This window comes from Cibotium barometz, chromosome 58, assembly GCF_041138505.1.
Source record: "Cibotium barometz isolate CiBa-2024 chromosome 58, ASM4113850v1, whole genome shotgun sequence".
Lineage (NCBI taxonomy): Eukaryota > Viridiplantae > Streptophyta > Polypodiopsida > Cyatheales > Cibotiaceae > Cibotium > Cibotium barometz.
Window position 1 is genome coordinate 15,581,094 of NC_141103.1, and position 144,179 is coordinate 15,725,272.

A 144,179-nucleotide genomic window follows, 5' to 3' on the forward strand; every position below is an offset into this window, starting at 1 on the left:
ATCATTTTTGACTGTTGCCTTTGCCTCTACCCATTTGGTCAAATAGTCGGTTGCGACTATAATATATTCTGCATGCGTGTTACGAGCTGGAGGTTTAATGGGACCGACAAAATCAATACCCCATTTTGCAAAAGCACGTGTGCTTAACATAGGCCGCAACGGCATATTGTCCTTTGTGATGGGAGGTTTGGTCCTTTGATAATCGTCACAACGTTTAACATATTCTTCGGCATCCATTTGTAAGGTTGGCCACCAAAGCCCAGACCACCTAATCAACTTAGCTGTGGTATTGCCAGAAAAATGTCCACCCCCAACACCTGCATGTGCATTAGTTAAGATTTTCAGATAGTCAGCTTCACATACACACATGCGTAAGTTGCCATCCTTGCCCCTCTTGTAGAGTTGGCCCTCTATTAGCATATAGTTTGCCGCTTCAATTTTAATAGCCTGCTTTCGTCGATGTTTAGGAATTGTTTGTTCCAAATGACCATGCTGAAGATAGTCCACAATATACTTACTCCAACTTGGTGTAGTTGAAATTTGGAATAATGTGACATTATGAATTGGCTTCTGAATTTTACATGAAGCACAGTTACGAACAAATGTTTCAGCATCTGCATGCATGGTAGGCCACCATTGCCCATCTTGAGATATACGTCGCACACAAGTGGTAGCTGATGCATGGATTCCATCGATACCCGCATGTGCCCATTCCAAGATCTCCTCATATTGGTCGAGGTTAGGTATAAGCCTCAACACTCCATCATTACCCTGACGATATAATCTCCCTGAGATTAGCTTGAATGGTCGCCATAGGTCCACATTCGGACCCGCTAGTTGTATTTGCCCACTTGTCAAAATTTCTAAAATGGATTCAGACCATCTAGGAGCTGTCTCTACAAGGAAAAGTGTTGAATCTAACATATCATCATCCACACCCACAGGAGCTTCACCAGAGGTGATTCGAGACAAATGATCTGCCCTTAGATGAGTTGTTCCTTTTCGAACTGCAACTTCAAAATCAAACTCAAGAAGGATGATAAACCACCTTACTATCCTTCCAGTTGCACAAGGCTTATTCACCAAATATAGCAATGCTTGATGGTCCACAAAAAATATGAATTTGTTTGCCAAAAGGTAATGGCGAAACTTTTTCACTGCATATATCATGGACAATCCTTCTCTTTCTGTTGTGGTGTAATTCCTCTCAGCATTGTTCAACTGTCGACTAGCATATGAGATTGGGAAATCCTTATTGTGTTCTCCCGATTGAGCCAAAATACATCCAATTGCAAAGTTGGAAGCATCAATGTGGACATGAAAGATTTGGTTCCAATCTGCCCGTAAAATGGGTGCAGTCACTAATGCTTGCTTCAACTTTTCAAAGGATTCCTCACACTCATCAGTCCAATTAAACTTTACAAGAAGAGCATATAACGGTCTGGCTAGGACAGCATACATGTAGATGAATCTACGGTAATAGCCACAATGTCCCATGAATAAACTTGTACCCCTTTAGGGTTGATAGGCAAAGGTAATGAGACAATGACATCAATTTTATCCATATCTGTTGAAATCCCATTGCGAGAAACAATATGGCCCAAAATTTTCCCTTGTCTTACCATGAATTTGCACTTGTCAGGATTCAAGCATATACGATAAAGTTGACACTTTTGAAACACAAGTCTCAGGTGTTCTATATGATCATCACGCTCTTGTGAGTGAACACATAAATCATCCATGAAAATCTCAAGAAATTGCCTAAGGTACTCCTTGAATACATGACTCATTAACCGCCGCTGAAAGGTTGCTGGTGCATTTGTTAGACCAAATGGCATAACACGATAGGCAAAGATGCCATCTTCAGTAGCAAAGGCTGTCTTGTGTTGATCCTTTGGATCAATTGACACTTGGTTGTACCCGGAGAATCCATCCAAGAAACTATATGCCTTTTTCCCTGCAACTCGTTCCAGAACATGATCCGTGATTGGAAGTGGGTAATGATCACGCACAGTAGCTGCATTTACCTTCTTGAGGTTGACACATACTCGAAGTTTTCCATTTTTCTTGGGCACCACTATAATAGGGGAGACCCATTCAGTGTGTTCAATCTCATAGATAAATTCTGCCTCTAAGAGCTTGTCTATTTCTTCCTTTATCTTCCGTGCGAAGTTTTCATTGTAGGTATAAGGACGTTGCTTGGAGGGTTTTGCATCCTCTCGCAATGGAATTGTATGTTGACATATGCTTGGATCAACTCCTTTGAGGTCTTTATAACTCCAAGCAAAAACATCGCGATACTCCTTTATTGTTTGTACTAATAACTTCTCCTCTTCTAAGGACAAGTCTGTGGCAATCCACACATAGCGAGGCTCTTCTCCTGGCTTAGCAATATCAATCTTTTTTTCATCCTCTGGACCATCGTATGAAACCCCTGGCTTGCTTGGTTTTTGACGCATGGGCTGTTGAAGAACAATCTTCCGATCTTGAAGAGTGTACTGTGTGAAATTGGGAGGAACATTTAGACCTTGTTCTTGTCCACTTGAGTCTTCACTCATTGAAGACCATGCGGTTTTGAGCTCTCCTTTGCTATCTTGCATCGGATTTTTTTGTTCAACCGTTGTCTTTGCACTTCCCACACTCTTTTTTGAATCGGTTTTAGACTTGAGTTTTGGTTTTTGTTTCTTCGTCTTTTTACGATTTTTGCTAAAAGTTGTTAGCTTTTCCTCTGCTTGGAATCCATCTGCTGATCGTTTGACTTGGTCTTTGACACTGTCTTGTGCTTGGACATAGTATAGATATCCGTTCTTTCCTGAGAAGTGAGGTGGTGGTCGAGAGTTTTCACTCTTAGACTCCTCCTTTTCTTTTTGGAGTCTCTCACGTTGTTCACGCTCATCTTGTCTACGGGTTCTTTTATGGCTCTTACAGCATTTACGTTTAGGTCGGCTTCTAGGGATCTCTACCTGAACCTCCCTTCCTCTCAAGAGTAGGCATGCCTTTCCTAACTCTTCCTCAGGGATTGTCACATTATTATTAAAATCAGAGTCCCATCCATCTTCCTTATCAGCATCATTAGCAGATTCGAGTGTCAAATCCTCTACTGAGACTTCCTCGACATGCATAGCTGTTGTGGATGTATCTCTATAGTAGAAATCATCTAAAAGGGCACGTGGTTGTACCATTTGTATAGGAATAATATCATATCCATCTGAGTCACAAAATTGAATTGGCTTCGGTAAAGCACATGTCGATAATGTTGCAAGGACATGACTCCATTCTAATGGATCAATTAAATGCTCAGGGAAGGGTTGTGGAATGTATGCCTCGTCTGATACACTTCGATTACCCTTAAGTCTCTCAGAGTTGAAATCCCTACATGAGGCTCCACACATCCATAGATCTTCTCGCCCATCAGACAATGTAACTCTTGAGCCCTCAGATGAAGCAGAATCAAACTCATCTATTGGAGACCTTGTTACATCACGATATGAGTGATTCCTTAGGTTGACCCTTGTGATGACAGAATCATGTCGGAGGTACAAATAATTGTATCCCCAATCTTGAATCATTTGAAATTGTCGCATGAATGGTCTACCCAATATCACTTCGTAGTTTGGATGTTTTCCAAAATCCACTACTGCAAAGGTGTGCTCATATTCAATCCCACATGTGGTGACCAATATGTTCTCAAGCAGCCCAAGGGGATGTTCTAAGCTTCCATCAGCTAGCTGCAACAAGCGCATCCTGGTACTCCTAATAGCTGGTTTGCCCCACTTTTCCCAAATGGACCTTGTCACAATGCCCACTCCTGCGCCACTATCAAGTATTGCAGTTGAAGATACTTTTCGCACTTCTAATGGGAGGGTAGCATTTCCCTGATCGTCCTCACAAAATTTTCCCACTTTGTTGATAGGAACTGGCATTACATGCTTTGTCTCAGGGTGTATAGTACACTCATGGTGACCCTTTTGTAGCAATACCTGCTCTGACAAACATGTGGCAATATCATTCCACAACTCAGGTTGAATTTTTATCAAATCGAGCAAAGGTAAGGTACAAGCCACTGGTGCTCCTGCACCATACTCATATCTTTCTCCTTTGTCAACCTTTTATGCATGGAGGGTATCCTCAAGGTTTGAGAACAGTTCTCATATTCTCCCAGATATGATGGTAAGGTTTTCATTGTATGCTTACTTCTAGGAGAAACAATTGTTTGAACTTCCTTCTGGATGCTTGGGCGTCCAAAGTTGTTTTCCGTGCCTCTGGTAAAATCCACCTCAGAGAATGGAGGCGAACTAATAGAAGACATGTTCTCATGAACTTTCTCATGAACTGCGGCCCACATCTCATTTGCCATGTCCTCATTAGCATCAATAACTTCATCATTGCATGAGAAGACAAGGCTAGGTGGTGGCAGATTACCCCCTTTCAATTGGGTGTCAATTGGTGCAGACCTTTCGCTATGAGCTTGTGAAATGAGCTCACTTTTCATTTCCCGACTTGACGACACTTCTGGTATGGTTTCTAATGTTGGCTTAAGAGAGGTTGGGCCCCGAGGAATAGGTGGTGGTGGTCCCTCAAGTATTGACTGAGCTTCCCTAATGAGTTGCTGATGTACAGCTAGATTGATCTTCTCCTCACGAGGGTTTGGGTATTCTTGAAGCTTCTTGGGTAGCTCAGATAAAGCTGCAATGCGACTTCTATGAGCATCAATGATGGCCTCTAGAGTCTCATTCACTTTATCCACAAAAACAGAACCCCCAGAACTATCCTCAGTCGTACTAGCCTCATCTTGTTTAGCACTAGGCCCAGGTTGAGGTTGATGTTCCTTATGCACTTCTTGGGAAGTAAAAGTTTTATCCCTCATGTTTTGTTTAGAGGCTTCTTGAGAACTAGTGGATGTACTTTTAGTTTGCTTGTTTCGGTTCTTCTTCCTCCTAGTGGTCTTTTTTTCTATTGGACTGTAGGGTCTTGTCCACTAGATTTGTCTTTTCATCCCTAGTTCGAGGTGTCTCATCAGTTTGCATTTCTGCATTCCGTGTCTGTGATCTAGTCATGACTCTAAGTGGCACGACATCCTCATTCTCAGATGAAGGTGGCGATGGCACTGTACCTACAAGGTTGAGTGAGACCTTTGGTTGAGAGGTGCCCTCCTCATGTGGTTTCAGCAGACAGTCTTTTGGGAAGTGTTCTACACAACACCCTAGACAATATCTTTCAATTGGTGGAAACTGTTGTACTGTTGTATTGGATCGAGATGCTTGCCTAGAGCGATGTGGACAATCACGAGCCCAATGGGGTTCTCCGCAGGGGCCCATTGGTTTGGCCTCTACTTTCCTTGGCTGCCATTGACCTGAGGGGCCTGGAGTCCTAGGTTGGTAGCCGCCTAGCAACATTAAAGAGTTTTGTTCCCCTGGTTGAACGTCCAGTGCTGGGCTTGGGTATGCGGGACTTTCAAAGATATTTTCTTTGGATGAATATGATGCGTATTCCTCCTCCACATAGCCCGGGTTTATTAAGTCTCTACACATATTTGAATTGTCGTAGTCGATAACCCTCACAGGAGCAGTCCCTGGAGCAGGAGGTTGAGCACCAAGAACAGGTCGTGCTTGCTCTTGTGCCATTGGTGGCTTACGTTCAAAACTAGTATACTGATGATACATTTGTGGAGCCACTCCACCCCTTGGCTGCTCACGTTCCTGTCTCATTCTCGCAATGCGAGTGCATTCCTGTGTGGTATGAGTAAAGTTCCAAGCACAAGCTTGGCACCACTTCTTTGTGGGTTGGTTTGTGACTAGAGGAGAAAAGGTATTACAATCCTTTGTTTTATGGTCACCGCCACATGCTCCACAAAGATGAGGACCTGTAGGAAGTATACTCCTCATTCTTTGCTGCTGTTGTTGTGGCTGCATGGGTGGACGATAGGTCTGTCCCAATCTCCGTAGTACAAGGTTAGCTATCTGGTCTGGATTTACTAGCGCGCTAGACCCTGATCTTTGGTCATCACCCCACTGATCTCTAGGTTTCACCTCAGGGCCAGAACCATCCAGGAATTTAAAGTTATCGGTGAAATCCATAGCATCATGGCAACACTCATTGAAACTTGTATGCTTCTTCGCATAGAGATGTGTATGCAGTGTCGAATTTTTGAGTCCTTTTAAGAAGAGAGAAATTAATCGACTTTGGGCGGGCTTCTCATCCTCTGGGCAACGATTAATGTATTGCTTCATTCTATTTACACAGTCTCTAACACTTTCGTTCTCGCCTTGCTTGAAAGAGTAGATGTGTGCTACCGTGTCATGTTGAATTCCCATCAAGGAAAAAGTAGCAATGAATCTCTCTTCCAAAACTCGTAAAGAAGATTTGTCTGAAGCCTCTAATGCCTGAAACCAAGCCAGGGCTTTTCCCTCAAGAGTGAGTCCAAATCCTTCAATTTGAGTATGCTTATCAGCCACTTGCTCAGCTCGAAGTGCTTGTCTAAATGCTGCTACATGATCGTATGGATCTCCCGATCCTTCATACTTCTTTACCAGTTTCTGAAGAGTTGATGGCCTTACTTGTCTTGAATACTCATCATAGGGCCTACGGCCTCTCACTCTCAGTGGGAATTGTTCCTCTCTTTGGAAAGATGGTCCACATGTTTCCAAAATTGGTGTGAGTACCCTATTACCAGCCTCACCAAACCCTTCCAAAGATCTTGTCACCCGCATTTCAGGAGGTGCATTAATGGGAGGTCTAGTTGGCTCCCCTACCCTCCGATTGTTATAATGAGAAAGATGTTGGTGTGATGTGACTTGTGGTCGCACATTTGGTGTAGGACAATATCTTGGTGCTAGAGTTGGGCTACTAGCAGCAGTGGTCCACTTAGATGTTGAAGGTCCCTCTCTAGTGAACTCTCGTAGGGGAGGAACAACAGTTTCTCCAAGAAAGGCTGTCTCTCCTGGTTTGGCTGTATTTGTTGAGAACACTTCCATGAATAATGGATGTCCTTTCCACGTGAGTTCCCTAATCTCTTTCCAATCTAAGGTTCGGTATTCATTGGCCCATTTATCAATTATTCTGTTCATGTGTCCTGCAAGCTTCTCAACTACCACCACATGAGCTAGAGGAAGATCCAGCTGCAATCTAGTTGTGGCATAATATCCCTCTAACGAGTCCTTATAGACCTCTTGAAGTGGGTCATCCTGTAAGACCTTTGTCACAGGAATTTGTCGTACAAACTCCCATTGGCATTCAGCCCCCTGATCCATTTTACTCTTGCCTTTCCTATCCCTTTCCAAATTTAGATCTACAAGAAGTAAATCATCTATGGATGGCTTTGAGGACTGGGCATTGGATGGTCCAGGCATGTCCGGCTCGATGAGCCAGTCATCTCTAGACTCCCTTGCTCTGGAAAGTTCTGATAAGTCTAAGAACTCGGTTTTAGAGAGCTCCCCTAATTTGTCTACCTTTTCTGGATGGTAGGTGACTTCGTAGCGAACCCCATCTCCACCCATGTACATGTTACCCTGGTCATTGACTAGAGGTGCTCTATCAAGTTCTGAGAAAATGTCTGCGATCTTAACAAGATACCGTTGTTGTGGGTCCCTAAAGATCTCAGCTCCTTGAGCATTTGTGTAGACATATTGGAGTCTCACATTAAGTGTTAACCCCATGGTGTCAGCTTCAAATGGATTAAAGGATCTTGAGGGTGTCCTATTTGGGGCTACGGGATGACTATTTGTCGGCCCTAGATTGTCCATGGACAATGAACTAGTTGTTCTAGAGGAAAGGGTATCGGATTGGGATTCAGAAAGGGTTTCAGCAATATCTACCAAATTTCCTACCGATTGGGTCCCACTTTCCTGCGTAGGTACTCTAGAAGGTGCCCTAGGCCCTATGGGCAGAATCTACAAGACGTCCCGACCGCAAGTGCATAAGGTCAAATTTTTTTGGTTTCTTATGTGTTTTTGTTTTGTTTTGTTTTGTTTTTGTTTTTGTGTGTGTGTGTGTTTTTTTTTGATAAATATATATATATATATATATTTATTTTTACCCTACCTAACCACTAAAGGCAACTAAAAATGGGTATGTGTGGCGTAACTATCTATCCTATCTTTTTATTTAATTATGATTTTTTTTAAAAATGATTTTATGTTTTTTATGATTTTTACTCTTTTTTTAAATTTACACAAAAATTATGAATCACACTAAAAAAATACTAATTATGCACAAAGTTACAAAAACTAAAAAAATGCAGGTTAAAATAATTATTAAAAAAAATAAAGAATTACAAATTATGTTAAAAAATGGACTCCCAAAGAATACTTAATTTATCAAAAATAAAAGTTTTTTTCTTTTGTTTTTTTTCTCCATTTGTTGGTTTTTTTAACTAATAAATTTTGTGCCAAATATAAAAATATGAATTTACTAATTATGCAATAATTACAAAAATTCTAAATAAAAAATAAAAATAAAAAATGCAAGCTACTTTAATTATGCAAAAATTTAAATAAGGAACAATGGATTCAAAAAATAAAAATTGTTTTTTTTCTTTGAATTTAATTGTTTTTCCTCTTTTTTTTAAATTTTTTTTTAATTATCCCTTTTTTTTTCTTTCTTTCTTTTTAATTTCTTTTTTTCTTTTTTTATCTCTTATTTCTCTTTTTTTTAATTCTTTTTAAAAATATATATATATATATATTTATTGTTTTGTTGTTTTTATTTATTTATTTATATTTAAAAAATACAAAAATCATGAAAATTAAATAAAAAATAAAAAAATAAAAAATCCACTAACCTTATCTCCACCGCTCGCCGCTCCTTCGCGGATTTCCCGCCGGCGCGCACGTGCCGCCTCACAGCTTCACCTTCGCCTCGCCTTCTTCTTCGGCAATGGCTTCTTCTCGATTGTCAGCTTCCACCGCTCTCCCTCAGCGGCGACCTTCTTCCTTCGCTTTCAGCTGTGGCCCGCCACCACCGCCCCCACACCGGCCAGTCAGCGCGACCAGCTTCCTCCCACTGATCTCTCGCTTTTGCTGCTGTCCACGCTCTCGCCTCTCCTCTTCGATGCTCAGCCAGCCTTTGACGGCCTCCTCCTTTTCCACATGGCTGCCCTGCAGCCTTCGTTTTCTTCCGTCGACCTTCGCCTCCTTGCCAGCCACTTCGCACCAAGCTCTCCTTCCCCTTGGCTTCAGCCGACGTCGCCGCCCTTCTATAGGCTGCCACCCTTCTCCGCCTGCATTGGCCACATCAGCAGCCACTACACTGCGCCACCGCCTGCCGGCTGCTCACATCGCCTTCGTCCGCTTCACAGCCTTCTTCCAACTGCCCACCTACCTCCACTACTGCTGTGCAGCCCGCCTACACTGCCTGCAGAGCAGCAGCCGCTTTCAAACCAGTCAGCCAACCGCCGTCAGTCTACTCCGGTTGTGTTTATTTATTTATTTATTTTTTAAACTCCACACCGGCCAGTAGCCTCCACTGCTCTCTGCCGGCTGCTCACTGCGCTTTCTGCCTTCTGCTGCTTCGCCCAATGAGGACACCTCTCCACTGCTTCGCTTCTGCCCGCTGCCTCAACACAACCTGCCTTGCTCTCCTTCGCACCGGCCAGTCAACTCCCTGCCCTCTACCGGCTGCTCCCACGGCCACGTCAACGCATAGAATATATATATATATATATATATATTCTTAAAACCGCCTCAACACAACCTTTCAACCGGCCTTCCAACAGCCGCACACATATATATATATATAAATAAATAGATAGATATATATATATATATATGTCTATTTATTTTTTTTTCTTTGCTACGACGCCTCCCCACAAAACAACAAAACAATAAAGGAAAGAAAGCCGCTTCACTACTTCCTACCTATCTCTCGCCAACTTGCAACAAAAATACAAAAACAGAAAGTACTTAAATTCTGATTAATGGCGGGATTACTCAACCGCCGCAATGGGGTTTAAATTTTTTTCTTGCTTCTCATAAAAAAAAACGAAAACACACAAGGCGCCCTTGAGATCACACACTCAATGCCTTAAACCTCAAAACAAAAAGAAATAGTGGTAGTAATGCAAGCTTCTCAACCGGTTTTGAGTCTTCTCCCCGGCAGCGGCGCCAATGGAGAGACGGAATAACTCTCTCACTTGTAGCAAGAGTAGTATGATCCACACTTAGCTCAATCCAATGGGATTTGCATCCCTTTCGGAGCTAGGGATTCAACCCGTACCGGTGCACAAAAGCTTATCCATTTGATGGAGAGAATGCTAAGAAAACTACTACTAATGACATAGACTCAACACACACTCAAGCTCAATCTTGCTATTGCTCACTCAACTCCACATTCCACTCATCCATACATCCAAACAAGAAGAAAGCTTAGCTATTGCTTACACAAGATCAAAGCATTCTTCATTCTCAATACTCATTTCCCTAGCATGCACACAATCCTTGAAGCTATCAATAAGAAACATGCACACAAGAGAATTGACAAGAGAAGAGAGACAAATATCAACTCATTGCATTGAATTAACAAAAGAATAGAACTTACAACAATGTTGATGGGGAGAGAGAAGAGCTTGCACCTCTATGGAAGAAGAGGGAGAGCTAGTCTCTAGAGAGCTCAAACATGAGTTTGCCCAATGTGTCCATGCTCTCAAATGAGCCACCTTTTATACAAAAATTCTAGAACTCCCAAAAGTTCCCATGTGGGATTATTGTCAAGCCCTCTCCCACATTCATCTACAAAGTGAAACTCTTTACAAGAGCCCTAAGTATCTTTTTTGTTGCATCCTTGTATTAATCTTCATTTGTCATGCAACAACCGCCATTATCTTACATCAAGAAGTCATGATAGATACACGAAAAGGGTCATACATTCAAGATATGAAGCAATAGTGTCCAAGGCTACAACTTGAACGGACGCCCGTAATGGTGTGATAGAGTATTTATGGCAATTCCTGCTTCAAGAGTGTGTGGTAGCAAGTTAGGATGAAGTCCTAAGTGATGTACTTCATGGATATATTATGAGAGTGGTCATTGTAATAGCATTAGGCCTCTTATGAGCCTAAAGTGCCTACTAGTAATATAGCAGCACCACGCACAAGTGTGCATAAATAATATGTACAAACATTTGGTACATGGACAACAAATAACTCATACAAAATAATAATATTTCGAGATGATATTGAGAAGATCCTCCATGTGCGACACGTGCATTTCTCATCACTTATCCTATAAACGTAAACACATTAGTTGTTCTAATTAATTACCGTATCCACAATTAATCCCAATATGAAACATTGATAGGCACAAACACAACATACACTCGATGCTTATTACATGTTATGTGCACATTATATGAGCATATGCTAGGAGGCTAACCCACCCTAGGCATGTGAACATGGGAGCATGGGAACATGCTCTAGTGTTGAAAGGGTTAGATCTAACCTTGGGTTGAGGTTAGGGTCAGGCAACCAAGGGTCACACATGGAAATAATTCGATAATTCCCTTACAAGATAAAAATAGGCTCTCAAAACCTCATTCAGAGGAATGCTCTTCTCTCATGGTGAAGCCAGTATAACATCCACACTTGCACCTTTAAGGGCTTAACTTGAGTTATACAACGGCATAAAGAACTCCATAGAACAGGACTGTGAGGATTCGCAAGTTCCCAAACAGACCTCATTAAGAATTGTGAGAGGGCCAAGTGTGCCAGTGTACACATTGTACACTCTTGAAAAAGCTGAGAGCCAAAATGAGGATGAAAGTGAATGGGAGTATGAAATAGAAACGGGATCTGAAGCCGAAATGAAAACTGAAACATCCATGGTTCCTTAGAAAGATTCTATCATGGTATGGTTGTATTTCCCTACAGCAGGCAATGATGTTAAGCGCAAATGCGCATTGATTAGCCCTCGAGCTAGTCATAACATCATGACAATAGACACTTGGGTGTCATTGGGACAACCTAAAACTCATCCCTACAGACAATAGTCTTACAAGAGGAGCCAATGGACAAAACATTGAAGTTCCAAGTTACTTTAGATACACTACTCAATGGCGATATGGAATTTACATTACATGTTACCCTAGATTCCCTTAAGTATGATGTAGTTCTTGGTGAAACTTGGATAGGTGAATCATTGTATTCAATAGATAAATCCATGCAAACACTCACCTCCTTAAACACTCACCTCCTTAAACACTCCTGCAAAAGTAATGTACAATTGCTAGAGGAAGAGACCTTGCAGGAGCTAGAACTTCCAACATATCTTACTGAAAAGATCCCTAGGATTTTGGTTGGATTGGAAATTTTAAATAAAATCATCACAGATCAAGCACAACTTTATCCAACATGAGAAAACAATCTCATGACCCTCGAGCTATGGGTTTTGTTAGATCAACCAACACTCATGGCACATCCTGAAAGGATATCCTGAAAGGATTACCTTTACACAAGACTTGAACATGCCATGTTTGGGGTACTTTGAACATACAATGTATATTGAAACTAATCCCCTCACTTCCAAGTTTTTTGTGGTTGAGTATGTGTTGGAAGCAGATTTGATCTTCGGGCATAAATGGACTATTGTTGCCCAAGCACCACTGTGCTTTGCTAGCGATAGAGTCATCATGATGGTTCAATGACAAGAAGTTGACAATACCATACTGCAAGGAAGAGGATCCAACTTTAATGGATTTCTATGATGCTGAACCCAAAAGGATACAAGCCTCTTCCACAAAAGCCCCTCTACACAATGACCTACCATCTGCGTCAACAACCAACTCCGTTAGAGCATCTACTCCTTCAACCCCATCCTCACCTACGAAGTTCGATGCCAAAACCTTGCAATCAATGGCTATTCCTCAAGAAGTTCCCATAGCCCAATCATCTATCTCTAACAAGGAACTCAAAGGGGAAGGCCCCGGCGCCTATGCATCTTCATCGACAAACCTCACCAAAGGAGACAACCCACATGCTCAAAGGAGACAACCCACATGCTCAAAGGCCTCATCTCCCGACAGCCACTCCACAAGAAACTCTAGCCTCATCATCATCAACAATGCCCATGAGTCTCAAACCTGCAGCCTCAGTGCGCCAACCAAAGTCAAGGAGGACCCCAAACCTCCCACATCGATCCAAAAGAAAACTCCACCAGACAACCACAATCAAGGTATCTTAATAGTATCAAGATGTGGGTGGAGAAGCAGCTACTTGTAGCTCAAGACTACTATGAAGGTGCCAATCAAATTTGGGTGCCTTGACAGTCAAAGCCTCTTCCTCAGCGCAGCACTCCGAGGCTAAGGAAGAAGAAAAGTACTCCACAATACCGTCCACAAAAGCCTATGCAAGTTCCTCAAAGAACTCCACCAAGTCAACAAGTGTGGATACCAAAAAAACTACTGCAGGCACAAGGGTACTACCAAAGAAATACCAAATCTTGGGTACCCAAGCGCATAACAAAGTCCCCTACGCTTGCACAAAGAAGGAAGCCTTAGCACGAAGCACATCGGCCACCAGTTTATAATGTTCATCAAAGATGGGTTCTTGTGCATGTGCTTCAACAACAAGGATACTATGATGGTAATTCCATCATATGGTTACCAAAATCAAACAATGGTAATTCCATCATATGGTTACCAAAATCAAACAATGTGAAGAAAACCTCACCACCAACTTCAACCCTAGCAGATTCACGTAAAGTTTGACAAGAATGGAGGCCTAACCAACAACAAGAAAATCACTCAACCACTCTCGTGCATTCAGCACACCAACACAAGAGCTTGTGTGTTCAAGCAAACAATTAGCAGTCTTCTCTACTTCCTCGACATTATTTGAGTAACAAATTCAAGAATCAATATCCACGTCTACAATAGAGGCTTATGAGCGCATCAAAAACAAAATAACAATGCTCTTGTCACCCCTCTAGATGTGAGAAATAAGTGCACAAGAACCTATTGCTCGCAAGTCATGACCTAGATGTCCCATAAAATCAATTAAAATAAAAAAAATATCGAGGTCAACACCTGCAACTTCATGGGGTCAAAACCTACAACTTCATGGAATTCCATCTCACGGAATTACCTCTCACGGAATTTCATCTCATGGAATTACCTCTCACACATAATTACCTCTCACACAAAAATATCGAGGTCAACACCTGCAACTTCATGGGGTCAAAACCTACAACTTCATGGAATTCCATCTCACGGAATTACCTCTCACGGAATTTCATCTCATGGAATTACCTCTCACACATAATTCCATTTCATGAAATTCCATTTCACGTCTTACACTTTCACGAAAACATCATTTCACAGGATTAACTTTCACGAGTTTAGGCCATTTTGCCCATTCACGGCCAAAAACCTACAATCTCATAGGATTAGACCATTTCACGGAATATCCTTTCACGGTGGCCGAAAAACCTGCAATCTTACGAGTTCAGGTTTCTCACAAATTACAGTCTCACAGCTTAAGAACTTGCACTTTCACGATTTAAGCCTCATCATCATCACAGATTAAGACATCTCACACATTAACACTTTCTCAATGATCTTCAATAGCCATTATACATTTGTTAAGCTTATTGCTTACTATTCTTTGGGTAAATTAATGTAGCAGCTGCTCCATGAGTACATATCCATACTCATGCACTGGAGAACATTTGCACCAAAGCCTCACCATCGACAACTTCAAGGTATATCTTTGGATGGGGGGGCCATGGTGGGAAAAAGCTTGATCAATGGTACAACCCATCCCCTGGAATTTTACTTCAAATTACAAACCTGTCCAAATGACGCCACCATCTTCACAAATCAATGATCTTCAATCCTTAGTAAAGATATCTATATTAGCCTCTCAAGTCGACGTAATTCTTTCAATCCTCACTAACAAATGGCTAATTCAACACAGAGCAGTTCAATAAGAGTCTATATGACTCAATTCTTGTACTTCATGTACATTTGCTTCATAAGAGCACTTAAATATACATAAAAATATAACAAGCACATAAGAAGAAGAAGACAGGAACAGGTCCTAATCAACAACATTTGACAAGACCCCTACCACATAGAGGGACATCATCAGGGACATCATCAAAGGCCAATTTCCTCAAATGATGAATGTTGCTTCAATGAATCAAATGAGGAACTGAGAATCACCATCTCGTTCTAATGATTAAGTCTACATTCCTCCGGATCATTCCCTCTCTTCTCTCCTATTATTAACATCTCTTAAGCATCCCTACTAATATAAATCACATGTAACATTGCTTATGATTGCCAAAAACAAAGTGAGCTAAAAGCCAAAGGATTTTTTTTAAAAAAAGGCTCACACAAATATGTAATCATTCGCAAAAAACCCCACCCCCCACCTCATTGGGAATTCCCAATAAACCACTAACCTTTTCATTCACTAACTAGTTTTTCTTAATCCTTTTGGAGGGACAAAGACCATTGAGCGTCAATCAACATCAAAGCTATCGATAAAGCTTGTCCATTCTCCCCACACAAAGTTCTTCAATGCGATCATGCAGACGCGATTGCCATCAAGGAGGGAGGGATGTTAATCCAATTCTAGGGTTAACAAGAGCTACTACCACTATCTTACATCAAGTAGTCACGATAGATACACCAAAGGGTCATACATTCAAGATATGAAGCAATAGTGTCCAAAGCTACAACTTGAACGGGCGCCTGTATTGGTGTGACGGAGTATTTATGGCGAATCCCGCTTCAAGAGCGTGTTGTAGCAAGTTAGGAAGAAGTCCTAACTAAGTGATGTACTTCATGGATATATTATGAGTGTAGTCATTGTAATAGCATTAGACCTCTTATGAGCCTAAAGTGCTCGGTCGGCCACAGTTTAAGTGAGTGTGAACACTTATGGCCATGTATATAAGTGAATATCTCTCATAATACAAGATACTCTTTCATTGTGCAATTGAGTCTTGCTCTTACTAATCCTCTCCCTAATGCATGTTAGTGAGTGTGTGTGAGTGAAGTAAGGTGAGAGGAGGGACGAGTACCCATAGTGCAATGCGACGGTGTGACAACGCTCTCAGAGGCACGGTGGAATTACTTCTCAAGGAGTTGTAGAGCTTGGAGACCTCAAGGGTTACAAGCTCGGCCATTGGAAAGATCCTCCACCACAGTTGCGGTGGTTCACTAGGTAATCTCTTTTTGGATGTGTTTCAAGAAGGGTTAGGGTGAGCCTTAACAAAGTGTTGGATGGTTAGGTGAATGCCTAGGTGCATGAGAGTTTGGGAGAATTGAAACTTCTAGCTTATACTAGAACATACCTATCAAGGTCATGGCTGGTGCGCTCATAGTGGGAAGAAAATTACAAGTAAGAAAAATGGTCTCATGTAAAAGATGTAGGGCCGCGATGGAGGATTTTCCAAAAATGCAAGGCCATGATGATGTAGAATTTCTTACATAGTTTCTCGGGTTGTGCCCGGCTATACTGGTTTCATCTCTCCAAATTGGTGTTTGTTGGATAGGTGTCATCTCCAGATGGTGTCACGCTAGTGGCACACTCTTTAGCCTCTAGGCATTTTTGGGATTTATAGCATTCATTTCCATTTTTTTCTATTTACACACATTTTTGGGTGGAGGAACTTTCCTATATATATGAGGCGTTGTAGTTCATTTCTAATCAAGTTGGCATTGATGAGTTCTTGAGTACATTGTCTCTTCTCTCATCTCTTCTTTCTCACATGGTATCAGAGCAAGGTGGTGGTGCACATAGAGCCTCCTTATCCTTCTTCATCTCTACCTCTAGTCCTCTTCAATAGCCCCGCTTTCAATTGTATTTTTTCATTCTTTGATTTTTTGCTAAATGAATGCGTTTTTGAGGATTGTGCCTGCTGGACCTATTGGAATCATCGTGGTCTACAACTTTGCAGAAGAAAGTTTTCGCAAATTCCTCACTGTTTTTGAGTTATTCTTCGCAGATTGCCCGCATGCAGAATTTCTGCTTGCGTTTTTTTGTAGAAGCCCTTACTCATCATCCTTGCACTCATTCAATGATGCAAGAGGCTTCAAACCAGCCCCTTACCGTCCACAAGTGTGTTTTTAAAGTACTTCAATCCGAGTCCTACAACTCTACTTGCGGTGAAAACACTAGTTTTCCCTACATGTGGTAGCGTTTTTTTGGAGGCTTCTTGTGGAGAGATTTCTTGGCTGCATTTTCATCATCAACTTCAGCCCTCTTCATGGTGTTTTGAGGTACATATTCATCCTCTTTTCTACATCTTTCTACCGTGGCTGAAAATTCCACTTTGCTACACACTTTGTGTTTGCGTTTTTGTGGACAATCAACTCCTCCATACTCCTTCTACCTAAGGCTACATTCTCAGCCCTCTTTTGGTGGTTTCTACGGAGTCTATTAGTTCATATATCGGCTGCGTTTTGTGGCTGCGTTTTTGCACTATCTTTGTGCATATTTTGGAGATACTTCCTTGGTGGATAGCCCATCTATTGGCTGTGTTTTTGGAGGTACGACACTTCTTCCCTTGTGTTTTCTCACCCTCCTCTCCCTATGGGATCTCGGAAGTCCTCTACTCCAAAAGACAAAGGCAAACTTGAAGATACTATGGATCCTACATCTCCTACGACGGTTGGACCGGCGACGACCGGCAACTACTACAATGGAAGTTGGTGCAATTCCTTCTTCGGTAGGTGCTTCTACTTTCTCTTTTTTGTCATATCCATTACCTTCTACGGATCCTTTCTCTCTTTCTTATTTGTCCTTTATGCCTTCCTATCCACATACTTCTATGCCCTCTATGAAATATCCCCCTACATCATCTACGCCTTTTATGGCAACTTCATCTACTATGATTCCTCCTTCTACTACTTCCACCACTACTCCTCTCCCCACTCAATCATATCAGTCCTTTAACCCATTCACTCAATCTTTGAGCCTTCCAAGTCTTTTCGATTCACAAAAGCTTACCCCAAACAACTACCACACTTGGTCCTTGTTTATGCAACTTCTTTTGGAAAGCGCCGGGGTGTGGTCTATAATCACTTCTCCTCATATGGTGCCTTCTCAATATCAAACCTATATGGATGCACGGGCCAAAGCTTTACTTGTGCATGGCATGTCTACATCGGTTGTGTCTCAATTTCTCTCTACAAGAAGTACGGCTCAACAATTATGGCATGCTATACAAATGCAATATGGAAGACTTTCACAACGGTTAAGATGGCTAAGTTGGAAGAAGATTTGGATAAGCTTTCTATCTGTGAATCTGACAACATAGTGGAGAAGCTTGGAGAATTCAATCGAATCAAGCGGCAACTTGAAGAGTTTGGTACATTGGTAAGCAATCCGGTCCACAAGCTACTTGGTAAATTGCCTTCTTCTTTTGAATCATTCAAAGATAACATCTTTCTTCGAGTTCCTTTCCCTTCCTTTGAAGAGACTAGGAGTCTTCTTCATGATAAGTGCCTTACTCTTCGCAAGCAAAACAAAAAGGACTCGGCTTTTGTAAGCCAAGGCAAGGGCAAAGGCAAAGGAAAGGGGAATGATCAATGCAAAGGCTCTAATTCCAATGCTAAAGATTCTTCAACCAAAGGCAACAAGGACAAATCAAAGGATTCTTCCAAGGAGTGCACTTTCTGTGGTCGTAGTGGCCATACGGAGGATCGTTGTTTTGCTAAGAAGGCGGCATCCAAGAAGGTAAAAGCTGAACTTGAATCCAAATCTAAGGGTTCTTCTACATCAACATCTTCTCACGACAAAAACAAAAGATGGTAACGCCAAGATTGCATATGTTGCTATGTCTTCTACTTCTTCATGTGACACATCACTTGTGGTAATCAAAGATCTTGATACGCATACTGCGGATGAGTGGATTGCCGACAGTGGTGCTACCTCTCACACGACGAATAGTTCTTCCTTATTGGAAAACTGTAAGTCTATATCTTCATCAGTACACATTGGTGATGCTTTGTCTCTCCCTGATTGGTATTGGTGATTCTTTTGGAGATGCTATCTTACATGATGTTTTGCATGTGCGTAAGATGTCTGCCAACTTATTTTCTATCTCTAAGGCTACTTCTAAAGGTCTTGGGGTTTACTTTGATGATGAAGTGTTGAAATCATTGATAGACAGTCACTTTCTTGTGTGGCACATGGTTATCAAAATGCTGGGCTTTATCATATAAGCTCTTTTACAGCACAGTTGCCACCACATGAGTCTCATCTTCATCAATTATTTGCTTCTCCTAAAGCACTTTTTCTAATGAAGATAGTGATCTATGGCATTTCCGCTTTGGCCATGTTCCTCTTGCTACTTTGCAACATCTTGTCTCACATGACATGGTTACAGGTCTACCAATGCTTTAGAAACCTCGCCATCATATTTGTTCTTCTTGTGCTCAAGGAAAGCAACATCGGGCTTCTTTTCCAAAGGAGGCTACTCATAGGGCCACATGCATACTTGAGCTTATTCATACTGATCTTGCAGGACCTATGGAAGTACAATCGCTTGGTGGATCCAAGTATTATATGCTTCTTGTGGATGACTTCTCTCGCAAATCATGGGTTTATTTCTTACCTAAGAAGTCTGATGCTCTTTCTCATTTTAAGGTTTGGCTTGCCCAAATGGAGAATCAAGCAAGTCAAAAGGTATCTTTTCTTAGGGGACTGACAAATGGAGGTGAGTTTATAGCATTTGAGGATTTTCTAGCTTCAAAAGGCATACAACGACAAACCACCATACCCTACACTCCTCAGCAGAATGGTGTGGTTGAAAGAAAGAATAGAACGGTGAAGGAAATGGCCTGCTCCCTCTTACATCATGCGAAGCTACCTTCCTCCTTTTATGGTGAGGCTATAGCTACTTTATTTTATCTTCTCAATCGCTCTCTTACAAAAGCAGTGGACGGCATGACTCCAGAGGAGGCTTTCACAGGCCACAAGCCTACTGTTTCTCATTTTCATGTCTTTGGTTGTGTTGCTCATGTGCATGTGCCTTCTTCTAAGAGGAGGACTCTTGATGCTAAGTCCAAACCTATGATATTCACAGGATATGCTTCTCGCTCAAAAGGGTTCCGTTTTTGGGATCCTTCTCGTGAGGATATTGTTCTTTCACGTGATGCCATCTTTGATGAGCATGTTTTTGGTCTTGATGAGTTACCACCTTCTACATCTCTCTCAGATCCATTTCCATCTCTTGAGCTTGGGCCTCTCGCATTCCCTACAGTCTCATCCTCATCTATACCATCAGTTCCTACTTCATCCCCTTCATCCATTTCGATTGCGACACCTACTACTTCATTGGATTCTACACGGACTTCTGGTCCTCCAAAATGGGTTCGCTCTCTACTTCAAGATTCAGGTATATCACTTTCAGATGCTCAACAATCTACTACACGTGTCTTACGTACACGCCCTTCAGTAAATATTACCTTGATGTCTCATATTGGTGATGTGTTTGAGCCTGAAACGGTTAAGGAAGTTCTTTCCTTACCACATTGGTGTGAAGCAATGCAAGCAGAGATTTCTTCTATTGAATCTAATAACACATGGCAGTTAGTTCCACGACCTTCACATAAAAAGGTCATTGGTGTTAAGTGGATTTTCAAAGTCAAGTTTCATTATGATGGTACTCTTGATAAGTACAAGGCATGCCTTGTTTCTAAAGGTTATGCTCAAAAAGAAGGTGAAGACTTTGATGAAACTTTTGCTCCTACTGCCAGATATTCTACTATCGTGTTGTTTTTGCTCTTGCTTCTCACTATGCCTGGCCTATATATCAAATGGATGTTAAATCTGCCTTCTTGAATGGAGATTTAGAGGAGGAAGTTTATGTGGAACAACCTGAAGGTTTTATTGCACAAGGTCATGAACATGATGTGTATTTATTACAGAAATCTCTTTATGGTCTTAAGCAAGCTCCTCGAGCTTGGTATCAGAAGATTGACAATTTTCTCCTTTCTCTACATTTTGAGAGGACTCATGCAGATCCTAATCTTTATATGCTTATTTGTGGTGGATGATGATATATGCATTCTTGTGCTTTATGTGGATGATTTTGACACTCACTGGCTCTAATTTGGATCTACTCAAATGGGTTCAAACTCAACTCACAACATCATTTGCCATGACTGATCTTGGACTACTCCACTATTTTCTTGGTTTAGAAGTGTGACAATTTGCTTCTGGCATCTTTCTTTGTCAAAAGAAGTATACTTTAAGGTTGCTTGAGAAATATGGCATGCGTGATTGTGCATCACTCACTTGTCCCATGGATCCTAATTCCAAATTATCCAAAGATGATGATTCTCCTGAGGTTGATTCTACAGAGTATCGCCAACTTATTGGTTCTCTACTTTATTTGGTTAACACTCGGCTAGATCTCTTCTATGCTATGAGTATTCTTAGCCAATTCTCTTCACAGCCTCGTCGATCTCATTGGCAGGCAGCTTTGAGGGTTCTTCGATATCTTCATGGAACTCTTGAGTATGGCATTTCTTATGCAGGTGGAGATACACTTATTGGTTACTCAGATTCTGATTGGGTAGGGTGTATTGATACTAGGCGTTCCATGTCAGGCTATTGTTTTATGCTTGGTAAAGGACTTGTTTCTTGGAAATGTCAAAAGCAGCGAATTACTTCTTCTTCATCGACTGAAGTAGAGTATCATAGTCATATCTTGATGCCACTTCTGAAGCACTTTGGCTTCAGCAAATTCTGAATCACCTTGGATGTTCATCTACTCCGACACTCATCTACTCAGATTCACAGAGTGCTATTGCTTTAGCCAAAAATCCAGTTATTCGAGGACGATCCAAACACATTGATGTTCATTTTCATTTTGTTCGTGATTGGATTTCTGAAGGTCGCATTCAGCTTGAGTATTGTCCTACTAAAGATAATGTTGCTGATTTGTTTACTAAGCCTCTTCCTTGACCTACCTTGGATTATCTTCTTCAGTGTGTTGGCGTTGGTCCTCCCATCTAGACCTGAAGAGGAGGTGTTGGATAGGTGTCATCTCCATATGGTGTCACGCTAGTGGCACACTCTTTAGCCTCTAGGCATTTTTGGGATTTATAGCATTCATTTCCATTTTTTCCTATTTACACACATTTTTGGGTGGAGAAACTTTCCTATATATATGAGGCATTGTAGTTCATTTCTAATCAAGTTGGCTAGTGGTTCATTGATGAGTTCTTGAGTACATTGTCTCTTCTCTCATCTCTTCTTTCTCACAGTGTTCATGTATTTTCGGGCCGCACCTCACCTAGTCCCATGGGACAAATACTATATACCTAGTGGCCTCACTAGTTTTGTGTGGAGAGAGCAACAAGCTCCTCGAATCGGGCACAAAGAGGATTTTTTATAGTACTAAAAACATGGTGCTTTGTGGGAGTTTTTTCTAGTGCTAAAACATGGTGTTTTGTGGGCATCATTAAATTCAAAATTGGTAAGTGCTATCAAAGCCAAAAATTAGCCCTATACGATAAGCTTGAAAAAGAAAATGGTGGTGACCATATTTGGATCCGGCACAACATCGTAATCCTAGATGAACTTAAGCACGGTGTAAAGCATCCAATCTTCAAGGAGGGATGAGGGGTGATTGAGGTGAAGGAATCCATGGGAAGTTAAATTATAGCTCGGGGTTTTTTTCCATATCGTGCTCAAAAAGGTCCCAAGCCCATCTATGTTTTATCACAAAAAATAAAAGGGGTTGCTCCTAAGATACCGTGAGAGCCATAGCAGTAATCCTTCCAACACTTGGCCTTGAGAAGGTACGGACACCACCACACAGGTTGCTCCCCCATGAGATCATGCATGATTGGGGATGCACTGGTCTATGGGTGTTTATACCCCCCCCCCCGGTTCCTCTTGCGAATGAGATCATGACCACTAATGGGACGTTTGCTAGATAAAACTTAATAAGGCTAATGTCAAGGCGATTAGTCATCCTATTAGTGTCGGGGGTAGGGTCCGGGCACTACCGTTCATCCAATATTCTAAGGGTGCTCTGTCAATATCGATTATGTCAAGAGGATCATGCTAGTTGAATGGGAGATCAGAGGGGTGCATTTGTTGCTATTGTTCTTCAACGGTGGGGGTCTTTGAGGATCTCACCTTATTCCAAGACCTGTGTGGCGGGAGAAAGGGGTGGTCAGATTATGAGGTTAAGGCCTTGGTGAGTCCTTTGAGAATGTCCCCCACCAAGAAAGAGGTGGTTGGCTTATGAGGTTGAGGCCTTGGTGAGTCTATTGAGAACGTCACCCAAGAAAGGTTGGTGGTGGGGCTAGCTTGGGAGATGAGGGGGGTGACAACAGAGTTAGGGAGATAGGTGGGGATATCCAAGGGTAGTTGATCTGGAGGTGGTGAAGTGAAGGTGAGGAGAGGGGTAGTTGATGTAGAGGGTTGGTCCTCCAGGGGGAAAGGCATCAAGGCTTGTTCCTTCTCTTTGCCTTTTATAGAAGTGGTGAAGGGTCATGGGAGGGTAAGCTGGGACCACCTACTATTCTTACTGGGGGGCCTCTTTGGATAGGTTTTTGCTACTAGACGCATCATCATCATCTTGGTCCTTGACAATGTCTGTGGTGTCCTTGTCCTCATCCTTGACTTCAAGTTCTAGCTTTATGGAGGATTGATAAAACTCAAGGGCCTCTCAAGATTCTTTGTCAGATATGTCCCAGGGGTAAGCCACATGGGGACCATATCAAAGAGATGGCATTTGGTGGTGCACATGCAACAACATTAGTAGTAGGCTGCTTCCAGATGTGATGGTATACTACTAGGATGCCAATATGCGGTGATGGCCTCTATAGTGAGATGGTGATACACTTCATCTACAACATGGTAGCCATGTGTGTATGCACATCCACTAGATTGCTCAGCTATTTGATGTCAGTGGAGGCACGGTACGGGCATAACTCCGTGGGAACAAAGAGATCAATGAAATCCTTGTCATCCAAATGGTCAAAGACAGTGAAGACTCTACACCAAGACTGGAGGTTAAAGCAGAGGGCATGGTGGGGGAAGTGGAAGATGGTGGTGGAGGGCTCGGTAAGGGAGATGGTATTTTGGAAGAAGAGCATGGCGAGGGTGGTGTGGGAGGCATAAGTGACTTTGGAGAGGATGGTGGAAAATGTGGTGGTGGGGATCTCCTTGTTGAGGAAGATATTATGTTGGAGGAGGGATGGCAATGTTCGGGAAAGATCAGTGTGGTTAAGGAGGGATGGCAATGTTCCGGAAAGATCAGTGTGGTTAAGGAGGGATGGCAAGGTTTGGGAGAGATCGGTGGCCATATCCATCAAACAGTAGTCCACCTTCTTTTCACAGTGGCCCAAGTGACCTAGTCGAGTTAGGTTCTAGCCTTGAGCTCAGATAAATGTTGCTCTAACTGAGTAATGGTTGCATCCTTAGCATTGATTTCCCTCCAGAATTCCTTGCAATGCTTGGACATCTAGTTGTGGACCTTGTTGAGCTGTGGTGGTTTTGTGCCATTCTCTTAGCTCTCTAAAGTGCGACAGTGGCCCGGGTGATCTTCTGCCACATAGCTTGTAATAGCACGTGGGAGCTCAACCGGATGTGGAGTCCATATGCCAAAGTGTGGATGGTGGGTGCATCCAGGGTCTAGGGGTGAGGGCACCCAAGTCAGAGCACTTGGGCGGCCGAGCAGGCTTATGGGTGGGCAGGCCCCTATACATGCCCGAGAGTGTGGTGTTATCCACATTCTCCTTTATGGTTGGGTGGTGACTAGAGCTCTTGGCCCTTTGGTGCTAGGACGGCGGCGATTACGATGATGTAACATTGGTATCAGAGCTAGTGTAGTCCTCTCTCGCTTCTTCGCATGTGACTGGACTTTGAAAAAGATAAGCCTTATCTTGTTTTCCTTAATTTGTTTATTTAAGATCTCTTGTTTTTCTAGTGTTATGCTACTTAATAACCAAAGTATATTATGCTTAGTCTTCAGAAATTTCTTGTAAATACTCTCGATTGAGTATCTAAGGCTATGGAACTTGATATAGTTCTTAAAATTATGGCCATGTTGAACTTTGAAATAGATTGTGCATGGTACGTCTAGTGCAAACACTCATGGGTGCATAGTCATCCATATGCTTGAGATTTTGTTTTGCAAGGAGAGGAAAAGAGTCTGCTTGTGTGTCACGGCGGTGAGCTTAATGCTCATTTGATGGTATGGGACATCAAATGTTCATGAAGGTCATGGTGGTCTTGGTGGTATGGGACACCAAAACTTATACGCATAGGTTGACCCTTTGATTTCTTGTATGCTTGTTCTGTAGTGCTCAAGTGTTTGGACAAGATTGAGTTTGAGACTTACTTATAGCTTTTTGTTGGGATAAAATCCAACGATAGAGTTCGAAGAAGCTATGTGTAGCATAGCAATGATTAAATACTAGTGTTGACAGAGTGCTTTCTATGGTGAGTAGGGAGACTAGTAGAGTTGGATGGTTGTGATATATGGGGGACAGCCTGCAACATTCAGGGAGTGTAATCTCACTTATATCCAACAGTGGTGTTAATTTTTTAGCACATATTTGGCTGCTACCGTACAAATTATGAAAGTATGGAATGACTTTCATAATTTAAAAAAAAAGTAAATTCTTAGTTTGCTTGGGCCATTTAGTGTTGCAAAGTTCATGTCCTTGTAGAACCTCCCAGTTGCAAGGCACTGGAAAATGAGTGGATCATTTACCAGTATGTGATGGGGATACTACCTGGTTAAAGTGAGAAGTACTTCACTCTAGACGAGCAGGGTTATTTATTGTCATTGGATCCAACATAGTTTTATAAACCATGATTATGTTTGTTAGAAAGAATTCTAAGCCGGAGAGCTTAGTAGAGTATTCTAACATGTCTGGCAAGTTTACGACTGAACATGGTGGTTTAGAAGTAAAATCAAGTTTTGAAGCTAATCTGGAGAGCTTAGAGGCAGCCCACACTAAATTTGGTGTTAATCTAGACATAAATCTTGATCTTGATGCTAGTACGGAATGCCTAGCAGTTATCTTTATCGTTTTTAACTTTGGCATGGTAAATTGTTGTATGCACACGCACTTTCCAACAATCATCACCTTCCTCATTAGAAAGGTGTGCTAATTCGGAGTGATTAGTTGAGGTTTCTACAAGAAGAAGAGTGAGTGTGCTGATCGAGGTGGACCCTTCATGCTCACTTGACCTTGTGTCAAATGGGGGTGATAAATTTATCAGAAGAAAGTGTTAGATTCATTTGACCGATATAGGTGTTGACTTCCAACGAGCTCAAATTTTATCAAAAGTCACAAACCATAGGTGCTTGTTGTTCTAGATAAAGCCCTAATGCTGTCAATTTGATGCTAAACCAAATTGGTAAGAGTGTTCAATGTGTAGTTGAGTATGAGTGAAATTATTTTCACGCTATGCTCAGGCATGGTAGATGGCCATGAGGTGGCACCACAAAGTTTGAGCAACTTCTTTAGGTACTTTGCTATTTATATTCACACTGAAAGTTGAATTCTAAGGCTACTATCAAGGCCTAATGGGAATCATAGTTAGATACTGAACCATAGAGTTCAAAGATTGGCATTGTTGTTGATTAGATGTTAGATCAATAATAATTTGGTGCTGGAATGCCCCATACTTTGTGCCATGGTGCTAAAGGTTTTGAGTCAATCTAGATGAGTACTTCACAGTAAGTGCCTTGAGTGTCTTGTTAAAGATGGCTCTATAAATATCCCAACTTGAGAAGGGTATATTCATGGGTACAAAGTTACTGTTAGAGGAGTATGGAGTTACTCAACCAAATTGACAGAAAGATTTGGTGTTTTGATAGACAGGGTAAAGTGGATGTTGTTCCTCTTTACTTCGCTCTAGGAAAAAGAATAATCATACACATTCTTGTTTTGTAATATGTTTATGAAGTGCGTATAGGACCCGTTATTTTTTTTTTGTCATCGGTTACAGTTGGGTAGTATATTGCCACCTATAGGTACAGTTGTGCAAATTTGTTGAATTAAGTCCATGTGGTTTCTAACCATAAGAGGAAAACAACTTTGATGTCATAGAACATGTAAAGGAATTCCTTGAACGTCGGAGCACATTCATCATTAGGTTCTTGAGGATTTGAGAAATTTTGGTGTATACTAAAGGAATGATATTATTTGATGCCTTAGTAGCAATTTGTATTTTATTGACATCTTTGATAGTTGCAAGTGACAACTATGGTTTGGTGTTCCAGATGAAAAACGAGTGTTGCATGTTTCCTTGGTCGTAGTGCTTAAGGAAAATATGTGATGTGTGTCTTGCTTTCCTTGTTGTAGTACTTAGGAAAGTTATAGGTGTAGATGACCATATGGTCTACACACAGACACTTCTTTACAACTTTCTGAGCCGTTTCACGGACGAAAACTCTTCTTGAAGGGGAAAGTAAAATGGTTAACATTTGACCAACTAATAAGATGTGAAAACATCTGATTTTGAAAGGCTCTTTATCAAACATCTCTACAAACTATATGGCGCAGATATAATGTTGGGTAGAGATAGAAAGTTTGAGTCATTTTTGAAGAAAAATCTTCAAAGATAAAATATCACTCTAAGTAGTAGATAGATAGATGGTGGCCAAACTAAAAACCCAATGAGGTTCTAGAGAATATTATTGTGCATAGATGAATAATCTAGTGGAGAGGAGTACCTCTCATCTTTGGAATCTATTTTTTGTTGCTCATGACTAGTTTTTCTCCATTTACTTTGTTTTATGGACTCTAGTCTAGATCTCCTATGGCTGTAGAGCTATGCAAGGAGAAGATTCAACAAGTTAGTAGCATAGCATGGTATAATATTCTACACATATTTAGTAGCGTATTCTACAAATGGTTGGTAGTGTAGTCTACAAACTTGAGTTTCCGAAGAGCTCTTGAGTACACCTAGTTTTTCATGTAAGTGGCATGTGAAAACAATGTATCACCAAGATAACGTAGTTTGTCTTCAAGTTGTAGTTGATTCCTTGGAGTTACCGCACTTCCACATGAACCAAGGATAATTCTTAGGTTCAAAGATCAGAACATGAGGTGTATTGTGTACCGATGAGAAATTGTTAAGTGGAAGGATAGGTTAGAAAAGGTCTCAAGTGAGAACAACTATTTATGCTTACCAACAACTTTCCCCAGTTTATTTTCGTGGGATGAAAACTCTTTAGAAGGGGGGGGTAATGTCACGTAGCTTGTAACAACATGTGGGAGCTCGACTGGATGTGCAGTTCGTATGTCGGAGCATGGACGGCGGGTGCATCCAGGGTCTAGGGGTGAGGGCACCCACAAGTCAGAGCACTTGGGTGGCTGGGCAGGCTTATGGGCGGGCATGCCCCTATAAGTGGGTGTGGTGTTATCCCTCGGGGGGGTCACTCGTATAAATATGTAAGTATCATGTGGGTTCAACAGAAGGACATTTTAAATATTTAAAACTTACAGAAATATATTTACAGAGGGGATTTATTTATTGTATTTTAAAAAAAATTTACAGATTTGAATAGGAAAGGATACATTATATTCACAAATAAATTCACAGGTAAGGGACTTTTTAAATAGGCTTTGAACGCACGTGATATAGAGGATTTACATATAGTGACCCCCCCGAGTGTTATCCACATTCTCCTCTATGGCTAGGTGGTGACTAGAGCTCTTGGTCATGTGGTGCAATGGTGGTGATTACGATGATGTAACATCTTCTTAGGTTTGGGATGTGGCAGTTTAGTCCCCTTTGGCCTCCATGTAAGGACTCCAACTTACACTATAGTAGAAAAGGCGAGTGATCCCAAAGTTAGCCTCTAGGGTTTGGACTTGCAACTTATCATTGTTGAGTGAGATTGGCCACATTCTTCTAGGTCTATAGCTCGCCAAGGCTGGCATTTATGGTGGTAGGAGAGAGCTTGCTACATTGCATCAGTCTACTCCTTTTGTCGAGCCATATAGGCTATCATGTTCCTTGCCAGGTTCTGGAATAGTGAGGAGAAAGGAGCTAGGAAATCTGAAAGGCCGCCCTATGAATGGAAAAGGGCTTATCATCAAAAACTCTAAGGGTAGAAGAGAGCTTTCCTTCCTGGATCCAATGGTGAGCTTCATTGATGTTTTACGCTTCATGAGATGTAAAAAAGGGGCCACTTTTGAAGTGGACTTTGGAAGTGAATTGCCCTCCTAGGTATAGTCTCACTGAGAGGGACCAGGCTATGGGATGGTCCAGTGAACTAGAATAAGTGAACTAGAATAGTTCTACACAGTCGTGACTAGAACTTGGGCCTATGGTAGCCTTGTGGGGGTATCCATGAGGTTGGTTTCCAAAAAACCTACAAATATCTCACTTGTAGTGGCCTCTTGGTCTAGCTTTTGCTTGTTGTGGTTTGGAGAGTCAAGAGAAAAGCAGCAAGGCGGCAGGGACTGAGTGGGGTGGGGTGTAGAGGAGGCTTGCTTGGGGTGGCAGTGCTTTGGTTACTATAATATGGTTTAGGGAGCTCTTCTTAGCCCATAGTATAGTAGAGGAATTTGGTGAGGATCATGGTGGCCACCATGAACTTGCCTATACCGAGTTTGTGTAGATACTGTGGAGCTCATGATGGAAGTGGTTAGCCTAGTTGACTACTTGACCCTACTTGAGGCAGTTGGTGAGAAGGGAAAGGTTGCAACATATGTACATGTCTGTCGAGTGGAGATTGGTTAGCATGGTGAGGACACAAGCAAGGGTGCGTAGGTCTTGGCATGTAATATCCTACCATTTGACCTGTATTTGTTGATCTCCACCTTGATTAATATCTCAAACCATGCCCTATGCATACCACTTAGCTTCTACTATGGTTCTGTAGCTTGAGGCAGGTGCAATGCCTCACCATGGGCCATGTCAATGATGAGGGCCAAGGTCAAAGGCTGGCCCCTAGTTTCTAGGGATGGCGATCTTATCCAAGTGGTGTTTAGGAGAGATACGTATGGTTTTGCAACACAAGTAGTATAAACCATGCATGGAATGTTGACAAAGCCTTTGTGATTGGTCCGCTCAATCCAGCTCTGGGGATTTCGCTAATTACAATAGAGTGTAGATGAGATAATAGAGTTAAACCATACTGGTTTTGTTTTGCAGCCCCACGGGTGTGGTAGGTGCATCACATAACCACACAAGCCATCCTCAACAAGGCCCACTAGTGTTATGCATGCAAGATGTAGGAATGGAAAAGTTGTTTTATCGAGGAGCAAGCTCACAAAAGATTTTTGAGAGAAAATAGAGAAGGGAGGAGATCTTAGGGCTGAGGTGGAAAGTGATTGTTATTTGATAATGCATCACATATTTTTCATGTTAGCATAGAGAAATCTAGAGCAAAGGGCATGACATTTTTTGTTATAATTTCTAAGTTCCTTGGGTGTTTGTGCAAAGACTTCCAGCTCTACGAGAGGTGAAGCACATAACCTATGTCCCTTACAAACATTTGTACATTGTTTTTGTGCAAGTCTTAAACTTGGATGCTGCAATACATGATTTTATTCACTAGCAGGCAACTGATAAAGGTGGAGCTATTTTAATGTTTATCAGGTTGCGGGTTTCATATAAGAGTTTGAACTACAAAGGAGCTAAAATTTTGGCATATGTAAAATAGTAGTCCACAATTATGTACCTTGGTTGTGTGGAAATATTTTGTTTCTTAAAAGGATGGATAATCTAGAAACATTTTAGATAAATCTTGAAAGAGAATTTTTACATGGTTTATTTTTTTAATTTTTGTACCTCTGATAACCAAAATTAAAAATTTTTGCTTTTTTTCTTCCCAGAGTCCTCAATAGTCTATTTTTTGGACATTGTCTTTCTTTTCTACATAATTTTGGGAAGTGATTTGTTGGAGTTTTATGATGAGTTTTGATTTGGCAACGGGGAATGTACTTGTAATTGCATTTTTATAATCTTTGTTTTTTTGCACTTGCTCGGTTTATGGTCTTGCACATTCGTCAACTGCTCGCGTAGAATGGAATTCCTCAACCCAGAGGGATACCCATGGTCCCGTAAGCCCATGTTGTACATATGTAACGTAGCACCTCCGCTCAAGTATACAATTACTACCTATGATTGAAAACACAAAAACATAGCTGGAAATGCCAAAAAACACTAAAAACGTGCACATATAGACACTTTTTCCACATCGTGCACCCATTAATGTACACACATGCACACCCATTTGCACATCGTGCATCCGCATGTGCACACTCACTTGTACATCACGTGCACCCTCGCATGGCTCACGTTAAATTTCAGGGTGCCTGCATATGTGGCACCCCGTGGGCCCCAGCATGAGCGGTCACCTAGCCGGTGACCGCCTCGGTCTAAATAGTGGTGCAAGAGTTATGAACACACGTCTGTATGTCGGTGCATTTGCTGGGATTCGAACCCAGGTCCCTGCTAAGGGAGGTGAAGCTCCTATCCACTACACCGCGCACACACATGTGATATACACACATGTCCATAACACCTTATGGACATATGTCTACAAATGGGCTGGGTGACCGAGCCCACGGGGTGCCACGTATGTAGGCACCTCGATATTTAATGTGAGCCCCCTCGCATGCATGCACATATTTTCACCCATGTATGTATGTATGCACAAAGCCCCTAGCTCCCCTCTCTACCCCCCGCCGGTGTCCACGGGGGTGCCCTCCACCCCATTTCTGAGAACCATAGAATGCCCCTTCGGCCCCTACACCTATGTAGGCGGCCCCTTGGGTCTCTACACATGCCACCCACATTGCCCCTCCTTCAACTTCATTGTAGCTATCCCCTTGTGTGCCCACACCCACCACTACCTTTTCTCCACAACTATGCCCAACCCTGCCATAGTCACCTTTGCTTATGCTGCCTCCTTCTCTACTACCTATGCACAGCCCTCCCCCTGTCTCCCAACAACCCCTTCTCATCATGCAAGGCAACAACCAAAAAAAGCATTCAGCCCATTAGAAAACAAAAGCCACCATCCCCCTCACCATAATAAACCACCACGGGCACCCCAATGACAAACCCACCACCATCCCACAACTTAATTGTTTCATCCCCAAAAAAGGCTTGCAAACCTGCAACCTTGAACTGCACAACATGCCATTGGCTCCAGCACCCAACTACAACATTAACCTCTTGTTGCCACAATCCCCATTCCCCAACCCACTCAAGGAGAAGCTTCTCTTGGCTTGTAAGTGATATGTTTGAGCCTCAAGGCTTCTTTGCACCACTTGGCATCCCATACCCACCTCTACCTCTGCGATGCACTCAAGGATTCCAACTGATCCATGATTTTGCATCCCCCCAACACTTCAAACATCGACACTCACCACCACTGGGTCGAGATTATTGACCATGTAGCTAAAAATTCCAAGTTTCACAACAACAAGAACTCAAGAGCCAGGATGCATTCAATAGGGAAGAGGGCTGGAAGCTTAGCAATTCCTCATAATTTTATAAGCCTGCCACCCATGAGACAAATGCCAAGCTCAAGAAAGATACATGTCAAATCCATTAACATCAGAATGAGCTCGTGTGCAACTAAAGAAGCCACCCAAGAGGAGCTATCCCACACTCATAAGTAGGACATGGATGCCCTTTGACCCAAGCTCTAGTGACCGCTAAGATTGGATGAGCTCAAGCAAGCTAAAGTCGAAGATGCCCAAGTGGTATGTGGCTGCTAACAAATTTGCAAAGGAATGCAATGTTGTCCACACCACAACACATGAGGCAACCAAATCTCTCATTGAACTCCATGAGGAGTATAATCACATAGTGAGTAAAGTGGCTGTAAGCATCCTACCAAGATCTCTACCACCACACAAAGAGAAGCCCACATCAACCAAGAACATGCCAAAATTCATAAAATAGGGGAACCATTTATTGACCACCTAATTAATCCTCTCTTTAATACCTCTTTTAAAGGATTCCTAACCGATCGAGTATTAGGTTTTTATAGTATGTAAGGGTTATTTATGTTTAATTAGCAATCATGCACATGCTAAATTGTCATGTATTTGTACTACTCAACATTGCCTTCCATTACTCTCTCTTTTATGTAGTCCAATTCTCCTCCTAAATTTGGGTCTAAGCCCAAAGCTCCCTACTCTATGCCGCAAGGTTCCCATGGTTGTGTATTCAGCAGCTTGGATTGACTCCTCAATCCTAGTGACTTCCATGGTTTCTCTAGCCTTTGTGGTCAAGTTGGACCTAAATTCCCCTACACTGCTCATACTGGGGTTTGATGTAGTGAATCCAGAAGGAACACTAGGTCTCCAAGCTATTCCTCCAAACACTGCAAGGTTCATGTCCTGTGAGCTGGCCATGCCAAAAGCTGCACATGTAACTAGCTATCTTAGTAAATCATTCCAATCATGGTTTTGGGAAGGATTACTCCTTTCTTTACAAGGTTGATGCTTCTAGTTCCCAAGCCAGACTAGTTAGGGTCTATATCGAGAGAGCGGAGGGCCTTTGTGCTTGGTCTTTCTAGCAAGTGGATGGTCTCTCCCTTTTGCCGGATAGTTTGATGAGTCTTTGACTCCCACTCTTCAATTGGACCCCCTTAGTTGGACCACACCTATGATAATTTCTAATGACATCAACAAAACTCCTTTGAGTAGTTATGGGGGAGTTATGCACTCCAACGTTTTGGTCCATACATGTCTCTATAACACTTTCAAGGAATCCCTAGCAAGCGCACCAATTCTAACATCTCCCAACTAGGATATTATTTTCCATGTACACTATTAACCACAATGGTTAACATTACTCCTACTATTTTTTATGGAAAGTGCGGATGCACTTCAAGTAACTCATTTTTATGTAAAAAATACACTAAGCACTTTATGTAAAAAGATATGGGATGATCGAGCTTACAACATGTGTAATGCCGGCCATGAGCTAGAAATCCTAGATGTACATAGAGCTAGATAACTAGTTTTGGGTCCCTAATTGTAAAATGGGTGGCGAGCCATTGTAAAAAGTGAGCTCTTGTATTATATAAGTGACTTGAAGAAATATGAAAAAGATACAGTCCCATTATCACATTTGAGTCTTCTTCTTCCTCCCTCTTTCTCTCTTGTGTGATGATGGTGGTAAGCTTATGTGTTGATGTATGCTTTCTTGCTTGATTGTGTGTGTGTTATTGTAGATGATGCTCTCTATCTTCTCTATCTCTTCCTCTCACCCTCCTTGCACATATGAATCCATAGAGGAAAAGGTTGAGCTTTCCATAGCTCCTTCCCTCCTTGCTCTCTACCTACCACATGGAAGCTCCACTTAGGTGACACAAGTGGTGGTGGGGTGAGCCCCTAGAGCCTTCACATCGAGGAGTCAACCCTCATAGGGTTGGCTAAGTGCATCCTCCCAAACCAACCCTTGCATCTTCTCTTCTCTCCTTCTCCCCTCATGCAAGGTAAATGTTTATTTTGGTGAACATTTTTGGCACCACTGCCATGGATGGCATTGAGCTAGGGTCCTTCACAATCTCTTCCTCAGCTATAGAGACTTATCTTGCTTGGATATGGAATGCAATTCACCAGTTGTATGAGATTGGTACGAGTTACTTGTTTAATTTTTATTCTTTTTGTTTTTCTTTGAACAATAGAGTTGTAATGGAGCTTGGGGATCAATAGGAGCTTTTTAGAATACATCGAATACGGGAGAAACAAGTAGGTTCTCTAACTTTGCCCTTGGTTCCATTGATTTTTGGTTTTTTCTTCAAGTAGATAGGAAACTACATGTTAGCTTAATTGCACCATTAATCCTAGGATATTAGATTAAACTATGCATTCCTTACATCTAGAGATGGGGAAACCATGAAACATCAATCTGCTACCACCAAAGGGCTACTCAAGTCAAGCCCTTACCGTGCACAAGCCTTACTGCCAAATCCTAGGTAACCACTCGCCTTACCAACACTTGCACATCACAATGCACCTCAACCTACCCATGAAGTGGACCAATGAGGTACCTAACTTCTCCAGTCCTTCCACCACACAACCTCTATTACCTCAAGTGACCCCAGTTCACTTTAACCTCTATTACCTCAAGTGACCCCAGTTCACTTTAACCTCTATTACCTCAAGTGACCCCAGTTCACTTTAACCTTGACAAAAATTTTCAAAGAAGTTGACGAGGGAGAGACGACTCTAACAACATTTTTTTAAGCCAGGTGAACAAAGTAGCCCGCCCCCATAAATACTAAGTTATTATGTGATGGAGGGTGAGCACATGTCTCCTATATACCTTGCAGCCAAAACACTATGAGGGCGGGACATAAACAGTATATCTAAATGACTACGTATGCAATGAAGTCACTATGTTGGACCTCACCGAATTGCTGAGTGTCCGATCAAGAAAAGGATGGCAAGTACTCTTGTAAATACCCTCGCCTTGACTCCCTTATGCACATGTTGTGGGATGAACCACATGTATAAGTACTTCCCATTGAGAATGAGTATATTTGGAAAAGGGGATGAAGTTAAACCAAGCACTAGCATTAACTTGTTGAGTGTACGGGATGGCTTCATCCACACAATGCCTCTCATTATTGCAGTCACACGGATGTAAAGTAGGAGGAGAGCCGATGCTCATACTGTCGCTCGAAGCATCTATTTCACAGAAGCAAGGAACCCTAGGACAAGCAAGGTTTCTATCTTCTAAAGAGGTTCCCGAGCAAGCACGAGTGACTATGCGCACTCAAAAGAAAAGCGCCACAAATATCAATAAGGAAGACAGTTGTGTCACTATACAAAGTGGATCCGATAAGGGGACAACCACAAATGTGTCATCTTCCTCATCCGATGAGGAGAAGACCTTGTTACCACATCCACCCCTCAAAAAAGAGAGTAGATAGATCATGATTACTTGTATAGGAAGCTGACTGAGTATCCAAACCCAATCGAGGAGAAGAGTAGGCTAAAGACTTCTCCAGAGCTAGTTAAATAATTCAAAGCTCAATTGGAGGGGGAACCAAGCAGTTCACGCTACAGGAAGTCCATTGATGCCTAGCATGAAACCGATTGATGAAATCCATGAGCCAAACAGAGGACTTAACCGTCAGGTACTCTTCGGGGATCTCCCCTAAGAGGTTGAACTAGAACCATTATGGTTCCACATCAAGTGGATCCTATTGTTTCTTATCTTAAGAATCTGACAAATGACCGCCCAAGAAAATCTAACACTAATGTTCATGTCCCTATACCATACACTTTGAGAGGCCTAAGCATGAATAGGGATCGTTGGATTCAAGAGTCCACCCTCGTTCCAAGAGACATTAGTGGTCTTTCTTCCTTTTCGTCCTCATCACAAGTCTTGATTCCCATTAGCACATTGCTTTAGGTAGCTTGAGCCTATGGAAGGATTTAAAAGATTGGATGGAAGGAAGTCTCGGAGCTAGTTTTCAAGGAGTGAGGGTTTTCTGAGGGCATCGAGTAGAGTGGTACCCAAACTAGGAAGGTATGCCTCTTCACCCTCCTCTACATTTTCATGCTTGTGCATATCTTACTCATCTACATCATCCCCATCATGGCAATGGTGGGGACCTTTGCCCCATTTTTTTTTCACCTACCATGGCTAGATGCAGGCATAAGGTCACCATTACCATGATGGTGGGGATGATGTAAAAAAAGGGGCAAAGTAGCCCGATTTGTTTTCTTTCTCCTAGCTCTACCAGGTTATGTAGATCTAGTATATGTCAGCACAAAGGATCAAGTGGCTGACATCATCACTCACGAAGGCATTGGGCACAAAGAATCTTCATAGGTTTAGAAGCTTACTTGGAGTGCAGTGTGTGAAGTTAATCTTGAGGGGGAGATATCAAGCTCAACTAGTGCTGCAGACATTGATGACCTACCTGGGTGATAGCTTCTACACTTATGCCACTAGCATGGTTGGTAATATTATGGTTGATATGCCACTAGTGGATGACAAGTTTGTGACAACCACTTTGGAGTACTAGAGTTATGGCATATAGATATAGCGCCAACTCCTATAGTCAAGTTCACACTATCGACTAACCATTGTATGTTATTATAGGAGTTACTTTCCCTTATAGTATGTACTCTTATCTTTTAGTTATATGTTGTAGAGAAGAGAAGAATATAGAAGAAAATTCAACCATCCATCTCTCATGTATCTTTCTCTCTTGTATCTTTCTCTGTTGTGTGTGTGTGTGTGTGTGTGTGTGTGTGTTTTCTTCCAATTAACTTAAGCTCTCCCTCTCCCCCGCATTCTCTTAAGATTTTCCCAATACGGCCAAGAGGAGCAAGCACTAAATTTCATCAAATGATATGAGCAAGTACTAAACTACTTCATCATGCCTACATCTAGCCATGGGGAGGAGAAAGAGAAAAAAAGGGGACAAAGCAGCTTGTGGTGGCGGGTTTCTTTGACCCCTTTTTTTTTACATTACCCCCATCATCGCGTGCAAAGCAAAAAAGGGGGGGCAAAGCAACCTGTGCAGATGCGGGCTACCTTTCCCCCTTTTTTTTACATTATCCCCATCATGCTTGCATGCGGCCTTGGTGACCTTACTTGCATATGGCCATGGGGTAATGCACCTCAATGTGCTTCGTCTCCTAGCATGGTATATTGGGTTATTGGTCAACTGTATGCTATTTATATTGTCACAATAAATGAAAACTGCCTTATCCCGAACTCACCCATATCACCGGCTTCCCTATCCCGGGCTCACCCATATCACCAACTGAAACCAAGCTACCTCATAAGCTACCATAGAAGCACCACCCTTGTACTCTACCTCTGTACTCAACAAAGCAGCTCTTGGTTGTTTCTTATTGATCATCCAACTCATAGTAGCACTCCCAAACGAAAACATAAAGCCACTGGTAGACTTCCTATCTGTGACACTACCAGCTCAACCAGCATCTGTGTACCCATGTAGATATATCTCTGTACTAGCCTTATAGAAAAGTCCATAATCAATTGTGGACTTTATGCACCTGAGAATCCATCTAGCCACATCTAAGTGTGGCTTCCTAGGTGCCTACATAAATTGACTCACAAGTCCAATAACATAGCTCAAGTCTAGCCTAGTAAAATGGTCACGTAGATCAAGCTACCCACTATGTGCATGTACGTAGTGGGATCATCCAAAAGCTCACTTATATCTGTGGAAAGTTTTGTGTTCTGCTCCAATGGCACTACAATAGGCTTACATCTTGTCATGCCATACTTAGACAACATGTCCAAGCCACCATACTGCCTTTGTAATAATAAAATGCCATGAGATGATCTCACCACCTCTATGTACAAGAAATACCATAGCTCACCCAAATCCTTCATCTCAAAATTCTACTCCAAAAGCCTCCTAACATCATGTATGTCAGCATCACTATCACCAGTGAAATCAAGTCATCCATATAAATAACTAATAACATGATCCCTCTATTTGTATTTTTTACATAAAGTGAAAAATGTGCCTACACAAATCCAGGTGTGCATCACTCTCATAACATGGTGTCATCATCATGTATACTTCTTACAAATCACCATGCAAGAAGACATTCTTTACATCTATCTGATGTAAAACCCAACCCTTTGTTGTAGCCATAGCAATGATAGCTCTCACAGTTACCATTCTCATGATTGGGCTAAATGTCTTCTCATAGTAAATGCCATAGGTCTATGCATAGCCCTTGGCAACCAATCTTGCCTTATACCTGCTCATTGAACCATGTGTGTTATGCTTAACCTTATACACCCACTTACATCTAGTTGCCTTATTTTCCTTAGGCAAAGGTACTAACTCCCATGTTGCAGTTGCATCTAATGCTATCATCTCCTATTCCTCAAAACAACCATGTTTCTCCTTACACTTGAGTAGCCAAAGATAGAATGCCAAGCTCCTCATCAAAGCTCTGCTCAAAGCCACTAGAGTCACTGCATACCTACATCTGTCCTCAACCTACCTGACCATGGACTAACATTGGATCCACTACTAGAAGACTCTCCAGGCCCACTAAGCACATGTGATTTGCTACTCTACATGTGGTGCAGCATCAATAATTCTTACATTTACATCTTATGTTACCTTCACTATTGATGCATATACCAAACTATGCAGATGCATTTCCCTGCCTTTGGATCTAACTTTGTTCTCACTTTGTCGGGAGCATGCACATATGCAATATACCCAAACACTTTGAAGTGAGACACATCCGGTTTTATGCATGTAAACTTTTATTCAGGCATCATACCATGAACTGTTGTAGTGGGGGTCATGTTCATAATGTACACATCAATTCCTACTGCTTTTGCCCAAAAATAATGTGGCATATTCTTTTCAGACATCAAGATATGTGCCACTTCTACAATGTGCCTATTTTTTCTTTCTACAACACCATTCTATTATGGAGTGTACCTGCATGTAAAATATCTCTTGATTCTCTGCTTTCTCAAGAAATCACTCAACTCATTGGAGAAATACTCTCCTCCACCATCTGATCTCAGGCATTTTATTTATATGCCTTTGTCCTTCTCGACCAAGACTTAAATCTCTAAAAGCTAGCAAATACCTCACTTTTCTCCTTCATGAAATAAACCCCCACTTTCGTAGTGTGATCACCAATGAATGTAACATACCTACAACCTACAATTGTTATAGTCTTGGTTGCCAATGGTCCCCATACATCTGAATGTATGACATATAATGGCCTTGCACTGACATGGTTTTCATGTGGGAAAGCATGTTTGGCCTACTTACCATGTTGGCATGCTTCACATACTTTATGCATACCATCAATTTTAAGCTTTAGCAAACCTATAACAATATTTTGGGCCTACATAGACTTCAGCCATTGTATATTCATATGGCCAATGCACTTGTGCCGTATGTCAATATCTACAATGACACCTGTTCCATGTGCAAACATGGCTGCCTTTACCTCAAACATGTTCACATCTAAAGTAAACATCCTCCCACTGATTTTTGAAGTCTTCCACAAAACATTCTTGAGGATTAAACTTGATTTATAGACCTTGCTCAACCATCTATCCAACAAAAACCAAATTCTTTTTAATATTTGGAACATGAAGTGTATCTTCCAAGTACTTAATTTTTCCATCCTGTATAGACAATGGCACTTTACCAACATGCGCAATGGGATGCATATTATCATTACCTGTTTCTACATAACCTAGTTTTTTCATTTTTTGCATATCTCTAAACTACTCACCATGACTGGTCATGTGGTTAGAGGCACCAGAATCCACATACCATATGTCTTTAGATCTTGACACATCGCTTGTTGTGGAACTGAGCATTTGCTACATCACAAATAACTCCTCACTTTTGTCATCACCACCTTGTTTACTAGATATTGCATAGTTGCCTTGTTGTAACTCTATATTTTTAATGTCATTTTTCTTTTTAAAGCAGTCCTTTGCTATGTGCCCTAGTTCGCCACCACCACAATAATATCACTCTATTCTATTCGCACTTTGATTTCTTTGCAACCACTGTGGCCCCTCTGGCTCCCCCTACCTCTAGAGTGGTCTTTTCCATCTGTGTATGATTGCCGCTACTACTATTGCAAATCATTGGACCATTGTTGTCTATAATTTTGGTTTCCATGCACCTTGGCCTTGACCATGACCTCTACCTCTTGCCTCTACTTAAATTGGAGTAGAAGGCATGTTCTAATGTGTTCTTGCTTTGTGAAGAAGAGTCTTTGCCTAGAGAATCATTGGACCATTGTTGTCTATAATTTTGGTTTCCATGCACCTTGGCCTTGACCATGACCTCTACCTCTTGCCTCTACTTAAATTGGAGTAGAAGGCATGTTCTAATGTGTTCTTGCTTTGTGAAGAAGAGTCTTTGCCTAGAGAATTTTGTTCTATGATCAGCATAGACACTAAGTCCCAAAAGTTGGAAACTTTCTCTCTGATTGCAATGGAGGTCTTAAATGGCTTTTACTCTTTTCCAAGCTCATTTAGACAGACACTTACTAAATCATCATCTTCTACTGATGTGTTCATAGACCCAAGGGATTCAACAATGCTCTTGATCTTTAAAGCATAATCATTGATAAACATACTTTTCTTTAAAGCATAATCATTCATAAATATACTTTTCTTCTCCACAGTATGTAGCTCTTGTTTTAGCTATAGTTCCCTTGCCTTTGTGTTGGTCTGGAACATTTGCACCAGGTTATGCAACTGCTAGAGTTTTGGCATCTTGTATGTGTCCTAACATTGTGTTTGTGACATTGATTGAAAGCCAATACATTACTTTCCTTGCACCTTGGTTCCAATCCTTGAATTCTTTTATATCTACTGCAGTGGCATTCTCTTTTAGATAACTCTAGAGGCTCCTCATTGTCTCCTTTGACATAGTCCCAAAATCCTTTACCCATCTAGAAATTATCATTCTGAACTTTGAAGCATGGAATGTGTTCTTGTTTAGCTTCTCACTGACAATTTGATTGAATCTGCTAGATATATTTACCTACAACAACTAGAAACCCGCAAAATTATAATTTTTGTATCAAACACCATATTAGTGAATTTGGGAATTTCCCAATTCCCATTTTTGAAGACTTAAAAAAGGGGCATGGATAACATGTTTGTAAGTTTCTCAAAACCGTATCATATGACCTATCGTTAGAAAGCGCTTGAAAAATGGAATCTAAAGAGCTATAAAGTGCTCATTTTGGATTAGTGGTGTTCAAGTTATGGTTAATCCAAACTTTTGACCACGTGTCCCAAACTTGTGGGAAATTCCCATATTCCCCAATATGGTGTTATCAACCTTTAACACATCAATATCTTTCTATGTGACTGCCTCTATAGTAGTACTTCAGTACATCAATATCTTCCTGTGTGACTACAGCTACAGCAATACTGGCACAACCTTTAATACATCAGTATCTTTCTGTGCAATAGTTGCAATAGTACTTTCACAACTTGTTTGTCACTAGATGTGACTAGAGTACATGTACATACACCCAAGATCAGCAATACATGTGCAAACACTATCTGCACTCCCAAAATGCACTATTGTACTAGATGATGCATGATTACCATGTTACACTCTACCACCTCAAATACCATTTTGCTTTTTGTAGCAATCTTTTGCCACATGTTTAAGTTTACCACAATAATTGTAACATACCCATCTTCATTAATAAAGAAATGTCCATGTAATAGATGAATTTATAAGTTTTTATGGTAAAAAAATCAATGATTTTATTAAATGAGCTATTTTTACTTAGAATCTTCAAATTTTGAGCCCAAATTTAGAATTTGTGCGTGATTTTACCCTAACATAGGATTTTACAGCATCCAAATAGACATCGGATCAAGCTTATACGTGAATTTTGGTTATTTTTAGTTAAAAAACGACGACCTTTAAACCTTAATAAATGCACGACGACCGAGTGTCCGATTGACAAACGGTCTACACCCTAATGACCAGGGGAACATCCTAAAAAAAAAAATTTTGCCCCCTCCGGGTGGTCCGACATGCAAATTGAGGCCGAGGTCCCCAATTTGGGAACTTCAGCCCAAAAAAGGACTGTACACACTCACTAGGGTGCTCGTACAATGGCCGCACAAGAACCATAAGTCGGCCACCCACTGTGTGGTCCACACACACCGCTACGTGGAGACCCATGCTGCCTCTAACCAAATAAGGTACATGCGTACCACTCCTTTCCCTGTTAACCACTACCGTACCTTTCCCCCAGGTCCATGCAGGCCATTGATCTACATCCTTTGACGATATACCGTCCTTTCGACCGTACTTTGCGTAGCGTCCACACCCGTACCCCACAGCTGTATAAACCCCGCCGAGGTGCTCCATGGCCAGTATGCATTCTTGCGTAGCCTATACTTTGCATAAGGTCGTGTCGTCGTCTGTTAGTGCTGCCCTTCTGTCCCTGCACACTGTACTTGTTGCTGTGGTATAGCCGCCCCTCTCAACACCCCTTCATCTGCCACTTTTCAGATAAGCCAACTTTCCTCAAGCCCACCCTTGTTAGGAGACAGTGTCCTTAGCTCTTCTCCCCCCTCCCTCTGAAGAGACTTATAACAACACCCCTCTTCCCTCAACAAAACATTCTTGCCTTCTCCTTAAGGACACCTCACAATTCCCCCCCCCCCATTTGCGTGGACTTTAGCAAGAGGTTTTCTACCTTAGAGAGGGTTTGTGTGCTGTGGTTATTTGCTCATACAGTGAGCAAACGATCTCGAAATCGAGATCTGGCTGAAGCATTACGACTGCACCAAACAACGAGCACTACAAAGGTGACATCCAAGATGGCTCCATCCCGAAAACGCCAAAATATTACCTTAGGAGGAGCATGCAACAATGAGATTCGAGAAGATGCTCCTAATGCAGCTCCAACCCTCTCATTATACAAGCTCCTCAAGGAAATGGTGGCCAGGTTAGCTTGGTTATCTTTTAAAAAAAGAGTTTTTCTTTAATATCAATGTCAATAAATGAAGAAAGAAAATGTGTATCTTTTCCTTTGAAAAAATTGTATGAAGCTATGATTTGAAGTGATGCTGTATTCAATGATTTGTATTGAAATTGTTATCTTGAAGAGAAAGAGTGCAAGTTTTTCCTGGCTTTGACGCTAACTCCATTCCGTACTTATGTAGCTGGGCGGCGTCGTTAGCAAAGCCTGGATTGGCCAAGGTATCCCTCATACCATTGGGAGAATAAGGTTCACCGATTGAGGTGAGAGATTATGATGTTGTCTAGTTCTGAGGGCCCAGGCTAGTGCGGTGAATAAGCCCACCCTAGTGCGTAGACATCCCTCTGAGGGGCCGGGAGGATCGAGTGACGGAGTCTAAGAGGGTGACATGTTGGCTTGAGTCCTCATCACCAGCAGGGCTGACGACGAGGTGTATGGTCCCGTAGGGTTTTGCCCAGCATGTAGAGGCTGGAAGGCCGAGTTATAGATCATCGGCAGTATAAAGAAAAAGAATAAGAGAGCCGGTGTGGCTTGTATCGGATTGATTCATGTATAATTTGTTTTAATAAATCTTGTCTTTGGCATTATTGTATTGTGGAAAAAGGCTGTTTTAACAAACCTTGTGAAAAGGGCCTCAATTAAGGAACATGTTTATTTATGTCAAACAGTGTATTAGGATTAATTAGAAAACAAAATTGACGCGTGAGTAGGGTGGAAAGTGGGAGGATGGAATGCCCCGATGGCACCATCCTACGGATGGGTGGACCTGATTATAGGGTAGCTTTCCAACAAATTAAGTGAAAGCCCTACGCTAGATAAATAGGTTCTCGGGCAATTCTATTCTAGAAGACTAGGCCAGGACTGTGCCTTGCATGGATGAGGAAAAAAACGTCGTCTCTAGGAATCAAGACTAGTAGTTTCCCAAATTATGATCAATTACCCTATGGGTGATTTGAATTTTAGAAGATCGCTCCCCGTGCGGGATAGGACTAGGTCTTACCTATGAATCGTATCCTTGAATCTCTGCATGGTCAAGGTGATGAGTAGGAAAATTTCTCCAAGTTAAGACTTAGTGGACTATCTTAAGTGTTTCTCCTATTTTGGAAGGGGAAACCTTAAATTGGTATCAGAGCCGATCTTAGCTCCTAGGACTTTCCATTTAAGGACTTTTTTGCAATGTATGTTTTACCTAACATAATGCTAATTTAATAAAAACATCTTACTAAAAACAAGTTGAATTGATGTTTGAATGATTGTAGGAAGAGGAAGATGCCTACTTGAAGTTTCTAGTTTTCCAATGCATCTTCGAGACTGCTAGAAGTCACTCCTCAAATTTCGAGTTCCCTGACAACATGGTGCAGATATTAGAGAAGATGTCCCTCGGGGGGTCCACTATATGGAAGCCCCTCCTATGACGTGCGTTCAAGCGGTATTTAAAAATCCCCTTATCTATGAATTTTGAGCTAATAAAACTACCCCTTTTTCTTTATAAACTTACGGTTTTTTTTTCAAAGTACAATTAAAATACCCCACTTGTAATTGTATTTCTGTAAATTTACCCAATATTTTGGATTAAAAAAACCCCACCTAAATGATCGCACGTGGTAGACTTACATATTTTGAGGTGCACCCCCCGAGAGATGTCCCTCCCCCATTTCTCTCATATCGAAAGAGGATGGGGTAGAGATTTCTGGAGTCACAAGCCGAGATATCTCTTCATCTGAGCAGATCGAATTGGGAACCTTACCACCACTGACCTAAAGCGCATTTGTTGGATTGAAAAGTTGAAGATGGTCCATTTATTTTGGTTCGTCTTGGTACTCCTAGGCCTGACACCTTTATGACTATAGATGGGATTCGCATACCTCAGGATTGCTGGGTGTATGACTGAGTGATGCAGATCTTACCTACCGCCGACAGAGTAGCTGTGTTGGGACTTACCCCAATCCAAAGTCTACCACCCTTACCCCATCAGTTTTTCGAGTCTTAGAAACTACAGCGGAACCCCCATACTTCACCTATGTGGACTGCTCTACCCTTATGTCATAGTCAATCTTAGGAATTTCCCTTGATGGCAAATAAGACTGATTATATTAGTCTCAGATCTTTGTAATAAAACTTGTCCTTGTAAATATTTGGAAATAAAATGATTTCAATGTTTTACTCTCAAAAAAAAAAGAGCTTAAGCGTTGTGCAAGTATGAATCTTGTAATATTAAAATTATTTTTACAATGATGTGGCCAGGACAATTAGCCTCCACTTCCGAATGCACTTTATACCAATATCCAATAGAAGAACCTCCTGCTCAAGCAAATGCAACCTCCCTCCTTTATAAAGGAGAAGGTTCAAAGATTGAGAAGGATGCTGAAGTCTAGATTGAAGCGATGGACGATTATTTCTTTGCTACCGGTACTAGAGCAGCAAATCAGTCTATGCTTGCACGGTTTCGTCTGATCGGAGATGCTAAAGTCTAGTGGAAACAGTGGTGCCGTGACAAGGGAGTCACTGAGCATTCTCAAACGTGGGAAGACATCAAGCAGGCCGTGAAGGAAAGATATCTTCCCCCATCCCATGAATCCATAAAGATGAATGAGTTTATTAGTCTTAGGCAGTGCAGCTTAACTCTTGAGGACTACTATTCCAAATTTATCACTCTTGAGTTTATTAGTCTTAGGCAGTGCAGCTTAACTCTTGATGATTGAGGACTACTATTCCAAATTTATCACTCTTCGAAAGTATGCCCCAGCTATGAATACTTTCGAGAGCAAGTGGCTCGTTTCTGCCAAGGGTTAAATGAACCCTTAGATTCCTGCGTTGAAGCAATGAGGCCAAGCACATTACAGGATACTCTCATACGAGCAAAGCCCCTTGTGAAAGAAATGAGGACTGACAAAGCAGCCTCAAAAGAGATCTTACCTCCTAAGGCAAATCCTAAAGATCAACCCTACAAGAAACCCCAATAGAATTTCCCCTACTACAACAGAGGAAGGCAAAGCAACTCTTTTGTCCCCCACTCATATGCTGCTTCTTTCAGAGAAGACCCTCTATGTTTTGAATGTAATGAGCCGGGACACTTTAGGGCCAACTATCCTAAGCTAGCAACATCATTTCCCCAAGGTGGCAGAGGAAATCAAGGCTGTGGAACCCCTATCCACCAAGGTATAAGAGGCGGTGGACATGGCAGAGGCTGCTGCAGAGGAAGAGTTGCTATCTAGGACCGCCTGTATTATAAGTGAAGAACCGACCTTGGAAATGGCTGAAGAAGAGCGCGCCACCGTCCATGTGGTGGTAGAACACCAAGGTCCGAATAAACAATTTGGTGTAATCCAAACCCCAGCCACTCATCACGGTGAGCCATTCCAGCTTTTGATTGATTGTGGTATTTCTTTCTCCTAGGTGTTTGCAAAAATTAAACTTGGGTCAAAAAACAGCTAGAAGAATGATTGTAGAGTTAGCTAGTGGGAAAGAAGTAGTATCTCGCTACTCTGTAGGAAACCTTGATTTTGAGCTGGGTAATGTACAAACTCATGGTGGGTGGCCACTTTAGAGTCTTACCATTAGGAATTCATGATGGAATCCTTGGGATGGACTCATTAATTGTAAACAAAGCTAGCATTCACTGTAACGAGGGGAGTATCACTTTTGAAAATGAGCATGGCCAAGTAGTATCCGTTCAGAGGAAAACAGGAAAACCTAAACCTAGGGTAGTCAAGGCAAAACATCCTCTCAAGGGAGCACATAAGGGTCAGTAAGTTTTCTTAGTCAAGCTCAACAAAGCCATTGAACCTAGAAAGGAGAGAGAACCCTCTTGGCTCCAAGAATTCTCTGACATCTTCCTCCTTGACGAGCTTACAGGGCTACCACCTCCTCATCGAGAAGTCGATCATGAAATGGAGGTGATCCCTGGAGCTCAACCCATCTCAAAAACGCCCTATAAAATGTCCCTCCCTGAAGCCATTGAACTTAAAGAGCAACTTTCCCAACTCATTGAACAAGGATTCGTACACCCCAGTAGCTCTCCTTGTTGGGGGGCACCTGTTCTTTTCCAAAAGAAGAAGGATGGAACTCTCCGCCCCTCCTCTGCATAGATTACCTGTAAGATTCCTCCCTTCAGCTTTTGAAGTATGCAGGTGTCAGAACCTCCCCTTCTGATCTTATAGTTATTCCTCTCTCTGAAATAAAAGAAAGATCCTGTTTTACCCTATTTTGGCCTTGAGAGAGAAAATGTCTAGAGGGAGATAATTTAAAATTAAGATATTTTTGGATATAAAAATCCTCCTAGTGTCTAAAATGGTTTCCCTTGAAACAAAAATTCAAAAAGAACTTTCCAATGTGCAATTGGAATTAATTGAAAATAGGTAAAAAGGACCTTAGCCTAAGGGTCCAGATTTTCAAAAAATTTTGGAATATAGTCCAATTAAGGTTCCTATGAACCAATAAGATTAATCCAAATGTAGGGAGGAGGAGATAAATTGAATAATAAAAGAAAAACCCCCAAAAATGAGTAAATGCTCACATAAGATGAAGAGTTGACTGAGTACAAGGTTTATTAGTTAAAAATTAAGAGATATTTAGAAGAAATGATGCATTTTTGACACCTCAGTGTGGGGATCTTCCCTCATGAAGGAGGTGCCTATTTCACATGTGTGGTAGTAGTGGACATACTTACCAAAGTAGCTCACCTTATACTAGCAAAGAAGACCTTCAAAGCTTCTGATGTTGCTTGAATATTCATCAAGGAAGTCTTCAAACTTCATGGTCTCCCAAAGAGGATAGTAAGTGACCAGGATTCTGACTTCACTTCAAAGTTTTGGTAGTCCTTATTTCAAGTCCTAGGCACTCAACTTTACTTTAGCACAGCTTACCATCTAGAGACTGATGGCCACACTGAGAGAGTCAATCAGGTAATTGAAGACATTCTTAGAGCATATTGGGAACAGGAACCAAGAAGATGGATTCAATACCTTCCTCTGGTAGAATTTATCTACAATACATCTTATCTCATCAAAGCATAGGAATGTCACTATTCAAAGCACTCTATGGGCAAGAATGCTTATCTCCTCTAAATTTCTCTGATCTGACCATAAGAGTTGAGGCATCCAGGAAAATGCTCAAAGAGAAGGAGGAACAGACCAAGGCAATCCAAAAGGATATTAAAGTTGCTCAAGATCAGCAAAAGCATTATGCTGACACCAAGGGTTTTGAAAGGATCTTCAAGGAAGGAGACAAAGTTCTTCTACGAGTGCGACCCAAACAAAGTTCTCTATCACTTGGGAAATATAAGAAGCTCAGCCTTAGGCATTGTGGTCCCTATACAGTTATCAAGTGTTTAGGTAAAAGTGCCTATAAACTCCAACTCCCAACCCATATCAGAGTCCACAATGTATTTCATGTAAGTTTGTTAAAACCTTATGTACCCGATCTCGATCATATTCTTGATGATGAACAAGTTGTAATCCCTAATCAAGGAGTCCTTAAATTACAGCCTAGTAGGATCATAGATTCTAGAGAAAGGCAACTCCGAAATAGAACTCTTGTGTAGAACATCTAGTACAGTGGAAAGATTACCCTGAAGAGGATGCAACTTGGGAAGATGAAGCTACACTCTTAAAGGATTATCCCCAATTCATGATGAGATGAGGACATCTTGATTTCTTTAAGGGGGGAAGGATGTAACATACCCATCTTCATTAATAAAGAAATGTCCATGTAATAGTTGAATTTATGAGTTTTTATAATATAAAAATCAATGGTTTTATTAAATGAGCCATTTCTACTTAGAATCTTCAAATTCTAAGCCCAAATTTAAAATTTGCGCACGATTTTACCCTAATATAGGATTTTAGAGCATCCAAAACAGACATTGGATCAAGCTTATACATGAATTTTGGTTATTTTTAGTTAAAAAACGACGACCTTTAAACCTTAATAAATGCATGACCAGGTGTCCGATTGACGAACGGTCTACACCCTAATGACCAAGGGAACATCTCGGACAAAAAAAATTTTCGCCTTCCCGGGCTATTCGGCACGCAAATCAAGGCCGACGTCCTAAATTTAGGGACCCCGCCCCAAAAAAGGACTATACACTCCCACCAGGGTGCCCGTATAATGGCCGCATAAGAACCAAAGGTCGGCCACCCACTCTATGGTCCACACGCACCGCTACTACGTGGACACCCATGCTGTCTCTAACCAAATAAGGTACATGCGTACCAGTCCTTTCCCTGTTAACCGCCACCGTACCTTTCCCCCAAGCCCATGTAGGCCACTGATCCACATCCTTTGATGGTACACCGTCCTTTCGACCATACTCTGTGCAGTGCCCCACACCCATACCCCACAACTATATAAACCCTCGGGGTGGTCCATGGCCAGTACGCATTCTTGCGGAGCCTATACTTTGCATAAGGTCGTGTCGCCGTCTGTACCACCCTTCCTTGCTGCCGCCCCTCCCAACACCCCCTCATCTGCCACTTTTCAGATAAGCCAACTTTCCTCAAGCCCACCCTTGTTAGGAGACAGTGTCCTTAGCTTCCCCCCCCACCCCCCCTGTGAAGGGACTTACAGCAGCACCCCTCTTTCCTCAGCAAAACGTTTTTTCCTTCTCCTTAAGGACATCTCACATTTCCCTCCCCCCCCATTTGCGTGGACTTTAGCAATGAAAGATCCCTCCCCCCTCCGCGCAACCAATTTGGGGGTGCTAGAGGCAGAAGGAGCACTTCTTGCGCAAGGCAGAGCCTCTCGCTCGGGGCCTCGTCCACGGATATCCAGACAAGAGACTAATCCCTCGGTTATTCCAAAACAGAACCCGAAAAAACTTCCCTCACCCAGAAAGCACGGGCAATTCCTCCAGGATATTTTTATTCTAACGTAGTCAAGGTCATCACTAACCAAACTGATCCGACCGAACTCATAAGTCACATGGTCAGATCAAGGAAAAGACTTGCACTTGGATCATAGAGACCAACTCTTTTTTCCTCATCGAGAGGCACAACTATTGATTCTTTTCCATAGAACAAGGATTGTCCGGGATTTACTTCTTCTATCGTACCATAACAGAATTGAGTCTCATTTTAGGGATCCATCAGTCCAGGGGTTAGCCAGCCACACTGTAGTGATAGGATCCATTTAGGAAACTTGGCTATGTTTTGTCCCGAGTACCAGGGAAAAGAGTTCCCAGGCCCCCTAGTTAGCGCTTCATGCAAACTTCAAGATAGTCACACCACTTACACACCCAATATGAAATTGCTTTTTTCACAGATCCAGTTGTCCTTAAAACAATCTTGTAATGAAACCATAGTATCACTGATCATAATCCTCCAAAATATCTGGTTGAATTCTAATTTCCAATCATTCCTTCATCGGTGTACCTATGGCATCATTGGCAACTAGAACGCTCCACCAGTTAGGGGACTTTTCAATAGTTCCTAGCTCATAGTACCCGATAATATAATCACATAAGAAAATCTAGATGGACTTTCCGTTGAAGATCAGCAAGATCAACCAACAGATCCATATAAAAGAGGCATGGACTCATCCGTTTTGAGGACCAGCAAGGTCAATCAACTAGATCCATGCCCGAGTTCAGAAAACAACTCTAACAAACAAACCAACCACCATCTACCACAAAAAACAAATTAAAATGCTCCCAAACACAAATCAAAGCCAAAATGTGAACAAAAACAGAAACAAATCCACCCTTCTCATTTACCTTCCTCCAGCCTTATCCTCTAGATGTCCACTTAGAGAGATAAAAAATTGGAGAAAATGCAACCTAAGCAGTCACATAGGCTATGGTAAAGCATGCCTCCCCGGTAGAATGGCACCAATGTTAAGCAAAAGACCCAAATCCCAAGAATGCATTGTACTCACACAAATAGTTTGTTAATGGAGATTAGAGTAGAAAGACCTACTTATTGTGGGGATGCTCGGTGATGCCCATTTAGAGCTTCCCAAGGGAGGTTCTCCAACCACATAATGTAACTAACCAATTAGACTCATCACTCCAATGTTTTAGTAGGCTTACATTAGATGCTATCCTCTCATAGCATAGCTGCCATGGGTAGAGATAAATAACCAAATGCCTCTCTCACTCACTCACACACTCTCAACCACACAAAAGAAAGAGGATAGCAAGAGAATGTAAGAGCTCTCTAATCTTGACAAGGGAAGTGTGTGTTCTCGTTCTAATCATTGTTATTTACACAAAACTTATAAGTGGTTGGGCACCCAAACTAGAGGGGCATTGTGTATAAATTGAGAAAAATGGTGTCTAGTGTTACTACTGTACATGTTGAATTGATTCTGGCATTATAGTTAGCTTAACATCCCTTGTTTATATCATGATGTGCTCATTTGAGTGGGAAAAATTAATAAGATATTACAATAAGTGTTAAAAAATTTGCTTGGGTGTATTTAGGAGCCTTTTTGCTAGAGGCCCTGATTGCAAATTCATAACTTCTTGACCACGTTAGAACACTTTCAGCCTGCCCCTACGCATAGAGTGCTTTGGACCCATGTGAAAATTGTTCATAAACCCGCTGCCATTAAGAACATGAATTTGAGGAGTAAGCATGTATGTGGATGAAATAGGGTAACATTTCAAAACAAAAGCACGTGGACCATAATTTACGTTTCTTTGCGAGGCCATCCACTTCATGATCTTTCACAGTATTATGCACTACCTTCGACAAGTTGTACTTGATTGTAGAGATATAATGTGTTCATTTTTTGAACATTCTCTTAACTTGTGGGCTTGAAAAAAAACCTTCTTGCCTTAACACTATCAATGGATGGTTTAATTGGAACTTTCTTACCATCTATCAACCTTTTTTTAAGTCCTTAGAAATTTTAACATCACCACCATCACTACAAGAGTAGAAACCTGTAGAGCGACCCTTACAGGAGTCGCTACAGAAGTTGTTCCAAAGGTCGCTCTTGACCATCGTTTAAACGACCTCTATAGCGACGTTTTTGCGATGCATAAACGACGCTTTTTGGGTGGCATAAACCACGTTTTTAGGGTGGCATATACATCGCGTTTGGGTGGCATAAATGACGTTTCGAGGGTGGCATAAACCACGTTCTTAGGTGGCATTAACAATGCTATTTGTGTGGCATAAACACCCAAGTTTGGGTGGCATAAGCGACCCTATTTGAGTGGCATAAACGACCCTATGAAGGTGGCGTAAATGACCCTATTTGGGTGGCATAAACGACCTTACGAAGGTGGCATAAACGACCCTATGAAGGTGGCATAAACGACCTTTTTTGAGTGGCATAAACACCCAAGTTTGGGTGGCATAAGCGACCCAATTTGTATTATTTTTTTTAGCCGTTGGGGTCGCTTAAAAGACCTTTGTTTTGAACGTTTTTTTTTAGCCGATGCGCATTCTCTCTCTCTCTCTCTCTCTCTCTCTCTCTCTCTCTCATACACATTATCTCCACTTGTGTCTCTTGCACACACATTCTCTCTCTCTCTTTCTCCCTCTCTCTCTCTCACACACACACACACTTCACATAAACATTAGTCTCTCTCTCTCTCTGTCTTTCTCCCTCTCTCTCTCTCTCACACATACACACACACTTCACATAAACATTGGTCCCTCTCCCTCTCTCTCTCTCTCACACATACACACACACTTCACATAAACATTGGTCTCTCTCTCTCTCTCTCTCTCTCTCTCTCTCTCTCTCTCTCTCTCTCTCTCTCTCTCTCTCTCATACACACTTGCCTCTTTATCACACACACATCCGTACGTATACAAACATCATAAAAAATCTCTCTTTCTCTCTCTCTCTCTCTCTCTCTCTCTCTCTCTCTCTCTCTCTCTCTCTCTCACACACACACACACATACGCACGCGCATTCGTGTACGACAAAAGACCCAAGAATCGACATACATCGACTTTTGAAAAAGCAATGGCCGACATCGATTACGGTAAGTATAAATTAAATTTTGCAATCAATTAACATTTAAATCTGTAGATTTGGGAGGTAGACACTTCAAGAAACTCTTGATAGATGTAACACATGTGCATCATGGCCAAAAACACACATACATAAAGAAAATGTTAATGAAAGAGCGCCATCATTTTGAATGAGCGACTATATGTACCAAAAAATTATGTCTACAAACTTAGCACTAAATGGCTCTATCATTAATCGGAGTCATCGGAGGAAGAGTCCTCCTCTTGTACATTCTTGGGTGGTTGCGATGATAACCCTGCTGCTACCTGTTGAGCAACCTCGTCCATGTCGTTCTCACCATGTTGCTCCTGCACTTAAAAATGTCTATTAGCTATTTGAGTATTAAAAAAACCACATAACATATAACACATGCAGATCTTGATTGGCATAAAATAATATTTGATAGAATTACTTACAAAAGCATCGGGTGTTGGCATCTCCTTCTGTAGCGCTCTGTAGCCGTAAATTGTGGCTCTCCGTATCTCGTCTGCAGATGGTGCTCGACCATAATCCTTTCTCTGTCATTTAAACATTGCATATATATAAGTAAGAAGTTAATTGAATGCATATGAGATCATAGATACATGGATACATACATACATACATATATATATATATATATATATATATATATATATATATATATATATATACAAATAGCTATAGATAGACGAACAAAAAATTTGTGCACTTACAAAGAGTGCTCAAAAGCCACTAGAGCCCATCCGGCCAAGCCGAGAGGTGTGCCCTGACTGGACACGAGCCTGTGCTGCCTCCTGCAAATTAAATGCGCTTTTATATGAATATATAATTAATGCTATTCGAGAAGTACCTATCATATGCATTGAGTGAATTAACTTTGTGTACCGTCTGTTAAGGCCATGTCACTCTCAAGCGAATCTCTTTCCTGAAGTGCCGCCAAGAATCTCTGTACATCGCAGGTGGGCATGTATGCTCAGGGACGACCGCAAATTTCCTAAGCATTTAACAACAATGTGTTATTACAAGGTTTCACAATTTATGATCAATAAACATATAGATGGATATATAAACACATATACATAGGTAGGTGGATAAATAAATAGATAAATGTAGCAGTCTGTATGCGCTATGGATGCTCAATTGGGTGCATTTGGAGAGCGTACTAGCTCTCCGAATGGACCAATTGCACATCCATAGTGCATACGGACCGGCCGACGGTCCGTATATGCTATGCTAACACATTTGGGTGCATGTCAATTACACCTTGAAGAACTATTTTGTGCAAGGATACTGTAAGCCTCTAATATGGACATAAGTACAGTAAGAAGGTATGATTACAAATTAACTAGTTTCTGCTGAGGGAAGAACATTATTCCTAACCTGGGGATAAGCAAATATGCATTGTGCGCTACCATAGCATTTACAAACACTTCTAGGATGATTTTGTATGTGTATTATTTTTGTTCAAGTTTTCTTTGATTTTTAATGATATTAATATGACATTAATATTTTATGAATGCAGATTCCGGGTCATCCTCTGGGACACCGCCTCCTCCCACTCTTCCTGTGCGTCCATCTGTAGTTGCGAGAGGAGATGGTTCCTCTTCTTCCACATCATCTACGACACTAGGCGACTCACAAACATATTACGTTGAAAGAATCCCATGTTGGTGTGCAGCATGCCATGGCACTCATCGATGAATGTGACGCATATGTTTTGCCCATATGGAGCAGTATGGTCCATGTCCTGATATGCCACCGCAAGAGGAACGGGAGCAGCCCATGGTACTTGATGTCATTTTAGAACTATGTATAAATTCATATCCAAGTTTACTCCACACTATTAATCGTGTTCCATGTGTGTCTCACCCTTCATATAATCAACAATGATACATTATTGAGCATGTACCAGTTCTACATCCTCGATTTCATGAGAGGATTGTGAAGACCATGGAATTGATCCTTCTTCCTTCCACGCACACGATATGGTCAAACCGTTTTTCAGTTGCAAATGGAGGCATCATCAACTTCTTTGCCCCTCGCAATCAGAGACATTGGGTGATCATCCATTGCTTGATCGTTTTCTATCTCTCATTCAAACGTACGATCGTAGACGCTATGGAGGATGGTTGGGAGCAGCCCTTCCAGCAGACGGAGAGGTTTTCAGCTTTTGGGGTGCTCGATATGTGATTGCACCATCTACCATTCCCAATGGTGGACGAGGTCTCTTTATTGCACAGGATTTACGCGTGCCCGCAAACTCAGAGGTTACTCTTATGTCATTTTGTGGGCCCATTTATGGTTGGGGCGCATGGCATGCACTTGTTCGCTTTAGCAGAAGTATGACAACATATGGGCTTTGTGCTAATGCGGCCTCACTCACCGAAAGAAACATTAGATATAATTGTGGATCGCGGCTTTATATTGATGGAAGACCCTATGCTCAAGGAAATATAGCAGGGCTAATTAATAGTAGTAGAGGGAGAAATGAGAGAACAAATTGTAACTTTATGGAGTGTGAGAATAGTCACGAGCCATGTTATATGATTAGAGATGTACCCATATATATAGTAGTGTGTGCTACAAGATCATTACAAGCTGGCGAGGAATTATTTGTAAATTATGGATGGCGTCAGCCATCACCAGCCTCTGTTTGAGAATGAAATTTGAGATAAAGTGTCGGCCTCTTAAACTATGTATGTTTCAAATAATGTATCCAGCTTTGTAGCCCAATCAGCATTTAATTTTGACAAATATTTGATGATATATTTCATTGTCTTGTCAGTAATACAACTAAGGGTATTTTAGTGTCTTGTCTAAGGTTATCTTGAGTATAGATTTTTGCTACTAATATGCTTGAATTGTGTTGTAAAAAGGGTTTTAATGTTATGATTATATCACTTAATAATTTGATTGTTGTTACTTTAAATCATTTCTTCATGTAGACTATGTTTATACTCCTGGTATGTGACAAATATTCTCATTTCTAAATAGCACACTCATTTCTATTTGAAAAATGTCAAATTTAAACGATGCATCAATGTAGGGAAGCGGCAAGTTAAAGACATCAACGTATATCTTGCACCGCTCATTGATGACTTGCAACAAATATGGAAAGGAGTAAATGTTATTGATATGTCAAAACCTATGGGTAATAGAAGTTTCAAGGTTCGTGGCATTTTAGCATGGACAATACATGACTATCCTGCCTATGGCTTTGCATCAGGTTACAGCAGGGCTCTTTAGTTGTTTGTTTGTTTATACAATCAAAAAATTTGGATGTTGAAAACATAAAAACAATTTTTGTTTCTCTCAGGCCTATCAACAAAGGGTTACAAAGCATGTCCACCATGCGGTGATTGGCTACGCTCCAAATATAGTCAAAGTTTGAGTAAAAATATATACCTTCAACATCGACGATTTTTGCCTCCAGATCATGTGCTACGTTCCAAAGCGAATGCGAAACATTTTAATGGCAAAGTGGAGAATGGACGTTGTCCAACGTGAATGACTCCAAGAGATTGGTACGTCAAGTGGACAAACGGACCTCTAATAGATCTCAAGGCAGAACTTGCAAGCGATAACGAGCGATGACGAATATGATTTGCGGCAGTCGTCGAGAGGCAAGAAATCAATGGCACAGAATTCCTCCATATGGTATACGTTGGAGTATTGGAAAGATCTAAAAATAACTCATTTTCTTGATCCCATGCACATATTTAAAAACGTTGCACACTCGCTTTGGAATCATCTTGTGGGCTTCAAGGATACAGAGGCTGCAAGGGCAGACCTAAAGATTTGCAACTGCAAACGATCACTATGGCCTATAATCAATGAGGAGACAGGAAATATTACTTATTCACAGGCACCATGGGTACTCACAAAGCAAGAGATAAGCATCATCAATGAGCGGATACGATGCATACGTACTCCTACGGGCTATGGTGCTTCATTGCAAAACATGTTTACCATGGATGATAACTCTCTTTCGGGTCTAAAGACACACGACTAGCATAACTTCATTAAGGTATGGTGCCTCTCTAACATGTATCGTCAATTTCTAATGAAGGTGCCATTACATTATCATTTGTTAACACTAGAGCTAATCTGTGTGCAGCACGTCATGCCACTTGTTATCGACGGTTGTTTGACTAAGGGTATTAGGGATGTTATATATCGATTGGGATCATTGACAAGGTATTGACAGTGGAACATCATATTGTTCTTACTTCTTTGTCACAAAAATCTTATGCTAATCACATTGTTTCTCTTTATAGATGGATTACATCCAAAGAGATCGACTCACGTGATATCCCGCAATGAAAGCTAGAGTGTATTGAGCTCCTTTGTCTGATGGAGAAGGAGTTACCTACCTCCTTTTTTGACATTCAAGTCCATGTTATGATCCATCTCGTTGAAGAGATAGAGATTGCTGGGACCGTGAGTACACGATGGATGTTCTGGGTTGAAAGGTACATGGGGGTATTGAAAGGATTTGTGTGCCAGCGAGCAAGACCCGAGGGATCCATGGCAGAGGGATGGTTGCTTCACGAGTGCATGTATTATCTATCCGAGTACTTGCAACATGTGGATAACGAAGCTCCTCCTGGTTGGAGAGAAGAACAATCAGACAACGAAACCACAGAGATGTTATGTGGGCAAGGGGTCCCACTAAAGATAAGTGCTGTGAGGAGAGGGAAGCGCTCAGTACTACTTTTGTGGTGTATAACTCAGATTGCATGCAAAAATGGATTGACAAGCATGACAAAGAATGCAAAGAGAGAAACCGGAGAAGTAGGGCATCCAAAAAGGGTCGGAGTGCACCTCCAATGATAAGCCTAGAATGGTTGAATACACATATCAGAGAGATGGAGGGCAGGGGTTTGAAATCTCACGAGAAGAGTTTGAGCTTAGCCTAGGATGCGACACCATGGTAAGTTACTCCAATGTTATATTTTAATTTGAATAATACTACATGTTTTTCTGGATTCTAACCGTACATGTTCATGTGGTTCCCATGTGGTTCCCATGTGGTTTTAGGTCCGAGCTCACAGCAACATGTGGGTGTGTGGTCAGCATCTCCGCGGTGTCAAGAGGATTGATGATCTTCGTGTTACTCAGGACTCTTGCATCGTTGCGTCCTTTCATCAACTCTCTCGTGCAAGTGTTGTGACACAAATTTGATTGAGGATGAGCTCGGCTACGTAGGGGATCTGGAGGGCATATACGAAATTAACTATCGTGTTATGAAACAGGTACGCATGATTCGTTTCAAAATATTATGCAAACCAAATGATTGAAATATTCAGCATCTTTGAGTAACAAGTTTATATACATTATAATATTGCAGGTAATTTTGAAGGTGCGTTGGTTTCGAGCGGAGTACAAAGGAAAAAGGGCCACCTTGAGGTGCGAACAAAGCGGCTTATGCATGGGCAACAAGCTTTCTTTTACAAAAATCCAACTGGCAATCCATGGTGGCAAATTGTTCATGTGAATCCTAGAAGCCGAAGATTGTTTGATACCACCTTTTCTACTGAGCGTGAAAATACACCACACACAACAATGACCTCTACAGAGCCCGACAATACACAAGACACAACAATGACCTCTATATCACATGGGCAAGGAGATACAATTCTTTGCATTAGAGTAGCAAATTTGATTTCACAAACAAATGTCACACCACCCTCAACGGATGATGAAGGGGATGATCTGGGTAAAGATTTATCGGATGATCTAGGAGAAGATCTACTAGAGGCTGACATTGAGCAAATCTCAGAATCCACCTCGAACAATGCTCCACTCCCTGATGGACTCGGCATATGCCTAACAGAGATGGAACTTCAAGAGGCTATGGCTGACAGCGAGACGAGGTGTTCTTAGAGATTGATATCTTTGGCGAGGCATAGTTTCCAATTGTTCATAAACAGCTTGGCTCATCAATTCAAAAGAAAATGGTAATGTGTTTCTATCTCGATATCCTTTTTTTTCATCGCTTGTTTTGATTGTACATGATACTAACTATAGGGTGGGGTGGTAGGGGGAGCCTCTTGGTCTTAGAGTGGCCTTATGCTGCTACTTAGGGGTTCGATTCCCCTTAGGCTCATGTTCTATAGTCATGAGTCCATGTACTATGCGTGTGTGTGTGTTTTGTCTTACAGGCAAAAGTGTTGTGTGTTTTGTCTTACAGGCAAAAGTGTTGTGAAAAGAGCTGATCGTGAAGCTAATGCGCAATGAGCAGCTGATGTGGTTGATGATGTTACTGACGATGCTGATGTGGCATCAAGAGCCGAGGTGGCAAATTAGCAACATCTAGTTAGGGTGTGCAAGCATCTAGTTAGCAAGGCTGGACTTGAGAGGTTTCCGAGACAAGTAGGGGAGAGAGGGTATAAAACTGCTCATACCCCCTTTATACCTACTTTATGCCAGAAAGAACTCGCTTCTGCCAGAAGAAGCTGGCCTTTTTGACCAGTAAAGCTGCCCTTTTCCTCAGATGGCAAGGAAGAGCTATGCACAAAAAGAAGAATTGGTGGGCTAGATGTCTATGCTGAAATGATGCGTTTCTTTATATATGGGGAATTGGTGCTGGTCGGCCAGCTCTGAATATGCTCACGACTGTCACGACTGCCATTTAAATGCCATAAATGCTTTAAAGGCTGGTCGGCTGACTTGAATGCTGTCGGCTACCTCCATAAGCCCCAATGCTTTTGTCTAGATGGTTAATATGATGCTACAATGTTGAATCCAACCCATACCATGTGGTACATGCTGAAAACATTCATTTAAATGTCCATAAAATGCCTAATAAATCTTGATTAAATGCCTGATGATGCCATGCCATAAAATAATGCCATGTCACTGTACACTTGAATGGTGTGCACGTGACATTCCCCGCTGCTAAACTGTTGCTGGGTGGTATACCTTGCAACCTTCGACTCCTCTATGATCCTTCTCCACCGAACCGCTGCCCCCTTCTGTCTTCTACTCTACCGGGACTGAGGTCGTCTACAGGAGTGAAATCCTTTGAGCCAAGACTCTATATACTGTGGGAACTGAACGGCAAATGCTGCTAAAACTGCTTGGAAATACCTGAGTCACCCCTGACCTGCCTGTGGAAACCTTTCACCTACCATCTCCGTCGTTCCTGAAGCTCTGAACCTCCTGAGGTGATGTTGGAGCAAACTTCCATCTTCTGTGGAAGAGAAACCCCTTGCTGCTGCCAGTTGAAGCCCAAAACTTATGTCCTCGTGAAGCTCTGAACCTCCTGAGGCGATGTTGGAGCAAACTTCCGTCTTCTGTGGAAGAGAAACCCCTGTTGGCTGCCAGTTGAAGCCCAAAACTTATGTCCTCCTTTGATGATGGATGTCATTCTTTCCCAGAGAGTTCATGGGCAAACATATATGCCTTGTAGATGCAAGATGGACTACTAAGATGACTGCTAAGATATCTGCTATGCAAACCATGTGCAACCCTATATGCTGTGCAAGAATGCAGATGGATGGGTTACTAATGCATACCTAAGGGAAAATACCTAAGGGTGGCCTGCAAGATTTTGAGAACTGGGTTTAACTGTGCGGAAGCGATTAACATGATGTCTGGCTGAATGACTGATGGAATGAACATGATCTAAGGCTGGTTACCCTGTAACGCTCTGATACCAATGTGGCATGTGAGGCTTCGACCGTAGTAATCACAACCTTAGTCTAACTAAACTACACTTAATGATGTTTAAGAGATAGACAAATATGTGTCAATGCAATGCAGCTATATTAGATGATGAATGCGGTTACAATGAGATCCAAAGGGATCTATGCTGTCCTAGATGATGTCTACCCCTGGAAGAGAGGGAAACATGCTGAATAATGATGAAGGATGGCTGAAAGATGTCCTGACTCCAATGCTGAGTTCCACCACTTGTATGCTGGTATCCCTCTATGTAGGAGTTGGGAAGATGGCTGAATATGCTGATGCGTGGATGCGCTGCTGTTCCCAGCCCTCTTGGTGTAGAAACGCTAAAGAAACACACTGTTGGATGCTGAACTGTATCCCCCTTTGCTCCTAGGAAGGAAAACGCTGAAGAGATCCAGATGTCTATGCTGAAATGATGCGTTTCTTTATATATGGGGAATTGGTGCTGGTCGGCCAGCTTGTTGGCTACAGCCAGCTTGGCTACAGCCAGCTTGGCTACAGCCAGCTTTGAATATGCTCACGACTGCCATTTAAATGCCATAAATGCTTTAAAGGCTGGTCAACTGACTTGAATGCTATCGGCTGCCTCCACCACAAGCCCCACCAATGCTTTTGTCTAGATGGTTAATATGATGCTACAATGCTGAATCCAACCCATACCATGTGGTACATGCTGAAAACATTCATTTAAATGTCCATAAAATGCCACATGGAAGCTCTGGAAGCAAAAGTTTGCGAGGCATAAACAGAGGCAAATTCCCAAATATCACCATTGACATCACATTGAATCACCATCCATCTGCCATCACAATCATTGAAGGCAAGTTGGCTGCAGTTCATGTCTGACCAATATGCAAAGACCCGAGAAATGCTTAGTACCTGCATAGTGGATATCATAGCCCCCAAAATAGCCAAAGAGAAGTAGCATGTGAATGAATCCATGGTGATGGCTGGAGGAAAGAGTATGTCATCCTAACCGTTAGGTCAGAAAGAATAACAGGACGAGAATTTGAGCCCACCGGGTGTAACTGCCAATCCTGTAATCTGTCCCTGTTAGATAAAGGAGGGATGGGAAGAAAAGGCTGCAGCAAGTCAGCAATTTTCCTCCAAATGAACTTGTGATGCATGGCTAGTGGATAGGAAGCCATAGCCCGAGGGAAGGAAAGCATTTGACCAGTAGCATCAACAACATCATTTATGCACCTAATCCCCAATTTGCTAAGATTGTATGCCCGAATAGGCTCTTGCAGGGCCAATGGAGAATCAAAAACAGCACTCCAGTAAATGCTTTCCTGCCGCCGCCGCCGAAGGGAATTGGCATGAGACAAAAGGAAGGGTGCCCAATGAGCATGCGAAAGGACCTGTTTCCAATTGCAAAATAAGTGAAGTGGCAAAAGGGCAGCCCGGGATAGAACCTACAAATTTGCCCAAAATGACCTCCCAGTGATCAGTGATCCATGCACCATGTGCAGAAGTGCATAAGGCCGTGCACATCACTACAAGAAAATGCTGCCATACACGCGTTTCATACACGCGATAAATTACGAACGCGTGTATGGTCGCGCTTGTATTTGAATAGAATCGGGCGCGTGTATTTTAGCATTTAAGTTCGCGTGTATATTTGCATTTATCAACGCGTGTATAAACGCGTTTATATACACGCAGTAATACACGGTAATATTCACGGATTAATACACGCTATTATACATGGATTAATACACACCACTATACACGGATTTATCAACGCGTGTATAAACGCGTTTATATACACGCAGTAATACACGCATCTATACACGGTAATATTCACGGATTAATACACGCTATTATACACAGATTAATACATGCCACTATACACGGATTAATACACGCATGGCAGAGAAAAACTGAAGAAAAATTGAATTCCTTTACAAAATTAAAAACTATTTTCTTGAAACCATCTCACAGTACATTACAATATACATCATTACACAATCCCACTACATGCATTTACAACAATGAAATATATTCAAAAATAAATCATGCATATGAGATGATAGAAATGTCATCAATTTAGAATGTACAGTGAGACGGATTGGTTAGGGTTCGATCTCATCTTCAATAAGATCCATCCTTGCCAAACGATCAACATCAATATCCATTTGATCAATTTGTAAGGCTACGATTAAATTTATTCCACTATCGATATTCTGTACTCCATTGATAATGGTATCGATGTCCTGATCATCCTCATCAACATCACCATCATCCTCAATGGTAGGGTCATTCTCATGATCATGAGAAATGGCATGCTCATCCTCATTATCATGATCATCTCTTATTTCTTGATCATCGATCACAACATCTTCAATGGCATGTTCGACATCATCTTCATTGCGGCTTGTTACATCCTCCATATGCTCCATATCAGTGAATGTATTATACATCACTTTGGAACGTGGTGCAATAGGGATGACGTACCACCATTTGATGTCATGCACCATTGGTAGATAGATAACCTACTCAAATACACATAGTACAGTAATTAATTAGCATATCAAAAGTCAAGAGGTACGCGAGCTTAGATATATATGTACATGAAACACATTAGTAAAAAAATGCATACCTGCTCACATTGTTGTGGCAATACGAGCCTATCTTTCTTTGTTTGTCAGAACTTTGTAGAGTCAATAGTTACATATCCACTTGCATGGCGTTTTATCGTTGCATCAGGCCCTTTTTCCACCACGTTCATTTGCCATTTGACATCCAAAACATACACAAAGAAGCGACGAAAGTCAAGCCTAAATATGTCTTGGATTATGCCACAATAATCATCCATTTTTCCATTAGCTCCCTCAAAGCTACTAATGACACCACAATCTTGTGTATTTCTCTTTTCATCAATTCTTTGTGTTCGAAAATGCTTGCCTTCACACCATATAGCATTGAACATAGTGCACTGGACCAAAATAGAAGCAATATTTGTGTAAGCAATGTGAATAAATATTAAAAGCAAATCACTTACAACTAATGCAAAACATTAGTTCTATGTACCTTTGACATGCATCCTCGTGCATACTCCCATTCTTCCGCCGTGATATGTAGCCCCTCGTCGCTCTCTGCTCTCTCCATTTCCTCATGCAACCAATCAACATGGATATCATTCGGAAGTGTTGCTAGATGCTTAGGGTACGCCTTCCGAGAGCCATGTTGCCTCCGAAAGAGAGCTCTTTCTGCTTGCCTTTTTATCTTTGCATCCTCATATCTTGTAACCCGTCTGCTGCTCATCACATCACTATTAAGGATACAAGTGAAATTGAGATCATCAATCAATGTTTTGTCAATTACTTTACTCTATCCTTTTCCTTGAGGCACAATAGAGGTCATCCTCAAGTCCTCTTCATTGCTCCATAGTCGTGGCAAAGAGCTGTCCACCTGACCAAGAAATTCTGAAATATATACAAGAGAATCTTGTATCAACCAACCCTCGGCCATGCTTCCTTCAGGCCTTGCACTTTGCCTCACAAAGTCTTTTAAGGTCTTCATGAAGCGCTCTAGGAAGAACATCCAGCGTGCATGCATAGTACCACATAAAGCAATTTCGTCCACTAAATGCACAATGAGATGTAGTTGACTTGTGAGAATGGTTCGCGGAAAAGTCTCCTCTACCAAACAAACCACCTCCACTGCCATAACACGCGCATCATCCAACGTGGCTGGATCAATTGCTTTGGAACTAACATATCTGAAAAATAAATAAACAGTACGTTATACCTCATGCACGTTCATTTTGCAAGGTATAATGAAGGGTGATCTGAGCATGGGTTTTACATACCTCACAAGCTCGCCCATCTTATAAATACATTTTTTCAAACTCTTATTTGCACAATGGTCGATGCTAGTAGGTAGTATGAACTGCGCACATAAGAGCACATGTATGTATGGTTTATGGCATTACAAAATTTAATTTCAACGTACGTACAAGACTTGGAAAACACTTACTTGAAGCATCTTGTGCCAATCGTGGGACTTCAACCCATATAGTTGCTCAACGCCTCTTTTCTTAGTGGTTGTAAAGGCTCCCTTCAATGATCTCATGCATCCAGTGGGAGTACGCAAAGTGGTGATAGCCTGCTTTACCTGCTTCTCCTCTTTCTTTGATATAATCCATGGTGCAGGCAGAAGACGAACGTGCCCACCCACCTCTCGTGGCCAAGCTTGGCCACCTCTCGTGGCCAAGCTTGACGCATACCGGTGTCGATGAAGCCTTATAAAGATGCTCTTGTTCCATATCATCGTCGTCCATACCTTTGGGATCATCCTTAAAAAGATTCCGCACCATATCATCAAGCACCTCCTCTTCCACAACTTTGTGGGGTGCAGGGCTATTATCATCCCTTTCCCACTCATCTCTGACAATAGATCCCGAAGCTCCAGCATCATCTCGTCGACGCTTTACGTGCTCTCGTCGCGCGTAGGGTACCATGTTAGGGTGTGGTACTGCATCCTGCTTCAATTAGAGTTTATATATTACAACTCTATTAATTTAATTTGGATACCATGAGTCATTTGAATACCATCAATTTACATCTACTCACCTCTAAACCTGTTTGATTCCATTCTCCATACATGGAGATGTGATTCAAGGTAATTCGACGTGCTCGTACAATGCATCCTTGACATCGCTTACACATACATTTGATCCGTTGTCCCAACCACACATCGCGATTACGATGACGCATTGTCTCATCTTCCCCAGAACTGCTTGAAGAGGTTGATGACATCCTATGTACAAACCAGAAAACACAAAATCATAATATGTTTTTAATGAAAGTATAAAAATCGCGTGTATTGACGCGGCTATTTCCTAAAAATTGCGTGTATTAACGCGGCTACTTCCTAAAAATCGCGTGTATTAACGCGGGTAATTCCTGCAAAACGCGTGTATAAACGCAGCTAAAACATCATACACGCGAATATACACGCGTTTATAAACGCGACGGTATGTTTAAACTAAAAATAGCCTGCCTTCCCCAAATATAGATTTTGAACTAACATATCAACACTGCTTTCGTTTTCGCCTCTTTCAACAGTAACGAAACCTAAGTGCAAGGAGGGAGCAGAGAAGGAGCAAAGAGGACTCACTTTTTCAGAGGTGAGTCAGTTTGTCCTATGCCTTGTCTCTTTCCTCAGATTTGTTTATGCTATTTGCTCTTTGCTTTTTGGGTTTGTCTCCGTCCTTTTGCTTCTGTGCACACGATTGGGTGAATGATTCTGACAGGGGCGACAATGGTCCTTTTATAAGGACACTTTGTCTTTGTCGGGGGTCGGTCCTTTTGAAATTTTTTTTTCGGCGCAGGTCGCGTGTAGAAACGCGTGTAAAAGCGCGTGTACTCTGTCTGCAGATTCTGTTCACGCGGATATACACGCGTTTCTGGATGGGTGTATACACGCGTTTTTTGACGGGTGTATACACGCGTTTCTGCACGGGTGTATACACGAGACTGCGTTTCAGAATTCATGATTTGCAGGCAACACAACTAACTTGAATGATGATATTTGTGTGAGTCAAGAGACAGCCCATGATGTACATGAAGATGTTTGTTGCAGGTTCTTTATGGATATTCCAGGTTCTTCATCCGATCCATTTGCGTACAGCAATTGGCTGATGGAGATGCTGAATCATTTTGGGCGCCATCCTGGTCCGGTTGAGCTTACAGAGTATATGTATGCCCATCCCCCTCCTTCCCTGCCTGGTGTCTATACCCCTACCGCGAGTATCCAGGGCACTCCAGTGCCGTCTATTCCTCCGAGTCCGACGAGACGGCATGCAGCTTCTCCTCTTCCACGTCCACTGAGGAGACATACCTCGTCCCAGACACACTCACGTACACCCTCACAGCCACCATCACGTGTTCCCTTAGAGCCACCGTCACGTCAGGGCTCACAGCCACCGTCACGTAGACAATCCCCCAGTCGTGACTCCACCCGCAGTAGTAGGAAGAGTGGGAGTGGAGGATGTGGCGGGTGCTTTGGTGGGGGAGGTGGGGGAGGTGGGGGAGGTAGTAGGGCACGCGGTGAGAGAGGAGATAGAGGGAGAAGAGTTAGAGGAGACAGTTCGGAAGAGGAGGAGATGAGAGAGATGGAGAGAGTGGTCTGCTATGATGTGACGGATAGGGGCGGGATAGTGATGGATGCGAGGGGGAGGGAGGTAATGGAGTACATGCGTGGGGTAGTATCAAACTCATATAGAAATTGTTTTATTAAATTTAAAGATCAATAGAGCCGATTAGTTGGGGAGGTGATAGAGGCTGTACATAGTTGGTACCCCAATCCCCCACATGCTACATTCTCGGATGTATGGGGAAGGACGCGAATAAGGGAGATCTTAAGTAATAAAAGATCTCACCTTAAAAAACTCGCGTACGATGACCAGCTAAATGTAGCTGCGGGTGGCTATCCTGCCGAGAAACCTGCCCACTGCGCACAAACGCGAGTGGAAGGAGGCAAAGAAACGAGCAGAGGGTGGCGTGAAGAGCAGGCAGCATGTGGAGGCATGACGGATCCAGATGGAGACCATTGGATCTTCGCATTTCGGATCTGGCGGCGTCGAGTCATGGGAGGCAGAGTTCGTAAGTATCTTACCACTTTATTTGATTGTTTACTTAATTCATTGATTCTATGATTGTTTTAATCTTACAAATTGTGTTGATTAGGATACAGCGACGACGGGTTACGGGGAGGAAGCCCACAACCCACGATACTGCGTATGCTCGCCAGCATAGCAGACGTGACACGTGGGCCATCTTCAGAGCCGAGGGACGTATTACGGACGCGCAGTTTGAGATGGCCATGAGACCATACGGTCGACAGGTACTTGAAAATTCTAAACGAATGATTTTGGTTTATTGAATTACATATATATATACTTATATACTATATATTACTTGAACAGGCACAAACTGCTGATGATCCACCGGCGACCACTGTAGAGGGTGGACGTGAGCACTACTCATCGGACATTCCGACCGATGTGAGCTCATCTGAGCATGGAGGGAGCACCGAGTCATCATCTGGGTCTGAGTAGTACTCAGACTTATAGTATCACATTCCATATTGAGGATGTGATTGTATATATTTTTTTGTAAACTGAAGCCATGGGCTACTTCGAGATATGGACTCCCTTGTATACATGTATGAAATTTTGATAGTAATATTGAATTGATTGATCGATAGTATTACATTCATGTCTGTCTTGAATCGTGTATTGACAATGTATGCATTCATGTCGTTCTTGTCTTAATCTCCCTCGTGCATATGTTCTTCGTGGATGGTCTAATGGGATGGTCTAATGCACAAAAAAAAAAATCCAGAGAGTGCTATTGGGTGCTGGAATGCTGGAACAGTATTCAGGCACCAAATAGCACTCTCTGGATTTTTTTTTTGCTCTGTGTTCGCGTGTATAAACGCGTCAGAACTGCTAAAACTCGCGTGTATTTACGCGGATACTCTGTAAAATACGCGTGTATTAATGCGTCAAAACTAACAATTACGCGTGTATAAGCGCATCTAAATTAAAGAAACGCGTGTATAGACGCAGGTATAAATGCGTCTGAGACATCTGGACTGAACAGAATGCGGCTATACAGCCGTGTATAAGCGCGGCTAAATTAAAAAAGGCATGTATAGCCGCATGTATAGCCGCATGTATCAACGCGTCTGTGAAAAGAACACGGCTACACACCCGTGTATAAGCACGTCTGAGATGTCCTATACACGCGCTTTTACACGCATGTCTGTGGGGCCGCAATGATACACGTGCTGATACATGGGCCCGCTACTTTTTTTCACGTCATTTTTAGCAGCTAGGAGCGCAGGTATGAGCCCGATCCCTTGTAGTGCATGGTTGCAAGCATATGAGTCCATGGCTGCGTCTGACGAAAAAAGGTGAGTAGGAGAGGAATTTTCCTTGCCAAGACATGATGCGCAATATTCAGCACATTCAATCCGCCATGCATCCTCGGGGAACAAACTTTTGCCATCCGCATAAGTCTTAAAGCTTTAGCACAGAAGACTTTGTTTTCCATAACAGCTCCATAGCCTGAGACATGAAAGCAGAAGTGTCCTGAGAGGTCCAATGTATAAAAGGCAAATAGTACTGAACATAGGCCATGATAATCGACTGGACAATCCAGAGCCTAACATGGAGTGGCCAAGTGGAGAGCTTCTAGTAGTGGAGCTTGGCATGAAGTTTGTCAAAAATCCACTTTAACTGTTGTTTCCTAGTGATGTACCACAGCCAATAGGGTAACCAAGATGGCGGACCACATCATAGGGTTGCATAATGTGTCCGGGCCATAAAAGAACATGCCAATCATATAAATGCAGAGGTATGAGGCTAAATTTGTCAAAATTGACATGCAAGCCAGCAGCCATGCCATATATAGAGAGAGTGTCCATAAGAGTCTTCAACTGCTGTGGAGAATTATGCTGCATAAAGAAGGAGTCATCTGCATATGCCTGAGCCATAAAGGGAGGGGCTCCAGGAATCTGAAGACCAATGAGAAGGTCCTGCGCGGTAAGATGATCCAAGTATCTGAGAAGTGGGTGAGTGGCAATGGCATATAAGAGGGCACTGAGTGGACACCCTTGTCTGACCGAACGACCCAAGGACCAAGATTGAGAAAGATGATTGCTAAGGATGCATTGGGCTGTAGAGTCAGCATACAAGCAGTAGATGACATTAGCCATTTTTGGCCCGAATCCCATCTGAGCCATTGTCTGTGAGATAAAATTCCAGTTGACCGTGTCAAAAGCTTTAACAAAGTCCACTTGCATAATAAAAACATCCTGGTCAGAATATTTTGCATATTTAATAGTCATGAGAGCATTGCCAATATTATCATGGATCTACCACCTAGGAACAAAGCCATATTGCAAGGGATGCAGACCCTCATAAAAAAGCACTTGCAACAACAGGCATCAATGTGATGGGCCTCCAATCCATGAGATGCTCACACAAATTCCGCTTGGGGATGAGTTTAACTATGCCATGCTTCCATGATTGGGGGAGTACTCCTGTATGCCAAGCCTCATTAATCATTTGCAGGATAACACCTTTAAGGTCTTCCCAAAAGTGTAAGAAAAATTCCACCGTGACGCCATCATACCTTGGTGCCTTTCTAGTGCTGAGATGGGACAAGGCATCATCAAGCTCCACATCAGTGAAAGGCATATCAAGTTTGAGAGCTTCCTGTGGGTTGAGAATGGGAAGAACATGCTGTAAAAGAGTATCCCGAGCTTGTAATTCGTGCAAAGAAGTGGTAGCAGGGGGGTGCAAACAGTTTTTGAAAATAAGAAAAGCATTCATGTTGGAGCTCTGAGAAAGACCGAGTCCTTTCACCATCCAGTTTACGGACTCTGAGGCAAGAGGTCTTCCTCCTGGAAGCATGTAACCCTTGAAAGAAAGATTTTGAAGGGCAGCCTTTATCCATGAATTGAGTCATCCTTGCCCGAACTTGCCACTTGGCCAATTTCCATCGGTCATTAGCTTGCAAGAGAGCTGTTGACTGAGAGAGAGTGTCCATTTGTTGAGAGGAGAGGGGCTGCAATTGGGAATGTGTAGTCAAGGACTGAACTACTGCTTTGGCATGCTGAACTTTAGCTCTCTAGTCAGGCATGAAATTACTCCCATATTCATGAATAGCATGCTGAAGCCTGTCCACAAGGCGTTGCCATGCAAAATTACAGTCATAATGAACATGGGCTGTAAGAGGAATTATGGCATATCGGATCAATTGTTGAAATTGTGCATGTTGCAGGTATCCTTTATTGTTATGTTTCATCTGAATGGAATGTAAAGGCATGTCATCCCAGGGCTGCCAAACTGAATATTCAGCCATAAAGGAGCATGGTCAGAGAGACCAAAGAGAGTGATCAACCTCAATATGAAGACTGAAATCTGTATATTGTTGAGCATGCAGTAAATACCATCTATCCAAGCGAGCCCAGTAGTTAGTAAAGGCATTATGATGATAGGTGTAGCTCACTATTCTAGTGTGCATGGCTGTCCATAAATCTTGTGAATGTATCGTGGTAAGTAACTCCTCCCATGATCGCTTTTCAGAAGGGATCATATGAGATCTATGAGTAGTGTTGTCTGATGGCATGGGAGAGTTATTAAAGTCTCCGCCAAGAAGAGCACAAGATCGCCATGGGTAAGAAGCAATGGCATGCCACATGGAAGCTCTGGAAGCAGAAGTTTGCAAGGCATAAATAGAGGCAAATTCCCAAATATCACCATTGACATCACATTGAATCACCATCCATCTGCCATCACAATCATTGAAGGCAAGCTGGGGCTGCAGTTCATGCCACTGTCCAATATGCAAAGACCCGAGAAATGCTTAGTACCTACATAGTGGATATCATAGCCCCCAAAATAGCTAACCTGGCCAGCCATAGAATGTTGGTTATGTTCTTGCAAACAGAGAATGTCCGGCTGCCTGGTTAAAACATAATTCCACACTAGCCTCCACTTAGAAGGATTGCAGAGGCCCTGTACATTAAGAGTGACACAATGGAGTTTGTCAAGCATGAGGATATATACAAAGGAGGAGACCAAGAATATATAACCAAAGAGTGCTTAAGCATCAGCCATCATGGGCTGCAGCCCTTCCTTCCCTGGGTCAAAGTATAGCCCTTCCTCAGACACAAATAGGAATGTGTTTTTTGAGAACTCCAACCCAATTGAGAAGAACCAAGGGAGTGGCTGAGGTAGAGGCTTGGCCTAGAGTAGGAGTAGATGCATCCTAGTGGCGAGATTGAAGGGGTCTTTGCCTCAACACCCTCTTGGGCTGTAAAAAACCATCATTATCAGGGGCCTTCTCTTTCTCTTTACCTTTGTCCTTGCCTTTAGCTATGGCTAGCATTTGTGAAGCCACTTTCCCAACTTTGGAGGCATTTTTATCCAAATTCTTGGACCCAATAGTCTCTTGCTTATGAGTGGGCTGAACCAGCGGAGAAGGTATAGCAGTGGCTGGAGGGGGATGCAAGAGAGTAGGGCATTCAAAGGCCAGATGCCCGTACTTATGGCATGAAAAACAAGCACCTGCAAAAATTCCCCATTTCAATTCAAAGTACTTTTGGCCCATTGGCAAACCTTCAACCTCGACTGCAATGGAGGGGAGGGTAGGGGTATCTGTGTCCCACAAAACAAAATCTATTACGATTCCCAGCAGGGCGAGGGGGGCAGATAACTTGGCCCAGTGCAGCGGCCAATCCTGGCAATTCTTCTCGCATATAGTCTGGGAAATTAACCACCTCCACCTAGAGACAGGACAATGATGTCGTATGAGACTGATAGTCCTTATTGGGGGACCATGGCATAGCATGTACCATTTTCCTGCCATAAAATAAAGGAGAAAATTCAAGCACACGCTGCTTCTGCAAGGCATCGGTGAGGTGAACTTCATAAAACCCACGGGAGGCAAAGTACACGCCCTCCACAAAAGAGCCACCAAGGATAGACTGAATCCATTGCGCAACATCATTGGGAGATGGTATCTTTCCCAGAAAGAAGATAATGACCGCAGTTTGTGCAAGCTTCTTAAGCGGTTGTACTAGAGATGGTAGCTGCAATTTATAAGTAACCTGAGGAATAGGCTTGCTCCAATCCTGGCGAGATTGATGGAAGTCCTCTTTCAGAGTATCAAAAACATATTGAGCCTCTTATGGTGCAACATTGTTAGTGGTGCCAAAAGAAAAGTAAGAACTACCTGCACAAGTGGAGGCTAAAGGAGTCTATGATCGAGTATGTAGTTGATGATCTCTATGACTCCTCTATCCTTATGGAGCCTGGTTGACAACCAATGACAAAGCATATATAATCGAAAGACATATGTAATGGAAACATGAGAAGCATCTCATTGGATCTAACTCCATAGGTACTATCCTAGCACAAACTCATGATGGTGTTAAATCTCTAGTAAGTACAGATCCAAGCACATCTTTTCCTTATAGTGTATAACCTATGAGAGAGGGTTGAATCCATCTTGAGACAATGGAATCTCCCTTGAATCAAATAATAGGGTGGGCATCTGAACATATAATGCTTTTCAATCTGCACCTCCCTAACTGTGTACCTTGCATAACTATGCCTCTCAAGTAATGCCCTTTGCTCTACCAAATTCAATCTGATTCAATCTACACATAGTGGGATGATACTCTTTATTGGCCAATGATAATATGGCATGTGATCTTCCGATGAGGGTATCTAGGGCTGACAATGAATCCATTCTCAAAAACTTGCAGGAAGTGCTCTTTATAAAATTAGAGTTTTATAGGGAGATATAGTGGTAAAAGGAATCAAAAGATATTGATATCTAGATTACCTATCATCTTCTTGGAGATTTCAATTGTGTGCCTCAAGGCCACGTGATCTACTTGCAAGGCTACCACAATGTGAGGAAGGGAGCTGGTTGGCCAGTCCAGAAGGCTGTTGGCCTGCTCTGCCTACTGCCGAGACAAGCCTTGGAAAAATTCCTTAAAAACTACGCTTAACTATCCATGCTGTCCACACAAGTGCTGTGCCTTTCCTTTTGGTGCAATCGATACCCCAACAACTCGGATATTATAATGTTTCTTTTGGATCTTGTTTTTCACTTTTACACATTCTTAACATCAAATAAAAAGAAAAATAAAGAATTTTTTAAAGGGCCCCAAAATGAATTTTGATTTTCCCTAATGGAAAGCATGGGTTTATTTCATGAAGGTGAAAAGTGAGGTGTTTGCTCACTTTTTGAGATTAAAAGCCTTGGTCAAGAAGGAAAAAGTCATGAAAGTAAAATACCTGATATTAAATGGTGGGGGAGAGTATTTTTTGAGTTTAGTGATTTCTTTTGCACTGACATGTGTTTTATGTGCGAACGTATGTTTGGCCAACTTACCAAGATGGCATGATCCACATACTTTATACACACTATCAACCTTAAACTTTCGTAAACCTGTAAACAATATTTTGGGCCTACATAGACTTTAGCCCACCATTGTATATTCACATGACCAATGTGCTTGTGCCATATGTCAATATCTATAATGACACGTGTCCCATGCACAAACATGGCTGCTTTCACCTCAAGCATGTAACCTCCTAAGTAAATCTTGCCATTTTTTAACCCTTTGCAACCAACTGGCATTGATTTTTGAAGAATTCTATTGAACACCCTTGAGTATTAAACGTCACTTTACAGACCCTACTTAACCATCTATCCTATAGAAACCAAGTTTTTTGTAATCTTTAGAACATGAAGTACATCTACCAAGTACTTTTGTTTGCCATCATAGATAGACTAAGGCACCTTACCAACATACACAATGGGGTGTGCAGTATCATCACTCATTTCTACATAACTTGGTTTCTCCATTTTATGAATATCTTCAAACCACTCTCATCATGATTGGTCATGTGGTTAGAGGCACTAGAATCCACATTCCAAATATTTTTTGATCTTGACACATCTCCTATTATGGAATTGAGCATGTGCTATGTCATAAACATCTAGTCACTTCTGTCATCACCCTATTTACTTGATAATGCATAGTTGCCTTGCTGCCTGCTGTAACTTTCCATTTTTGGTATCATTCTACTTTTTATAGTAATCATTTGCTATGTGCCCTGGTTTGTCACAATAATAGCACTTTATGATATTTGCATTTTGATTTCTTTACCAACAGCCACCTTGTCCTCTCTCGCTTTCCCTACCTCTAGAGTGACCTCTTCCACTTATATGTACTTGATTCTTATTACTTCCCATGGTTATGGTTTCCAAACTGACCTCAACCTCGGTCTCTAGATGATGATCTTTCTCTGTCTCTACTTACATTTAAGTAGAAGGCATGCTCATTCAAATTTCTAGACTCTCCTAATATTCATCTCCTCACAAATGAGAAGAGGAACAATTTTCTTAAAATCAAGAAAGTTCTCTCGAACTCCAATGGAGGTCAAAAATTGGCTACATATTCCTTGTTAAAACCATTCAAGGTTACCAAAACCATATCATCATCGTCTACTAGTGATTTAGTAGAAGAAAGCATGTCTCCAAGCCCTTTAACCTTCCACTGAGTAATATTTATACTCAGCATCCCTCCATTGATCACAAAATCCAGCTCCTGCTCTTCAACTATATCTTCCGAGCTTGAGTGTTTTTATTATACATCTTCACCAAGGTATCCCAATCCTCCTTATGCATTTGTGCATCCTATATATACACATAATCATAGAGTCTATTACCCTAACAAACAACTAGTACAACATCTTTCTGGCTCTTCCATACCATGCTTTATATGCCTATAAGGGGTGGGATTTTCTTCACCAAACTCTAGCTCCTTTTCATCACCTGTGATGATGAGGAACTCTCAAAATCCTTTTCCCATAAGAGAAATTTTCATCTTGAACTTGCATTCTTGGAAGTTATTTATGTCTAGTTTTTCACTCACAATATGAGAATATGGGATAGAATGTCAGACATTACCTATAGCAACTTAACAAATGGTCCTTTCTAGAAACTTCCACACTTGCATCCAACACTTCTAGAATTCCCTTCATGTCATATATTTCTAGGCAAAACATCTTCAAATTCCTTAAGCAAGGCTATAAAATCTCCTTATTACTAAGGGTTGAGGTCCTTGGCAAAATAAACACTAGCTTAGATTCTTCACAAGAGCCCATGAAGTTTAGTTCTTTGACCTTTGGGAGGTTACCATATGAAGTATGAGGCTTGTTGGATTTGCTAGTGCAAGTCCATCGGGCATCTTGCTATCATCTGCCACTCTACCCCCGGGTGCATAAATTACTCAAAGAGAGAAGAGACTCACCAGTGACCACCAATATCAAGTACCCAAAGTATACCAAAGTCTTAAATGTGATGAATTTCCAAAGTAAAAGTAGGCAAGCTACAAGAACCCTCCCAAAAATGGAGAAGCCACAAGAACATGCTTACACTTCAAAGAACTACAACACAAGGGCAAGGCACACTTCACAGACGTTGCTGTAAAAGCTGCACTGTACTCAACTTCACAGTCGAAGTGGCCACTATTGGCTACTTCTTTGATTGCTTCTCATTGAGCCATGATACACATGAAGCACTAAGATGAAAGAAAAAGCCATTAGTGGATAGTCGTGTGTCATAACATCTAGCCCAATCGGAATCATTCAATGCTTGTAGTTGATTATCACCCCCCTTAGCATAGAATAGGCCAAGGGATTGAGTGCCTTGTTAGTATCTAAATACTTGCTTGGCAACCTTTACTATGCATAAATTGAATGTATGGACTCTTATTACATAGATAGATAAGGCACTCAACCGGCTCTACTAGACAAGAAGTAAATTACTAGGGTTATCAATATGACTATTGGGAAGCATACGGACTGGCAAACTAGATAAATTTATATTCTATGGAACTTGGGAAACTAGGCAACCGAGTCTAGTAAACTTGAAAGGATAAATTAGGAATTACTAAGTTAGAAAAATTACTAAACTAGGGATGGAAAAGTAGGGAGATTCTTTCCCCACACACATGTTTTTAAGATTCAAATATTAAGTGGAAAATAGAGCTAGCAACAATGACTACTTGGTGAAATGGATAGCATAAAAGTTTTCACATAATACTAGGTAGGCTCTAGAAATATTCAAATATCAGGTAGCCAGGGGGTGCACTACTAAGAAACCCTATGTATCACACGCGTTCAAGAGGTAATTGAAAAATCTTTTACTTGTAAATTTTTTATGAATAAAATGACCCCCCTTTTTTTATGGACGTGCGTGTTTTTTTATGGACGTGCGTGTTTTTTTTCAAAATCAATTAAAAAACCCCTTCTGTAAATTTACTTTAAAATTTGAATTAAAAAACCCCTTTCGTTTGAACTCGCGTGGTATACTTACATATTTTAGGTGAACCCCCCAAGCTAGGTAAGAACCCACAATGACTAGTGGATAGCATGGAAGTTTTAATATAATCCTAGAGGTAGGTTCTAAAAAATAGGGCTAGCAACAATGACTACTTGGTGAAATGGATATCATGAAAGTTTTCACATAATGCTAGGTAAGAACCCTTGGTGAAATGGATAGCATGATTTAAATATCAATGGAAAATATAAGGCCACCAGGATTGACTACTTGGTATGAAAGGGGTTGCGTGTACTGTTCGCATCCTGCTTGCATAGATATGGACTGGTCAAAATTTTCGCAGCTCTCAGAAACGGGTTGCAAGAGCTGCTGTTGGGCATCCCATGTGCCGTCCATCATCATCAACTTGTCTCCACACAAGTGATCAAAATGTAGTTGGAGGTGCTGTTGTTCTCCATGTGCTCCAGGTGGATTTGCAGGCATCATCTCTGGCTGCTGTACGCCTTGCTGGTAATGTGCATGAGTGTTCAAGGGTAATGGCAGCGCCAGGGCGGGCACTGCGATCGTCTCTGCCTGTTGTATGCCTTGCTGGTCATGTACATGGGTGTTCAAGCGGAATGGAAGCGCCGGGGCGGGCACTGGCAGAAGCTCCCCTGAGCCTTTCTGCTCTTGCATGTGTATCTGCAGGAGTTGTGATCTGATTGCTGATATGTACTCGGGAGTTGTGATCCGATTGCTGATATGTACTCGGAGCTGAAGGGCGGAGGCCTTCAGCTTCTTCTTCTTGTTCTGGCTCTGCTGCGCGGGTTCCTGTTTCGGCTGCTTGTTGCGTTGCTTGCCGTCGAGGGTGAACTCGAGCTTGCAGGGGCTGCAGCGGTATCGGGCCTAGAGGTTGCGGCTGGTCTTTGCGTTGTTAAAGTAGCGGAACTTTGTGTCTCTGCCGGAGCAGCGGGAGCAAATGGGAGTCAGGGTCCTGTAGTGGGTCAGCTCCTCCTCGCTCAGCTTCTGTCGCAAGACTGTCGCCATACTGGAGGTGGGCGACGGCAAGCGGGAGGGGCTCGCGTTGCTGCTGTTCATGATCATCACCGGCGCATGAGGAGGCGATGCTCACGACTCAATACGAGAAAGCATTGAAAAGCCATCCTGAAAAGCTTGAAAAGCAGAATTCCGCGGACAGCAATCCATCACGCGGTTACTACTTAATATTAAATGATGCATCTCTTGGAAAGTTGGCCTTGATAAGTTATAATTTGCATCGATAATACAATCATATACCGTGATAGGCTAATAAACACGATTCATACAAAACCCAGAAAAAAAAAATCAAGGTTGACCACACAAATGGCATAATTACTCTCAATGAAGTGTATAATTTGGGTAGATTGAGTCCTTCACTATCTTTGTGTTATGTGTTATATTATATTGTAGCATTTATATGGTAGTGATGTGTGGACGTAGGCTATCGGCGGAGGCACTTTAACCTTTTTTCGGAGGTTTTTTTCCTCGAGTGTATATACGCACTCCTATGAGCATAATTTGTACTGTTATGTGTGCGTGACATAAGTGATCTTATCATATCATTTCACTTCTACTTCACTCATTCTCATCAATCTACTTTGAGTGTTGTGTAGCTTCTACCTATCTCTCCTAATTGTTTGCTACATCTATGTGTGTGTTGCATATCCACTCCAACAATTAGTATTAGCGCAGGTTCCCTTGGCTCTCACCCCCTTGTCATCTTCTCCTTGAGTTCCTCTTTTGATTGTCTTACATTGAGCTATTCTCTTACGTAGAGAAGGTTTACCTTGTATCATGTTTCATAGCATTTCAAGCGCATTTCAGACGCGTTTCAGGGCTTGTCACATGATATAAGGTTTTCACTAGCATCCTAGGGAACTATCATTAGTTCGAACTATTTTTGTTTGATTTTTGGTTTTGTGCACAGCACAGACAGTATTTGTAAGTGCAGAGAGGACCATTGTCATCCTCGGCATCACATCCTCGATCCTATCTTCAACAACTTCAACAGCATCATCAATATTATCATTGATTTATGTATTCTTGCTAACTATGATTTCTACACTCTACACTATGCAATTTCTCATACACTTTGCAGGTTTCCTTTGTCATTAGTGGTCTACTTGTAGCCATATCAGTTGTATTCAGTTGGTATCATTTGCAAGTAGTTGGGATATTTGCATTCTCAGTAGAGAATAGTTATTTGTAGGCTAAATGATAGGTTATACTAATATTCTTTTTGTTCAGGATAACCTTGATAGGACCAGCTACCTATTTGTGGTCTTGTATGATACACCATGTATGGGTTTGCAAAAGGGCTTTAGAATGTTGTTATTGACACTGAGGCATGTCATGTCTTGCCTGCATCACAACATAGTATAGGATGGTGACATAGGTTCTGATTTAATTATGGCATCTTCCTTCATACCTCCCATAGCAGAATAAGCTAGGTGTTATGGTGGCAGGTGTTATGGCAAGGATGCACATGAATTAGTGACACTTTCAAAAAAAGCAGCATTATTCCTTATATTCACCCTTGTAAAACTATGCAGCATGCTTTGGGATATGCTTTTCGCACTTTACCATGTGCATAAATGACGTGCACTTTACTAGGTGCGTAAACGAGGCACGAGTGGCCTACTTTTGTAAGTAGTTAGAGTGTGAGCATATGAATGAAGAAGATTTAATGGGATGAGTTCGTCACAAGGAATGTCTCGATGAGGAAGATTTAATGGGATGAGTTCCTAACAAGGAATATTAAAGATCTCAGGGAGCAATTGTGTGTAAGTAGTTAGAGCCCGAACATATAAATAAAGAAGATGAATGGGATGAGTTCCTCACAAGGAATACCACAAGGAATACTAAAGATCTTAGGGAGCATTTTGCATGTCTCGATGAGGCCTATTTGAACAGTTTTCTGGTCTCTACTGTTCTCACAGCTCTACCAAATTCATACCAAGGTTTTCATACCAAGGTTGTGCATCTACACTTCAGCTCACGATGAAGGGTAGCCCTAATGCCCCTACTCTTGCTAAGTTGGTTACAGTCCTCTTATAAGAAGAGCAATCTTGACAAAACTGAACTAGTATGCATGTGGAAGATCATGCAAAACCAAACTAGTATACATGTAGGAGATCAAGCATGTTTCTGCTAATCAAAAGGAAAAAGGCAAAGCCTTTGCTCAGGCGGGTATAAGCCCAAGGCAGAATCAGCTCAGTCTTCTAGAAAAGATACTAATACAGGGGGTGATAAGCCTAAGAACAAGGAAAATAAAACTACTATTGTATGCTAGGCTATTATATCAATAAACATAGGAAAAAGCTAGAGAAGGAGAAGAAGAAAGAGTTAGGCATGGTTGTGGTTGATGCATCAACACCAAGTGTTGAAAAGAAGGAGTCAGCAAACTATGTATAGGATGATTAGCCATTCATTGTGCACTACAATGATGATCCTTCTATACTACATCTTCTATCCATGATATATACATGTCCGTGATAGATTAACATGTTTAGTACTTTGATAGTGATGCTAGCAAGCACAATACTTCTCAGCGTGATTTATTTTCCTCACTCACTACATTAACACATCAAGAGAACGACAACGTTTTTGGAAGGAAAAAGTCGAGGTATGAATGCTGCTGATAGATTAGCATGTCTGGTACTTTGATAGTGATACTAGCAAGCACAATACTTCTCAGTATGATTTATTTTCCTCACACACTACAACACATCGAGAGCACAACAATGTTTATGGAAGGGAAATGTGGGGGGTATGAACGCTGTTGAGCAGCATTTTTTTGCTGCAAAAACATTCATGAGCAGCGTTCTTAGCAACAAAAAAATGCTGCTATACTGTAAAAATATCCCGCTTCTTTTACCACCACGTAATTTTTTATCTTTTGACTGCACTAAACTTGGTCCTTTGAGTTTTTTTTGCAAGTTTATGTCTAATCTATCAGTTCTACCTCTCCTACCCTATCCTCTTCAAGCTCAAGTAAGGTACGTCTTCTCTTTTCCTTCATCTCCTATGCAAACAAGCTTTCCATGAAAGTTTTCTTTTGAGTATTTTCCTTTTCTTTCCTCTCTTTTAAGTTTTTCTTTTCTTCTTTTTAAGCTAAACCCTAACCCTAGATTCTACATAGAAACCCTAATTAAGAACTCTCCATTAAAGCCTCACAAGTTAAGAGATATTTATTTTCTTAGTACTCTTTTTTCTTAATTTGGTTTAATTTTATAGGTTTTCAACACATACAAGCCTCACAAGGTAAGATATCTCTTTCTTGTATGTTTCTTCTCTTATGTTTTACATACTTACAGGATTTGTAAGTTTTAGGGATTTTAAGATTAGGGTTTATTATTAATACTTTTTTTTCTTAATTTGGTTTGATTTTGTAGGCTTTCAACACATATACAAGCCTCACAAGGTAAGAGATCTCTTTCTTGTATTCTTTTATGCTTTTACATGTTATAGGGTCTGTAAGTTTTAGGGCTTTTAAGATTAGGGTTTGTTATTTTTTCCTTGCTCTATGGATAGACTTTTGAGATCTATGTTTCTCTCAAGAGGTGGCCATATGCCTTAGCCTCATGCATAAGGCTAGGACATAAAGCTTATGCATGAGGCTAGTGCATAAGCCTCATGCATTCATGAGGCTTATGCATTAGCCATATGCATAAGCCTCGTGCATGAGGCTTATACATAAGCATTATGCATGAGGCTTATGAATAAGCCACATGCATGAGAGTTTTTCACAAAGCCTAATACATAAGCCTCATGTATAAAGCTTATGCATGATGCTTAGGCAACATTAGCCATAAGCCTCTATGCATGGTCTTTAGAGAGCTATGCATCTCTCGAGAGATGGCCATATTCATGAGACATATGCATTAGCCATATGCATAAGCTTCATGCATGAGGCCTATACATTAGCATGCCGGGTAGCTTCCATTGCATGCCGGTAGCTTCCAATACATACTAGGTTCTCCTGTGGGAGGGATATTACAAAATTGTTCCAGTGGATACTCATTGCTTAGATTCTTTGAACTAAGGTGACATCATCTGGCTCCCAATTCGAGGACACCTTGGTGTTTGCTTCCATCCTCCTTCCAACCTATCCAAACACCCAACACAGTAAGTGACTCCATAAAGGGGTGAGCAAATACAGAGGTTTAAATGTCAAATAGTCCTTACCTTCCTACCCTGCACATTGAAGCAAGCAAATGTTATTGATTCCCTCAAATCCCAAAATGTATAGGTGATAACAGACGTTCAAAAGGCTCCAATGCTTACTTTCTTGGAGAATCTCTACCCCCACATTAGGTAGGACTATAGAGAGATATATAGGCTCTATAACCTCCTCTTAAGCCTGTAAGGGTATCCATGCACCCTTCTTCCTCATCTACCACTCGTAACAGAAATGAGTACACAAAGTGGTACGAGCTCACAAGAATCGAAAGGAGACACTGGAATGCACTACATTGCCCCTGAAATCCTCTCCTTTGTACTCCCCCTCCACAATGTCCCACCCTTGGCCAAGAAAATTGACAATCTCTTCATAGCCTGCACCCTTGCACATGTACATTGTTGGCATTCATGTGCAAGTAATGGCCCGAAACATGTGGGCAAACACATGCACAGGGCATGCCCAACTAGGACCAATCGTTCTTGAGGCCTTTGTGTACTTCAAAGAAGAATGTATATCATTGGCCATCTTTGCTTTAAGAGCAAAAACAGTCTAAACATTAGGCATTAGCCATTCAGCACTAGAGAGGGAAGGAGAGTGGACTCTTCAAGTTTACCAAACCTGTTGACCTATGTCGGGACTACATATTTGTGGGTGTAGAAGAAAATCTTTCAACTAGCAAGGTCAGAAGGGGCACTGTCAGAGAATTGTCTACGTCACAGAATGTTTATGCTAGGATCCTTATGGGCTGCTCCTCAATGATATTAGAAGGAAAAATATCTGAAAATGAGAAAATTGCTAAATAAAGTTGAAAAGAACAGTTCAAATACCATGTACACTAACATACCAAAGTGAAAGCATACAGTTGCAAGGGAAACGAGGACTATCACAATGTGGGCTCAAAGAAATTTTCATTGCGGAGTACACATGCACTGGGGCCATCAATCCATCATGCCTTGTTTCCTTGAATCCTAGTAGACGCCCCTTCCAATGGTGCTCAACGACGTTTCGACATGCTAAACTCGATGCGGTCTAGTGGCACTAGGTTGCAAATACACCCAGTCTTCCTTTTGAAATTGTTTTTCAACCCAAGCACCGTGTTCATCCCTAGTATTGTGCATGATCAGAGCCCCAACCTCATCCCTTGGCCTTCTCCTTGACAAAGATGCACTACCCTCCATAATGTGTTCTGCTATAAAGGTTTTAGGGGGGGGAGAAAGAAGAAAGCTTGCACAGTACAGACATGAGGTTGTTGGGGAGAGGCAGGTAGATGTGGGTGTGAAGAGATTTGAATGTGTGCACACGTGTTTGATAGAGATAAAAAATGTTGCAAATCTGAATATAGTAGAGAGGAAGGGAGAGAGAGAGAGAGAGAGAGAGAGAGAGAGAGAGAGAGAAGGTTGCACAGTAGAGAGAGAATGAGCTATGGAGATTTGCGGTTTGGGTTGAGAGGATGATGTTGGAGAGAAGAATAATGTGTAGGGAGATAAATCTGAGGTGAAAAAATAAGTTTTTTAATATAATATGGGTTGGGTTGGGTTTTAAGAGCACTTTTGATTTTTTTTTTTTGAGAAATCCAAATTTTTAGGGTTTCTTGAGTCACAAGAATGATGGGGCTGAAATTGGTGTAGCCCTCTACTTTTTAGAAGCTACCCCCTTGCTTTATGGCACCCTTCTACTTTTTGCACTCCACCTCCCGAATTTATGAAGGCCACTCCCTACTTTTTGAACCCCACAAATGTAGTAATGAGGGAGACAAGCCTAGTTGCCCCCTACTTTTGGAGGAGACCAAATGTGCACACTTCCTATTGGTTCATTACTAATGAAGATCATTACTAATGTGCACACTTCCTATTGGTTCATTACTAATGAAGATCATTAGCAAAGGGCCCAAAAGATGTCCTAAGGTTTCCAAATGACCAAGATTGAGTGATGAGAGATTGGGTGTGCCAAGCGCTAATCAATCGCTATAGTCAACCCTTAAAGTTTCCTTTTTTGAATTATAGGCGATCAAGAAAGAAGACAATAATGAAAATAAACATTTGAGTGAAGAGACATTCCAAACCGTGAGACTAGCTTGTTTGTTGTGACGGAATAATGGTACTAGGAGATCCAAAGTGGGATCGTATTCTTAAGATTCCCTTATCCCGAGTCTATTTTTGCACTTTCCATGGTAGAAAGTATTGAGAAATTGGTGTTTTAGTATATGTGTTTTGCTTACAAGATGCAACGTGCTTTTGCTACACTCAAGCTGTTGCATGTAATAAAGTAGAAGAAGCTTTATTAGAGATTAGATTACATCCAGTCCAAGTGAAAACAAAGAAGGATGAGGAAAAGTCTATGAAAATGGAAATTTACCATGTAAACCATGTTTTGGTGTAAAAAAGGCAAGGATATTTCTTTCTACACCAAAGAATGAAAGCAATGAAGTGTTAGTGCGACAATCAAAGAAGTATGATAGATGGAAGAAGTTGCATATGGTTGTTTGTGATCAATGTAGTAATGGAGGAATGACACGATTAGGAAAGGCAAATGTGTGGATTTCACTTAATAAGTTGGCACCTTTAATGCAAAATATGACCTTCACATTGGATGATGCAAAAGTATTTACATTAGGTTATTACTACAGTTTACGAGTTAGTGGTAGAAGCTTGGACTTTAAGGTAGCATTACACATCACATGGTAAAAGTCATTCTAAATCTAGTATTGAAAATGTATACATTTTTTAGTGTATTTATTATGCATATATTGATTGGGAATGTAGTATATCTTGGAGGGTTAGAACCCATACTTTGTTAACGAGGGAAGTTTGGCAATATGGTCTACACAAATCATGGAGCAATCACATTGGCAAAGCTTGATGCAGATTTCATGGTTGAATATATGATGCTAATCCCATGAGAGAATTGCTCGATTGGTTGTATAAGAGGATAGAGATAAGGTACGAGGAGAAGATGTTAAATTCCATACCTTCCTGCTTTAAGCCATAAAAGGTTTTGTGTAACGTGAACATAAAATCTAGGTATGTATCACTCTCATAACTTAGTGATTGTATCATGTATACTTCTTAAAAATCACCATGCAAGAAATCATTATTTAAATTCATCTAATGTAAACACAAACCCTTCGTTGTAGCCATAGTAATGATAGCTACTATGGTTGCCATTCTCCCAACTGGGATGGAAGTTTCATCATAGTCAATACCATAGGTCTACGCATAACCCTTGGCAACCAATATACTTGCTCATGGATCCATTTGAGTTATGCTTGACCTTATACATCCACTTACATCCATTTACCTTATTTTCCTACTTAGGAAAAGGCACTAGCTCCCATTTTCATTCAATGTCGCCATTTCGTCATCCATGGCATCTTTCCATATTTTTATTTCCAAGTGCCTGATCAAAACAAGAGGTCTCCAAATCCTACATTACTTTAACCATATAATCATAATGATGGGTTATATATCCATCACATCCCAACCTGTCAAAAGGGTATCTAACGCTTGTGGACCTACGTGCATGAGGGTATCTAACCTTCATGGTCCTATGTACACCTAGATCACTACTAGGTGTACACCTAGATCACTACTAGGTGTCCTTAAAATAGCCATGGTTCTCCTTGCACCAGAAGTAACAACCCCAAGCTCCTCAGGCTCTTCTCAGAGCCACTAGAGTCACCATACACATATGAGTGACCTGCTGATAGATCATGCACAAAAGCTTAATCTACCTTTTCCTTCCCTTTGCTAATATATGTGCACTTACATCTTTCCTCAACCTACCTAACCATGGACTAACATTGGTGGATCCACTACTAGAGGACTCTCTAGGTCCACAAAGCACCTGTGATTTTGTTGCTCTACATGTGGAGAAAAATCTTTATTAATTCTTGTATTTGCATATTCTATTGCCTTCACTGGTTCATACCGACAACTCATCTCATCAAGATAACATCTCTACTTACTCACATCTTAAGAGTGGTAGGGTTTTAACATCTATAACCTTTATGCTCCAAAGCATAACCAATGAAGATGCATTTCTCTGCATGTGGATCTAACTTTGTTCTCACTTCATCAAGACCATACACATATGCAATTATACACCTAAACACTTTAAAGTGATACACATCTAGTTTTGTGCCTGTAAACTTTTATACAGGTATCATATCATGAATAGTTGTAGTGGGATTCATGTTCATAAAATGTAAAAATAGTAGTAGTAGTTAGTAACTGCTACTTGTGCCCAAAAACATTCTGGCATATTCTTTTCAAACATCAAGGTACCTGCCATTTCTATAATATGCCTACTTTTCCTTTCTGCAATACTATTCTATTGTAGAGTATACCCGTATATGTGAACTATCTCTTGATGGGCCTTCTTTCTGAAGAAATCACTAAACTCAAAAAATACTCTCCCCTACCATTTAATCTCAGGTATTTTACTTTCATGACTTTTTCCTTCTTGACCAAGGCTTTAAATCTTAAAAAGTAATCAAACACCTCACTTTTCTCCTTCATGAAATAAACCCATGCTTTCTATTAGGAAAAATCAAAATTCATTTTGGGGCCCTCTAAGAAACTCTTTATTTTCCTATTTATTTGATGTTAAGAATGTTTAAAAGTGAAAAACAAGATCCAAAAGAAACATTATAATATCCGAACGTGCTGAAAAGGTGAATATATTTAGATGCTCGTGCATTTAAGAAGTGGAATATATAACATTAACTATGTTACACATCATATTAACAAACCTTAACTACTATACACACCATACTGAAGGTATTTTCTATTTAATATCAAACATTAAATTCATCAAATTTTATTTTGGAGGGTAACAAACAAGTTTTGTATAATTGGTCCTTATTTGGTATGATAAAAGGTCTTGTTTGTATCAGTAGACAACCAAAAAAATGGAAGGAGGCGAACTTTCAACCGAAAGAGGCTTTATAATCTTCATATATAAATCTTGAAGATGATTATGCTCCAGTTCACAAAAGGAGAAAGTGTCCATGCATTGGTGCTATGGAGAGAGAGAACATGAGGTCATTAGGATTGCACCATATTGATCTATGGTGTGATGGCTCAATTTATCTCAAATGCCCAATCAGAAAATCCACTCCCTCTTTTTTCAATCAAACATCACCCTTAATATTTGTAGGAGATGGTTACAAAGGTCTGCTTGGATACATATCACGTCACTTGGTAGTTGTAGATGTGTAGAAACACTTATATCAACAAGAAGCAACATACAAAGCAGGAAAGATTACTAAGTGTTCAAAGTTAAAGGAACTAAAAGTTAGATTGAAGAATTACAAAAGAAAAAAGAGAAACTTAAAAAAAGCAAGAAGTAAAGAAACTCTATTAGGTGAAAGACAAAGAAAGAAGAAAGTTAGCAATCTTGCAGAATTTAAAGCAAATAATGGAGGATGCAAGCATAGAGTATGATAGGCAAGGTTAGAATTATTACTAAGAATTTAATTATTAAAAAATTTAAATTTTGAATCATTAATAGATTAGTAAGATACTATTTTGTTGGATATTGATAACACAATTTATTCTTGAGGAATATATTAGAACCAAACAAAGAAAACATGAATCCTAATAACCTTCCAATCAAACAAATAAAAGGATTGGTACCTTCTAGTATTGCAAAGGACATGACTAAAGATAGAAAGTATAAAAAGGTGAAAAGAAATGTTGTGCAATAATTTATTGGTTAGCAACAAAGTTGATGTTTATACAATTCAGGAAGCATTAGGTGAGAGCGGTGCTAATAGGAAAAGGTATACTTCTATTTTCAAAACTATATCCAGGAAAAATACAAGACCAACGAATCAAATGTGTGCTGCTACCAACACCTGCAAAAGTATGGAGACTAGGAAGCCTCATAAATCAGTAGTAGGTGGATGCATATATTGGACAATGTTTCCATATCGAAGGTTCTTTTGAAGGTATAAAAGGTAGTACAATGTTCAATGCATAGAATAATAATTTCGTTGACTTACAATAACTTCAAAAAAGAATGGCAGAATTCTACTACGATATCATGTTTGAAGAATCTAAAGGTCTTCTTACATTTGTGATCAAATTAGATGAATGTGAGATAGTAAAGGAAAAGAATTACCCAATTTAACGATACCATACCCAATGGTAGTATGTCAATGGTGAGGCTACAGTTTCACGAGCGGATGGGTAAATACTTAATTTTATTCATGAAGCACTTCCCACAATAGTTATCTAGTGGATGGCAAGCCAAATAGCTCACCGAGTAATATGGCTAATAGCTTGTAGATTATTAAGAAGAATTTATTCTACTCCTGTTTGTGGGGGATTCTTTTGGCATTTCTATCTTATTTAGGTAGTCAGTTCTTATGGATTCGTTGTTTGTATTTTAACCACCTTGAGAAATAGGTTCTTATGGCTACTCTCTTTTATTTTTGAGAGAGAGCAGGTTCTTATGTCTAATGCTACCAAGCTTCTCTGTAATTTCTTGTTTTGGCTCAAAACATAGGTTGATATACATATTATACACTCAAAATGTGACAAGCAAGGATGTTCAAGCCTAGATCTGTAGCTCTTCAAGTGTTAAGGTAGTAGATAAGGTCCCTTGCCCTTGTGTTGATTGAAGTGTAAGCAAGTTCTTGTGGCCACAGTAGAGGAGATACATGGGATTACCTTCACGATGAAGAGATCATCTCCGACGAACAATACAATCGAGCAAGGAGAACACCAATGCAGGTATTACTTTTTATTTTTATTTACAAAACATGTTTCGACCTTTGTAATACTTTCTATTTTTATTTATATATATCGTCACGTTGTGTAGACACAAGGTGGACAAGAAGGAGGACAAGAAGACAAGAAGGTGGAATGCGTGATAACCACATTGGTGAATAGGGCACTTGATCCACCCATGTGACAGAAGATAACCCAAAGTATTTCAATGTGCGATCATAGAAAAATATATGGTGGTTAGGATCATTGGAGGTAGGTAAATTTTTTAGATGTATATCTGCTTATGCCATTTGTATTAGGATAACTATTGAATATCTACTTATGTCATTTGTATGTTTATAGATTAAGGCAGAGGATTATGAGACACTAAAGTGGGTGTTTCATCAAATTGAATGACCGTCTATCATAAAAAGTCAAGTTTAGGGTATGCATAGAATAATAATTTCCTTTACTTACAATAACTTCAAAAAAGAATGGCGGAATTCTACTACGATATCATGTTTGAAGAATCTAAAGGTCTTCTTACGTTTGTGATCAAATTAGATGAATGTGAGATAGTCAAGGAAAAGAAGGTGGAATGCGTGATAACCACATTGGTGAATAGGGCACTTGATCCACCCATGTGACAACAGATAACAGAAATATTTCAATGTGCGATCGTAGAAAAATATATGGTGGTTAGGATCATTGGAGGTAGGTAAATTTTTTAGATGTATATCTGCTTATGCCATTTGTATTAGGATAACTATTGAATATCTACTTATGTCATTTGTATGTTTATAGATTAAGGCAAAGGATCATGAGACACTAAATTAGGATAACTATTGAATATCTACTTATATCTACTTATGTCATTTGTATGTTTATAGATTAAGGCAAAGGATCATGAGACACTAAATTGGGTGTTTCATCAAATTAAATGACCGTCTAATAATCATAAAAAGTCAAGTTCAGGGTAAACTACTTCATGTAGAGGGGAGAGGGGATTTTCAAAATGAATGGCATCTTGCTATCTCAAAACATTGAAATGTATGTACAACATTAGCAAAGCAGGTAACTCAATGTCTCCATGCATATATTGTAATAATGAGCCAGCATCAAAGTTGAGCCAAAAGTGGTGGAAGAAAGCCCCCAAGAGAAATAAGGTTGATCCAAACTACAAGCCTGTTCTTGACATCTCGTTATCTAATGTATACATATGCACATTGCATGCTCTATGTCTCTTGTATTCTTGTAAATTGGATTTTCTTGGAAACTTTGTCTAGAAAAGTTAAGAAAGCAGGAAATCAAGGCATTGGAAAAATTACTTTCAGACATTGGACTTCATGGTGGTGATGTTAAAATTTCTAAGGACTTGTAGATGGTAAGGAAGTTTCAATTAAACCATCCATTGATAGTGTTAAGGCACGAAGGTTTTTTGTCAAGGCCACAAGTTAAGATAATGTTTAAAAATTGAACACATTATATCTGTACAATCAAGTACAACTTGTGGAAGGTAGTGCATAATACTCTGAAAGATCATGAAGCAGATGGCCTCGCAAAGGAACGTAAATTATGAAGTATGGCAATCTCTTAATCAGTTATTTATATTTTGTGACAAACTTACTTGGAAAAAAACTGATCTCATAAGGCATTTGAAGAACAATTGAAGATTTTGGGAAAGAGCATAAAGGAGGCTTGGATTGATTGCAGCATAACACATTAGATGGTAATAATATCAATCTAGCCCTATTATTTCAATTACATTAAAAATGTTTTAACCTTTTTTTTAATTAATGCAGCATATAATTAACAATCATCTACCGTACTTTATAAAGGTATGGATGTCCTACAATTTGGTCAACACAAGGTATAAAAAATCCCATTATACAGCACACAATGCATTCTTTCAGAAGACACAACATTCGAGAGGAATAAAGAAGGTAAATAGTACGAAAGACGTCTTTCAATAGTTTTATAGAAGCATATTATAATGACATAATAGAAAATGAAATAATTCAAGCTCACAAAGTATTGTTGGCATTCAGAATTACTCAAAAACAATAGTGAAGAGAAACATTCAACAATTCTATAGCTGCACAAAAGCATGCAGAGCAAAAACATATCTTGTATTGGTGTTCGTGTTTTCTTCAATGAAACCTGCTCTTTAGGACTTTTAACAATGGGCTCTTCTTGGGTTTTCTTTAAGTCTTTGCCTTCAATCTGCAAGGTCTCTTGCTTTGGATCTGCCTCCCTAAACCTTATCAGCTAGTGCTTGCCAAAATCATCAAGCTCTTAAGGATTTTTTATGCCATTTGCAAGTGCATAGGTAGACTAGGTTAGATAGTATGATGCCTTTGAGCATTGTTTACCTAGATAGTAGCCAAAAATATTCATAGCACTTACTTTCTCAATAAGAACTACTTTGTCATAGTTAGTAGGGATTACACTTCTTCCAATGAAACGAGATAAGCTTTTGAATAAAAGAATAGAAGCCCATCATTGCTCAGCATCTTGTCAGACCAAAAGCTTTGTAGCCAACAATTGTTAATGTAATGAAATAAAGCTACATCTCTTTCATGTCCTCTTTCTCTTTCTCGAGATGCTCTAAGCAAGAAGTTATTCTACTCAATAAGCAACAACTAAAACAAAAAAAACACTTATGAAAATATAGATTCACAAGAAAATAACATTCCAATGATAATATCAATACAAAAGCATTGCCTGCATATTTTCATCTAATTGTAATTGTTTGTTAGTTCACAAGTTGATGGTATTATCAGCTTTATCTTCCTTCTTTTCGTGATCTTACCAAGTTGGTCATATTTGAATTATTGTTGGAACTGGTAAAACATTGCATCATCCATCTCTTTTGTCTCTTCAAACTTGGAATCCTCATCAAAATGATATCAAAATAGAGTGCAAAAGATTCTTGAAGATTTGTTGTATATCACTAAGAAGAACATACTCTAAATCTTGAATCCTGAAAGATGGAAGCAAAGGAATAGCATGATTATAACTTTGAATATGTAATGACCTAATGTCCTCAACTATCTTTAGTGTTTCCGACTTAGGACCAATTAGATTGAGAACAGCAAAACCTCCTTCTCTTCTTCTTCGTGTGATTGAATTCCTCTTCTATATCATCAATCTCTTTTGATAGATTTGAGGGGACTTCAGAACTAGATTCCTCCTCCTCCTCATGATCAATAAAATTTTTTCTCCACATGTAGAGCAACAAAATTATAGGTGCTTAGTGGACCTAGAGAGTCCTCTAGTAGTGGATCCAATGTTAGTCCATGGTTAGGTAGGTTGAGGAAAGATGTAAGTACACATATATTAGTAAAGGGAAGGAAAACATAGAACAACCTTTTGTGCATGATCTATCAGCAGGTCACTCATATGTGGATGGTGACTCTACTCACTCTGAGAAGAGCCTAAGGAGCTTGGGATTGTGTTAGTTACTCCTAGTGCAAGGAGAACCAGGGCTATTTTAAGGACACCTAGTAGTGATCTGGTGTACATAGGACCATGAATGTTAGATACCCTCATGCACGTAGGTCCAGGAGGGTTAGATACCCTATTGACAGGTTGAGATGTGATGGACATATAACCCATCATTATGATTATATGGTTAAAGTAAAGTATGATTTGGAGACCGCTTGTTTTGATCAGGCACTTGGAAATAAAATTTGGAAAGATGCCATGGATGAGGAAATGGTGGCATTGAGTGAAAATGCAACATGGGAGCTAGTGCCTTTTCCTAAGTAGGAAAATAAGGCAAATGGATGTAAGTGGGCGTATAAGGTCAAGCATAACTCAAATGGATCCGTGAGCAAGTATAAGGCAAGATTGGTTTTGCCAAGGGTTTTGCGTAGACCTTGAAACTTTCATCCCAGTTGCGAGAATGGCAACCATAGTAGCTATCATTACTATGGCTACAACGAAGGGTTTGTGTTTACATTAGATGAATTTAAATAATGATTTCTTGCATGGTGATTTTTAAGAAGCAAACATGATACAATCACCAAGTTATGAGAGTGATACATACCCAAATTTTATGTTCAGGTTACACAAAGCCTTGTATGGCTTGAAGCAGGAACGTATGGAATTTAACATCTTCTCCTCATATCTTATCTCTATCCTCTTGTACCACCAATCGAGCAATTTCTCATGGGATTAGCATCCTCTGTTCAACCACCACAAGCCATTGCTTTTTGAAATCTGCATCGAGCTTTGCCAATGTGATCGCTCCATGCTTTGTGTAGACCATATTGCCAAACTTTCCTCGTTAACAAAGTGTGGGTTGTGACCCTCCAAGATATACTACATTCCCAATCAGTATATGCATAATAAAAACACTAAAAAATGTATTCATTTACAATACTAGATTTAGAATGACTTTTACCATGTGATGTGTAATGCTACCTTAAAGTCCAAGCTTCTACCACTAACTCATAAATGTAGTAATAAGCTAATATAAATCCTTTTGCATCATAGTTTGCATTAAGGGTGCCAACTTATTAAGTGAAATCCACACATTTGCCTTTTCTACTCATGTCATTCCTCCATTACTACATTGATTAGAAACAACCATATGAAACTTCTTCCATCTATCACACTTCTCTGATTTTCACACTAACACTTCATCGGTTTCATTCTTTGGTGTAGAAAGAAATTTCCTTGCTTTTTTTACACCAAAACATGGTTTACATGGTAAATTTCCATTTTCATAGACTTTTCTCATCCTTCTTTGTTTTCACTTGGACTTGATGTAATCCAATCTCTAATAAAACTTCTTCTACTTTATTACACGCAACTTGAGTGTAGCAAAATCACGTTGCATCTTGTCAGCAAAACACACATACTAAAACACCGATTTCTCAATAATTCCCACCATGGAAAGTGTAAAAATAGACTCGGGTTAAGGGAATTTTAAGAATACAATCCTACTTTGGATCCGCTAGTACCATTATTCCATCACAACAAACAAGCTAGTCATGGTTTGGAGTGCCATCTATGCATGTCTCTTCACTCAAATGTTTATTTACATTATTGTCTTTCTTTCTTGATCGCGTATAATTCAAAAAAGGAAACTTTAAGGGTTGACTATAGCAATTGATTAGCGCTTGGTACCCAATCTCTCATCACTCAATATTGGTCATTAGGAAACCTTTGGACATCTTTTGGGCCTTTTTCTAATGACCTTCATTAGCAATGGACCAATAGGAAGAGAGGAGTGTGCACATTTGGTCTCCTTCAATCCTCTTCACCCCAAACCTCAAATCTCCATAGCTCATTCTCTCTCTACTATGTAACCTTCTCTCTCTCTCTCTCTCTCTCTCTCTCTCTCTCTCTCTCTCTCTCTCTCTATATATATATATATATATATATATACACTATAATGAGATCTTCAACCTATCTCTCTACTGTGCAACCCTCTCTCTCTCTCTCTCTCTCTCTCTCTCTCTCTCTCTCTCTCTCTCTCTCTCTCTCTCACTTCCTTCTTTTTATTGTGTTCAGATTTACAGCAATCTTTATCTCTATCACGCACACGTGCACACATTTAAATCACCTCACATCCACATTACCTCCCTCTCCCCAACAACCTCTAATATGTACTGTGCAACCTTCCTTCTCTCTTTCCCCCCCCTAAAACCTTTCTAGCAGAACACACTATGGAGGGTAGTGCATCTTTGTCGAGAAGAAGGCCAAGGGACGAGGTTGGGGCTCTGCTCATGCACAATGGCCAATGATATACATTCTTCTTTGAAGTATACAAAGGCCTAAAGATAGTTTGTGGTCTTAGCTGGGCATGCCCTGTGCATGTGTTTGCCCACATGTTTCGGGCCATTACTTGCACATGAATGCCAACAATGTACATGTGCAAGGTGGTAGGCTATGAGGAGATTGTCAATTTTCTTGACAAGGGTGGGACATTGTGGAGAGGGAGCACAAAGGATAGAATTGCAGGTGCAATGTAGTGCATTCTAGTGTCTCCTTTTGATTCTTGCGAGCTCATAGCACTTTGTGTACTCGTTTCTGTTACGAGTGGTGGATGAGGAAGAAGGGTGCATGGATACCCTTACAAGATTAAGAGGAGGTTATAGAGCCTATATATCTCTCTATAGTCCTACCTAATGTGGGGGTAGTGGTTCTGCAAGAAAGTAGCATTGGAGCCTTTTGAACGTCTTTGAGATCACCTACACATTTTGGGATTTGAGGGAATCAATAATGCTTGCTTCAATGTGCAAGGTGGGAAGGTAAGGATTGTTTGACATTTTGTCACGTAGGCTGTAATGCCTGTGATTGATCGACGGCAGACCGGATGGCCATATCCGGGGTTCAGTGGGAGAGGACGCCCATGCAGAGTCATGGGCGGCCAGGCTAGTGTGGAGACGGCAGGCCACACACTATATAGCCTGGGGGATGAGGGGCAATCCTCATTCTTCCTCTATGGCTGGGTGGTGACCGTCCCCTCTTGTGGTAATGCCCGTAGCGGCGTTACGGGAATGTACACTGGTATCAGAGCGTGGTTCGAGGGAATCGTGAGAGTCCGCGTGTGAACGGGGGACCGGAGCCCACTCGATGGTTTTCATCCACAATCTTCTCACCCTTATCTCGAATGGAGGGTGTGGAGGGAGGCAGCCATGGAAGAATGGAAGGGAAGAACTCTCTCTCTCTCTCTCTCCTGGTCACACACAGCAAACGAATCGCAGGTAAGCTATTTCATTTTTTTTTCCTTTCGAAATCAATGTGTGCGCCATTTTCATCTCGATGTAGAGAAAAAATTGGACTGTGTGTGGGGGTGGGGGGGGCGAAGAGCAGCCCCACAGCCCCACGCTTTTACTTGCGCTACCAACAAGGCGATGGCGGGCGCGTGGAGGTTGAGAGGGCGAAGACCCTTGCGATAAGGAGGGTTGTTGTGCGAAGGCCTTTCCAAAGTGGCTGTTGAATGCGATGGCTGCGTGGCCAACCTTAGGCTGCGATGACTTGCGTTGTGTGGAGCTGCTGCTGCTGAAGGCGAAGAGAGAGAAGTCGCGACTTGCATTGTGTGGGGGAATGCGAACAGCAGCCCCTTGTGAGATTGGGCTTGCCACGCGGCCTTGGAAACGCGAAGCAGTAGCCCCACGGCTTACTCCAGCCCCCTCACGACTTGAAGCTGCTGTGAATGGCCGAAGAGACTACGTCTCATGAAAATGACTGTTGTCCCTGTTTGCTTGTACCTGAGCAGGCCGCGTGCAAGCCATCAAATGGGGGGGGGCGACCCACGGCGATGCCCAGGCAGGCCAAGCCAGCCAGTGGGCGGCCATGCCAGCGGGGCGGCCAGGGCTGCGGCAGCCAACCCCACTCACGGCGCGGCGCCCAGGCAGGCCAAGCCAGCCCAGCGGGCGGTGCCCGCCGCCCAGAGGGCGGCCAGGGCCACGGCCAACAAGCACTGCAACGGCCAGAAAAAAAAAGGATTAAAAAACCTATATATTTTTTTAAATATATTTTTATTGTTCATTTTTATGAAATTAAAAATGAGACATTTTCAAACGATTCCTCTCTTGAATGGGGAGGAAAGATCTGGCAAAATACAGCCTCTCAACCATTTTTATTTTTGTTATGAAGACTCTGGGAGCGTAGCCTCGCCAGATTTCAATTTACACTTTTGCGAACGTTGTCTTGCTAGAGTCAGAGTTTTTGTTCGGACAAATTTGTGTTTGTTCTGTGGTGACAAACAAATGTGTTCTTCTGTAGACACACCCCACGAAACAAACCCAACACGGCCGTCGTGTCGTGTGGCCGTAGTGCCTGTTTTTCCACGAAAGAGACCCACCGCACATGGCCGTAGCGCCGCGTGCTAAGAGAGAGACAAATCCCACGGCCGTAGTGCCGAGTCCTTCGAGAGAGAGCCATTCTATGGCCGTTGTGCTTAGTGAACACGTCTATGACCGTAGCGCCTCGAGACTAGCACATATGGAGATCACACATTTGGTTCGGAGAGACTAAATTTAAGCTGAGCATAGATTTAGTATTGACCATAAAAGTCACGTAGTTTGGCTATAGTGTAAATCTAAAACTGCAATGTGTTTTACTTGGGCTAAGAGAACCGGCAATGGCGTCAGTTGTGCCCAAATTAGACGAAGTGCTTATCACGAGAAACCAAGGTAAGCCTAATTGAGCCGTAGTGCTCATAACCCTTCACAATCTTTTAACAAATGCTAGAAGATTGTGATAAACTTTGGAAAATGAATCCATGTACAAGCGTAGTCTTGATATGGTTATGCCTTGTGTCCAAACAAGTTTCTTACTGTTTGTAGCCACAAGAGAGCCTTGGCCCGTAGAGGCAAGCTGGCCCTTGTTGGTAGTAACAAAATAGTGTCACTACTTGGGCCTAGAGAGTAGTGACTAATTTGATTTAGTCACGTACATTGCCTGGTAAAAGTAATCCCTAAGGTGTGTATTACTTGGGATAAAGGGGCTAGTAGTGCTGCTAGCAGTACTCAATTGAATGGTTTATCTAGGAGTACTAATCTGAGGGATTAGCATACGCCTAGATAATAATAGCAGATTTAGGATTGATTTGTAAAATCAAAGGTAAATCTGAAGGGGTATAATTTTGAGATGTAATGCTCAATGCCCTTATAGAAGTTAATCAAAGAGAACTGTTCTTAAACTTACTAAGCATGGGTTTCTCTTCTTTTTATTGCCATGCGTCGACATCCCACTGCTCGAGAGTTTGTGGTGATCTTTCGAGGGGGGAAAGAGCCTTTTTATATGTCACATCAATTGGTTTGGTGGTAATTCGATGGTATGGGACATCAAATTCTCACGGAATCGATTGTAGTCTTGGTGGAATGGGACGCCAAGGCTTGTGCGTGTAACTTGTCTCTTTGGCAGGTCTGTATGTACACTTGTCTGTAGTGATAAAGTGTGCAAGATAAAATTTGAACTTTGAAAATTACCAAATATAGCCATAAGTTGGGATAAACCCAATTACAGAGTTCGGAGAAGCTCTAGGTAGCAAGACCATGATGGTATACTAGTGCTAACAAAGTGATTTAGTTCCGAAGTGATCTAAATCTAGAGGTTAGCAGTAAGACTAGTTTAGTTGGACAATTTCATGCATGGGGGACGCCCTATACAAGCGTAGTCTTGCCTATGTTCAACATAAGTGTGCGATTGTGAGCACATTTTAGTTGCTACCATATGAATTTGGGAAATAAATTACTTTCCTACATAAGCAATTGTAATATTGCATAACAGGCTATTTTGCTTACAAAGTTCATGTGCGTGTAAACCCTATGAGTCGTATGACCCCTGGGAAATGAGTGGAGCATTTCTAGGATTTAATAAGGTTTTACATGGCAATAGTGAGTAGTATCTCACTCCAGATGATCCTGGTTGTTGTTAATCGGATCCGACATATGAAGTGTACATAAACTCGGGCTGAGTTAGGATAGAAGGCTAAGCCGGAGAGCTTAGTGGTAAATCCTACTGTATCTGGTGAGTTTTGACTTAACCGGAGTGTTAAGAAGTAAACTCAAAGTCTGGGGCTGAACCGGAGTGTTCGGAGGCAGACATATCTTTTGTTAAATCGGAGAATTTAGCAAAAGATGAGCTTGGGGTGAACCATGGTACCCAGGAAAAAAGCTCTTCACACTAAAATAGTGCACAATAATTTTGGGGTGATAAAAATCCATCGCAGGAATGTTTTACAACTTTCCATAGATGATAGATGAAGACCATGTACTTTACGGAGTTAAAGTACATAGGTGGTGACTTCGGCGCCACATTTTTGTAAGAAGTCACCAGTGGTGTGGTTAGGTCAGCCGAGACTCCACAAGACCTATGCACTAGTTTTTAAGTTGACCTCTATGATAAGGACGTCCAAAAATTTGAGTTGTAATACCAGAAATTGTACTGCAATGTGCAATGGAAAGGTCAATTTATGTAGTCACTTCTTAGCAGCAAGTGACTTAAGCAAGTGACTTAAGCATCTTGTTATAGATGGTTGTATATGGTACTCCCACTCGGGGAAGGTACGCCATTGGGTACGAAGTTACTCACAGACTAGTATGGAGCTACTAGTATGGAGCTACTAGTGTGATGATAGTGGGTACGTAGTTACTCACTACTAATACATAGCTGCTAATAACATTAAGATCCTCGAGTGAAAGATACTCTAGATCAACAATTTAAATTACCGAACCACAATACATGAGTATTGAGGTACTCATAAATATGTTGACGTTGCTCAAATCGAGGGACCGATTTGTTCGATGGTATGGAATAAGCAAGGAGAGTGGAGTAACTTAAAAGTTACACATCACTAGTCCTAGTGAGTTGTCGAGGTCATCCGTAGTTTGATGATCCCCTCTACCTATCAGATAACATTCAATTTGCAAGCCCTGGCATTTAATCCGTAGTGATTATGAATTTGGTGCGAGATATGGTTATGAAGTTCTTACAAGAGTACTCGTTTATTTGCTTGTCATTGGTTATAGCTTGGTAGAGATTGCCACCTATGATGGGTAGGTAGCTTTGCCGCTATAATGAGGAGGCAGCAAATAATGTTCTCATAGTTATACTTCAACACCAAACAGGGATAGGATGAAATTCCTAAATTCATCATCACGAAGTACTATAATATTTGCATTTATATTGAATGTATGATGTAATGAGACATTGGGCTTGTGTAATTACCATCAATTATCTAGCAACCTATGGCTTCGCAGCAAGCTCAGTCATTATCTATAAATTGATAATGTGGTTATTAGTAGTTTGGAATTTTTCTTGATAAATGGTACAACCCACCCAAATGATTCATAAGTGTGTAACCGCTTATGAAGGGTAATAATATGCAACAATGAAGCACTTTGTTACAAGTGTGAAACCACTGATCTGTTGCAAAGCAGTTTATCAATAGTACCACCATATGTGCGTAGACACTATACCACATCTTCGTTGCAAGATGTTTAAAAGTTTCTTGGAAGGACTCAAGAATATAACATATGATATTAAACACGGTCTAGATTTGTTCTTGGACCTATGACACTAGCGCGTAGTCCGCTTGAGAGTAGAGTTTTTGAGGACAAAAACCTTTCTTGAGAGAAAGGAGGGATATCCTCAAATATCACATAAACTGGAATAGTTGTGTGAGTCCAGACAATACTGAAAGGGATGTGTCTGGTAATAGCAACAAAGAGTTGTAAGTGATTGGATGTAACTCCAGACACCCGTAGTGGTGCAAGAATCTTTATCAAACATCTCCACATACTATATGGTCTGCCCGCACAGCAGATATAGTATGGCATAAGAGATAAGAAGTTTGATTGTTATATTTGAAGGGAAATCTTCAAAACTTACATTTACTCTGAGTTAGAGTGGAGTTTAACCATCCGTAGATTGATGGTAGTTAGAAACTCAACAAAATTCTAGAGCATATGCTTGTGCAACAATGTTACTCTAAGAGAGAAAGTATCTCTCAGCTTTGGAACTAATCCTTGTGATGCATGATTAGATTGGCTCTAGTTTATTTCTCCTATGGCCGTAGAGCTTTCCAAACAGAAGTTTTAACAAGTTGGTGAAGCAACATGGTAGCGTAGTCTACAAATATCTAGTAGCATAGTCTAAGAACTTGCGCTACTAGAGTGCTCTCTAGTACATTAGCTTCTGTGCTAATAACATGATGCAAAATCAAGGCATGAAATTTGCCTTAAGGTTTTGGTTGAAATACCAAATCATGGCTTGTGTGAGCATGATCATGGCTTATGTGAGCATGATCCTATCTTTACAGAGGTCTGGCGCGCTGTACGCGTATGCACTTTGTCACAGCCTCGCCCACCTTCCTCGCCGGCACGTAATGCTAGTCCGTCGGAGAGACTGGTCGTAGGTGCGGCGGGTAGCGAGGCGAGAGTTAGGCTAGCCGAGTCTTCGGGGTATAGTTTTGATAGTCCAAGTGCGGGTCATCCTAAGATTCAGAAGACCTATGCACTAGTAAAAAGACAGTTTTATTGGCCTAGTTTGTTTAAGAACGTCCAAACTTACGTGCTGAAATGCAGTAAGTGCCAGGTCAATAAACATGAACGCCTTAAGGTGAAGGACTACTCCATCCGAGGGAGATTCCTCAAGGGAAATGGGAAAGCATTTCCATGGATTTCATTACCGGTTTACCCAAGACGAGTCGAGGGAATGACTCGGTGTGGGTGGTAGTGGACAGGTTACCATGGCAAAGTTTATTGCCACGAAGAAAACTGTTAAAACGCCAGAGTTGGCAAAACTCTTTATTGAACATCTTTACAAGCTATATGGCCTGCCCGCAGATATAGTGTCGGATAGAGAAAGTTCAATAGTCATTTTAGAGGGAAGTCTTCAAAAAGTTGGATACTACTCTGAGTATGAGTCAGCAGATCATCCGGAGTCTGATGGTCAAACTGAAAGAGTTAACCAAATTCTAGAGGATATGTTGCGTTCTTATATTAGTAAGAAGCAATTTAATTGGGAAGAATACTTGTCCTTATTGGAGTTTGCCTATAACAGCTCCAAACACTCAGCGGCGGCGACTGGATTTACACCATTCATGTTAATGTATGGATTCCAGCCGAGATCTCCGATGGCTGTAGGCCTGGAAAAGGAGAAGATTCAATCTGTCAAGGAATTCCTTGATAAATGAACGATATGCTCAAAGCTGCACGCGAGAGCATCCGTAGCGCACAGGATCGCGCTAAAACATTTGCCGATAAAGGATGCAGACAAGTGACCTTTGCAGAAGGTGACTTTGTATTTTTAAAGGTTCCTGCGCAGTCAGCAACCATGAAAACGGGAAAGTGTGATAAACTTTCTCCTAGATATTGCGGTCCTTTTAAAATCCTTAAGAAGATTGGGGACGTAGCCTACAAACTTGAGTTACCGGAGAGTTCTCAAGTTCATCCTGTCTTCCATGTTAGTAAACTGAAGAAATCAGTTCACGGGTTAGAGAACGTAGTTTCTCTAGATATTTTGGTGGAATTGATCACTCCACCAAAGATACCACATGAACTGGAAAGGATTCTTGGGTATCGAGACAGACAAACCCGACATAAAGTGTACCAGGAGGTACTTGTTAAATGGACAGATAGGGATGAGGAAGTGGCAACCTGGGAACGCCGTAGTGCAATTTCCAAAAGGTTTCCCCAGTTTGTTTTTGAGGACGAAAACTCTTCTTAAGGGGGGGGTAATGTCACGTAGGCTGTAATGCCTGTGTGACCGACGGCGGCAGACCGGATGGCCATATCCGGGGTTCAGTGGGAGAGGACGCCCATGCGGAGTCATGGGCAGCCAGTCTAGTGTGGACGGCACGCCACACACTATATAGCCTGGGGGATGAGGGGCAATCCTCATTCTTCCTCTATGGCTGGGTGGTGAGCCAGAGGCCGGTGAGCCAGAGGCCGTCCCCTCTTGTGGTAATGCCCGTAGCGACGTTACGGGAATGTAACACATTTAAACCTCTATATTTGCTCACCCCTTTATGGAGTCACTTACTGTGTTGGGTGTTTGGAATATAGGTTGGAAGGAGGATGGACGCAAACACCAAGGTGTCCTCGAATTGGGAGCCCGATGATGTCACCTTAGTTCAAAGAATCTAAGCTATGAGTATCCACTGGAACAATTTTGTAATATCCCTCCATCGGAGTTTTGTATAAAAAATTATTTTCTGAGATACTTCGGTATTTAAAATATGTTGTTTGGTTTCTTGAAGAGGTGGTTTCGTCTTTTTAAAAATCAACATTTTTTCTTTGGTCCAGTGTGAAATGGCCACTATCTTGTATAAATAGTACTCTCAAGGCCTTATGTGTCATTTTTCACTCCTTCTCAACAACACAAGCCACCTCCACTCTAGAGCTTAAGAGCACATGGCTTCCTACGAACGTTTCATGGACTTCCTCAATGAGAGTGAGTTTCCGGATGCCACACACTTGCATGCAATGTTCACTCGTGAAATCGACTGGATCTCCACACTCTGCCTCCATGAAGAATTATTTGTGGACACGTTATCTTACATGGACTCCTACATCAAGCCGCACTATGTCTTTTTGGACACTGATGAGAGATTGTGAGTGCCCTGCAACCTCCTAAAGTACATTAACCACAATGATAGGCCCTTACAAAAGTGGCTTAGAAGATTTGAAGCAATGGCTATGAAATATGGACACTTCCTAGAGCTTGACAAGAAGCAAGTACACAAGCTCAACAGAGGTGCCATTGGCCACCGCTTCATATCATGGCTGGCCTACTTTGTTTTCTTCCTTTCAGAAGGAGAGGAGGAAGAGGAGGTTGAAATGCCACAACTGCGCCTTGGCGGATTCATCCACGAGAAGTGCAATGCACATAGGTGTCAATGAAAGCCTCAAAGTGCAATGCACATAGGTGTCAATGAAAGCCTCATCGTCGCAAAACAGAGGAGGTGCGTTGGCACTCACAGAAAATCCGCGCCACTTTGAGACTAGTGGAAGCGGCACTGCCATTGAAGATGAAGATGACTCTGCCCCCTTCCTAAGATAGAGATCGACTCTCGATGTGTACGGTTGTGGTAGGAGGGGAGCTTGTCATTTCTTTGCATGACATTGAAAAGTCATGTGGCCTTCGCATGGATGAGTGCTTGATCATGCTCAAGGTGAAGGTGAAGTTCCCATTCAACGACTCCAACGTAGGAAACATGGAGGAGAATCTCCTCCCACTCAAAGATTCTATGGAGGAGATAGTGGTGATTGCTCTAGAGGTAGCCATGAATGGAGAGCAGGAAAACGTCACCGAGTAGGAGTTCCAAGTGGAACAACAAAGTGTATCCCGCACAATTGTGCCTTGGACACCCACTCCAACATAATATCAAAGAATCCAAGTCCAACATTGACTTGGGAAGAAAGGCTGATGTAGATAAAGATGCTAAGCAAGAGAGGGTGCTAGAGATGGACACTTTTGCTATGCGGGGAGGGGGAACGTGATCTACTGTAGGTCCATATCCGTTGGCCACATATAACTAAACCTCTAAGATGAATTTGTAACAAGGCCTGGCCAAGTGTCCAAATCTACCTCTAACATGGATTTCTAGCAAGGCCCTAGTTTTAACCAAGTTTCCAAGTCAAAGCTACCGACGTGCATTGGAAGTTACCGGCATTCCTAGGTAGCACCTAGCATGCATTGGAAGCTACCGACATGCATTGGAAGCTACCAACATGCCTAGGTAGCACGGAATCTCTCGGCATGCACCTAGCATGCATTGAAAGCTACCGACATGCATTGGAAGCTACCGACATGCCTAGGTAGCACTTGGCATGTATTGGAAGGTACGGGCATGCATTGGAATCTACTCGACATGCTAATGTATAGGCCTCATGCATGAGGCTTATGCATATATATGGCTAATGCATATGTCTCATGAATATGGCCACCTCTCGAGAGATGCATAGCTCTCTAAAGACTATGCATAGAGGCTTATGGCTAATGCCTAAGCCTCATGCACAAGATTTATACATGAGCCTTATGCATGAAGCACCTTGCTAGTATCACTATCAAAGTACAAGACATGCTAATCTATCATGGACATGCATATATCATGGATAGAAGGATCATAAATGTAGTGCACAATGGATATATCACGGATGTAGTAAATGTAGTACACAATGAATATATCATGGATGGAAGGATCATAAATGTAGTACACAATCATGGATAGAAGGATCATCACTGTAGTGCACAATGAATGCCTAATCATCCTATACATAGTTTGCTGACTCTTTCTTTTCCGCACTTGGTGTTGATGCATCAACCACAACCATGCCTAACTCTTTCTTCTTCTCCTTCTCCAGCTTTTTTCTAAGTTTATTGATATAATAGCCTAGCATCCAATAGTAGTTTCATTTTCCTTTCTTCTTAGGCTTATCACCCCCCTTTTCAGTATCTTTTCTAGAAGACTGAGCTGATTCTGCCTTGGGCTTATACCCACCTGAGAAAAGGCTTTACCTTTACCCTTTTAATTAGCAGAAACATGCTTGATTTCCTACATGTATACTAGTTTGTTTTTGCATCATCTTCCACTTGCATACTAGTTTGATTTTCTTAAGATTACTCTTCTTATAAGAGGACTATAACCAACTTAGCAAAAGTAGGGGCATTAGGTTTACCCTTCATTCGTGAGCTGAAGTGTAGAGCTATGAGAAGTGTAGAGCTATGAGAATAGTAGAGACCAGAAAACTATTCGGATAGGCTTCATCAAGACATGCCACATGCTCCCTAAGGTCTTTAATATTCCTTGTGAGGAACTCATCCCATTCATCTTCTTCATTCATATGTTCAACTCTAACTGCTTACACACAGTTGCTCCCTGATATCTTTAATATTCCTTGTAAGGAACTCATCCCATTAAATCTTCCTTATCAAGACATTCCTTGTGAGGAACTCATCCCATTAAATCTTCTTCATTCATATTCTCACACTCTTACTACTTTACAAAAGTAGGCCACTCGTGCCTCGTTTACGCACCTGGTAAAGTGCACCTCTTTTATGCACCTACTGGTAAAGTACAGAAAGCATATCCCAAAGCCTGCTGCATAGTTTTACAAGAGTGAATATGAGGAATAATGCTGCTTTTTCTGAAAGTGTCACTAATTCATGTGCATCCCTGCCATAACACCTAGCTTATTCTGCTATGGGAGGTATGAAGAAAGATGCCACAATTACATCAGAACTCATGTCACCATCCTATACTATGTTGTTATGCTGGCAAGACATGACATGCTTGAATATCAATAACAACATTCTAAAGCCCTTTTGCAAACCAATACATGGTGTATCATACAGGACCACAAATAGGTAGCTGGTCTCATCAAGCTTATCCTCAACAAAAAGAATATCAATATAACCTATCATTTAGCCTACAAATAACTAATCTCTATTGAGAATGCAAATATCCCAACTACTTGCAAATCATACCAACTGAATGCAGCTGATATGGTTGCAAGTAAACCACTAATGAGACAAAGGAAACCTACAGAGTGTATGAGAAATTGTAGAGGGTAGAGTGTAGAAGTCATACTTAGCAAGAATACATAAATCAATGACAATGTTGATGATGCTGTTGAAGTTGTTGAAGATAAGATCGAAGATGTTTGCACTCCAAATATTACCAGTGATCTGCACAAAACCCAAAATCAAACAAAAATAGTTCGAACTAATGATAGCTCCCTAGGATGCCAGTGAAAACCTTATAGCATGTGAACAAGCCCCGAAACGTGTCTGAAATGTGCTTGAAATGCTATGAAACATGCTATATGGTATACTTTCTCTACCTAAGAGAATAGCTCAATCTAAGATAATCAAAAGAGGAACTCGAGGAGAAGATGACAAGGGGGCGAGAGCCAAGGGAACCTGCGCTAATACTAATTGTTGTTGGAGTGGAGATCAATGTAGCAACACACACATAGATGTAGCAAACAATTAGGAGAGATAGGTAGAAGCTACACAACACTCAAAGTAGATTGATGAGAATGAGTGAAGTACAAGTGAAATGATATGATAAGATCACTTATATGTCACACACTCATAACAGTGCACATTACACTCATAACAGTGCACATTATGCTCATAAGAGTGCGTATATACACTGGAGGAAAAAAACCTCCTAAAAAGGGTTAAAGTGCCTCAGCCGCTAGCCTACGTCCACACATTACTACCATATAAATGCTACAGTATAATATAACACATAACACGAAGACAGTGAAGGACTCATTCTAACCAAATTATACACTTCATTGAGACTAATTATGCCATTTGTGTGGTAAACTTTGAATTTTTTTTTTGTGGGTTCGGTATGAATCATGTTTATTGGCCTATGTCAATAGGCACAGTATAGCATTGTCTTATCGATTCCAATTATAACTTATCAAGGCCAACTATGACCTTAGCATTACGTTATTAGCCTAGGCCAATAGGCAGGGTATAGCATTGTATTATCGATCCAAATTATAAGTTATCAAAGGCCAACTATGCCCTTAGCACTATTTTAGTTTTGGTTTTCTTTTTTCAGTGTTTTCAAACGTGTCTTGTTATTCATACTAGTGTTTGCAGCAATACACTAAAATTTGCTATCATTTTGTACTAAATAATACGTAACAAGCGCGTGATAATTGCTGTCCACGCAGTTCTGCTTTTCATGCTTTCCAGGATGGCAGCGAGCGATGCATCATTTGATATTAAGTAATAACCGCGGAATTCTGCTTTTCATGCTTTTCAGGATGGCTTTTCAATGCCTTCTCGTATTGAGTCGTGAGCATCGCCTCCTCCTTCACAGATGCGCCGATGATGATCATGAACAGCAGCAACGCGAGCCCCTCCCGCTTGCCGTCGCCCACCTCCAGTATGGCCACAGTCTTGCGACAGAAGCTGAGCGAGGAGGAGCTGACCCACTACAGGACCCTGACTCCCATTTGCTCCCGCTGCTCCGGCAGAGACACAAAGTTCCGCTACTTTAACAACGCAAAGACCAGCCGCAACCTCCAGGCCCGATACCGCTGCAGACCCTGCAAGCTCGAGTTCACCCTCGACGGCAAGCACCGCAACAAGCAGCCGAAGCAGGAGCCCGCGCAGCAGCGCCAGAAGAAGAAGAAGCTGAAGGCCTCCGCCCTTCAGCTCGCCGATGATGGAGAACATGCGTACAGCGTCCAGAAGCAAAAGATGCTGCAAGAACAGTACCCTCCCGAGTTCATATCAGCAATCAGAGCACAACTCCTGCAGATGCACATGCAAGAGCAGAAAGGCTCAGGGGAGCTTCGGCCAGTGCCCGCCCCGGCGCTTCCATTCCCCTTGAACACCCATGTACATGACCAGCAAGGCATTCAACAGGCAGAGACGATCGCAGTGCCCGCCCTGGCGCTGCCATTACCCTTGAACACTCATGCACATTACCAGCAAGGCGTACAGCAGCCAGAGACGATGCCTGCAAATCCACCTGGAGCACATGGAGAACAACAGCACCTCCAACTACATTTGGATCACTTGTGTGGAGACAAGTTGATGATGATGGACGGCACATGGGATGCCCACCAGCAGCTCTTGCAACCCCTTTCTGAGAACTGCGAAAATTTTGACCAGTCCATATCTATGCAAGCAGGATGCGAACACACGCAGCCGGGAAATGATCAAACATGGGATGTACAACATCGGCTCCTCCCGCCCCACTTTCAGAACCCCCAAGATTTTGACCAGTCCATCTCTATGCAGGCAGGGGGCAACCGGTCTTGGGAAGCGCAACAGCAGACATGGGATGCAAAACAGCAGTTGCTCCAACCCCATGTTGAGTACCCCAAGCATTTTGACCAGCCCATATACATGCAGTCCGGGGACGAACAGATCATGAATGTACAGGGTGACAGCAAGATGATGATCATGAATGTACAGGGTGACAGCCAGATCATGATGATGATGATGGATCAGAGAATTCTCACTGTGATGCCAGATGATGACGATGTTCCAGAACTCAACACACAGTCTCCATCATTCAGGCTCGGGCAGCAAGAAGAGTCCTTGCCAGTGAAAGAACTGGTTATAAGGACTGTGATGCCAGATGATGACAATAATCCAGAACTCAACACACAGTCTCCATCATTCGGCCTCCGGCAGCAAGAAGAGTCCTTGACAGTGGAAGAACTGGCATCTACATACCAACAGTTGCAAGAGTGGATCGACATGGACATCATAGACAATCATCATGACGACTTCACCTTTCAGAACGGTCAAGCATGTCCAGCAGCTCAACCTCCGGACGAGCACTTGCTTAAGAGTGCAGCCAATGATTATCATGACTGCATACTGATCAAAGACTCAGGACCCACTGTTATCACCAGCTATGCCTTTGCAATGGAAGATCATGGATCACTAGCTATAGCAGATAGCGCCCTTTTTATGGAGCTGCAGCCAATCGAGGCACCTTACAACCATGATGATGATGGGCGCATGGCCACCAACACATGCGAGCTGCAAGCCGGAGAAGCAATGCATGTCCCAATCACCTGCAATTCGAATGATGGCATGGCCACCAACACGTTCGGGCAAGCGGCGGAAGCAATGCATGTCGCCACTGCCTGCAATATGAATGGAGAAGCGATGCATGTCCCCACCACATGCAGTCCTCACGACAATCCACAACAGGAGGCTGCTGCATCATATGGGGAGCCTAATGAAGAGAAAGGCAAGCAGCAAGCAGAAGAAGTGAATGGACATGACGATGGAAAAGCAGAAGTTGCGGTTCAATCTGCCAACCCAAGCTGCATATGTGATATTAATTTTGATGAATCACTAATATTCTTATGGAATTAATTAGTTTCTTCTAGCGTTTGCCATGCTTTTACTTTACTCGTGTAGGTATCCTAGCATTATCTGCAAACTTTCATACTAGCCATTTCACCTGGTGGCCTTATATTTTCCAATGATATTTAAATATTTCTAAAACTTGCCTAGCATTATATGAAAACTTTCATGCTATCCATTTCGCCAAGGGTTCCTACCTAGCATTATGTGAAAACTTTCATACTAGCCAAGTAGTCATTGTTGCAAGCCCTATTTTTTAGAGCGTACCTCTAGCATTATATGAAAACTTCCATGCTATCCACTTCACCAAACAAATAGTCATTGTGGGTTCTTACCTAGCTTGGGGGGTTCACTTAAAATATGTAAGTAAACTACGCAAGTTCAAACGAAAGGGGATTTTCAATTCAAAATTTTAAAGTAAATTTAGAGAAGGGGTTTTTTTAATTGATTTTGAAAAAAAACACACACCTCCATAAAGAAAAAGCGGTCATTTTATTCATGAAAAATTTTATAAGTAAAAGATTTTTTAATTATCTCTTGAATGCGTGTGATACAAGCCTCATACTTCATATGGTAGCCTCCCAAAGGTCAAAGAACTAAACTTCATGGGCTCTTGTGAAGAACCTAAGCTAGTGTTTATTTTGCCAAAGACCTCACCCCTCAGTAAAATAATAAGGAGATTTTATAGCCTTGCTCAAGGAATTTTAGGATGTTTTGCCTAGAAATATACGACATGAAGGGAATTCTAGAAGTGTTGGATGCAAGTGTGGAAGTTTCTAGAAAGGACCATTTGTTAAGTTGCTATAGGTAATATCAGACATTCTATCCCATATTCTCATATTGTGAGTGAAAAGCCAAACATGAATAACTTCCAAGAATGGAAGTTCAAGATGAAAATTTCTCTTGTGGGAAAAGGATTTCGAGAGTTCCTCATCACAGGTGATGAAAAGGAGCTAGAGTTGGTGAAGAAAATCCCACCCCTTGTAGGCATATAAATCATGGTATGGAAGAGCCAGAAAGATGTTATACTAGTTGTCTATTAAGGTAATAGACTCTATGGTTATGTGCATATATAGGATGCACAAATGCATAAGGAGGATTGGGATACCTTGGTGAAGGTGTACAATAAAAACACTCAAGCTCGGAAGATATAGTGGAAGCAGGAGCTGGATTTTGTGATCAATGGAGGGATGCTGAGTATAAATGATTACTCAGTGTGGTGGAAGGTTAAAGGGCTTGCAGACATCCTTTCTTCTACTAAATCACTAGTAGATGATGATGATATGGTTTTGGTAACCTTGAATGGTTTTAACAAGGAATATATAGCCAATTTCAGACCTCCATTGGAGTTCAAGAGAACTTTCTTATTTTTTAGAAAATTGTTCCTCTTCTCATTTGTGAGGAATGAATATTAGGAGAGTCTAGAAATTTGCATGAGCATGCCTTCTACTCAAATGTAAGTAGCGACAGAGAAAGATCATCATCTAGAGACCGAGGTGGAGGTCAGTTTGGAAACCATAACCATGGGCAGTAATAAGAATCAAGTACAGATAAGTGGAAGAGGCCACTCTAGAGGTAGGGAAAGCGAGAGAGGACAAGATGGTTGGTAAAGAAATCAAAATGCATATATCATAGAGTGTTATTATTGTGACAAACCAGGGCACATAGCAAATGATTACTATAAAAAATAGAATGATACCAAAAATGGAAAAATGATACCCTTCCAAGTTTAGTAGACTCAGTTGCATAGTTTCCCAAGTTCCCTAGAATATAAAACTCTCTAGTTTGCCTGTCTATATGCTTCCCAACAGTCATATTGATAACTCTAGTAATTTACCTCTCGTCTCGTAGAGCCGGTTGGGTGCCTTATCTATCTATGTAATAAGAGTCCATACATTCAATTTATGCATAGTAAAGGCTGCCAAGCAAGTATTTAGATACTAACAAGGCACTCAGTCCCTTGGCCTATTCCATGCTAAGGGGGGTGATAATCAACTACAAGTGTTGAATGATTTCGATTGGGCTAGATGTTATGACACACGACTATCCACTAATATATTTTTCTTTCATCTTAGTGCTTCATGTGTATCATGGCTCAATAAGAATCAATCAAAGAAGTAGCCAATAGTGGCCACTTCGACCTGTGAAGTTGAGTACAAGGCTGCTTTTACAGCAACTCTGAAGTGTGCATGGCTGATAAGTCTTTTGGTAAATCTTGGTCTTAGACATTAGTCTAAAACCAAGATTTAGATATTTTTAGCAACTGTGAAGTGTGTATGGCTCATACGCCTTTTGGCAAATCTTGATTTTAGATAAGGACCCCTAATTTCCATTTTCACTATCAATCAGAGTGCATGATATTTTTTTTAGGAACCTAATATTTCATGCTCACATAAAGTACATTGAGGTGAATTATGATTATGTCAAGGAGAGGCTCATTTTGCAGGAGAGATTAGCCTGGATTATATTTGGACAATGTAGTAGATATGTTCATGAAGGCTCTCTCGAAAGAGAAGTTTAAAGATTTTTGCGAAGCTTTGGGCTTATTTTCATTTGGGGTTTGCTCAGCGACATGATCCCTCTACATGTTCACATGATCACCTATAAGGGGGATTTATAGCCATTTAGATGTGGTAGTGATGTGTGGACATAAGTTAATTATAAGAATACATAGAGAAAGAAGTTAGATCAACACAATACAAAGCACTAAATTGTAGAAAGAAGTGGAGAGTAAATAATATTACTGCTTGTAAAAACTTGATTACAAGCTAATGGTGTTTGCACACCTGCGTGCTCTGGGTAAGGAGAATATTTGATGGTGATCTAAATAGACTCTAGATGGAGGATGTCTTAATTACAAGAGTGCTTGAACACAAGGAACTCGATGATTATGGAGTTCCACAAATCCACCCATATATAGTATCCCATATGGTAGGTCGGTCATGAGACCCTACCCACACGATCATATGTATCTGTTGATGAGATATATGTACTATGAACTATGAGGTATACACATAGCGTGATAGTTTTTGACACCACACAAATATTGTTGGCCCCTTGTGCTGCTTCTTCAACAGGCTCTCCTTCTTCACCAAGCTCTCCATCTTTAGTAGGCTCTCTGTGTGCCAGCTTACCCTTCCAAGCTATAGTTTTGCTCAACAAGAAAATAGGTAACCAGACTTCTCTTTATCACTCGTTTTCTTCTTGAGTCTTTACTAAAGGAGTAGCCTCCACATGCGATTAGCATGTTTCAGGACACCATTGACATAGCCTTTTCTCTTTAGGTGGCTATTGTTACATTTACGCTTTTGTTTGAAGTGAGTCACCTTGAAATGTGATTTCATCACCTCCTCAATCTTGCCATCCCCCCAAATCACTTTTGGGGGCTATTAGGTATTAGAGTCATTTTTCCCTCTCATTCTTTCTGGAGTTTTTCATGGTGGCAAGAATAAAGTCAACTTTCAGGAAGAGTGGAAAAGGACGTCCCCCAATTGTAAAAGTTTCTACATCAGCTAGAGCTTTCACTATACAGCAAAATGAGGGTGTAGTGGCAAAAATAGTTGTGCTTTTATAACTAGAAGGGTAGGGAGATGTCGGGCCCATTTTGTTGCTAAAAAACTACTGTTTTTACTACAACGGAACATCACTCTGAGTAGCGATATTTTCGTTGCTATTTTTGCTGCTAAGCAGTGATGATAGAATTGTGTTAAAAAAAGACTGGGGAAGACTGGGGAGTCTTGTGATCACTCCCCTATCTTCCCCAAAAAAAATTTTAAATACAAATATAGTAAAGCTAACACAAGTTCATGTCCTACTCACTATCATCATGGACACATGTAATGTAAAACTTTACAAATACTTAAAAAAAAAGACAATTGCAATTCATGGGGTTGGTAAATGTCATAATTCTATTACAATACTTGGTGAAATTACACAAGTGTATGAGTCCAAAAAGGTCATATACAAAATAAAGTATAATTGAAATCTATGGAGTTAGAGGCTACATTGAGGGGATCTACATCTCATGCATTTTGATTATTATTGTCCCTTGTATCTCCACCCTCTTCTCTCACATTTCCATTACTTCTTGCTTACACATTTGCACCACCGTTTGTAGTAACTCGTATTGTAATTCTATTACAATACTTGGTGAAATTATAAAAGTGTATGAGTCCAAAAAGGTCATATACAAAATAAAGCATAATGAAAATCTATGGAGTTAGAGGCTACATTGAGAGGTCTACATCTCATACATTTCAATTATATCCTCTTCCCTCACATTTCCATTACTTCTTGCTTGCACATTTGCACCACTGTTTGTAGTAACACCGTTTGTAGTAACATGATCCTAAAACACAGTAAAACTAACACAAGTGAAAATCAATTTTGCAAAAACAAATAGGTTATGGTTTTAGGAATGTACTTACTTGCCAAGCATGTCCTCTAGTAATAACAATCGATCCTTCATCTTACACCCTTTCAACAAAGAGAGCTTCCAAACCCCATTCTAATGCAAAATCATATTCATCTTGCGTAGGGGAGCGGTCCACTGCTTGAAGCTATAGAGGCTATAGATATATATATAAAAAACATTGATTTTATGTTGTTATTTAAGGTAACCTTGTTTTGTTAAAAGATAAGATACAGTTTATGTAACATTGCACGCAAGTTATTTTCCATCCATCCAAGAAGAAACATAAATACTTAAAACTTTTATACATACTTAAAACTCTTAGTCCCCGAAAGCTATCGGCATGCATTGGAAGCTATCGATATGCATTGGAAGCTACCGGCATGCCTAGGTAGCACCCAACATGCATTGGAAGCTAGTGGTATGCATTGGAAGCTATTGGCGTGCCTAGGTAGCACCCAACATGCATTGGAAGCTATCGGCATGCATTGAAAGCTATCGGCATGCCTAGGTAGCCTAACATGTATTGGAAGCTACTGGCATGCATTGGAAGCTACCCGGCATGGTAATGTATAGGCCTCATGAGATGAGGCTTATGCATATGTCTAATGCATGTCTCATGCATACGGCCACCTCTTGAGAGATGCATAGCTCTCTAAAGACTATGCATAGAGACTATGCATAGAGGCTTATGGCTAATGCTTAAGCCTCATGCATAAGCTTTATACATAATCCTTATGCATGAGACTTTGTGCATAAGTCTCATGCATGTGGCTTATATATGCATGAGGCTTATGAATATGGCTAATGCATAAGTCTCATGCATGAGGCTTATACACTAGCCTTATGCATAAGTGTTATGTCCTAGCCTCATGCATGAGGCTAAGTTATATGGCTACCTCTTGAGAGAAGCATAGCTCTCAAAAGGCTATCCGTAAAGAGCATGGAAAAAATAACAAACCCTAATCTTAAAAGCCCTAAAACTTACATACCCTATAACATGTAAAAGCATAAGAGAAGAAACATACAAGAAAGAGATATCTTACCTTGTGAGGCTTGTATATGTTAAAAACCTACAAAATCAAACCAAATTAAGAAAAAAAGTATTAATAACAAACCCTAATCTTAAAAGCCCTAAAACTTACAAACCCTGTAAACATGTAAAATCATAAGAGAAGAGACATACAAGGAAGAGATCTCTTACCTTGTGAGGCTTGTATGTGTTGAAAACCTACAAAATCAAACCAAATTAAGAAAAAAAGTATTAATAAGAAACCATAATCTTAAAATCCCTAAAACTTATAAACATGTAAAAGCATAAGAGAAGAAACATACAAGAAAGAGATCTATTACCTTGTGAGGCTTATATGTGTTAAAAACCTATAAAATCAAATCAAATTAAGGAAAACAAGTATTAAGAAAAATTAAGATCTCTTACCTTGTGAGGCTTTAATGGAGAGCTTTTAATTAGGGTTTTTATGTAGAATATAGGGTTAGGGTTAACCTTCAATAAGAAGGGAAAGATAAGGAAAAAACTTAAAAGAGAGGAAAGATAAGGAAAATACTTGTAAATTAAGAAAGCTTTCATGGAAAGCTTGTTTGCATAGGAGATAAAGAAAAAGGCAAGACATACCTTGTTTAAGCTTGCGGATGATGGGGTAGGAGAGGGAGAAGTGAAAGATTAGACATAAACCTGCAAAAAAAACTCAAAGTACCAAGTTTAATGCATTCAAAAGAGAAAAATGACGCGGTGGCAAAAGAAGCGGGATATTTTTATAGTATAGCAGTGTTTTTTCGTTAATAAGAGCGCTACTCAACAACGTGTTTTTGCTACTCAGCAGCGTTAATACCCCCAACATTTTCCTTCTAAAAATGTTGTAGAAACTCTCCTAAAAAATGCCCATGAGCTTCCGATGTGCTGTAGTGTTCACATCCAAGGAAGGGAAATCTATTGCACATATTGAACCAATCAAAGAAAAGAAGATTGACTCAAAACGTAAGTGATATAAGGTAGATAAGACAAGCTTAGAAGGCCATAGGGTTTGCAATCCCTAAGGAACCATTTCAACCACTCCTAAGAGAGATTTATGATCAATGGTCACTTGGATTAAGGTGGTAGAGAAGTGTAGTCTACACCCTCCATGACATAGTAGAGGATTTCCTCATAGAATTATTTCAAGACACTATTATGTTAATAGCTGCACATGCACACAGGTTGATAATCATATGCAAGGACATGCAAACATTGAAGAGGTTACATTGGAGATATAACAAGCTTCTTCATCCTGTGGAATGGGTGGACATCAAGATGAGATATATTCTCCTAGTACCACCATCAAGAAAGTCAAAGAAAGCCTGTGAAGAAGTGAAGATGGTATAAGTGACACATGATATAAACACAAGGGGGAAAGCACTTTATGAAGAATCTATCAAGAAAAAAAGAGATCCTGAAGGTGAAACTTTGGCTCAAGACACTACTACATGATACCCATGGTGAAATGGATAGCATGAAAGTTTTCATATAATGCTAGGCAACTTTTAAAAATCATCATCATCATCATCATGGTTGTAAGGTGCCTCGATTGGTTGCAGCTCCATAAAAAGGGCGCTATCTGCTATAACTAGTTATCGATGATCTTCCATTGCAAAGGCATAGCATTCATGGGTCCTAAGTCTTTGATCAGTATGCATTCATGATAATCATTGGCTGCACTCTTAAGCAAGTGCTCGTCCGGAGGTTGAGCTGCTGGACATGCTTTACCGTTCTGAAAGATGAAGTCGTCATGATGATTGTCTATGATGTCCATGTCGATCCACTCTTGCAACTGTTGGTATGTAGATCCAGTTCTTCCACTGTCAAGGACCCTTCTTGCTGCCGGAGGCCGGATGATGGAGACTGTGTGTTGAGTTCTGGAATATTGTCATCATCTGGCATCAGTTCTTCCACTGGCAAGGACTCTTCTTGCTGCCCAAGCCTGAATGATGGAGACTGTGTGTTGAGTTCTGGAATATCGTCATCATCTGGCATCACAGTGAGAATTCTCTGATCCATCATCATCATCATGATCTGGCTGTCACCCTGTACATTCATGATCATCATCTTGCTGTCACCCTGTACATTCATGATCTGTTCGTCCCCGGACTGCATGTATATGGGCTGGTCAAAATGCTTGGGGTACTCAACATGGGGTTGGAGCAACTGCTGTTTTGCATCCCATGTCTGCTGTTGCGCTTCCCAAGACCGGTCGCCCCCTGCCTGCATAGAGATGGACTGGTCAAAATCTTGGGGGTTCTAAAAGTAGGGCTGAAGGAGCCGATGTTGTACGTCCCATGTTTGATCATTTCCCGGCTGCGTGTGTTCGCATCCTGCTTGCATAGATATGGACTGGTCAAAATTTTCGCAGTTCTCAGAAAGGGGTTGGAAGAGCTGCTGTTGGGCATCCCATGTGCCGTCCATCATCATCAACTTGTCTCCACACAAGTGATCCAAATGTAGTTGGAGATGCTGTTGTTCTCCATGTGCTCCAGGTGGATTTACAGGCATCATCTCTGGCTGCTGTACGCCTTGCTGGTAATGTGCATGAGTGTTCAAGGGTAATGGCAGCGCCAGGGCGGGCACTGCGATCGTCTCTGCCTGTTGTATGCCTTGCTGGTCATGTACATGGGTGTTCAAGGGGAATGGAAGCGCCGGGGCGGGCACTGGCCGAAGCTCCCCTGAGCCTTTCTGCTCTTGCATGTGCATCTGCAGGAGTTGTGCTCTGATTGCTGATATGAACTCGGGAGGGTACTGTTCTTGCAGCATCTTTTGCTTCTGGACGCTGTACGCATGTTCTCCATCATCGGCGAGCTGAAGGGCGGAGGCCTTCAGCTTCTTCTTCTTCTGGCGCTGCTGCGCGGGCTCCTGCTTCGGCTGCTTGTTGCGGTGCTTGCCGTCGAGGGTGAACTCGAGCTTGCAGGGTCTGCAGCGGTATCGGGCCTGGAGGTTGCGCCTGGTCTTTGCGTTGCTAAAGTAGCGGAACTTTGTGTCTCTGCCGGAGCAGCGGGAGCAAATGGGAGTCAGGGTCCTGTAGTGGGTCCGCTCCTCCTCGCTCAGCTTCTGTCGCAAGACTGTGGCCATACTGGAGGTGGCCGACGGCAAGCGGGAGGGGCTCGCGTTGCTGCTGTTCATGATCATCATCGGCGCATCTGTGAAGGAGGAGGCGATGCTCACGACTCAATACGAGAAGGCATTGAAAAGCCATCCTGAAAAGCATGAAAAGCAGAATTCCGCGGACAGCAATCCATCACGCGGTTATTACTTAATATTAAATGATGCATCGCTCGCTGCCATCCTGGAAAGCATGAAAAGCAGAACTGCGTGGACAGCAATTATCACGCGCTTGTTACCTATTATTTAGTACAAAATGATAGCAAATTTTACTGTATTGCTGCAAACACTAGTATCATAGTATGAATAACAAGACACGTTTGAAAACACTGAAAAAAAGAAAAAAACTAAAATCGTGCTAAGGTCATAGTTGGCCTTTGATAACTTATAATTTGGATCGATAATACACTGCTATACCCTGCCTATTGGCCTAGGCTAATAACATAATGCTAAGGTCATAGTTGGCCTTGATAAGTTATAATTGGAATCGATAACACAATGCTATACTGTGCCTATTGACATAGGCCAATAAACATGATTCACACAAAACCCACAAAAAAAAATTCAAAATTGACCACGCAAATGGCATAATTAGTCTCAATAAAGTGTAGAATTTGGGTAGAATGAGCCCTTTGTTATGTGTTATATTATACTCTAGCATTTATATGGTATTGCTGTGTGGAAGTAGGCTAGCGACTGAGGCACTTTAACCCTTTTTAGGAGGTTTTTTTCCCCTTGAGTGTATATACACACTCTTATGAGCATAATGTGTACTGTTATGAGTGTGTGACATAAGTGATCTTATCATATCATTTCACTTGTACTTCACTCATTCTCATCCATCTACTTTGAGTGTTGTGTAGCTTCTACCTATCTCTCCTAATTGTTTGCTACATCTATGTGTGTGTTGCTACATTGATCTCCACTCCAACAATTAGTATTAGCGCAGGTTCCCTTGGCTCTCGTCGCCTTGTCATCTTCTCCTCGAGTTCCTCTTTTGATTGTCTTCGATTGGGCTATTCTCTTAGGTAGAGAAGGTATACCATATAGCATGTTTTATAGCATTTCATGCGCATTTCAGACGTGTTTCGGGGTTTTTTCACATGCTATAAGGTTTTCACTGGCATCCTAGGGAACTATCATTAGTTCGAACTATTTTTGTTTGATTTTGGGTTTTGTGCAGATCACTGGCAATATTTGGAGTGCAGAGAAGGCCATCATCACCCTCAGCATCGCATCTTCGATCTTATCTTCAACAACTTCAATAGCATCATCAACATTGTCATTGATTTATGTATTCTTGCTAAGTATGATTTTTACACTCTACCCTCTGCAATTTCTCATACACTTTGCAGGTTTCCTTTGTCATTAGTGGTTTACTTGCAACCATATCAGTTGCATTCAGTTGGTATGATTTGCAACCATATCAGTTGGTATATGATTTGCAACCATATCAGTTGCATTCAGTTGGTATGATTTGCAACCATATCAATTGGTATATGATTTGCAACCATATCAGTTGCATTCAGTTGGTATGATTTGCAACCATAGCACTTGGTATGATTTGCAACCATATCAGTTGCATTCAGTTGGTATGATTTGCAACCATATCAGTTGTTGGTATGAACTACAACCATATCAGTTGCATTCAGTTGGTATGATTTGCAAGTAGTTGGGATATTTGCCTTCTCAATAGAGATTAGTTATTTGCAGGCTAAATGATAGGTTATATTGATATTCTTTTTGTTGAGGATAAGCTTGATGAGACCAGCTACCTATTTGTGGTCCCGTATGATACACCATGTATTGGTTTGCAAAAGGGCTTTAGAATGTTATTATCGACATTGAGGCATGTCATGTCTTGACCGCATAACAACATAGTATAGGATGGTGACATGAGTTTTGATGTAATTGTCGCATCTTTCTTTATACCTCCCATAGCAGAATAAGCTAGGTGTTATGGCAGGGATGCACATGCACCCAAAATTGGCATTTGTAAGGGTTTAAGGATATGCGATAAAATCGACATCTTTTAAATACCTTTTTCTAGGCATGCTAGGTGCTACATTCAGAAAATGCAGCATTATTCCTCATATTCACTCTTGTAAAACTATGCAGCATGCTTTGGGATATGCTTTCTACACTTTACCAGGTGCATAAACGAGGTGCACTTTACCAGGTGCGTAAATGAGGAACGAGTGGCCTACTTTTGTAAGTAGTTAGAGTGTGAGCATATGAATGAAGAAGATTTAATGGGATGAGTTCCTCACAAGGAATGTCTTGATGAGGAAGATTTAATGGGATGAGTTCCTTACAAGGAATATTAAAGATCTCAGGGAGCAACTGTGTGTAAGTAGTTAGAGTCCGAACATATGAATGAAGAAGACGAATGGGATGAGTTCCTCACAAGGAATATTAAAGATCTTAGGGAGCATCTAGCATGTCTTAATGAGGCCTATCCGAAGAGTTTTCTTGTCTCTACTGTTCTCACAGCTCTACCGGATTCATACCAAGGTTGTGCATCTACACTTCAGCTCACAATCAAGGGTAACCCTAATGCCCCTACTTTTGCTAAGTTGGTTATAGTCCTCTTATAAGAAGAGTAATCTTGAGAAAATCGAACTAGTATGCATGTGGAAGATCATGCAAAACCAAACTAGCATACATGTAGGAAATCAAGCATGTTTCTGCTAACTAAAAGGGTAAAGGCAAAGCCTTTGCTCAGGTGGGTATAAGCCCAAGGCAGAATCAGCTCAGTCTTGTAGAAAAGATACTTAAACCTACAGATACATAAGGTATATGTGACATGGCTGGCATAAGCACAAAAGTAGGCCACTCGTGCCTACTTTACGCACCTGGCCTTCTCTGCAAGTATCACTAATGCTGATGAGAGGCACTTTAGTGTACAATCCGAAAATGAGATTTGGTGGCTGGCTGCATTTGAGGTGAGGTGCTATCCATTTTTAAAAAAAGTATATTATGTTGCTATCCATTGCATGTTGTAGACAATTTAACTGGCCTCTTGTTAACACGTTCCAACAGAGACCCATGAAATTCTAAAGTGGTACTTTAACCAGACTGAGCTTCCTTCCAATATCTAGCAGCAATCGAATGGCGAAAAGCTTTATGTAGAAGGATATGGTGAATATGAGGTTGAAAAGGAGGAAAAGAGAGAGAATGGAAATGCCTAAATGAAAACAGTAATAGGCGTGAAGCCCCAAATCGTGATGCTCCAAGAGTGGATCCTAATTGGGATCCAATTCTTGCTATCCCTTTGATCAGAGTTCATATTTGTGTTTTTCATGCACTGGTTAGAATAATTGAGAAACTAGTCTACATGTACATTGAATTTGCATGGATTATGAAACCAACATTAGAGAGTGAAAGAACTATTAAAAAATAGAGCAAGTGCTTTCAGATGCAGGTTTACATTGTAGTCAAGTGAAGATTGAGAAGGACTTGAAAAGATCAGGGAAGACAGGAAATGTTTCTAGCAAACCATGTTTTGGAGGTGCAAAAGCTAGAAAGTTCTTATCTAATCATACCCAGAGAGGTCACCTGGGTACAGATTTTGAGGTGTGGAGAAAGCTTCATGCAGTTGTACTTGATCGAGCCTTTTCAGGACAAGCAAGGGTGGAAAAGGCCAAAGCGTGGTTGGCACTTGATCGCCTAGCACCTTTGTTGCAAAAAGACAGGTTTGAAGATGGGGATGTTGAGAAATTTGAGGCAGTTGTGACACAATTCTACACTAGCTATGAAAAGGCATGGGGTGCGACAAACTTGACACAATACATGGTTATTACTTGAATACCTACAGCTTTGAGTTTTTATTCTACACTAGCTATGAAAAGGCATGGGGTGCGACAAACTTGACACAATACATGGTTATTACTTGAATACCTACAGCTTTGAGTTTTTATTGTTGTTCAAAATATATTGTACGATACTAAATGTCTTGTTCTTGTGTTGAGCATTTGTAGCACATTTTGCATGCACATGGACCCTTTTTTGCAGAAGAGTGTGGAAGCCTTGGGATTTGGTCTACCCAAGGAATGGAAAGATCTCATTGTTTGGCAAGCACGTTGTGCCTATCAAAGGGCCACTCATCATGGAGGAGGAGTGAAGAAAAGTAATCCCATGAAGAAACTATGTCAGTGGTGGACCGGTGGTATAGGCAAATTCAAGTGAAGGCTCGTGTGAAGATCAAATAGTCTAAATCAGCTATGTCATGTGCAATAAGAGAGATGCAGGCTGAACGGAGACGATCAATATATGTCTCCTCACAAGGGAGGCAGAATCATGCTGAATGGCTAAGACAACGACAAAGCCAGGGCAGAGTGTGGAAGAAAATTAATCATTGAAATACATATTATAAAACAATGATGTAACTTCAAAAGATTTTAAAAGAACAAGAGCTTTCATCTATGTCCCATACAAATGTTTTCAATATATATACATTTCATAGTTTTTAATGGTAAGGAAGAAGAGTATCAAGAAATTTGAAGAAACTTATTAACAACTCGAACAATCTAAATCTATTGTTGTGGAGCAGAGACATCCCCTAGCCAAGCCCTTTTTGATGAAGTTTCTACAACATCTTCTTCTTTCTCTATCAATGGCACAACAGGGACCATCGGCCTTGCTGTTCTAAGAAGATGCTTCTTCCCGCAATCACTCAACAGATTAGGATCTGTGATTCCACATGCCAAGCCGTAAGCAGCATATGATGTTAAATAATATTTACATCTCAATGAATATACTCCTGGTCCCTCCCCAAAAAATCGAACAGCTGCTTGCCACTCCAAAAGTATTGCCTTGTTTGCATTTAGCCTTAAGTGATAGCCACCTAAATATCTGGATAGAATCTTTATCGCCATCAGAGGAAAACTTACATTGTCCTTGGAGAACCTAGCGTGAAATATTACAATTTGAGGGCATTTTAGGCAATGTATATATGTTCCTATCCCGCCATACACTTGCCTGAAGCACGTTTGAGGAATGTGTCTTCATATATTTTCAACTGAAAAAATAAAGGAGCATTAGCCCAGAAACAACATCACCAAACAATCCAGGACAAAGTTGATAAAGCCAAATCCGCAACAAAAGTACGAAAACACAAGAAAAAATAATAACCTCTTGGTTCTCATCTGCTAATAGCAAGGCGTCTTGCCATAAATTAGTGCTCGAACTAGGAATGGTTTCCGGTGTCTTACTTGGCACATCCCTAAACTCTCTAATGTTGGTAATATTCAATCTTTCCCTTGCTTCTTGTAGCTCTTCCTCTGTTGCATCTTTTCCTTCATATTTAAGGGCATCAGCATAGATCATCTTTAGTGTTGCTGCAGCAGATAGGAACTCGGTGTCTTTCACATGGCTATCCACTAGTAAGTACTTATCTATCCCATCATCATCTACAAAATTATCATCAACCTCCAAATTTTGGGCTATGAAGGCTATGCAATAGTCCTCCCTTAAGTTAAATACATGTTGTATGTCTGTCAGCAATATATACTCTGAATCTCCTACTTGGTAGGAGGGGAGCAATGGCGTTGGAATGGGGGAGAACTCATCTGATTCAATCACAGGCTGGCCTACGTCAGTGTTTTGTTCTCTCACTGCTCAATATCAACCGCCGCACTGAGCTTCCTCTCTTCTTCAACATTGAACTCCTCAATCACATGAGGAGTGTCCTCCTCTTCAGCAACATCCTCAACGGTGGGACTAGCCTGACGAGAAACCGTGTCTTCACTTTCATTTGTCGCATGCGGCTCTGTACATTCTTCATCTGTTAATTGCACGTTCATGTGCAAGAAGCATAAGAAGGCATAAGAGTATTCCATCAAGCGGCATTTTCTTTTGTGAAAAGGGCATGGCAAAGCTCTCTTCTTATCACATGGTACCTTGTGCCAATCCCTGTTTAACCTCTGCTTCTTCTCCAGCGACACCTTAAGATTAAAATGAATGTAGTTTTTCCCATCAATCATCACTGTATCTTCATTTGTGAGCTCATCAAACTCTTTCTTTGCCTCTTCAAGGTATTCGGGATGGCTAGAAAGTGTACCCTCGAGAGAAAAATCGCAATTGAACATCAACAAAATCGAAGGGTGCAAATCATGACGTCCACATTTGTAGAGGAAGTCATACAACAGAGTTGCAAGTGTTTCTTTAATCTCTTTGTCCACATCAAACTCGACTTGAACTTGCGCCATGGCTAAATTCAAGGGTGTAGATAAGACATGGAAATTATTAGTTCAAGCAATGAACCAAGAGATAGTCGGTCTTAAACACCAAATCTCTGTGTGGTGAATGGATTCAACATAACGCGAGAGGAGATGCCAGAGGAAGCCAGGTATTCCTCCTCGTGTTGTAGTGAATCTATTTTCCCTAATGCAAATAAAATTGCAACTTCGTCAAGGACCTCTTCTTGTGTTATGGTGAATCGATTCACCATAATTCGAGGAGGCATATTGTGCTTCCTATGGGACCTTCGCTCGCGTTATGGTAAATTGATTCATCGCTACATGAGGACTTTTGCATCCTTTCGCGCCGCCTCTCAAGTTATGGTGAATTACAAATAAAGATACTTCTCATGTACCCATACTGAGAGAGGAGGTGCCAAACGAATTAAAATAGTCTTCCTCACATTGTGGTGAGTCAATTCACCATAATGCGAGAAGTCATAGGTTTTCAATTCACCATAATGTTTCTATCATGAAAAAACAAAGCAAGGAGTTCTACAAGAATGAAACCAAGAGAACGAAATAACAAAAGGAGAAGGAAGCACAAAAGAGATAAAAATACCAGGAAAACGAATCGACGTTGGTCGCAGGAGATGGAGATGAAGGAGGTTGTCGTTATCTTTGATGGAGATGAAGGAGGTTGGAGGTTTGTCTTTGTCGTTTGATACAGGACGATGAAGGAGGATGATTGATGAAGGAGGGTTGGAGGGGATAGTCCTTGATGGAGATGAAGGCCGTTGGTGGTGGGGAGATAAATGAGAATACGACCGGATGGGTATCCAAGAGAGGCAATTAAAAATCATTTTTAATGCTATGCGACACGTCAATGCCGCATTTTCACCCACCATTCTATGAATGCCACGTGGCAGCCCACCATGTACCTAACACATGTACTTGCTATAAAGACTAATCAAAGCAAGAGAGGCAATTAAAAACCATTTTTACTGCTATGCGACATGTCGGCACCGCCTTTTCACCCACCATTCCATGAATGCCATGTGGCAACCCGCCATCCATGTACCTAGCATGTGTACACGCTATAAAGACTAATCAAAGTCGTTAATCATGCCACCTTTTTGTCCTCTTATCGATTTCGTCCTCCTGTTTGCCTCCTTCCAACTTCCGACTAGAAATGTGAGTTTTTGTATATTACTTGATTATTTTGTTAGTTTTTTGTATATTCCTTGATTGTTTTGTTTATTCCCGTCGACTGTTTGCCCTCTACCATTGAATCTTGCTTTATGGTGATTCGATTCACCTTAAAGAAGACGACGGGCCATTAGAATCTCAATACGGCTCCATGTGTTATGGTGAATCGAATCACCAAAATGCAAGATGGAATGGTAAGAGATTCACGATAATCCTCCTCCCGTTGTAGTAAATCGATTCACTATAACGCGAGGAGGATTGTTTTGCTTTGGCTGGCCCTTGGTCTCGCATTATGGTGAATCAATTCACTATAATGCAAGATCAAAGGGCAAAGGATTCATGATAATCCACCTCGCATTGGTGTCAATTAATTCACCATAATGCGAGGAAGACTATTGTGCTTTCAGTGGCTCGCGTTATGGCAAATGGATTCAACATAATGCGAGGAAGTGCATATTGCTTTCTTGGCCACCCTCTCTCACGTTATGGTGAATTGTTAATCGTGTACTACTGAATAGCTAAGTTTTCTACACTTTCTTGCATTTTTAGATGGCTCATGTAAGGCATACAGCTAGACCCAAGGACAATGCAGGTCCCTCATCTAGCGGGAAGAAGATGGACATTCTGAATGCCTCAAGATCGAGGAAATCAAGTAGTCCTTTCCAATTATCCAAACTGCAGCCTAGACAAAGGCATTTCGCAGAGCATTCGTCAGTGCTGCGAGAAATCACATGATTTATGAAGCACCCGACTGCTGCTATTCCAAGATTACCTTTCCAGAGGCTTGTCAGGAGAATTTGCGAGCGAAATGGAATTTTGTTTAGGTGGAAGGCATCGGCCTTGTTTTGCTTGCAGGAGGCCTTAGAGGATTGGATGATTGAATTTTTTTGGATAGTTACATTCTTGCAGCCCATGCACACAGGGTCACAGTGATGACGGCGCTTCAATTTTTGTTGCCGAAGTTCTATGTACCCTATCATATTAGAGGGCAAAGATGTTATTTCTCGATTCATGCTGAGGAGATAAACATTTTGTTTGATCCTAGAGCTAAAGTCAATGACAAAGTGCTCAGATGTGTTTTAAGGTATACACTTTTCTCTTTCCTCCCACAATTTTTCATTCTTGGCTCTTAAAAGTTTATGTCTAACTCTTGATATGTTTTCTTGTGAAGTTTTGTTATTTCGCAATTGCCTGAGGATGTACAGTATCGGGTGTTCCAGATTCATTCGCTAGTGTCAACACTTTTGCTAGTAGAGTCAGTTCCCTACCTTGATGTGCTGAACTGGTTTCGGGAGGTCCAGCTGGACGATGCTCGAGTAATTTTTTGGCATATCATGAAAAGTGAGTTTGTCTCTGTATCTCTCTTGCATGATGTTTATACGAATCACCATACACGAGTTATATAGTGCTTCCTTTGGCACGTGCTCTTGCTTCACAATGAATCGATTCACCACAATGCAAGGAGGCATTTTGTTTTTCATCTGGCTTGAAACTAATAGAAATCTATTTGGATGTGATGCAGTGCCCATTGGAGTCTTGTTCTAGTCGATGTGCAAGACAATGTTATTTACCTTGCAAATTCGACATCTAGTGTCCATGGCAATGTTTTGCTGTAAGTTAAAATCATTACGATACATATTATTGTTTAAGTTAGAAGTCTGGATTCTTTGTTTGCAGTGGTGTCAGGAAACTAATGGCTGTATAAATAGTACTTTGAAGGCCTTATGTGTCATTTTTCAACAGCACAAGCCACCTCCACTCTCGAGCTTAAGGGCACATGGCTTCCTATGAACGTCTCATGGAATTCCTCCGTGAGAGCGAGTTTCCAGAGGCCACACACTTGAATGCAATGTTCACTCGTGAGATCGACTGGATCTCCACACTCTGCCGCCATGAAGAATTATTTGTGAACACATTATCTTACATGGACACCCACATCAAGCCGCACTATGTCTTTTTAGACACTGATGAGAGATTGTGAGTGCCCTCCAACCTCCTAGAGTACGTCAACCATAATGATAGGCCCTTACAAAAGTGGCTCAGAAGATTTGAAGCAATGGCTATGAAATATGGACACTTCCTAGAGCTTGACAAGAAGCAAGTACGCAAGCTTAACAGAGGTGCCATTGGCCATCGCTTCATATCATGGCTGGCCTACTTTGTTTTCTTCCTTTCAGAAGGAGTGTAAGATTCCTCCTCAGCGTGAATATCAAATAAGCCTCTACTTCAATCCCTTGTGATCATTCTATGATTCTGAATACAAGAAAATATCATTTTTTCTTGTTTTGCCTAGTGAGATAAAAAAATTCTAGAGAGTGGTAAATCAAAATTGGGATATTTTTGGATAAATAAATTCTTCAAATATCAAAAAAATGTTTCCCTGAAACAGAAAATCAAAATAAATTTTCCAAGGTGCAATTGGAATTAATTAAAATTGATTCAGAAGACCTTAGCCTAAGGGTCCAAATTTTTTAATTTTTTTTTACTATGAGCAATCCAAGTGTTGGGACAAGATAAATTCAAAGAACAAAATAAAATACCCAAAAATGAGTAAATGCCCACATAAGATGAAGAGTTGACCAAGTACTAGGTTTATTAGTTAAAAATTATGTTGTATTAATTAAAAAAATGATATATTTTGGAGTAATCATGTATTTTTGACACATGTGTAAGGAAAAGGGAGACTTTTAAGGAGGTGCCTATTTCACATGCTTAGATGAGTTTAAAACTAAAAAATAATTGTATATTTTTATCTCTCCTCTCTCCTAAATCAAACCAAATCAAAAAGGGAGCCAAACTGGTCCAAAACTTGTCCAAATTCAGCCAAACTGAAGCTTGAAAATTCTAGAATTTAGTTGGACTCAGTTAGTGGCCTCCCTCTCCTATAAATAAACCCTCATTCCTTTGTATTATTATCTGTGAACTAAACTATGCCGGTATTACTCTAAACTAAGCTTAATTTCTATTATCCCTCTAAAAACCTCTACAAAATTGAAGAGATTGGAGCTTCTCTCTCTCTTCAATCTTCCTTGGTGACTCCTACAACATACCAAACCAATTGATTGGGGGCCTCTACAGTGACTAAAGAATCAAGCATTTTAGGAGGTAAAGAGTGGACTATGGTCTTTTTTCTATAATTTCTAAATGTTTCTTTCTTCTCAACCCCTCTCAAGCTTGAGAAGCTTTAATTTGAATGGCTTTTGAATATTATTGAAATCTTTTAATGTATTGTAAGAAATTTAGTTTTATGATTATGCATAATTAGTAAATTAGGAAAAAGAGAAATTTTTGGTAGTTTATTTTTATGTTAAAAGAGTAATCCCCAAAACATTGGAAATCCATGTATTCCAATGATTTAGAGAATAAAATTGGAATGCTAAAATAATGTATAATTTATGAAACATTTTAGTTAAATTTATTTTTTTGTATAGATAAATTTTTATGATGAAAGAGGAATTTCCACCATATTGGAATCCAATTAATTAAATGAATAATGTGTAACTCCTAGTGCAAAGGAATTAATGAAGATTTTTATTTAATTTTTAAGAGAAAATATAGTTAAATTTATCTTTTTGTATAGATAATTTTTTATGATGAAAGAGAAATTCCCACCATATTGAAAATCAAATATTTAAATAAGGAAAGTATAATTCCTAGTGCAAAGAAATTAATGAAGATTTTTATTTAATTTTTAAGAGAAAATATAGTTAAATTTATCTTTTTGTATAGATAAATTTTCATGATGAAAGAGGAATTCCCACCATATTGGAATCCAATTTATTAAATGAAGAAAGTGTAATTCCTAGTGCAAAGTAATTAATGGAGATTTTTATTTAAATTTTAAGAGAAAAAATTAATTAAATTTATCTTTTTGCATAGATAAGTTTAAATGATAAAAGAGGAATTCCTACTATATTGAAATTCAAATGTTTAGATGAGAAAAGTGGATTTTTTAGCTTAAAGGAATTAATGGTTATTTTTATGTAAATTTTTAGAAGAATTTTAATAGATTTAATTTAGGGAAAAGAGGAATTTCCATGATAATTGGATTGCACTCATTGAAATGAGAAAAAGAAGGATTTCAAATTTATTCAAAAAAATAGGTATTGATATTTTAGTTAAAAGATGAATTTTCATGATAATTGAGAAAAGATGGATTTGAATTAAATTCTAATGTCAAAAGATGAATTTCCATCATAATTCTAGCTAATGAATTAAGGTTGAGAATTTATGTGGGAAAAAGAAAATCTTGGATGATTGAATTGGTAAAATCACTAAATGGATATTTACCCAAAAACTAGATGTTTAGTTGGAAGTAATCCTGGTAGAACTAGACTGAATGAATTTAGTTAGACTACGTGAGGTCGGACAGTAAACCTAATTGTCCTTCTCTCGAACTGATTCACAAAAACTTCGTGACCAATTCTAGTTACTAAATCCAAAGAATAGACTACCAGAACTAATCTAGTTTTTCCCTGACTAATCTCACCAAGAATCTAGTTGGATAAATGGATAAAATGACGGGTAGATTACCCTCATGAGAGATCAAGGATCCTCATTATGAAACTGGGAATTATTGGAAAAAGGGTCTTTGGAACCAATCTCAAACTGGAATCTCACTTGCATTGGAAACTCTGTTTTTCATTCAAAGGACTGTTTTACGCCAGAATGCTGGAGAAAGCATTTGGCTTATGTTTTTCTAAAGGAAACTCTATTTTTCATTCAAAGGACTGTTTTATGCCAGAATGCTGAAGGAAAAGAAGGTTCATTTTTGGAACAGTTGGCGGGGAGTCGTCAAGGGACGTCGCCCATGTGGCAAAGCCTGGCGAGGTCTTGACCAGTATGGTGGGCAAGGACCGACAAGCGGTCCCTGAGTGAAGTGCTAGGACACCTAAGGAGGATCCTAGAGGGTTCTGACCAGGTGATGCATGGGCTCACGGGCAGTTGCTCTAGGACACCCAGGCGTACGTCGAGGAAGATATCTGATGGACAAAAAGGAAAGGTTTTTGGGAACAAAAATTTGATACTGGATCTCGTTGGTTGGCCAGCTGGTCTTCAACGGAGAGTTCAGATGATGCATTTTTGTAATACAATGGACTTGGAATTCTGGAAAATGATGATCGAAAATATTATGATTTTATTGAAGGATTGTCTTAAAGCCATTCGAATCTGTTATAAATGGAAATTTCATATTGGGTGTGTATGTGGTATGCCTATTTGATTTTTGTATGAATCGCCGGCTAGGGGGCCTAGGAACTCTTTTCCTCAATACTCGGGCAAAAACCCAATCAAATCTTTATAAAGAAATCCCACCAATTCAGTGGTCGGGTGGTTGGCTAACCCATGGGCCGGATGGGGTTAGGCTAGATCAGATAATTCCTAAGAAACTACTAGATACGATTAGTCACATTAATCAGTTTAAATCCTGAGAAGACCTTGTTCTGTGGGAAGGGATCATCAGCTGTGCCTCGAAAATGAGAAAAAAGGCGATGATTCCATGGACCAAGTGCAAGTCTCTTCTTGATCTGACCATGTGACTTCAGGCTTGGTCAGATCAGTTTAATTTAGTCAAGACTTGACTCGTTAGAGTAATCTCTTAGTTAAAAGATCTTTCACCTTCCTGGTGGCGGAATCGCTCGTGCCTTCCGGGTAAAGGGAGTCTTTCGGGCCCGGTCTCGGAGGGACCGCCCCCCAGGCTAGCCTCTCGTCCTCCGGGACATTCGCGGGCAAGGCCGCGAGCATTAGGAAAATTCTGAACTCAAAAGAGGGCTGTTTCAATAATAATATAATAATAGACACATAGATTGAGTGACATGAAATCTACCAACGATATTCACCGGTGGTGGGACCTCTGTACAAACCCACCTAAAATGTGGAGAAACTCTTATCTTCATGAAATATTAAAAAAACCATCACCTTGTCTTAAAATATTTTAAATCGTTTTTTTGTCACCTAACACAATAAAAGAATGTTTTCCACATTCCTGTGTTATACGTGGAGCACTAAAAAATTCTTTCCACCACCCTTAGAACTAATGATTTTGAATGCTTGGAATAGATAAATACCCAATCTCCTGGTTATTCCCTCAGCTTGGTTCCACTTTTGAAACTCGAAACATCTTTGGCGCCCAAAAGGACACACCGTCCCTCATTTCTTCTTCCCTCCTTGATCCACAAAAGTGGTTAGCTCAGTCATCCACTTTCTGCTACTTCTTCTTTCTCATATGTCTGTTAATCTCTCATGGCAACCAAAAGTGTACTGAAACAAGCAAGGAGTAGTATCTCATCTGTTGTGTTGTATAACATAAAAGATAAGAACGAAGAATAGATTCCCAAAGTATATAGGAAGTACTCTTGGGTCACTATGCAGCCAGGAAAACGTGGCCACTATACCGAGTGAAGGGAAAGGCATCTGAAGACTTGGCCAAACATTGGAAAGGAAGGATCCTTGACTTCAAGATGGCACTAGGAGGGAAAACTGTCAAAGAAGTGTTGATCCAACATGTATTCATGCAAAACAAGATCAACGTCGTGGGACCATTGGAAGGACTTCCAAGACACAGACCACATTGTAAGTGCTTGTGTTTTGTATTCCAATGTTGCAAACAAGGTGATTGATATACATTTTTCTGCCTTGCACAGATTTGTACCCATCCAATCTCCAGGAGTGGGACCCTGCACAATGCTTGACGGGATTCTTGAATGTCGTACATGGTGAGGTGGGGGAACTTCAATATGAAGGTCGTGCACCAAGTGATCTCGCAAGAAGTAGAACATATTTCTATGACTCATTTTATACCTTGCCCACTCAATCGAGTCGACATGGAAAGTTGGAACGTATTCCTTTGCCTGCACTTGATAGTCCTGAGTGGCCATTGCTTGACACAGAAGTGATAGAGTCATACAGGACCAGAATGTTTAATGATATTAAATGTGCTATGAAGCCTAGCATCATTGGTGCAAGAAATGTCCACTTAAGTTTGTTTGTTCCAATTGCATGCTTTGTTGATTTATTTTCTGATTGTAAAACAATTGAGAAAAACTAGAACAACTTTTATGTGCAAAGATATAGATGAAGCCTGGCTTGATCATTTGTTTAACAAAGTTTGGAGAGTGAAATCATCAAAGGGAGATGATTTGATCGAATGTCGATTGAACACCTCTGACATTGCATTTCGGTGAGTGTTATAACATTGAAATGTCTTTTTGTGAAATAGTTACAAAGCTTATTTGATTACACTCGCGAAATTATCTAATGATATTTTGGAATCAAATACTATATTGCCAGGCAACATCTGTGCATGTCATTTACTTATAGAAGGTGGCGATGGATCAACAACAACTGGGAAAGCATAGACCAAGATACAAGAGATGGCAGCCACTCTTGCTTGATAGATATAGTTATGATTCGATAGGGTCACCCATCATTGACATTGAAAGTGGAAGAGAATTGGACTCTCGAATATGTTAGGAAGGAATTAGAAGTAGCTATTCAGAATCCTCTAGATCAATTTTACTTCAAGCTCGATGGTTGGAAGGTAAGTAGAAGAAGAGAGCATCAGATCATTTGTAAAGATGTTGCAGCCCCACATGAATTGGAGGCACTAGAAGATATATGATGTGACCATGTATACGGTGACAATGTATTTTCCATATGCAATAAACTTATCTATTCAGAACATTGCTTTTGTAATGCTTTATTGTTTAAAACAATGTATTGAAGGCAAAAATTCCCCAATTGAATTTTTATGTACACAAAAAGGCCTAAAGTAAGAAAACAAGAAGTGAAGGAACACAGTAGCAAATTTGATCCTTTGATTTTCAAATTAAAAGTGCATTTACAATTGATGTTCTCTCTCCAATAACACTAAATATGTGTTAAAAAATATAAATGTACATGTGTAGTTGTATATTTACAAATAGCATATTACAAAGTGAAGTACATTTGTTGGAAGAAGCAATCCAACAACACATCGATAAGGCAAAAACTATATAGTACTGGAACCCATAGGACTCGGCTTCAGGATGGAGCCATGGCTATTCTCCCAAGTACGGAGCCCATGTAAGAGGCTCACGGGGTCTATCCCCCCTCGTGGATTGGGCGGGATAAAGTCCACTGGGCCATCTAGAGGCATTACTTCTGCGACCTCGATCATTTTCGCAATTGTTTCCTCCATAAACATTTGGACGTCTAGGTCCACGTAACGAGACATGGATGGAAACTGCCATCACAATTCATCAAGGCATAAGATCAACATGACAATATACAAGAAGATAAATAAGAGTGTGCATGCATATGGGAGCTGAAAAATGCTTACATCCTTTGAAGGGAGCTAAAAAATGCTCCGCAGCAGCAACAATGCATTGAGAGCAACCCTCCACCCACAGCTATAACCATCATCTTGTTTGGGAACACTAACCCTTCGAATGGTTGCTCGCTCCAGGGTGTCAATGTCCATGCTCAGGCTCTCATACCATTTCACACTGGACCAAAGAAAAAAAGTTGCTTTTTTAAAAGACAAAACCACCTCTTCAAGAAACCAAACAACATATTTTAAATACCGAAGTATCTCAAAAAAATATGTTTTTATACATTATTCGAGTGGATACTCATAGCTTAGATTCTTTGAACAAAGGTGACATCATCAGGCTCTCAATTCGAGGACACCTTGGTGTTTGCTTCCATTCTCCTTCCAACCTATATTCCAAACACCCAACACAGTAATTGACTCCATAAAGGGATGAGCAAATATAGAGGTATACATGTCAAACAGTCCTTACATTCCTACCTTGCACATTGAAGCAAGCATTATTGATTCCCTCAAATCCCAAAATGTGTAGGTGATCACAGACGTTCAACCACTACCCCCACATTAGGTAGGACTATATAGAGATATATAGGCTCTATAACCTCCTCTTAAGTTTGTAAGGGTATCCATGCACCCTTCTTCCTCATCCACCACTCGTAACAAAAACGAATACATAAAGTGCTACGAGCTCGCAAGAATCAAAAGGAGACACTGGAATGCACTACATTGCACCTGAAATTCTATCCTTTGTGCTCCTCCTCCACAATGTCCCACCCTTGACCAAGAAAATTGACAATCTCTTCATAGCCTACCACCTTGCACACGTACATTGTTGGCGTTCATGTGCAAGTAATGGCCCGAAACATGTGGGCAAACACATGCATAGGGCATGCCCAACTGAGACGAGCCTATTTTGGGGCCTTTGTATACTTCAAAGAAGAATGTATATCATTGGCCATCTTTGCCTTAAGAGTAACAATAGTCCAAACATCGGGCATTGGCCATTCAATAGTAGAGAGGGAAGGAGAGGGGACCTCTTCAAGCTTACTAAACCCGTTGACCTATGTCGGGACTACATATTTGTGGGTGTAGAATAAAATCTTTCGACTAGTAAGGTTAGAAGGGGCACTGTCAGAGAATACACCATCCCCAATGTGCACGTGTATGGCATAGAATGTTCCTCTTAGGCTCCTTATGGGCTAGTCCTCAATGATATTGAAAGGGAAAATATTTGGAAATAAGAAAACTGTCAAATAAAGTTGAAAAGAACAGTTCAAATACCATGTACACTAACATACCAAAGTGAAAGCATACAGTTGCAAGGGAAACGCGAGGACTATGACAATGTGGGCTCAAAGAAATTTTCGATGCCAAGTACACATGTTGCACCAGGGCCACCAATCCATCATGCCTTGTTTCCTTGAATCCTAGTAGACACCCCTTCCAACGGTGCTCAACCATGTTTGGATGCCAAACTCGATGTGGTCCAGTGGCATTGGCACCCAATCTCCCTTTTAAATTTGTTTTTCAACCTAAGCATCATGTTCATCCCTAGTATTGTGCATGAGCAGAGCCCCAACGTCGTCCCTTGGCCTTCTCCTCACCTTGACAAAGATGCACTACCCTCCATAGTGTGTTCTGCTAGAAAGGTTTTAGGGGGGAGAGAAAGAAGGAAAGTTGCACAGTACATATTATAGGTTGTTGGGGAGAGGGAGGTAGATGTGGGTGTGAGGCGATTTAAATGTGTGCACGTGCGCGTGATAGAGATAAAGATCGCTGCAAATTTGAACAAAGTAAAAAGAAGGAAGAGAGAGAGAGAGAGAGAGAGAGAGAGAGAGAGAGAGAGAGAGAGAGAGAAGGTTACACAGTAGAAAGAGAATGAGCTATGGAGATTTGAGGTTTGGGTGAAGAGGATGATGATGGAGAGAAGAATAATGTGTAAGGAGAGAAATCTGAGGTGAAAAAATAAGTTTTTTAATATAATATGGGTTGGGTTTTTTTTAATCCAAATTTTTAGGGTTTTTTGACCCACGATAATGATGGGGCTGAAATTGGTGGAGCCCTCTACTTTTTAGAAGAAGCTACCCCCTTGCTTTATGGCACCCTCCTACTTTTTGCACTCCACCTCCCTAATTTATGAAGGCCACTCCCTACTTTTTGAACCCTGCAAATGTAGTAATGAGGACGACAAGCCAAGTTCCCCCCTACTCTTGGAGGAGACCAAATGTGCACACGCCTCTCTTCCTATTGGTCCCTTGCTAAATGAAGGTCATTAGAAAAGGGCCCAAAAGATGTCCAAAGGTTTTCATTGAATGAGGATGTTCCAAATGTTGTTAGAGCTCTAGGAGATCTGGATTGTAAGCTATGGCATCATTAGTTTGCTTACTCAAATTTCTCAAAGCTTCTTGATATTCATCGTCATGATCTTGTGAGTGGTATGGACCTCAAATCTCACCCGCATATGGGGATATGTGAATATTGTGCTCTAGGCAAACATCATTGTAAGCCATTTCCAATGTCTACAAATATTCATACTGATAATCTTTTGGATCTCATTCATACTGATATTTGTGGACCCTTTCCTCCATCCAAGTCTTGCTACCGTTACTTCATTACTTTTATTGATACTATTCACGGTATACAAATGTCTTTTTGCTACAACATAAATCAAAAGCATTGGACGCATTTAAGAGGTACCAAATATCTGTGGAGAATCACACTGGTCGAAGAGTCAAAATTCTTCTCGAAGTGATAATGGTGGTGAATATATTTCCAACTTATTTCATGATCATTGCATCAACCACGGCGTCCACCCCATGAGTATACCATTCCATATTCTCCCCAACAGAATGGAGTTGCAGAGCAAAAGAATCGTAAAATTTTGAATGCAATCAGATGTATGCTTATTCATTCTGGATTATCTCACTCTTTTTGGGTAGAAGTAGTATTGATAGCCGTTTTTATTCAAAATCATCTTCCAACTACTACACCTTATGGTAAGATTCCAATCACAGCTTGGATAGGCCAAACTCCTTCTGTTGCGCATTTCAAAGTCTTTGGGTGCATTGCTTATATTCATGTCCCAAAAGAGACACGACACAAGCTAGAACCTTCAAGTTTGAAGGTTATTTTTATTGGTTATTCTGACAACTCAAAGGGTTACAAGTTTTACGATCCAAGTTCTCAAAAGTCAATTGTTAGTCGAGATGCTATATTCACAATGAGAAATTGATGGGAGGTTCGTGGTCCACAGATGATGCTCATGATATAAAAACATTACTCACTTCTTTTCCTTTTCTACTTTTGGACAATGATTTGCATGATGACAATACTCTTTTGATGGATATTGGAGACAAGTCTATTGATGTTCATCCTACGGTTTCAAAGGAGACTACTATAGATCTTGATATCTATATTGATCTTTCTATTGAACTTGAGCACGGTGCAAATCATGTATATGATGATGATCTTGAAACCTTTAATCACGTATTGGTTGTTTGTGAAGATCCTTCAACTTATACAAAAGCCATGTCCTCTCCACAAAAGGAATAATGGATGGAAGCCATGGAAGCTGAATATGAGTCTTTGATCTCAAAAGGTACATGGGTTCTTACCAATCTACCTTCTGATCATACTCCTATCAAATGTAAGTGGGTTTACAAGACTAAAACAAAGGCAGATGGATCCTTTGATAAATTCAAAGCTCGTTTAGTTGTTGCAAAGGGATACTCGCAAATTGCAAGGATTGACTATCATGACACTTTTTCACCTGTAGTAGTACAAGAATTCGAGTAGTACTACTAGCTTTTACAACTCAGTTTGATTTTGGAAATACATCAAATGGATGTTAAGATGGCTTTTTTTAATGGAGACTTAAAGGAGGAAATAAATATGGAGCAACCTGAAGGATTTACGATTCTCGAAAAGGAACATCTTATATGCCAACTCCACCGTGCTTTGTATGGACTAAAACAAGCTTCACGATCATGGTACATCAAGATTGATCAATTTCTCACATCTCAGGGGTTTGTTTCTTGCTTCTCTAATCCAAATCTTTATATCAAGTGCAATGTGGATAACCATTTTGTGATATTGTCCCTTTATGTTGATGACACTATACTTGTGGTGTCTAATAATCTATCTTTCATGCAACAAGTAAAAAAGGTTTTATCCTCAACCTTTGATATGGTGGATCTTGGCGACATCCATTCATGCCCTAGTATTCAAGTTCAAAGGTATCGTCACAATGGTATTTTGCTTCTTTGTCAAACAAAGTTTATCCAAGATATTGTTCAAAAGTTTGGATTGGCTGCACATTCGGTAAACACTCCTTGTCTTGCAAGCTCTGATACCATGTTGAGAGAGGGAGAGAGACGAGACAAGAGACATAACATACGCTCCACAAGAATGAATCATATTAGTCACAAGTCACATATATAAAGGCAAGACCTAGAGTGAGTTAGGGCTAGCTATATATAGCTCCAACAATGAAAGATTGGGTACCAAGCGCTAATCAATCGCTATAGTCAACCCTTAAAGTTTCCTTTTTTGAATTATACGCGATCAAGAAAGAAAGATAATAATGTAAATAAACATTAAAGTGAAGAGACATGCATAGATGGCACTCCAAACCGTGACTAGCTTGTTTGTCGTGATGGAATAATGGTACTAGCGGATCCAAAGTAAGATCATATTCTTAAAATTCCCTTAGCCCGAGTCTATATTTGCACTTTCCATAGTAGAAATTATTGAGAAATTGGTGTTTTAGTATGTGTGTTTTGCTTACAAGATGCAACATGCTTTTGCTACACTTAAGCTGTGTCTAATAAAGTAGAAGAAGTTTTATTAGAGATTGGATTACATCAAGTCCAAGTGAAAACAAAGAAGGATGAGAAAAAGTCTATGAAAATGGAAATTTACCATGTAAACCATGTTTTGGTGTAAAAAAGGCAAGGAAATTTCTTTCTACACCAAGTGAAAACAAAGAAGGATGAGAAAAAGTCTATGAAAATGGAAATTTACCATGTAAACCATGTTTTGGTGTAAAAAAGGCAAGGAAATTTCTTTCTACACCAGAGAATGAAAGCAATGAAGTGTTAGTATGACAATCAGAGAATGAAAGCAATGAAGTGTTAGTATGACAATCAGAGAAGTATGATAGATGGAAGACGTTGCATATGGTTGTTTCTAATCAATGTAGTAATGATGAAGGAATGACATGATTAAGAAAAGGCAAATGTGTGGGTTTCACTTAATAAGTTGGCACCTTTAATGCAAAATATGACCTTCACATTGGATGATGCAAAAGGATTTATATTAGCTTATTACTACATTTTACGAGTTAGTGGTAGAAGCTTGGACTTTAAGGTAGCATTACACATCACATGGTAAAAGTCATTCTAAGTCTAGTATTGTAAATGTATACATTTTTTAGTGTTTTTATTATGCATATATTGATTGGGAATGTAGTATATCTTGGAGGGTCACAACCCACACTTTGTTGAGGGAAGTTTGGCAATATGGTCTACACAAAGCATGGAGGGATCACATTGGCAAACCTCGATGCAGATTTCAAAAGGCAATGGCTTGTGGTGGTTGAATAGATGATGCTAATCCCATGAGAAATTGCTCAATTGATGGTACAAGAGGATAGAGATAAGGTATGAGGAGAAGATGTTAAAGTCCATACCTTCCTGCTTCAAGCCATACAAGGCTTTGTGTAACATGGACATAAAATCTGGGTATGTATCACTCTCATAACTTGGTGATTGTATTGTTGAAATTTGAGCTGAATGATGAGCTATGGTGGATCAAACACTAGAATCAACATGATTAAGAAAGTGATTAGCAAATGATTAACACGTAATTAGTGAATAATTAGCAGATAGATTAATGTAGGCATGGATACTCAAAAACCAGCAAATTCTCATTAGGGCTATGCCTCAATTTATAGAGTTTACATCAAGCATCAAATCCCCTTGATTTCTCCATGATTCATTCCCTGAATATCTCCACCTCTTGCCTGATTCTCTCCACCTCTTCTCTTTTCCCTGAATATCTCCCAGAATAACTCCACACTCCTAAATTCCCTCATGCTACCCATTATTCTCTCCCAGTAGATTCTTCTAACCTTTTCACAGGTTCTTTCACAATTACATCTCCTCTTTTACAGCCTCTATCCAAGAGCTTGTTCCCACACACACCCTTTTCACTTGTATATTTCAACACCTCCCCTCAAGTGAATAATCCTAGAACACCTAGACCCTATACCAAGTTTGCCACCCTTTACTTGGTAGTCCGCGACCAGTGTCTACTCCTCCCCTCAAGTTATCTCAGCACACCTGGACCCTGTATCAAGTTTCTTTCTTACTTGACAGTCCGCGACCAGTGCCTCAAGTCCCTAAACTCCATAGTCCTTGACACTCTCTCTCTCAATGTGTCCAAGGCTACTATAAGTGCCCGCGACCTTGACTAAAGTGCTCACACATACATCTACCACGTGGCCTACATCATCGGTGGCTCAGAGGTGGTTTTACTTTATTGGGGCAGGTTACATTGGGTTGTGGGCTCTCTCTCTCTCTCTCTCTCAGATATTTTCACATGGCTCCTCACTCTTTGGAGCCTCACATCTTCTCTTTTCTTCAGTCTTCTTCTCGTGGCAGCATCTCTCCACACGTCCGTCTCTTCTTTCAGTCTTCTCGGGGCAGCTTCTCTTCTTGTGGCAGCTTCTCTTCTCCTGTCCATGTCTTCCTTCAGGTCTTCTTCTCGGTGTGGATCCTCTTCTTGGGAAGAGATATTCTTCTTCTTTCATGGCTGGGGCCATGAGCTCGTCCGTCAGGTCATTTTGCTCCATGTGAGCAGCATGTTTCAATGTTTTGCTGACAGTTCCTTTGGGCTTTTTATGTTTATTTTGTATCATTATGAAATGCAAACCCAAATTTATGCGGGAGGTCTTACCTCTTGCCTTAATCTGGACAAGGGCAGTGTCTGTTCCCATTTTTACACTGATAAAATGTGCCCAATACATAATGCGTATAGCATTCATTCTCATGCACATTCCAAATGCAATTCTGGCTGTGAATAATCTTGAATTTGAGTGAGATTTACAGGTATTAACCAAGGGTTGAATGCAAAATGATGATTTTCACAAATTTATCAGCACAATTTTACCAGAAATTACACTAAATTAAGGGTAACCAATTTGTACGGGATGGTTGGAGTATCAAACCAACTCCGATTTGAAATCTGAAGTTATAGGGATCTGTATCAGATACCTAATGGTTAATTTGAACCCTCAATTGCACCAAAGTACAGTGATTAGCACTGATTAATCACTGATTAGCAAATTAATGCTCTGGTTTGTGTGCAGAAAACAGAGTATGCGGGGAGCCCAGATCTGATGCCTTCCACTTCAAATGAGTTCAAATGCTTTCAAAGGCATCAATAGCAATGAGTCTAGTAGAGGATTAAGCCAAGAAACACAAGATTTGACCAAATAATGAAAGCTTAATCTCTGTTTTACCAAAGTCACCTGCAGATTTGATGAAGAGCTTTGATCTCTCTGTAGACTTGATGAAATTGATTTGACCAAATAATGAAAGCTTAATCTCTGTTTTACCAAAGTCACCTGCAGATTTGATGAAGAGCTTTGATCTCTCTGTAGACTTGATGAAATTGATTTCTGTCTTCACCAGCTTGTAGAGCATGCTTGATTACCCTTTGTGCTAAGAGGAATTAGAGAGTTTTGACCTGAGCAAAGAGCAATCTTCATTCCACTTCAGAAAAACAGCGCCGGTTCAAACGTTGATTTCTGCTTCATTTCTGCGCGGTTTGCAGCGTGGAGTGGATGAGCTTGAAGCTAATGAGCTTAGCTAGCTTAAGCTAGAAGCTCATGACCTAATTTTAACTGTGCTGGATGCTAGAGACCCTCCACTGGCTGGGGGTGAAGGGGAAGAGTGAAAACTCACTAAAAACTGATTTTTTGCTAATTATCTTACTAATCCTGATTAATTCACTAATGGGCTCATAAATCTGGTTGATTCTAGGCATGGCTCTGATACCATGTTGAAATTTGAGCTGAATGATGAGCTATGGTGGATCAAACACTAGAATCAACATGATTAAGAAAGTGATTAGCAAATGATTAACACGTAATTAGTGAATAATTAGCAGATAGATTAATGTAGGCATGGATACTCAAAAACCAGCAAATTCTCATTAGGGCTATGCCTCAATTTATAGAGTTTACATCAAGCATCAAATCCCCTTGATTTCTCCATGATTCATTCCCTGAATATCTCCACCTCTTGCCTGATTCTCTCCACCTCTTCTCTTTTCCCTGAATATCTCCCAGAATAACTCCACACTCCTAAATTCCCTCATGCTACCCATTATTCTCTCCCAGTAGATTCTTCTAACCTTTTCACAGGTTCTTTCACAATTACATCTCCTCTTTTACAGCCTCTATCCAAGAGCTTGTTCCCACACACACCCTTTTCACTTGTATATTTCAACATGTATCACGTATACTTCTTAAAAATCACCATGCAAGAAATCATTATTTAAATTCATCTAATGTAAACACAAACCCTTCGTTGTATCCATAGTAATGATAGCTACTATGGTTGCCAATCTCGCAACTATGTAAACACAAACCCTTCGTTGTATCCATAGTAATGATAGCTACTATGGTTGCCAATCTCGCAACTGGGATGAAAGTTTCATCATAGTCAATACCATAGGTCTACGCATAACCCTTGGCAACCAATCTTGCCTTATACTTGCTCATGGATCCATTTGAGTTATTCTTGACCTTATACATCCATTTACCTTATTTGCCTACTTAGGAAAAGGCACTAGCTCCCATGTTGCATTTTCATTCAATGCGGCCATTTCCTCATCCATGGCATCTTTCCATTTTTATTTCCAAGTGCCTGATAAAAACAAGCGGTCTCCAAATCCTACATTACTTTAACCACATAATCATAATGATGGGTTATATATCCATCACATCTCAACTTGTCAATAGGGTATCCAACCCTCGTGGACCTACGTGCATGAGGGTATATAACCTTCATGGACCTATATACACCAGATCACTATTAGGTGTCCTTAAGATAGTACTGGTTCTCCTTGCACCAGGAGTAACTAACACAATCCCAAGCTCCTTAGGCTCTTCTCAGAGTCACTAGAGTCACCATCCACATATGAGTGACCTGCTGATAGATCATGCACAAAAGGTTATTCTACGTTTTCCTTTCCTTTGCTAATATATGTGTACTTACATCTTTCTTCAACCTACCTAACCATGGACTAACATTGTATCCACTACTAGAGGACTCTCTAGGTCCACTAAGCACCTATGATTTTGTTGCTCTACATGTGGAGAAAAATCTTTATTGATCACATGAAGAGGAGAAGGAATCTAGTTCTGAAGTCCCCTCAAATCTTTCAAAAGAGATTGATGATATAGAAGAGGAATTCAATCACACGAAGAAGAAGAGAAGGAGGTTGTTGTTCTCAGTCTAATTGGTCCTGGAAAGACAATTGTCTCCCTACGTATGCAATATGGGCAAGTAGACTACGCTCCTAGCTCACCAATGGAATGATAAACACTCCTTTCATTGCTAGGGGATTCAACCCGGTTAGGTGTATGGAAGCTTATCCCTTTCGGGAGAGGATGCTATGAACACCACTACCTTGACATAGACTTTACACACACAAGCTCAATCTTGCCATAGCTCATTCACTCATCAACCCACTCATTCATGCATCCAATACAAGAAGAAAGCTAAGCTAATGCACACACAAGCTCACTCATAAGCACACAAGCTCAAAGCACACTTCATTCTCAAGCACCTACTTCCCTAGCATGCACACAAACCTTGAAGCTTAATGGAACTTGAAATAAACATGCATTCTCATTCACTACTCAAGCAATGCCTTGCCCATGGATAAGCTACAAGCTATGGAGAAGCTTAAGCTTGAATCCACTAGCACACAAAGCCTAATAGAGAACCCACAAGCATAAACAAAGAAGCATGCACACTAGAGAATAGAGATGAGAAGAGAGAAAAACATCATCTCATTGCATTGAATTAGAAGAGCATTGCTCATACAATAGTGTAGATGGGGAGAGAGAAGAGCTTGCACCTCTATGAACAAGAGCTTGCACCTCTATGAACAAGAGGGAGAGCTAGTCTCAAGAGAGCTCAAGCATGAGTTCTCAGCCCAATGTGTGTGTGAGCTCTCAAATGAGCCACTATTTATACTAAAACTCCTAAAACTCCCAAAACTTCCCAATTGGGATTATTCTCAAGCCCACTCCCACACTCACCTACAACTTGGAACTCTCTACAAGAGCCCTAAATAAGAATGTCAAGTCTCTTGTTTTCTTGCTTCCATCTTTGTGTTGCATCCTTGCATTGATCACCACTCGTCACGCAACATTCTCCCCTTCCTATTTTGCACACGTCCGCGAGCGCGTAGATGCCAAGGAAGAGTAGAATCTCCAGTGTGTACCTGCAAGCAAAATGATAGGTGGTTTGTGTGTTCTTTTTCTTTTTCTTTTTTTTTGAAAGCAAAAGTACTGACAGACAATAACAAAACAAGCAATTTTACTGAATAAGACATGGCAATAAACGTCCAATTAGCTAGAGGAAGGAAACATTGAAGCAGTGTAGAGATTGAATAGGTTAGTTCAAGCCTTAATAATTACTACCTGCAGCTA